Source organism: Rhinopithecus roxellana, chromosome 12 (genome assembly GCF_007565055.1).
Source record: "Rhinopithecus roxellana isolate Shanxi Qingling chromosome 12, ASM756505v1, whole genome shotgun sequence".
NCBI classification, from domain to species: domain Eukaryota; kingdom Metazoa; phylum Chordata; class Mammalia; order Primates; family Cercopithecidae; genus Rhinopithecus; species Rhinopithecus roxellana.
In genome coordinates, this window is record NC_044560.1 from 114,786,855 (window position 1) to 114,916,797 (window position 129,943).

The 129,943-nt window shown below is 47.5% G+C and overlaps 7 protein-coding genes, 1 long non-coding RNA gene, 1 other non-coding gene and 1 pseudogene across 20 annotated transcripts in view; 7 read left to right on the forward strand and 3 right to left on the reverse strand.

The window, feature by feature from the left end:
* The first annotated feature begins 3,189 nt into the window (after positions 1-3,189).
* On the forward strand, positions 3,190-13,043 carry KIR2DL4 (killer cell immunoglobulin like receptor, two Ig domains and long cytoplasmic tail 4). The gene is given in 9 exon segments (XM_030912851.1): positions 3,190-3,510; positions 3,709-3,744; positions 4,547-4,831; positions 5,726-6,019; positions 9,298-9,348; positions 11,745-11,849; positions 12,318-12,370; positions 12,471-12,665; positions 12,667-13,043. Coding segments are annotated over 9 exon segments (1,257 nt in total). The 5' UTR covers positions 3,190-3,470; the 3' UTR covers positions 12,865-13,043.
* A 2,042-nt stretch (positions 13,044-15,085) lies between these two features.
* Positions 15,086-27,518, forward strand: LOC104681114 (killer cell immunoglobulin-like receptor 3DL1). The gene is given in 10 exon segments (XM_030912850.1): positions 15,086-15,167; positions 15,931-15,966; positions 16,715-17,008; positions 18,448-18,747; positions 20,356-20,649; positions 23,260-23,310; positions 26,118-26,219; positions 26,683-26,735; positions 26,835-26,984; positions 26,986-27,518. Coding segments are annotated over 10 exon segments (1,437 nt in total). The 5' UTR covers positions 15,086-15,133; the 3' UTR covers positions 27,109-27,518.
* A 1,873-nt stretch (positions 27,519-29,391) lies between these two features.
* LOC104672221 (killer cell immunoglobulin-like receptor 3DS1) lies at positions 29,392-42,350 on the forward strand. 4 transcript variants are annotated; one of them, XM_030912852.1, is made up of 9 exons: positions 29,392-29,488; positions 30,309-30,344; positions 31,093-31,386; positions 32,826-33,125; positions 34,748-35,041; positions 35,596-35,649; positions 37,007-37,057; positions 41,288-41,392; positions 42,013-42,350. In XM_030912852.1, exons 1-9 carry the CDS (start codon positions 29,455-29,457, stop codon positions 42,018-42,020), a joined length of 1,176 nt encoding a protein of 391 aa, XP_030768712.1. In that variant the 5' UTR covers positions 29,392-29,454; the 3' UTR covers positions 42,021-42,350. The 4 variants fall into 4 exon arrangements, with proteins under 4 accessions (XP_030768712.1, XP_030768713.1, XP_030768715.1 ...); XM_030912853.1 differs by lacking the exon at positions 35,596-35,649; XM_030912855.1 differs by lacking the exons at positions 35,596-35,649; positions 42,013-42,350 and adding an exon at positions 41,713-41,976.
* Positions 42,351-44,566: 2,216 nt separating this feature from the next.
* On the forward strand, positions 44,567-64,133 carry LOC104672222 (annotated as a pseudogene). Its single transcript, XR_004052024.1, has 9 exons — positions 44,567-44,659; positions 45,747-45,782; positions 46,531-46,824; positions 48,253-48,552; positions 50,378-50,671; positions 53,287-53,337; positions 62,745-62,846; positions 63,310-63,362; positions 63,462-64,133. The product of XR_004052024.1 is annotated as a killer cell immunoglobulin-like receptor 3DL1 (transcript).
* A 1,575-nt stretch (positions 64,134-65,708) lies between these two features.
* Positions 65,709-69,241, reverse strand: LOC115892140. Its single transcript, XR_004052026.1, has 3 exons — positions 69,198-69,241; positions 68,916-69,113; positions 65,709-66,177 (listed from the first exon to the last, which is right to left on the reverse strand). It is a non-coding gene; the product is annotated as an uncharacterized LOC115892140 (long non-coding RNA).
* LOC104674750 (killer cell immunoglobulin-like receptor 3DL1) lies at positions 66,103-79,375 on the forward strand. The gene is given in 10 exon segments (XM_010379157.2): positions 66,103-66,170; positions 69,025-69,060; positions 69,811-70,104; positions 71,544-71,843; positions 73,389-73,682; positions 75,142-75,192; positions 77,983-78,084; positions 78,547-78,599; positions 78,698-78,847; positions 78,849-79,375. Coding segments are annotated over 10 exon segments (1,437 nt in total). The 5' UTR covers positions 66,103-66,136; the 3' UTR covers positions 78,972-79,375.
* Positions 79,376-81,102: 1,727 nt separating this feature from the next.
* Positions 81,103-81,209, reverse strand: LOC115892464. Its single transcript, XR_004052346.1, has one exon. It is a non-coding gene; the product is annotated as a U6 spliceosomal RNA (small nuclear RNA).
* A 5,150-nt stretch (positions 81,210-86,359) lies between these two features.
* On the forward strand, positions 86,360-101,703 carry FCAR (Fc fragment of IgA receptor). 3 transcript variants are annotated; one of them, XM_030912858.1, is made up of 5 exons: positions 86,360-86,480; positions 87,491-87,526; positions 97,016-97,306; positions 98,921-99,208; positions 101,199-101,703. In XM_030912858.1, the coding sequence occupies exons 1-5, from the start codon at positions 86,447-86,449 to the stop codon at positions 101,411-101,413; spliced, it is 864 nt and encodes a 287-aa protein (XP_030768718.1). In that variant the 5' UTR covers positions 86,360-86,446; the 3' UTR covers positions 101,414-101,703. The 3 variants fall into 3 exon arrangements, with proteins under 3 accessions (XP_030768718.1, XP_030768720.1, XP_030768719.1); XM_030912859.1 differs by having other exon boundaries at positions 86,408-86,480; positions 87,428-87,526; positions 101,199-101,637; XM_030912860.1 differs by lacking the exon at positions 97,016-97,306 and having other exon boundaries at positions 101,199-101,637.
* Positions 101,704-111,606: 9,903 nt separating this feature from the next.
* Positions 111,607-120,567, forward strand: NCR1 (natural cytotoxicity triggering receptor 1). Of its 4 annotated transcripts, none has more exons than XM_030912856.1 (7): positions 111,607-111,806; positions 111,884-111,919; positions 112,108-112,392; positions 113,710-113,988; positions 114,472-114,519; positions 116,556-116,606; positions 120,348-120,567. In XM_030912856.1, exons 1-7 carry the CDS (start codon positions 111,773-111,775, stop codon positions 120,413-120,415), a joined length of 801 nt encoding a protein of 266 aa, XP_030768716.1. In that variant the 5' UTR covers positions 111,607-111,772; the 3' UTR covers positions 120,416-120,567. The 4 variants fall into 4 exon arrangements, with proteins under 4 accessions (XP_030768716.1, XP_030768717.1, XP_010377454.1 ...); XM_030912857.1 differs by having other exon boundaries at positions 111,610-111,806; positions 116,559-116,606; positions 120,348-120,566; XM_010379152.2 differs by lacking the exon at positions 120,348-120,567 and adding an exon at positions 117,067-117,531 and having other exon boundaries at positions 111,622-111,806.
* Positions 120,568-122,905: 2,338 nt separating this feature from the next.
* The window catches only part of NLRP7 (NLR family pyrin domain containing 7), a 23,319-nt gene continuing 16,281 nt past the window's right edge, over positions 122,906-129,943 (reverse strand). For 2 of the 3 annotated variants that reach the window (XM_030912848.1, XM_030912847.1), the window contains exons 10-11: positions 127,164-127,334; positions 122,906-123,262 (exon numbers count right to left, since the gene is read on the reverse strand). In XM_030912848.1, coding sequence (XP_030768708.1) covers positions 123,130-123,262; positions 127,164-127,334 — 304 coding nt within the window. In that variant the 3' untranslated portion in view covers positions 122,906-123,129. The remainder of the gene's footprint in view (positions 123,263-127,163; positions 127,335-129,943) is intronic. The other variant, XM_030912849.1, reaches the window with a different exon arrangement.

Below are 129,943 nucleotides of genomic sequence, written 5' to 3' on the forward strand. Positions count from 1 at the left end.
AAAGTGATTCAATGCAACCATTATCAAAAATCCAATGACTTTTTTTACAGAAGTAGAAAAAACAATCCTAAAATTCATGTGGAACCAAAAAAGACCTCAAATAACCAAAGCCATCTAGAGGGAAAGGAACAAAGTTGGAAGCATCGCATTACCGAAACACAAACTACAATACAAAGTTATGGTAATTAAAACAATATAGTACTTGCATAAAAACAGACACATAGACCAACGGAAGTGATTCATAGCACAGGAAAAAAAATGCATGCATTTAGGGTCAAACAATTTTGGGGATGTTGTCAAGAACACAATGGAGAAGGAACAGCCTCTTTAATAAATAGGGTTGGGAGACTTCGTGTCCACATGAAGAAGAATGGAAGCGGATACTTATCTCACAAAACATACAAAGTCAACTCAAGATAGATTAATGACTTAAATGTAAGATGAAAGACCATAATCCCAGCAATTTGGGAGGCCAAGGTGGGCGGATCACCTAAGGTCAGGATTCCAAGACCAGCCCGGCCAACATGGTGAAATCCCGCCTCTACCAAAAATACAAAAAGTAGCTGGGTGTGGTTGTGAGTGCCTGTAATCTCAGCAACTCAGGAGGCTGAGACAGGAGAATCACTTGAACCAAGGAAGTAGAGGTTTCAGTGAGCCGAGATCGCACCACTGCACTCCAGCCTGGGCAACAGAGTAAGATTCCATCTAAAAAAAAAAAAAAAGCTACTAAAAGAAATCAAGGGAAAACTCCACTAGCTTGGACAAAATCTATTTGGGTATTATCCCAAAGGCCCAGGCAGCACAAGCAAAAGTAGACAAATGAAATTATATCAAATTGAAAGTTTCTGCAAAGAAAAAAAAACTCAAGTGAAAAGACAACCTATGGAATGTGAGAATATATTTGTACACATACATCTAATAAGGAATTAATATCCAAAATATATAAGAAACTCAAACAACTCAATAATAAGAAATCAAATAACCCAATTAAAAAATAAGCAAAGTATCTGAATAGACATTTCTAAGAATAAGACAAATCACCAAAAGGTATACAAAAAAATGATTAGCATCAGCTAAATAAAAATTAAAACTAGAATGAGATATCACCTCACACCTCTTAGAATGACCATTAATGGTCTGGGCATGGTGGCTCATGCCTGTAATTCGGGCACTTTGGGAGGCCAAGGCAGGGAGATTACCTGAGGTCAGCAGTTCGAAACCAGCCTGGCCAATATGGCGAAACCCCATCTCTACTAAAAATACAAAAATTAGCAGGGTTTGGTGGTGCACACCTGTAGTCACAGCTACTCTGGAGACTGAGGCAGGGGAATCCCTAGAACCCAGGAGGCAAAGGTTGCAGTGGGCCGAGATTCTGCCACTGCACTCCAGCCTGGGTGACAGAGTAAGACTGTGTCAAAAAAAAAAAAGTCCATTATCAGAAACATAAAAAATAACAAGGGTTAATGAGGATGTGGAGAAAAGGGAACATTTGTATGCAGTTGATGGGAATGTAAATTAGTACAACCGTTATGGAAAACAGTCTGGAAGTTCCTGAAAAAATTAAACATAGAATTCCCATGTGTTTCTGCAATCCCACTACTGTCCATGTATCCGAAGGAAGTGGAATCAGTACATTGAAGAGATATCTGCATTCCCATGTTTACAGCGGCATTATTCATAACAGTCAAGATGTGGGATCAAACTTAATGTCCATCTATGGGGGCATGGACAAAGAAAATGTGGCATACAATAGGAACATAATGAAGTACTATACAACCTTTACAACAAAGAAGGAAGTCCTGTCATTTGTGACAATGTGAATAAACTTAGAGGACATTATGTCAAGGGAAACAATCCACACACAGAAAGACAAATGCCCCAAGATCTCATATGTGGAGTGCAAGAAGTGGAACCCAGAGAAACAGTAAAATAGTCGTCGAAAGAACCTGGGGAGGAGTTGGTCAAAGGATGCAAAATTTCAGTTAGAAGAAATCGGGTCAAGAGATCTATTGTATGTCTTGAGGACTCCAGTTAATCACAACATGTGGTGTATCGAACATTCCTAAGAGATTAGATTTTAAGTGTTCTCACCACACACACAAAACATAACAAGTATGTGAAAAAATAAATACGATAAAGAGGTTGTTTCATCCATTCCACAACGTGTACCTATATAAAAATACCACGATGTACACCACAAATACCTTTCTCCTCATAGATTAAAATTTTTTTTTGAGATGGAGTTTCACTCTTGTCACCCAAGCTGGAGTGCAGTGGTGCAATCTCAGCTCACTGCAACCTCCTCCTCCCAGGTTCGAGTGGTTCTCCTGACTCAACCTCCCAAGTAGCTGAGACTACAGGTGCGTGTCACCATGCCAGGCTAATTTTGGTATTTTTATTAGAGACGGGGTTTCTCCATGTTAGCCAGGCTGGTCTCGAACTCCTGATCTCAGGTGATCCAACCTCTTTGGCCTCCCGAAGTGCTGGGATTATGTGGGGAAAAGAAAGAAAGATCAGCCTGTTACTGTGTCTATATAGAAAGAAGTAGACATAAGAGACTCCATTTTGTTCTGTATTTGAGATGCTGTTAATCTATGACCCTACCTCCAACCTTGTCCTTGCAAAAGACATGTGCTATAGTGACTCAAGGTTTAAAGGATTTTGGGCTGTGCAGGGTGTGCTTTGTTAAACAAGTGCCTGAAGGCAGCTTGCTTGTTAAAAGTCATCACCATTCTCTTAATCTCAAGTACCCAGGGATACGCACACTGCCAAAGGTCGCAGGGACCTCTGCCTAGGAAAGCTAGGTATTGTCCAAGCACAAAGCCAAAGAGAGAGAGAGAGAGAGACAGGAAACCGTGAGTTTAAAGTCTTGGGTCATAAAACAAACTCTAGATAAAACGACAAGATCCTCAATCAACACGTTGTGTTTTTGCTCATAAGATGGAAATCTATGATGCTAAATAACCACAGTCTTTCTACTGAGATTTAAATCATGTTATCTGTTTCTGGTTTAATAGTAGAAATACCAGCGTGAAAAATAATGATGATTTATTTAATACAATTGCTCTATAATGATAATAAGACCTATTAGGTATTTTGCATATTGCACATGAAGGAGAGTTTCAATCGCAGAGAAAAACAAACAAACAAAAAAAGATTACAACGAAAGTTCTTCATGTGAGTGCACAGTTCAATCGTCCTGTGCTGGGGGTAAGTGGGTCTGAGATGCGTTTTGAGTCTGGCCATCATGCATGATGGGAAATGACAAGTCTAGTCTGCAGTTTTCAGAAAGCCACATTCCTCCCTTGACTGGACTCCCACTAGAACCTCTATGACGCAGAAGAAACCTACCTGTGTCCCCTTCACATGCTGTGGTCAATGTGTCAGCTTCATGATCCAGGCTCCTCACCACATCCTCTGCACCGGTCAGTCGAGCGGAGTCACTGCGTCCTGGCAGCAGAAGCTGCACCATGTCCATGTCGCCCACGGTCATCATCCTGGCCTGTCTTGGTGAGTCCTGGAAGGGAAGGAGCACCAGGGTGACACTATGGGCCTGCAGATTCAGGGTCTCCCAACAGAGAGCCGTGTTCTGGAGCAAGCGGGCGGTGAGGCTGAGTTAACGTTCAGTCCAGCAAGGCGCCCAATGGCTCAGGAGGAAAGGGCAGGTTGGTACAGACATGAATAGTTCATCATGATCTTTCTTTGCAGGGTTCTTCTTGGACCAGAGGGTGTGGGCACACGTGGGTGAGTCCTTCCCAAATGATGAGTTGTCATCCCCACCAATACAAGTGAATTTTCCTGAGAAGGGAGGCAGGCAGCACAGAGGGCGGCTGATGGGCTGACCATGGGAAAGCCTGTGGGGAAATCTCTCGTGAACTAGGAAGAGGAGACCCTGGGATGCTCGGCCCTGAGTTCTATCTTATCCCTCCCCAGCCGTTCTTCCCTGTGGCTGAGTCTAGCTCTGTGTGGCCCAGGGGGAGACTCAGGCGCTCACAGCTGGGGTGTTGAGGTGGGGGGGATATGGTGTCACTGGCAGAGGAGGGAAGGGAAGGAGCACTAGGAACAGCAGGTCCTCTGAGGACAAGAGGGTAAATCACTCCCTCCAGCATTTCCATGATGGTCGGGGCTGCAGTGTGGCTGCTGTCATTCTACCAGTAGAGGTGGGGGAACCACAGTCATGACCCTGACATTCCAATCCCTCTGATGGGGCTCAGTTGTTTATTTTGGTTCAGGCATTAGCTGATATTCCATTCACAAAGGTCATACCCTCTGCTGCGTGTCTACTTTGTGTTGTTCGGTGTAACTAATCTTGCAGTATTAAAATCTAGTAAGAGTTCCGTACTCAGCACCTGCTCAGAGTTTTCAGCCCATACTTTTGTTGTAGGGAGACACCATGTCCATGCTGGATAGGTTCTTCCTGTAGCCCTGGACACCCAGGTGTGGTAGGAGCCTTAGAAATAGGGAAAGGGGAAGAATCTTCTGCGCACAGGGAGGGAGGGCTGGCCCCACATCCTCCTCTCTAAGGCAGCACCTCCTTCTCCCCCAGGTGGTCAGGACAAGCCCTTCTGCTCTGCCTGGCCCAGCGCTGTGGTGCCTCGGGGAGGACACGTGACTCTTTGGTGTCACTATCGTCCTGGGTTTAACATCTTCACGCTGTACAAGGAAGACGGGGTGCCTGTCCCTGAGCTCTACAAAAGAATATTCTGGAACAGTTTCCTCATTAGCCCTGTGACTGCAGCACATGCAGGGACCTACAGATGTCGAGTTTTTCATCCGTACTCCCCCACTAAGTGGTCGGCACCCAGCAACCCCCTGGTGATCATGGTCACAGGTCAGAGGGCTCCTGTCTGGGCTTCTCCTTGTCCCTCCTCCTGAATCCCAGAGCTTCTGGTGGGGGTGTCCGTCAGGGTCTCATCATCCAGGCCCTGACTGTATTTGGGGTAAAGGGGGATTTAATACAGGGAAATGGGTGCTGTGGTGGGAAGAATAACTGTCCCCACTGGTGGCCACATTGTAATCTGTGGACCCTGTGACTCTTTATGTTATAGGGCAGGGGACTGAAGGGGAAGATGGAGCTCAGGTGGTTGATGAGTTGACCTTGAGATGGGGAGACGGCCTGGACTGTCCCGCTGGGCTCAGTGAAATCACAAGGGTCCTCATGACAGGAAGAGGAAGAGGGGAGGGGGATTACAGCAGTGTCATGGGAGACTCCACCAGCCACTGTGGGCTTTGAAGGTGGAGGAAGGTCACGAGTCACAAAGGCAGGTGGCCTATAGGGGCTGGAGAAGTCAATGGAACTGATTCTCCCCTGAGTCTCCAGAGGGAACACAGCCCTTGTAGATACCTTGATTTTAGCCCAGGAAGAACTGGATCCAATTTCTGTTCTCCAGATGTGGAAGGGGTCAGTGTGTTCTCTCCTGCTGCCATGTTTGTGATAATTTTCTATAGCAGCAACAGGAAACCAACACAGGAACCAGGTCAAGGACAAGTTTAAAAACCTAACAAGAGGGTTGGCTACCCCGAGATCAGCAAGCGTGCGTTGCTGATGCCACCACCAGGCTGGAGCCACATAGGGAGAGAACGACAGGGAGAGTCTGGGGTGGAGGGTGAGAGAGGGAGAGAGAGCATTAGGTCATAGAGCAGGGGAGTGAGTTCTCAGCTCAGGTGTGAGGGGAGCTGTGACAAGGAAGAACCTCCCTGAGGAAACTGCCTCTTCTCCTTCCAGGTCTATATGAGAAACCTTCTCTCTCAGCCCAGCCGGGCCCCACGGTTCCCGCAGGAGAGAACGTGACCTTGTCCTGCAGTTCCCAGCGCTCCTTTGACATGTACCATCTATCCAGGGAGGGGGAGGCCCATGAACTTATGCTCCCTGCAGTGCCGAGCATCACTGGAACATTCCAGGCCACCTTCCCTCTGGGCCCTGCCACCCACGGAGGGAACTACAGATGCTTCGGCTCTCTCCGTGACTCTCCCTACGAGTGGTCAGACCCGAGTGACCCACTGTCCGTTTCTGTCACAGGTGAGGAAACCCCATGTCTGTCCCATGTCTTATGATCCCAGAGCCATAGCTGGGGAGCTTCCTGCTGATGATGGAGAGAGGGATGGACAGATGCAGAGAGAAGACAAAGTCTGGGTGTGAGGTTGGGGTCAGGGCACAGGAGGGCAGACACAGCACATCAAACCCTCCCGCACTGCCTGCATGGAGGCCTGCGGTCAGGGCTTCAGGCACCCAGGCAGATGGAGAAACTGGTCAGGACAGACCCAGAGGAGGGGAGACTGAGCTCAGTTTGGGGAGATCAGAGGTTCCCTCAACCCCTCAACCTTACCCATTTCCCAGAAGCCCATCCTGGCCTCTCACCCACACAGAGATGTCATCACCAGCAACCCTTACACCCTTTTCTTTTCCTTTGAAAAAATGCTGATTGAGGTTAAATATACCCGTATAATTTACCAGCGTTACCATTTTTAAGTGTGAAATCTAGGGGTCATAAATACCTATATAGGCCGGGTGCAGTGGCTCATGCCTGTAATCTCAGCAATTTGAGAAGCCAAGGCAGGTGGATCATTCAAAATCAGGGGCTGGAGACCAGCCTGGCCAACATGGGGGAAACCCATCTTTACTAAAAAGATGAAAAAAATCAACCAGGCATAGTGCCACGCGCCTGCAATCCCAGCTACGTGGGAGGCTGAGGCAGGAGAACCGCTTAAGCCCAGGAGGCAGAGGTTGCAGTGAGCCGAGATCGTGCCACTGCCCTGCAGCCTGGTGACACACAGAGACTCTGTCTCTAAATAGATAAATAAATAAATTTATATTCTTTTTTTTATTACCCTCCATCCTTTCCTTCCTAACCTCTGGCATCCACCATTCTACTCTCTCCCTTCATGAGCTTCACCTTTTACATCCTGCAGGTTAGTGAGAAATGGCAATCCTTGTAATGAGCTCCAGTTCCACCCACGTGGCTGCAAATGTCAGGATGTTACTGTCTCTATGGGTGAGTAGTCTCCACTGTGTGTATGTACCACATTCTCTCTATCCATTCACCCACTGATGGGCAGGTAGGTTGACTCCACATCTTGGCTACTGTGAACTGTGCTGGAACAGTCATGGGAGTGCAGATGTCACTTTGATACACTAAAGTCCTTTCCTTTGTGTTTACACCCACTAGTAGAATTGCTAGATCCTCTGGAAGTTCTCTTTTTAGGTTTTGGTTTATGCTTTTTGTTTTTCTGACACGTGAAGGGGTGGCCTGCCCCTCCACACTTGTGGGTGTTTCTCGTTAGATGGAACGAGAGACTTGAGAAAAGAAATAAGACACAGAGACAAAGTACAGAGAAAGAAAAGTGGGGCCCAGGGGACCGGCACTCAGCTTACAGAGGACCCACGCCGGCCCTGGTCTCTGAGTTCCATTAGTATTTATTGATAATTATCTTTACCATCTTAAAGAAAAGGAAGTGGCAGGATAATAGGATCATTGTAGGGAGGAAATCAGCAGTAAGACATATGAACAAAAATCCCTGTAACACAAATAAGTTTAAAGGAAAATGCTGTGCCTTGAGATGCATACGCAAACTCTCCTTAAACCTTTTAGCAGTATTGCTCCAGCAAGTCCCACCTTATTCCTAAAGGCGGTTTTCCCCTTGCTCAGTAAACAAAGTATGCAATCGGGTTTTACACGGAGATGTTCCATTGCCCAGGGACGGGCAGGATTTTTAACCAGCAAGCTGCCTTCAGGTACTTGTTTAGCAAAGACACATCCTGCACAGCCCAATATCCATTAAGCCTTGAGTCACCATAGCACACGTCTCTTGCAAGGACAAGGTTGGGGGTAGGGTCACAGATTAACAGCATCTCAAATACAGAACCAAATGGAGTCTCTTATGTCTGCTTCCTTCTATATAGACACAGTAACAGGCTGGTCTCTCTTTCTTTTCCCCACAACACGAAGTTTCACTCTTGTTGCCCAGGCTGGGGTGTACTGGCACCATCTGGGCTCACTGCAACCTCTACCTCCAGGATTTAAGTGATTCTCCTGCCTCAGCCTCCTGAGTAGTTGGATTACTGGCACCTGCCACCACACCTGGCTAATTTTTGTATTTTTAGTAGATACAGGTTTTCACCATGTTGGCCAGGCTGGTCTCGAACTCCTGGCCTCCAGTGATCTGCCCACTTCGGCCTCCCAAGGTGCTGGAATTACAAGGGTGAGCCGCAGCACACAGCCTCTTTTTATTTTTTGAGGAACTTCCATATTCTTCTCCTCTGTGAAGGCTGTACTAATTTATATTCCTGTCAACAGTGTATCAGGGTTCTCCTTTCTCCACCACCTTGTCAGCATTTGTTTCGTCTGTCTTTGAGATAAAAGCCATTGTAATGGGGTGTGATGATAGCTCATTGTGATTTCATTTGCATTTCTCTGATGATTAGTGATACTGAGCACTTTTCATATACGCAATGTTCATTTGTATGTTTTGTTCATTGAGAAATGTCTGTTCAGGTCTTTTACTAATTTTATAATTAAATCATTAATTTTATTGAGGTATTTGAGCTTCTTTTATATTCTAGTTCTTAATTCCCTCTCAGATGCATAGTTTGCAAATATTTGCTCCCATTCCATGGGTTGTCTCTTCTTCACTTTGTTGGTTGGTTCCTTTGCAGTGCAGAAGCTGCTTAGTTTGATATAATCCCAATGGTCTATTTTTTTGTGTTCTGATTACTTGTGTTTTTGAGGTTTAAACATAATGTCTTCCCTCAGACAAATGTCCTGGAGCATTTCCCCAGTGTTCCCTTTTAGATGTTTAATGGGTTCAGACCTTAAGTCGTTAACCCATTTTCATTTGATTTTTGTATATGGTGAGAGGTAGAGGTGCAGTTTCATCCCTCTGCATGTAGCTATCCAGTTTTCCCTGCATTATTTATTGAAACCACTGTCCTTACCAGATTGTAGATTCTTGGAACCTTTCTCAAAGTCCATTGGATGTAAATAGGTGGATTAAATCTGTGTTCTTCATTCTGCTCCATTGTTTTACATGCTTTTCTTTATGCCAATGTCATACTGTTTTGTTTACTACAGCTCTGTAACATATTTTTAAGTCAGGTAGTATGATACTCCTGTTTTCTCCTTATACCTTAAAGTCTCAAGATAGTGGGCATCACGTACAATGATTATGGAGAAGGGGATGCCAGGACTCCCAGGGCCCAATATTAGATAACAGAATGTTGGCGAACCAACCTCAAAGATGTCCTGTGAGTAGAACACAGGCATCCTTACTTCCACACCTCTCTCCTGTCCCATGTTCTAGGAAACTCTTCAAGTAGTTGGCCTTCACCCACTGAACCAAGCTTCAAAACTGGTAAGTGAAGGATCCCTCTTATCTCTGCTTTTGAAAACCCAGGAAGGTCGAAGCCTTGGATTCAAGCATTGGCTCAGCACTTCCCAGCTCTGTGATTGTGGGCCTGTCTTCCGCTGTCTCTGAACCCCAGACACTCCAACAGTGAAAGGGATCTGAGCCCAGCACAGGGCTCAGTGAAATCTCTTAACCTCTGATTTTCTGAGGCTGAGACCTTAGGGCAGAAGGATGAGTGCAAATCAGACGTTCTTCTCGGGATAAATGTGGTGTTTGTTCTGCCTGCATTCCTAACCAAAGGACAAATGTCTGGGGGCTTGAGAGGGGGAAGGAAGGGGAACATTTTTGAGGGTGGGGTATTTGTAGAGAAGTTCTACTTGCCAAGGAAAGAGCTCCTGTCTGTCATGATCCAACGCTGGTTGACTTGGCAGAGCAAGAGCCTTGCAGTAAGAGAGAACAGAGTTCATCCACACACATGACACTTCCGCTTACTGGCTCAGCCACTGCTCCATGCTCAGGCTGTGCAGTGTGGACCCTTTTCCTATGTTGCCATAACAAATTTCCACAAGCTTCGTGGATGGAAGCCACATTTTTAAAAAATATCTCGCAGTGCTGTAGTTCAGAATTATGAAATGTGTCATCTCACTGGGCTAAAATCAAGGTGACGTCAAGGCTGACTTCCCTCTGAAGGTTCCAGGCAAGAATCTGCTTCCTCAATTTTCCAAGCTCCTAGAGGCTCCCACATTCCTTGGCTTCTGGTCCCCATCTTCCTTCCTCAAAGCCCACAAAGGCTGATCATATCTCTCACATGACATCAGTCAGATCCTTCTTCCTTACCACACCTCTTTCTCTGAATGTTGCTCTGCCTTCTTCCTCATCTTTTAAAGGCCTTGGGATTCTATTGGAATCTATGTTCATAGCATAAAACTTGCCCCCTCACCCAAATCCCCCACCTCACCTCTACTTTCGATCACATTAAGAGACACAGATAGACTGTGGGAAGGTAAAAACGAATATTCTTTGGAGTTCAGATCTTGGACTCAGAGACCAGCGCCAGCACCATCTCTTGGTCACCTTTTGTACGAATTCACAGAAGGACAGGTTGTACCAAAGCAATAGATGATGGAAGGGTTGGTCCTTCCCCCGGACTCTCAGGTAGAACAGCAGCCTAATATATGACTCCTGAGATCACAAAAAGTAGCACGTTCTTCACGAGCTTCATCATTATTTCCTGGTTGTTTGATACATGACAGTTCTACTTCACTTTTTTGATCTTGATTTCACTTTATGCCTTTTCTTGTCAAATGTAATGTGTTTGAGTCAAGAAGGCTGTGGCCATAGAAACTGTAAAGCACATTCACTGTGTATCAATCCCAGTCCAGTCTTCCCAGAGAAGACTCTAAACACCTCCTGTACTGCACCTGGGGCTATGTCAATTTCTATCACTCACCGTCACTCCAGGGAGACAGAACACACAGAGGATACATGACATAGGCAGGTTCATTACTAACACATAAGCAGCAACTGACAACAGAAGCCTACATTTCAATGTGAGCCAGACCTCCAAGGCTCAGAAAAGCTGCTCGAGACATGTGGAGTCACCCCATTTGCACTGCAACTGGGGAAACCCAGAAAGCAGCCCAGCCTGGGTTTTGTACCCTGGAGCCACAGGAAGCACTGACCTCAACCACTGCATGACGTCCTCCTCTGGGAAGAACAGGAAGATAGCCCAGACTGTTCTGGGACGTTCCTCCTGATCTCAGGATGTTGCTGTCTTAGTCCCTTTTTGAGGCTGTAAAAGAACACTTGAGCCTGGGTAACTTCTACAGAAAAGACAATTGGTTGGCTCACGGTTCTGCAAGCTGCACAAGAGGCAGGACACCAGCATCTATTTCTGGCTGCGGCCTCAGGCTGCTCCTACTCTGGTAGAAGAGAAGGGGGGCTACATGTGCAGAGACCACTGAGATCACACGGCAAGACAGGGAGAAAGGGGGTGTGATGGAGCTTCCAAGCTCTTTTTAAGAACCAAGTCTCCAGAGTACTAACAGAGGGAGAATTGCTAACCCCGTTGTGTGGGGCAGCATTAATCTATTCATGATGGATCCACCCCCATCAGCCAAACACCTCCCAGTAGGCCCAACCTCCCACACTCAGGGTTACATTTCAAAGTGAAGTTTGTGTGGGTCAAATATCCATACGATAGCAGGTGTCTCATCAGCACATTCTGTGGTTATTATGAAAACTATAACTGAGAAAGCAGGAGAAAGCTGGGTCTCCCACCACATGGGTGCTTGTCCTAAAGAGATGTTTTATGCGGTTGCCTGGCAACCAAGAAATGAGAGAAAATCCACAAAGAGGAACTGCTATGGTGAGCTTCTCATTGGATTCCCATCTTCCTCCAGGTATCACCAGACACCTGCCTGCTGTGATTAGGTACTCGGTGGCCACCATCTTCTTCACCATCCTCCTCTTCGTTCTCCTTCGTCGCTGGTGCTCCGACAAAAAGAGTAAGTCTCACGAAGCAGAGGCCAGAGACCTTAGAGGCGTGTGGGGAGGAAGGATGAGGAGGATGGGAGCACGCAGGTGTGTGTTTCTCACTGGCAGGATGGTCTCTGACCCAAGGCAGGAGCCACAGAGGCAGAGCTTTCTAGAGAGAGCACCAGACACCCTGCCCCTGCCTTCAGCTCACAGACCATTGCCAGATTCTGAACTGTATCCTCATGTCCCTGCAGCCACTGACGTCCAGAAGGTTCCATGACAGGCAGAAAGTGGGAGGCAGAATCACTGGGATGGGAACTGACAGCTCTTCATGGGATGGGTCCTTCAGCTCAGAGAGATAGAATGTCTGAGTCTGGCTGTGGGCAGCTGAGGGACCTCAGGCACCTACAGTCTCCCCCTGTGTGTTGGTATCTGCTCATGAAATGACGACCCAGAAGTGCCCTCCCAGTTCTTTTGATGACTTCAGTTTCCTACAGATGCTGCTGTAATGGACCAAGAGCCTGTGGGGGACAGAACAGTGAACAGGGAGGTAGGTCCTCCTCGCCCCAGCCTCATGGATACAGTCTTATTCCCTAAGAGGCCTGAAAAATAGGAACCCCGTCCCTCACTCAACATTTCCCTCTCTCCAGGACTCTGATGAACAAGACCCTCAGGAGGTGACATACGCACAGTTGGATCACTGCGTTTTCACACAGGGAAAAATCACTCGCCCTTCTCAGAGGCCCAAGACATCCCCAACAGATACCAGCGTGTACATAGAACTTCCAAATGCGGAGCCCAGATTGTTGTCTCCTGCCCACGAGCACCACAGACAGGCCTGGAGGGGGTCTTCTAGGGAGAAAACAGCCCTGTCTCAAAACCGGCTTGACAGCTCCAATGTACCAGCAGCTGGAATCTGAAGGTGTGAGTCTGCATCTTAGAGCATTGCTCTTCCTCACACCACAAATCTGCTGGCTCTCTCTTGCTTGCCAATGTCTGTGGTTCCCACTGCCCACTGGAGAGAAAACGCACTCCTTTGCTTAGCCCACCATTCTCCACTTCACTTGACCCCTGCCCACGTCTCCAACCTAACTGACTTGCTTCCTAGTCCTACTGGAGGCTGCAGTCACACTGAGGAACTCACAATTCCGAACATACAAGAGGCTCCCTCTTAACACAGCACTTAGACTCGTGCTGTTCCACCTTCCCTCATGCTGTTCCACCTCCCCTCAGACGATTTCTCAGTCTTCTGTCATCAGGAAACCTTATAAAAATATGTTGTGATTTCTATGTAGCTCTCTCGTCTTCAAATAAATATGTCTGCCCTCATTCTTTAGGTGACTCTTTTTTTGCCTAAAGTTTCCGGTGTTATCGTTACTATGTCCATATAACCCCATCTGTTTTCCACTGGGTTCTCACTCCTGGAATCTGAGCTTCTGGAAGCAGGTGGAGCCTGATTGTCTCTGGGACTCCAATTTCCATCGGAAGATGCAGCGCGTAGGAGGTTCCAAGGATCATAAATCGGATGAACAAGTGATATTCTTACTCTCTGCACACCTGGAAAGCTGGCAGAGCCAATCCAAGATGAAACATCTGTACAGTCATAGGCCTTGTTAGTCTCATCTCCACGGGGACACATGTCCACACATAATCTTTCATACTATAAATACACAGTCGCTCCTCCAGATCTGTGGGGTTTACAGGTGTTTATTGAACCAACTATAAATCAAAAATATTCAGGGAAAAAATCCGCAAAGTTTCAAAAAGCAAAACTATGTTGAATAGACACAAATGGAATGGTGTGTAGACTGTGTCAGGAATTAAAAGTAATCTAGAGATGATTTCATGTATACAGGAGGGTAAGCATGGGTTATATGCAAACGCTCTGCCATTTTATGTAAGAGGCTTGAGCATCTGCAGATTGTGTTATCTGAGCGGAGATCCTGAAACCAATCACCCACGAATAGTGAAGGACGATTTTATCTAACTTTTATTTCTCAATTTTAAATATAAATCACAAAAAATTTACAATAACAAGATAAGAAACAAGAAATGTTTTATAGTGTGAGAATAGGTTTAGATTTATTTTTTTCTATGTGTAACCCTTGGACCCGTGTTATCTATTGAGAAGACATTCTATTCCTCCTTAAACCACATGGCAGCCTTTGTCAACTCTAACAGGACTGTGTGTGCACGAATGTATTTTAGACACTGTTTTCTGATAAGGGGCTCTCTGTGTTCACTCTCTTGAGGATGCTGCACTTTATGTAGGCTTACACAAACCCTTAAAATTTGGTAGCTGGAGTCCTCTAGTTTCTTATTATAGGCTATTTCCTATGCTTTTTTTATATTTCTTCAGGCAGAGTCTCACTCTGTCACCCAGGCTGGACTGCAGTGGCACGATCTCGGCTCACTGCAACTTCCGCCTCCCAGGTTGAAGCAATTCTCCTGCCTCAGACTCTTGAGTAGGTGTCATTACAGGTGCCAGCCACCAGGCACAGCTAATTTTTGTATTTTTAGCAGAGACATGGTTTCACTAAGTTGGCCAGGGAGGTCTTGAACTCCCGACCTCGGTTGATCCGCCCACCTCGGTTTCCCAAAGTGCTGGGGGACACTTGATTTTCAATAGCATTATGTTACTGGATATTTCCATAATTTAAAATGAGGGACGCAGAGAGACAGACAGAGAGCGAACCATGAGTTGGGGCTCTGGACTCTCGGGTCATGAGACAAATTGTAGATAAAACGACATAAATCCAGAATTGACATGTTGTGGGTTTTGCTGATAAAGAACAGTTCTAAGATTGTAAATAATCGCATAATCCTTCCCTGGGTATTTAAATCATTTAAACTGGTTCTGCTGTCATACTAGAAATATAAGCATGAAACATCCTATTGGTTTATTCGTCACAATTACTCTGACAACACTCATAATACCTATTAGATATTTTGCATATTATACACGGAGAAGAGTTTGAAACACAGATAAAAACAACAAAAATACGTGAAAAGTCTTTCACGTCAGCACAGATTTTAGTCACCTCGTGTTTGGGAGGTTGGATCTGAGATGTGTTTTGAGCTGGTCATAGTGAAGGACACAAGGTGTCAGTTCTAGTGAGAACAATTTCCAGGAAGCCATTTTCCACTCCTGAGTGAGCACCCGCTGTGCCTCATGCAAGGTAGGAAGAGCCTGCGTACGTCACCCTCCCATGATGTGGTCAGCACGTCAACTGCATGGGCAGGGCACCAGATAACATCCTGTGCGCTGCTGAGCTGAGCTGGGGCGCGGCTGCCTGTCTGCACCGGCAGCACCATGTCGCTCATGGTCGTCAGTGTGGCGTGTGTTGGTGAGTCCTGGAAGGGAATCGACGGAGGAAGCTCTGGGGTGGAGATAAGGGCCTGGAGTGGAGATATGGTCCTGGAGTGGAGATCTGGGCCTGGAGTGGAGATATGGGCCTGGGGTGGAGATATAGGCCTAGGATAGAGACATGGGCCTGGTATGGAGGGATGGGCCTGGGATGCAGATATGTGTATGGAGTGGAGATATGGGCCTGGGGTGGAGATCTGGGTCTGGAGTGAAGATCTGGGCCTGGAGTGGAGATATGAGCCTGGCATGGAGGGATGGGCCTAGAGTGGAGATCTGGGCCTGGAGTGGAGATATGGGCCTGGAGTGGAGAAAGGGGCCCAGAATGGAGATCTGGGCCTGGAGTGGAGCTACAGTTCTGGAGTGGAGATCTGAGCCTGGTATGGAGATATAAGCCTGGAGTGGAGATATGGGCCTTGAGGGGAGATATGGGCCTGGAGGGGAGATATGAGCCTGGAGGGGAGATATGGGTTTGGAGTGGAGATATGGGCCTGGAGTAGAGATATCAGCATGGAGTGGAGATATGGGCCTGTTGTGTAGATCTACGCCTGGGGTGCAGATCTGGGTCATGAGGCTGGGTCTCTGCGCAGCTGAGATCCCTGCTGCCGGGGCAGGTGGGCAGCGGGGGTGAGTTTACCTTCAACCCAGCAAGGGCCTGGCTGCCCAGACGCACAGCCCAGTAGGGGCAGCAGGGGAGGCCCTGGTTTGCCTGCAGATGGATCATCCATCATGATCTTTCTTTCCAGGGTTCTTCTTGGTCCAGAGGGCCTGTCCATACATGGGTGAGTCCTTCCCCAAACCTTAGGGTGTCATCTCCCCACCTAAGAGGATTTTCCTGAAACAGGAGGGAAGTCCTGTCGGACAGTGTCTCATAAACTAAGAAGGGGGGACCCTGGGGTGCTCGGCTCCCACTTCTGACCTCGTCCTCTCTGGCCTTTCTTACCCTTGGCTGAGTCAAGCTCTGTGAAGACTGGGGTGAGGTTGGGGTGCTCCAAGCTGAGGTGTGCAGGGAGGAAGTGGTGTCAGCAGCTGAGGAAGGGAGGGAAGCCGGGCTAGGAACGGCAGGTCCACTGAAGACAAAGGTGTAACTCACACCCTCCAGTGTTTCCAAGACGGTCAGGGCTGCAGTGTGGCTGCTGTCATTCTACCAGAAGAGGTGGGGAAACCACAGCCATGACCCTGACATTCCAAATCTTCTGATGGGGGCTCAGTGCATGCACTGGCTGATATTCCATTCACAAAGGACACGCCCTCCATGCCATGTCTACTTTGTGTTGTTTTATGTGAGTCACCTTGAAGTATTAAAAACTAGTAAGAGTCCCTTATTCAGCACTTGTTCAAAGTTCTCAGCTGACACTTTTGTTGTAGGGAGACGCCATGTCTATGTGGGATGGGTCCTTCCTGTAGCCCTGGGCACCCAGGTGCGGTAGGAGCCTTAGACACATGGAAAGGGGAAGAATCTTCTGAGCAGAGGGAGGGAGGGGCGACTCCACATCCTCCTCTCTTAGGTGGCGCCTCCTTCTCCCCCAGGTGGTCAGGACAAGACCTTCCTGTCTGTCCGGCCCAGCGCTGTGGTGCCTAAGGGAGGAAACGTGACTCTTCGGTGTTACTATCGTGGTGGGCTTTACAACTTTACCAACTTCACTCTGTACAAAGACGACAGAAGCCACGTTCCCATCCTCCACGGCAGAATATTCCAGGAGAGCTTCCTCATGGGCCCTGTGACCCCGGCACACGCAGGGACCTACAGATGTCAGGGTTCATACCCGCACTCCCCCACTGAGTGGTCGGCACTCAGTGACCCCCTGGCGATCAGGGTCACAGGTCAGAGATCTCCTGTCTTGGCTTCTCCTTGTCCCACCTCCTGAATCCCAGAGCTTCTGCTGGGGGTGTCCACCAGGGTCCCATCACCCAGGACCTGACTGTCTTTGGGGTAAAGGGGGATTGAATACAGGGAAATGGGTGCTGTGATGGGAAGAATAACTGTCCCGAGTATGGCTACATTCTAATCCCTGGAGCCTGTGACTCTTTATGCTATAGGGCAGGGGACTGAAGGGGAAGACGGAGCTCAGGTTGTTGTGAGTTGACCTTGAGATGGGGAGACGGCCTGGACTGTCCCACTGGGCTCAGTGTAATCACAAGGCACCAAGGAGAAGAGGAGGATGAGGAGAGTGGGGATTAGAGCAGCGTCGTGGGAGACTCCATCAGCCACTGTGGGCTTTGAAGGTGGAGGAAGGCCACGAGCCACAATGGCAGGTGGCCTCTACGGGCTGGAGAAGTCAAGAGAACTGCTCCGCTGAGTCTCCAGAGGGAACGCAGCCCTGTAGACGGCTTGGTTTTAGCACACGAGAACTGAATCCAATTTCTGTCTCCAGAAGTGGAAGGGGTCAGTGTGTTCTCTCCTGCTGCCATGTTTGTGATAATTTTCTGCCGCAGCAACAGGAAACCAACACAGGAACCAGGTCAAGGACAAGTTAAGAAACCAAACAACAATAGCCGGGCATGGTGGTGGGTGGAAGTAATCCAACGACTGGTTTCAATCGCTTGAATCCGGAGGCAGAAGCTGCAGTGAGCCAAGACCTTACCACTACACTCCAGCCTGGGTGAAAAAGTGACACTCTGTCTCAAAACTCAATTAATTAATCAATTAATTAAAGAAACCAAACAAGGAGAAGGTTGGCAACCCCAAGATCAGGAAGGGCGGGACACTGATGCCACCACCAGGCTCCATCCACACAGGGAGGGGTCGATGCTCCTGGAACCAGCACCAGGAGCCACCTTGTGGAAGCTGAGGATATGGAGAAGGCACAGGCATGGCAGGAGAGGCTCCCAATCCCCACCAGGAGCAGGGAGTGTGGACACTGGTGCCTGCCTTACTGGTCAGTTCATACCTCCTGCCAGGGACTCCAGTTTGTCCAAAAGAGATTGAACCAGGCTGCTAAGAGCCTGGATGTGCAGCCTGCCGTGGTTCCTCTTCCACCCCCACATAGACAGCAGGAAAGAGATGAGTGGGAAACAGATACAACAGCCTAAGAGATGAGGCTGAGCCCAGTGGGAAGGGCGTCCGAGGCTACTAGAGACAGACGGACAGAGAAGAAGGAGGGAGAGAAATGCAGGGACCTGCACCAGGGGATAAAAGACAGGGAGACACAGAGAGGGAGGAGAGAGACAGACGGCCGGGAGGGGAACCCTCACTCATTCCAGGTGCCATGGATATGATGACAAAGGGAGACGCCTTCTAAACTCACAACCTCTCTTTCTAGGAGTCCACAAAAAACCTTCCCTCCGGGCCCTCCCAGGTCCCCTGGTGAAATCAGGAGAGACGGTCATCCTACAATGTTCGTCAGATACCGTGTTTGAGCACTTCTTTCTGCACAGTGAGGTGACCTTTGAGGAGCCCTTGCACCTTGTTGGAGAGCTCCATGGTGGGGGTTCCCAGGCCAACTATTCCATCGGTCCCATGCCATCTGACCCTTCAGGGTCCTACAGATGCTACGGTTCTGTCACTCACTCCCCCTATGTGTTGTCAGCTCCCAGTGACCCCCTGGACATCGTGATCACAGGTGAGAGTGTCCCGACATTCTTCTCATTGTCACTGGGACACCGAGTAAATGATCCAGGACTTGGAAGCCCCAAGTGGTCATGAGGAAGATGAGTGTGGGATTCTTATGGAGAGAGACTCACTTGGTGAAGTCTGCACCAATAGAGACAGAGAAACAGGAGACACAAGTACAGACCAGGTGTCATAACGGAGGACAGACACAGGGGCCATACAGGGAGGGAGAAAAGAGAGAAAGAGTTAAAGGGGACACCCAGACAGACAGACATGTTCCAGAGAGAGTCGTCCTTCCATGCTGACTTTGCTTAGAGACTTGGCACAGGTTAGAAGCCTCATTTCTGTTTTACCTCCACAAAGTGTTTCTACCAGGAGAACCCAAGGACACCCATATTTCTGTCCTGAGTCAGCCCTGTGGCCTCAGGCCTTGTGGCGCCTACAGATGCCGTGTTCATTCTGACACCTCTGCCTTTCGTGCAGTGGAGAGTCATCGTCCCAGGACATCATGGCCCCAGAACACCAACCCCTGTGTGCTGTGTGTACTTGGGGTCCCCAGACTGGATTCTGAGGCTCATATTCCACATAATCCCATATATGATCGATTACTGAGAGACACAGAGAGAAATCAGGAACACAAGAAAGCAAAGACATAAACACACAGAGAAGGAGCCAGAGGAAGGGGACTGAGAGACTCACAGACAAATAAAGAGACAGAAAAGAGGGCAGAGGAGTGGAGAGAATGATGGAAGGGAGCAGAGAAAAGCTCCAAAATCAGAACCCTGAGGGTGGGGCACAAAGACAGAGATAGATAAAGATGTGGGGATGGACAGCAGAGATTCCAAATAGAAGTAGAGAGACTGAGAGGCAGCGAAAGACAAGGAGATGGAGAAAGACAGATGGTAGATGGATAGATAGATACAGATCGATGATAAATAGGTAGATGATAGATAATGGATGCGTTATAGATACATAGATGGTGATTGATAGAGAGATGATACATGGAGATGATGATGATAGATAGATAGATAGATAGATAGATAGATAGATAGATAGATAGACAGACACAGATACGTAGATACGTAGATGATACATAGAGACAGAGAGGCAGACAGAGAGACAGAGAATAGACAGATGATACATCGATATAGATAATAGATAGATGGTGGATAGATAGAGAGACAGACAATTGCTAGAGAGATAGATAAATGATACACAGATATAGATTACAGATAGCTAATTGACAGATTGACAGGTAGTAGATAGATAGATCGATCGATAGATAGATAATAGATAGAAATGTGCAGAAGGTTATGAACAAAACAGAAAGTGAGAAACTCAGAATTAAAGAAAAAGGAAAATCAAGTCAACCATCCAAGGAGGGTCAGAGAGAAGAAAACAATACAAAAGGGAAAACACACCACGGGGTGGGGACGTGAGGTCAGAGAGCTAGAGAGACAGAGAAGGTGGAAGGAGGAAACAGACATGAAGAGAGACGGGGTGGAGGGTGAGAGAGAGCATTAGGTCACAGAGCAGGGGAGTGAGTTCTCAGCTCAGGTGTGAGGGGAGCTGTGACAAGGAAGAACCTTCCTGAAGAAACTGCCTCTTCTCCTTCCAGGTAAATATGAGAAACCTTCTCTCTCAGCCCAGCCAGGCCCCACAGTGCAGGCAGGAGAGAACGTGACCTTGTCCTGCAGCTCCGAGAGCTCGTTTGACATGTACCATCTATCCAGGGAGGGGGAGGCCCATGAACTTAGTCTCCCTGCAGTGCCAAGCGTCAATGGAACATTCCAGGCCGACTTCGCTCTGGGCCCTGCCACCCACGGAGGAACCTACAGATGCTTCGGTTCTTTCCGTACCACACCCTACGAGTGGTCAGACCCGAGTGACCCACTGCCCGTTTCTGTCACAGGTGAGGAAACCTCAAGCCTGTCCCATGTCTTATGATCCCAGAGCCATAGCTGGGGAGCTTCCTGCTGATGATGGAGAGAAGCATGGACAGGTTCAGAGAGAAGACCAAGCCTCGGTGTGAGGGTGGGATCAGGATGCAGGATGGCAGAGAGGGCCCCTCCAAACCCTCCTGCATGGCCTGCGTGGTGGTCTGCGGTCAGCGCTCCAGGCACCCAGGCAGATGGAGAAACTAGTCAGGACAGACCCAGAGGAGGGTGACTGGGCTCAGTTCGGGGAGATCAGAGGTTCCCTCAGCCCCTCAACCTTACCCATTTCCCAGAAGCCCATCCCGGCCTCTCACCCACACAGACATATCATCACCAGCAACCCTTACACCCTTTTCTTTTCATTTGAAAAAATAATTGTTGAGGTTAAATATACCTATAAAATTTACCACCTTTACTGTTTTTAAGTGTAAAATCTAGTGGTCATAAATATATTTATATTCTGTTTTGTTTTGTTTTTTGTTTTGTTTTGTTTTTACTCTCCACCGTTTCCTTCCCGGCCTCTGGTAGCCACCATTCTACTCTCCACTTTCTTGAGATCCACTTTAGAGCTCCTGCATAAGGGTGAGAAATGGGAGTCTTTGTAATGAGCTCCAGTTCCATCCATGTGGCTGCAAATGTCGGATGTTATTGTCTCTATGGATGAGTAGTCTCCACTGTGTGTATGTACCACATTCTCTCTATCCATTCACCCACTGAGGGGCAGGTGCGTTGACTCCACATCTTGGCTACTGTGAACTCTGCTGGAACAGTCATGGGAGTGCAGATAGAACTTCGACACACTGAAGTCCTTTCCTTTGGATGTAAACCCAGTAGTGAATTTGTGAACACTATGAAAATTCCTTTTAGTCTTTTGTTTGGATTTTGTTCTGTTTTTGTTTTTGAGGCAGAGCTTTCCTCTGTAGCCCAGGCTGGCATGCAACTGACACAATCTAGGCTCATTGCAACCTCCTGGGAGGCAGAGGCCTCCTGGATTCAAATGATTCTTCTGCCTCAGCCTCCCTGGGAGCTGGATTACAGGTGTACGCCACAATGCCTAGCTATGTTTCATATTTTTTAGTATGGACAGGGTTTCCCCATGTTGGCCAGGCTGCTCTCAAACTCCTGACCTCAAGTGAGGTGCCCGCCTCGCTCTCCCAAAGTGTTAGGATTACAGGCATGAGCCACCATGCCCAGACTCTTTTTAGTTTCTAAAGAACTGCCATACTTTTCTGCATAATGGCTGTACTAATTTACCTTCCTACCAACGGGGTACCAGGATTCTCCTTGCTCTACCATCTTGCCAGCATTTGTTTTCCCTGTCTTGCAGATAAAAGCCATTTTAATGGGGTGAGATGAAAATTCATTGTGATTTTAATTTGCATTTCTCTAATGATGAGTGATACTGAACAGTGTTTCATACACACCGTGGCCATTTATATGTTTTGTGTGTGGAGAAATGTCTGTTCATGTCTTTTGCTCATTTTTTAGTTACATTATTTGTTTTATTGAGTTATGTGAGCTTCTTATATTTCCAGTTATAAATCCCATCTCAGATGCATGGTCTGCAAATATTTGCTCCCATTCTGTGGGTTGTCTCTTCACTTTGTTGGTTGCTTACTTTGCAGTGCAGAAGCTGCTTAGTTTGATGTAATCCCTGTGGTCTGTTTTTTGCTTTGATTACTTGTGTTTTTGAGGTTTTAAACAAAATGTCTTTTCTCAGACAAATGTCCTGAAGCATTTCCCCAATATTTTCTTCTACGTGTTTCATAGGTTCAGGACTTAGACTCATGTATTTAATCCATTTGGATTTGACTTTTGTGAATGGTGAGAGGTAGAGGTGCAGTTTCCTTCCCTGCATGCAGATAACCCGTTTTCCCTGCAGCGTTTATTGAAAACACTGTCCTGTCCTGATTGTAGGTTCTTAACACCTTTGTCAAAATGTGTTGGATTGGCTGGGCATGGTGGCTCACACCTGCAATCCCAGCACTGTCAGAGGTCAAGGTGGGTGGATCACCGGAGACCAGGAGTTTTAGGCCCGCCTGGCCCATATAGTAAAACCCTGTCCCCGCTAAAAGCACAAAAATTAGCTGAGCATGGTGGTCAGCCCCTGTAATACCACTACTCGAGGGTCTGAGGCAAGAGAATTGCTTGAATTCAGGAGACAGAGGTTGCTGTGTGCCGAGATTGCACCTCTGCACTCCAGCCTGGGTGACAGAGCAAGTTTCCATCTCAAAAAAAAAAAAAAAAAAAAACCGTTGAATGTAGACGAATAGATTATATCTGTGTTCTTCATTTTTCTCCATTGTTCTCTGCACTTTTCTTTATGCCAACGTCATGCTGTTTTGCTTACTACAGCTCTGTAACATATTTTTAAGTCAGGTAATGTGATGTTTCTGTTTTCTCTCTATATCTTAAAGTCTCGAGACAATGGGTAACACACAGAAAAATTATGGACAAGAGGATCCCAGGACTCCCAGAGCCCAGTGTTGGATAACAGAGTGTTGGCCGTGAACTAACCTCAAACATTTCCCTGTGTAGAGGACAGGCACCCTCATTTCCTCACCTCTCTCCTGTTTCTATTCTAGGATACCCTTCACGTAGTTGGCCTTCAACCACTGAACCAAACTCCAAAACCGGTGAGTAAAGAATCCCTCTTATCTCTGCTTTTGGAAACCTGGGGAGGTGGAAGCCTTGAATTCAAGCCTTGGCTCAGCACCTCCCAGCTCTGATTGTGGACCTGTCTTCCACCATCTCTCTGAACTCCAGACACTCCAAAAGCAAAAGGGATCTGGGCACAGCACAGGGCTCCATGAAGTCTCTTAATCTCTAATCTTCTGCAGCTGAGACCTCCTACAAGCTGGAAGAATGATTGCAAATCTGACATCCTTCTCAGGAAAAATGCAGTGTTTGTTCTCCCTGCATTCCTAACTGGAGGATAAATTCCTGGGGGCTTGAAAGAGGGAAAGGAAGGGAACATCTAATGAGGGTGAGGGGTTTTAGAGAAGATCCACTTGCCAAGGAATGAGCTCCTGTTGGTCATGAGGCAACCCTGGCTGACTCAGCAGAGAAAGAGCCTTGAGTAACAGAGAACAGAGCTCATGCACGCACACTTTGACTCACTGACTCATTCAGCCACAGTCCTATGCTCAGGCTGTGCAGTTAGAATCCTTTCCTACTGTTGCCATAACAAATTTCCACAAAATTGGTGGATGAAAACAAAACGGCTTTTGAATTATCTTACAGTGCTGTAGCTCAAAGGATGAAATGCATCTCACAGGGCTAAAATCAAGGTGACAGCAAGGCTGCCTTCCCTCTGAAGGTTCCAGGCAAGAATCTGCTTTCCACATGTCCCAGTTTCTAGAGGCTCCCACGGTCCTTGGCTCCTGGTCCCCTTCCTCCTTCCTCAAAACCCACAAAGACTGGTCACGTCTCACATGGCATCACTCAGACCCTTCTTCCTTGTCCATGCCTCTTTCTCTGAATGTCCCTCTGCTTTCTTCCTCATCTCTTAAGGACTTTGGGATTATATTGCATTCACCAAGATAATCCATCATCATCTCCCTAAAATCATCCAGGATATCCTCTTTTTCAGTTCAGCTGATTAGCAACCATAATTCCATCTGAAATCTTCATTTCTCCTCTCCATGTAAAATCACATATTCAAAAGGTATGAAGGCTAGGACATGGACATTTTTGGGGTGGGGTGGATTCTCCTGCCTTCCACAAATAGTAAACAGGATGCATTTGGCCTGTGCTCTTGGGACACTGACATTGCAGATGGGTAAACGAGAGGAAAGAAAATGAATGCACAAGTGGACCTATAAATGGCTGATCCATTGCGAAACATCTGTGCAAGAAATTCATTTATTCATTTAATTATTTATGTATTAAGATGGAGTCTCACTCTGTCCCCTAGGCTGGAGTGCAGTGTCAGGATCTTGGCTCACTGCAACCTCCGCATCCTGGCTCAAGTGATTCTTCTGCCTCAGCCTCTCAAGTAGCTTGGATTACAGGCATGCACCGCCACACCTGGCTAACTCTTTTTGTAGATTTTTGGTAGAGATGATGTTTCACCATTTTGCCCAGTCTATCTCGAACTCCCAATCTCAAGTAATCCGACCGCCTCAGCCTCCCAAAGTGCTGGGATTATAGGCATGAGCCACGACACCCAGCCAGAATTTACAATAAATAATAGATAATGCTGAGTGTATAATTTCAGGTGACAGAGAAGGTCTCACTAATCACATATTTGTGATGCTAATGAAAAAAATGGAAGACTGGCGGAAGGATTTTCCACACACAGCTGTCAGCCGTGAAGGCACAAAGGTGAAAACAATCTTATGTGGAAGGAAGAGGCTCTGCCTGAAATGCTGGGAATGAGATGGGGAGAATTACAAGACCACTGGAGAGAGAGAAGAGCACACACACACAGGAAACTAAAGAGGAACAAGGAGTGTGTGTTTTATACTCACAGCCCTTGGATTCCCCTCGGGCTAAGTAGGAATCCCTACATGATTAATAGTGACTGACATGAACATAAGGGAGGCCCGGGTGCGTAACTGGAATCTAGGAGACCGTGGAAAAGGCGATTCCCGCCCCACTGGTGAAACGTGGTGCTGATTTAGACACTAAGTGGATGAAGTGGATGGATACAGGATATGTTTGTGAGGTAGAATCATTTGCAGGGAGGGCTTGCTGGGTTTGATTTTTCCTAGTTGTTTATTCCTTGCTTCATTTGTTTCTTTCTGAGATTTATTTCTCCTACATGTCAATCAATACCTGGCAGAAGAGTGATAGATAGATGAGGCATGGAGCAAACGAAGGGACCGATTACAGCATAATATACAAGGCTGTCAATGGTGGTGGTTCATGCCTCTAACCCAGCTACCTAGCCGCCCACCACGACGCCTGGCTAATTTTTTGTATTTTTAGTAGAAACGGCTTTCACCGTGTTAGCCAGGATGGTCTCGATCTCCTGACCTCGTGATCCACCCATCTTGGCCTCCCAAAGTGCTGGGATGACAGGTGTGAGCCACTGCGCCCGGCCCCAAGCTCTTTTTAACAACCAGCTGTCCAGAGTACTAATAGAGGGAGAACTTGCTAACCCCGTCCTGTGGGAAAGCATTGATCTGTTCATGGTGGTTCCACTTCCATGACCCAAACACCTCCCAAGAGGCCCAACCTCCCACACTGAGGGTTAAATTTCAATGTGAGGTTTCAAGGGGTCAAACATCTAAACTAAAGCAGTTGTATATTCAGCACGTTCCATGGTTCCTGAGAGAGCTATAACTGAGAGAGCAGGAGAAACCTGGGTCTCCCGCCATCAGGCCGCTTGTCCTAAGGAGACATTCCGCAAGGTTATCTGTCAATCAAGAAATGAGAGACAATCCATAAAAAGGAACTACTATGATTAGCTTCTTATTGGAGTCTCTTCTTCCTCCAGGTAACCCCAGACACCTGCATGTTCTGATTGGGACCTCAGTGGTCATGATCCTCTTCACCATCTTCTTCTTTCTCCTTCATCGCTGGTGCTCCAACAAAAAGAGTAAGTCTCATGAAGCAGAGACCAGAGACCTCAGGGTCGTGTGGGGAAGCGGGATGGGAGCACGCAGGTGTGTGTTCCTCACCGGCAGGATGGTCTCTGGCCCAAGGCAGGAGCCACAGAGGCAGAGCTTTCTAGAGAGAGCGCCAGACACCCTGTCCCTGCCTTCAGCTCACAGACCATTGCCTGATTCTGAACTGTATCCTCATGTCCCCTGCAGCCACTGACATCCAGGAGAAGGTTCCATGACAGGCAGAAAGTGGGAGACAGAATCAATGGGATGCCAATTGAGAGCCATTCATGGGAAGGGGTCTTGAACTCAGAGAGACAGAATGTCTGAGTCTGGCTGTTGACAGCTGAGGGACCTCAGCCACTTACGGCTTCCCACTGTGTGTTGGGCTCTGCACACGAAATGAGGACCCAGACGTGCCCTCCCAGCTGTTCTGATGACTTTTGTCTCCTACAGATGCTGCTGTAATGGACCAAGAGCCTGAGGGGGACAGAACAGTGAACAGGGAGGTAGGTTCTCCTCGGCCCAGCCTCGTGGATCCAATCTTATTCCTACTAGTCCTGAAGTATGTGAGCCCCCTCCCTCACTCAACATTTCCCTCTCTCCAGGACTCTGATGAACCAGACCCTCAGGAGGTGACATACGCACAGTTGGATCACTGCGTTTTCACACGGGGAAAAATCACTCGCCCTTCTCAGAGGCCCAAGACACCCCCAACAGATACCAGCGTGTACATGGAACTTCCAAATGCTGAGCCCAGATCGAAAGTTGTCTTCTGTCCATGAGCACCACCATCAGGCCTTGAAGGGGTCTTCTAGGGAGACAACAGCCCTGTCTCAAAACCAGATTACCAGGTCCAATGTACCAGCAGCAGGAATCTGAAGGTGTGAGTCTGCATCTAAGGGCATCGCTCTTCCTCACACCACCAATCTGAACATGCCTCTCTCTTGCTTACCAACGTCTAAGGTCCCCACTGCCTGCTGCAGAGAAAACACACTCCTTTACTTAGCCCACAATTCTCCATTTCACTTGACCCCTGCCCACCTCTCCAACCTAACTGGCTTACTTCCTAGTCCTACTGAAGGCTGCAGTCACACTGAGGAACTCACAATTCCAAACATACAAGAGGCTCCCTCTTAACACAGCACTTAGACATGTGCTGTTCCACCTTCCCTCATGCTGTTCCACCTCCCCTCAGATTATCTTTCAGCCATTGTCAGCAGTGAAACTTATAAATTTTTTTATCATTTCAATGTAGCTCTCTCCTCTTCAAATAAACACATCTGCCCTCATCCTTTAGGTAATGTGACTCTTTATTCGCCGAAAGTTTCCGGTGTTATCATTACTATGTCCGTATAGCCCCATATGTTCTCCACTGGGTTCTCACCCCTGGACTCTGAGCTTCTGGAAGCAGGTGCAGCCTGATTTCTGTCTGGAACTCCAATTTCCATCCAACAATGCGGCGCATAGGAGGTTACAAGGATCATGAATCAGATGAACAAGTGATATTCTTACTCTCTGCACACCTGGAAAGCTGGCAGAGCCAATCCAAGATGAAACATCTGTAGAGTCATAGGCCTTGTTTGTCTCATCTCCACGGGGACACATGTCCACACATCATCTCTCATACTATAAATACACAGTCGCTCCTCCAGATCTGTGGGGTTTACAGGTGTTTGTTGAGCCAACTATAAATCAAAAATATTCAGGGAAAAAATCCGCAAAGTTTCAAAAAGCAAAACTGTGTTGAATGCACACAAATGGAATGGTGTGTAGGCTGTGTCAGGAATTATAAGTAATCTAGAGATGATTTCATGTATACAGGAGGGTGAACATGGATTATATGCCAATGGTCTGCCATTTTACGTAAGAGGCTTGAGCACCTGCAGATTGTGGTATCTGAGCCAAGATCCTGAAACCAATCACCCAGGAATAGTGAAGGACGACTGTATTTAACTTTTATTTCTCAGTTTTAAATATGAATCATTAAAAACTTACAATAACAAGATAAAAAACAAGAAGTGGTTTATAGTGTGAGAATACGTGTAGATTTATTTTTTTCTATGTGTAACCCGTGGGCCCATGTTATCTATCGAGAAGACGTTCTATTCCACCTTAAACCACACGGCAGCCTTTGTGAACTCTAACAGGACTGCATGTGCACGGATGTATTTTAGACACTGTTTTCTGATAAGGGGCTCTCTGTGTTCACTCTCTTGAGGATGCTGCACATTATGCAGGCTTATACAAACCCTTAAAATTTGGTAGCTGGAGTCCTCTAGTTTTTTATTATAGGTTATTTGCTAGGCTTTTTAAAATATTTCTTGAGGCGGAGTCTCGCTCTGTCGCCCAGGTTGGACTGCAGTGGCACGATCTCGGCTCACTGCAACTTCTGCCTCTCAGGTTCAAGAGATTCTCCTGCCTCAGACTCTTGAGTAGCTGGCATTAGCCCACCACCAGGCACGGCTAATTTTTGTATTTTTAGCAGAGACATGGTTTCACTAAGTTGGCCAGGGTGGTCTCGAACTCCCGACCTCGGTTGATCCGCCCACCTCGGCTTCCCAAAGTGCTGGGGGACACTTGATTTTCTATAGCATTATGTTACTGGATATTTCCATACAATTTAAAATGAGGGAGGCAGAGAGACAGAGAGAGAGCGAACCATGAGTTGGGACTCCGGACTCTCGGGTCATGAGACAAATTGTAGATAAAACGACAAAAATCCAGAATTTACGTGTGGGTTTTGCTGATAAAGAACAGTTCTAAGATTGTAAATAATTGCATAATCCTTCCCTGGGTATTTAAATCATTTAAACTGGTTCTGCTGTCATACTAGAAATACAAGCATGAAACATCCTAATGGTTTATTCGTCACAATTGCTCTGACAACGTTCATAATACCTATAGATATTTTGCATATTACACACAAAGAAGAGTTTGAAACACAGATAAAAACCTCGTGTCTGAGAGGTTGGATCTGAAACGTGTTTTGAACTGGTTATAGTGAAGGACACAAGGTGTCAGTTCTAGTGAGAACAATTGCCAGGAAGCCATTTCACCCTCTTGAGTGAGCACCCGCTGCGCCTCATACAAGGTAGGAAGAGCCTGCGTACGTCACCCTCCCATGATGTGGTCAGCACGTCAACTGCATGGGCAGGGCGCCAGATAACATCCTGTGCGCTGCTGAGCTGAGCTGGGGCGCGGCCGCCTGTCTGCACCGGCAGCACCATGTCGCTCATGGTCGTCAGCGTGGCGTGTGTTGGTGAGTCCTGGAAGGGAATCGACCGAGGAAGCACTGGGGTGGAGATCTGGGCCTGGAGGGGAGATCTGGACCTGGAGGTTGAGTTATGGGCCTGGAGTGGAGATATGATCCTGGAGTGGAGATTGGGGCCTGGAGTGGAGATATGGGCCTGGAGTGGAGATCTGGGCCTGGGGTGGAGATATGGGTTTGGAGTGGAGATCTGGGCCTGGAGTGGAGATCTGGGCCTGGGGTGGAGATCTGGGCCTGGAGTGGAGATATGAGACTGGAGTGGGGATCTGGGCCTGCAGTGGAGATCTGGGCCTGGAGTGGAGATCTGGGCCTGGAGTGGAGATTTGAACCTGGGGTGGAGGTATCATCCTGGAGTGGAGATATGATCCTGGAGTGGAGATCTGGGCCTGGAGTGGAGATGTGGGCCTGGAGTGTAGATATGGGCCTGGAGTGTAGATATGGGCCTGGAGTGGAGATATGGGCCTGGAGTGGCGATATGATACTAGAGTGGAGATCTGGGCCTGGAGTGGAGATATGGGCCTGGAGGGGAGATATGGGTTTGGAGTGGAGATATGGGCCTGGAGTAGAGATATCAGCATGGAGTGGACTTGTGGGCCTGTTGGGTAGATCTAGGCCTGGGGTGGAGATCTGGATCAGGAGGCTGGGTCTCTGCGCAGCTGAGATCCCTGCTGCGGGGGCAGGTAGGCAGCCAGGGTGAGTTTCCCTTCAGCCCAGCAAGGGCCTGGCTGCCCAGATGCACAGCCCAGTGGGGGCAGCACGGAGGCCCTGGTTTGCCTGCAGATGGATCATCCATCATGATCTTTCTTTCCAGGGTTCTTCTTGGTCCAGAGGTCCTGTCCATACATGGGTGAGTCCTTCCCCAAACCTTAGGGTGTCATCTCCCCACCTAAGAGGATTTTCCTGAAACAGGAGGGAAGTCCTTTCAGACAGTCTCTCATAAACTAAGAAGGGGGGACCTAGGGGTGCTCGGCTCACACTTCTGACCTCGTCCTCTCTGGCCTTTCTTACCCTTGGCTGAGTCAAGCTCTGTGAAGACCGGGGTGAGCTTGGGGTGCTCCAAGCTGAGGTGTGCAGGGAGGAAGTGGTGTCAGCGGCTGAGGAAGGGAGGGAAGCAGGGCTAGGAACAGCAGGTCCTCTGAGGACAAAGGTGTAACTCACACCCTCCAGTGTTTCCATGACGGTCAGGGCTGCAGTGTGGCTGCTGTCATTCTACCAGAAGAGGTGGGGAAACCACAGCCATGACCCTGACATTCCAAATCATCTGATGGGGGCTCAGTGCATGCACTGGCTGATATTCCATTCACAAAGGACATGCCCTCCATGCCGTCTCTACTTTGTGTTGTTTTAAGTGAGTAATCTTGCAGTATTAAAATCTAGTAAGAGTCCCTTATTCAGCACTTCTTCAAAGTTCTCAGCTGACACCTTTGTTGTAGGGAGACACCATGTCTATGTGGGATGGGTCCTTCCTATAGCCCTGGGCACCCAGGTGCGGTAGGAGCCTTAGAAACATGGAAAGGGGAAGAATCTTCTGAGCACACGGAGGGAGGGGCGGCTCCACACTCTCCTCTCTATGATGGCGTCTCCTTCTCCTCCAGGTGGTCAGGACAAGACCTTCCTCTCTGCCCAGCCAAGCGCTGTGGTGCCTCAGGGAGGAAACGTGACTCTTCGGTGTTACTATCGTCGTGGGTTTAACAACTTTACCAACTTCACTCTGTACAAAGACGACAGAAGCCACATTCCCATCCTCCACAGCAGAATATTCCAGGAGAGCTTCCTCATGGGCCCTGTGACCCCGGCACATGCAGGGACCTACAGATGTCGGGGTTCATACCCGCACTCCCCCACTGAGTGGTCAGCACTCAGTGACCCCCTGGCGATCATGGTCACAGGTCAGAGGGCTCCTGTCTGGGCTTCTCCTTGTCCCACCTCCTGAATCCCAGAGCTTCTGCTGGGGGTGTCCACCAGGGTCCCATCACCCAGGACCTGACTGTCTTTGGGGTAAAGGGGGATTGAATACAGGGAAATGGGTGCTGTGATGGGAAGAATAACTGTCCCCAATATGGCTACATTCTAATCCCTGGAGCCTGTGACTCTTTATGCTATAGGGCAGGGGACTGAAGGGGAAGATGGAGCTCAGGTTGTTGATGAGTTGACCTTGAGATGGGGAGACGGCCTGGACTGTCCTGCTGAGCTCAGTGTAATCACAAGGGACCACACGAGTGGAGGAGGAAGAGGGGAGTGGGGATTAGAGCAGCATCGTGGGAGAATCCATCAGCCACTGTGGGCTTTGAAGGTGGAGGAAGGCCACGAGCCACAATGGCAGGTGGCCTCTACGGGCTGGAGAAGTCAAGAGAACTGCTCCGCTGAGTCTCCAGAGGGAACGCAGCCCTGTAGATGCCTTGATTTTAGCACAGGAGAACTGGATCCAATTTCTGCCTCTAAAAGTAGAAGGGGTCAGTGTGTTCTCTCTTGCTGCCATGTTTGTGATAATTTTCTGCAGTGGCAACAGGAAACCAACACAGGAACCAGGTCAAGGACAAGTTAAGAAACCAAACGATAGCCGGGCATGGTGGTGGGCACGAGTAAACCAACGACTGGATTCGATCACTTGAATCCAGGAGGCAGAAGTTGCAGTGAGCCAAGACCACATCACTACACTCCAGCCTGGGTGAAAAAGTGAGACTCTGTCTCAAAACTCAATTAATTAATCAATTAATTAAAGAAACCAAACAAGGAGAAGGGTGGCAACCCCGAGATCAGGAAGGGCGGGACGCTCATGCCACCACCAGGCTCCATCCACATAGGGAGGGGTCGATCCTCCTCGAACCAGCACCAGGAGCCACCCTATGGAAGCTGAGGCCATGGAGAAGGCACAGGCATGGCAGGAGAGGCTCCCAATCCCCACCAGGAACAGGGGGTGTGGACACTGGTGCCTGCCTTACTGATCAGTTCATACCTCCTGCCAGGGACTCCAGTTTGTCCAAAAGAGACTGAACCAGGCTGCTAAGAGCCGGGACATGCAGCCTGCCATGGTTCCTCTTCCACCCCTACATAGACAGCAGGAAAGAGATGAGCGGGAAACAGATACAACAGCCTAAGAGATGAGGCTGAGCTCAGTGGGAAGGGCGTCTGCGGCTACTAGAGACAGACGGACAGAGAATAGGGAGGGACACAGATGGAGGGACCTGCACCAGGGGAAAAAAGACACAGAGACACAGAGAGGGAGGAGAGAGACAGACAGCTGGGAGGGGAACCCTCACTCATTCCAGGTGCCATGGATATGATGACAAAGGGAGACGCCTTCTAAACTCACCACCTCTCTTTCTAGGAGTCCACAAAAAACCTTCCCTCCTGGCCCTCCCAGGTCCCTTGGTGAAATCAGGAGAGACGGTCATCCTACAATGTTCATCAGATACCGTGTTTGGGCACTTCTTTCTGCACAGTGAGGTGACCTTTGAGGAGCCTTTGCACCTTTTTGGAGAGCTCCATGGTGGGGGTTCCCAGGCCAACTATTCCATCAGTCCCAAGAGGTCTGACCTTCCAGGGACCTACAGATGCTATGGTTCTGTCACTCACTCCCCCTATGAGTTGTCAGCTCCCAGTGACCCCCTGGACATCGTGATCACAGGTGAGAGTGTCCGGACATTCTTCTCATTGTCACTGGGACACAGAGTGAATGATCCAGGACTTGGAAGCCCCAGGTTGTTATGAGGAAGATGAGTGTGGGATTCTTATGGAGAGAGACTCACTTGGTGAGGTCTGTACCAACAGAGACAGAGAAACAGGAGACACAAGTAGAGACCAGGTGTCATAACAGAGGATAGACACAGGAGCCATACAGGGAGGTAGAAAAGAGAGAAAGAGTTAAAGGGGACACCCAGACAGACAGACACGTCCCAGAGAGAGTCGTCCTTCCATGCTGACTTTGCTCAGAGACGGCACAGGTTAGAAGCCTCATTTCTGTTTTACCTCCACAAAGTGTTTCTACCAGGAGAACCCAAGGACACCCATATTTCTCTCCTGAGTCAGCCCTGTGGCCTCAGACGTTGTGGCGCCTACAGATACCGTGTTGATTCTGACACCTCTGCCTTCTGTGCAGTGGAGAGTCATCGTCCCAGGATATCATGGCCCCAGAACACCAACCGCTGTGTGCTGTGTGGACTTGGGGTCCCCAGACTGGATTCTGAGGCTCATATTCCACATAACCCCACATATGATAGGATTCCTGAGAGACACAGAGAGAAATCAGGAACATCAGAAAGCAAAGACAAACACACAGTGAATGACCCAGAGGAAGGGGACTGAGACACTCACAGACACATAAAAAGACAGAAAAAGGGCAGAAGAGTGGAGAGAATGATGGAAGGGAGCAGAGAAAAGCTCCAAAATCAGAACCCTGAGGGAGGGGCACAAAGACAGAGATAGATAAAGATGTGGGGATGGATTGCAGAGATTCCAGATAGAAGTAGAGAGACTGAGAGGCAGAGAAAGACAAGGAGATGGAGAGAGACAGATGGTAGATGGATAGATAGATATAGATAGATGATAAATAGGTAGACGATAGATAATGGGTGGTTTAAAGATATATAGATGGCAATTGATAGATAGATGATACATAGAGATGATGATGATGATAGATAGATAGATAGATCGATAGATAGATAGATAGATAGATAGATAGATAGATAGATAGATAGACACATAGATAGATACATAGATACGTAGACGATACATACAGACAGAGAGGCAGACAGATAGAGAGGGAATAGACAGATGATACATACATAGAGATAATAGATAGATGGTGGATAGAGAGACAGACAATTGCTAGAGAGATAGATAAATGATACACAGATATAGATTACAGATAGCTAATTGACAGATTGACAGGTAGTAGATAGATCGATTGATCGATAGATAATAGATAGAAATGTGCAGAAGGTTATGAACAAAACAGAAAGTGAGAAACTCAGAATTAAAGAAAAAGGAAGATCAAGTCAACCATCCAAGGAGGGTCAGAGAGAAGAAAACAATACAAAAAGCGAAAACACACCACGGGGTGGGGAAGTGAGATCAGAGAGTTAGAGAGACAGAGAAAGTGGAAGGAGGAAACAGACATGAAGAGAGACGGGGTGGAGGGTGAGAGAGAGAATTAGGCCACAGAGCAGGGGAGTGAGTTCTCAGCTCAGGTGTGAGGGGAGCTGTGACAAGGAAGAAACTCCCTGAGGAAACTGCCTCTTCTCCTTCCAGGTAAATATGAGAAACCTTCTCTCTCAGCCCAGCCAGGCCCCATGGTGCAGGCAGGAGAGAACATGACCTTGTCCTGCAGCTCCCAGACCTCGTTTGACATGTACCATCTATCCAGGGAGGGGGAGGCCCGTGAACTTAGTCTCCCTGCAGTGCCAAGCGTCAACGGAACATTCCAGGCCGACTTCCCTCTGGGCCCTGCCACCCACGGAGGAACCTACAGATGCTTCGGTTCTTTCCATATCGCACCCTACGAGTGGTCAGACCCGAGTGACCCACTGCCTGTTTCTGTCACGGGTGAGGAAACCCCATGCCTGTCCCATGTCTTATGATCCCACAGCCATAGCTGAGGAACTTGCTGCTGATGAGGGAGAGAAGCATGGACAGGTTCAGAGAGAAGACCAAGCCTCGGTGTGAGGGTGGGATCAGGATGCAGGATGGCAGAGAGGGCCCCTCCAAACCCTCCTGCATGGCCTGCGTGGTGGTCCGCGGTCAGCACTCCAGGCACCCAGGCAGATGGAGAAACTGGTCAGGACAGACTCAGAGGACGGGAGACTGGGCTCAGTTTGGGGAGATCAGAGGTTCCCTCAGCCCCTCATCCTTACCCATTCACCAGACGCCCATCCTGACCTCTCGCCCACACAGAGATATCATCACCAGCAACCCTTACACCCTTTTCTTTTCATTTGAAAAAATATTTGTTAAGGTTAAAAATACCTACAAAATTTACCACCATTACCATTTTTAAGTGTCAAGTCTAGTGGTCATAAACACATTTATATTCTGTTTTGTTCTCTTTTTTGCTTTGTTTTGTGTTTACCCTCCACCGTTTCCTTCCCGGCCTCTGGTAGCCACCATTCTACTCTCTACCTTCTTGAGATCCACTTTAGAGCTCCTGCATAAGGGTGAGAAATGGCAATCCTTGTAATGAGCTCCAGTTCCATCCATGTGGCTGCAAATGTCGGATGTTATTGTCTCTATGGATGAGTAGTCTCCACTGTGTGTATGTACCACATTCTCTCTATCCATTCACCCACTGAGGGGCAGGTGCGTTGACTCCACATCTTGGCTACTGTGAACTCTGCTGGAACAGTCATGGGAGTGCAGATAGAACTTCGACACACTGAAGTCCTTTCCTTTGGATGTAAACCCAGTAGTGAATTTGTGAACACTATGAAAATTCTCTTTTTAGTCTTTTGTTTGGATTTTGTTCTGTTTTTGTTTTTGAGGCAGAGCTTTCCTCTGTAGCCCAGGATGGAGTGCAACTGACACAATCTAGGCTCACTGCAACCTCCTGGGAGGCAGAGGCCTCCTGGATTCAAATGATTCTTCTGCCTCAGCCTCCCTGGTAGCTGGGATTACAGATGCATGCCACAACGCCTGGCTACATTTTGTATTTTTTAGTATAGACAGAGTTTCCCCACGTTGATCAGGCTGCTCTCAAACTCCTGATCTCCAATGAGGTGCCCTCCTTGGTATCCCAAAGTGCTGAGATTACAGGCGTGAGCCACCATGCCCAGCCTCTTTTTAGTTTCTTAAAGGACTTCCATACTTTTCTGCATAATGGCTGTATTAATTTACCTTCCTAACAACGGAGTACCAGGATTCTCCTTTCTCTACCATCTTGCCAGCATTTGTTTTGCTTGTCGAATGGTTAAAAGCCATTTTAATGGGGTGAGATGAAAATTCATTGTGATGTTTCATTTGCATTTCTCTAATGATGAGTGATACTGAACACTTTCATACACATGATGGCTATTTATATGTTTTGTTTGTGGAGAAATGTCTGTTCAAGTCTTTTGCTCATTTTTTAGTTAAATTATTTGTTTTATTGCGTTATGTGAGCTTCTTATATTTCTAGTTATGAATCCCGTCTCAGATGCATAGTCTGCAAATATTGGCTCCCATTCTGTGGGTTGTCTCTTCACTTTGTTGGTTGCTAGTTTTGCAGTGCGGAAGCTGCTTAGTTTGATGTAATCCCTGTGGTCCATTTTTTGCTTTGATTACTTGTGTTTTTGAGGTTTTAAACAAAATGTCTTTTCTCAGACAAATGTCCTGAAGCATTTCCCCAATATTTTATTCTATGTGTTTCATAGGTTCAGGACTTAGACTCATGTATTCAATCCGTTTTGATTTCACTTTTGTGAATGGTGAGAGGTAGAGGTGCAATTTCATTCCCTGCAGTGAACGAACCTGAAAGATTTCCCTTGAGTAGAGGACAGGCACCCTCATTTCCTCACCCCTCTCCTGTCTGTATTCTAGGAAACCCTTCAAGTAGTTGGCCTTCACCCACTGAACCAAGCTGCAAAACCGGTGAGTAAAGAATCCCTCTTATCTCTGCTTTTGGAAACCTGAGGAGGTGGAAGCCTTGGATTCAAGCCTTGGCTCAGTACCTTCCAGCTCTGATTGTGGACCTGTCCTCCACCATCTCTCTGAACTCCAGACACTCCAACAGCAAAAGAGATCTGGGCCCAGCACAGGGCTCCGTGAAGTCTCTTAATCTCTAATCTTCTGCAGCTGAGACCTCCTACAAGCTGAAAGAATGACTGGAAATCTGACATCCTTCTCACGAAAAATGTAGTGTTTGTTCTCCCTGCATTCCTAACTGGAGGATAAATTCCTGGGGGCTTGAAAGAGGGAAGGGAAGGGAACATCTAATGAGGGTGAGGTGTTTTAGAGAAGTTCCACTTGCCAAGGAATGAACTCCTGTTGGTCATGAGGCAACCCTGGCTGAATCAGCAGAGAAAGCATTGCAGTAAAGGAGAACAGAGCTCATGTACGCACACTTCAACTCACTGACTCATTCAGCCACAGTCCTATGCTCAGGCCGTGCAGTTAGAATCCTTTCCTACTGTTGCCATAACAAATTTCCACAAAATTGGTGGATGAAAACAAAATGGCTTTTGAATTATCTTACAGTGCTGGAGCTCAAAGGATGAAATGCATCTCACAGGGCTAAAATCAAGGTGACAGCAAGGTTGCCTTCTCTCTGAAGGTTCCAGGCAAGAATCTGCTTTCCACATGTCCCAGTTTCTAGAGGCTCCCACGGTCCTTGGCTCCTGGTCCCCTTCTTCCTTCCTCAAAACCCACAAAGACTGGTCATGTCTCACATGGCATCACTCAGACCCTTCTTCCTTGTCCACGCCTCTTTCTCTGAATGTTCCTCTGCTTTCTTCCTCATTTCTTAAGGACTTTGGGATTTTATTGGGTTCACCAGGATAATCTATCATCATCTCCCTAAAATCATCCAGGATACCCTCCTTTTCAGTTCAGCTGATTAGCAACCGTAATTCCATCTGAAATCTTCATTCCTCTTTTCCACGTATAATCACATATTTACAAGGTATGAAGGCTAGGACATGGACATTTTTGGGGTGGGGTGGATTCTCCTGCCTTCCACAAATAGTAAACAGGATGCATTTGGCCTGCTCTTGGGACACTGATGTTGCAGATGGGTAAACGAGAGGAAAGAAAATGAATGCACAAGTGGACCTATAAATGGCTGATCCATTGGGAAACATCGGTGCATGAAATCGATTTATTTATGGATTTATTAATTATGTATTTATTAAGACGGAGTCTCATTCTATCCCTGAGGCTGGAGTGCAGTGTCACGATCTTGGCTCACTGCAATCTCCGCCTCCTGGGTTCAAGTGATTCTTCTGCCTCAGCCTCTCGAGTAGCTTGGATACAGGCACCCGCCACCACACCTGGCTAACTCTTTTTGTAGATTTTTGGTAGAGACGATGTTTCACCATGTGGCCCAGTCTATCTCCAACTGCCAATCTAAATAAACTGACCACCTCAGCCTCCCAAAGTGCTCGGATTATAGGCGTGAACCACGGCACTCAGCCAGAATTTAAACTAAATAACAGATAATGCTGAGTGTATGATTTCAGGTCACAGAGAAGTTCTCACTGATCAAATAATACTTGTGATCTTAATGAAAAAAATAGTTTAACCCCTGGAAGACTGGCGGAAGGATTTTCCACACACAATTGTCAACCGTGAAGGCACGAAGGTGAAAACAATCTTAGGTGGAAGGAAGAGGCTCTGCCTGAAACGCTGGGAATGAGATGGGGAGAATTACAAGACCACTGGAGAGAGAGAAGAGCACACTGGGCACACAGGAAACTAAGGAGGACAAGGAGTGTGTGTTTATACTCATAGCCCTTGGATTCACCACGGGGCTAACTAGGAATCCCTACATGACTAATAGTGACTGACATGAAAATAAGGGAGGCTCAGGTGCATAACTGGAATCTAGGAGACTGTGGAAAAGGCAATTCCCACCCACTGGTGAAATGTGTTGCGTATTTAGACACCAAATGAATGAAGTAGATGGATAGAAGATGTGTATGTGAGGTAGAATAATTCACAGGGAGGGCATGCCTGGTTTGATTTTTCCTAATTGTTTAATTTCTTTCTGAGATTTATTTTTCCTACATGTAAATCAATACCTGGCAGAGGACTGATTGATACATGAGGGGTGCTGCAAAGGAAGAGACTTATTATAATGTAACAAGGAGGTTGTGAACAGTGGCTCACACCAGTAACCCAACATTTTGGGAGGCTGACGCGGATGGATCCATTGAGGTCAGGAGTTCAAGAACAGCCCAGACAACATGGTCAAACCCAACTCTGCTAAATAAACAAAAACTAGCTGGGTGTGGTGGCACATGCCTGTAATACCAGCTATTCGGGAGGCTGAAGGAGGAGAATGGCTTCCATCCGGGAGGCAGAGGTTTCAGTGAGCCGAGATCACGTCATTGGGCTACACCATGGGTGACAGAGTGAGACAGAATGAGAACAAAAAATAAAAATACAAAACACATAAATGTAATATAACATACACGAATGACAAAGGCACTTCAATCCCAATTATCATTTTTCTATTTCTCTATAATGACTTCTTTGATCCTTTATCTTATCCATTAGAAAATCAGCCAAAAACCTCTTCCCTGTTTGCTTTCTGTGAGCTTGAGATCATATGGAAAATATGAAAGGCCCCTGAACCCACCAGCACAAGTGCTGGAATAGAGAAAGTGCTGTGTTCATGGCATAAAACTTGCCCCTTCACCCAAATCCCCCACCTCACCCCTACTTCCTATCACATTAAGAGACGCAGATAGACCGTGGGAAGGTAAAAACCAATATTCTTTGGAGCTCAGACCTTGGACTCAGAGAACAGCGCCAGCAATATCTCCTGGTCACCTTTTGTACGAATTCACAGAAGGACAAGTTGTACCGAAGCAATAGATGATGGAGGGGTTTGCCCTTCCCCCGGACTCTCAGGTAGAACAACAGCCTAATATATGACTTCCAGGATCACAAAAAGCAGCACGTTGTTCACGAGCCTCATCATTATTTCCTGGCTGTTTGATATATGACATTTCTACTTCACTTTTTTGATCTTGATTTCACTTTATGCCTTTTCTTGCTGAATGCAATGTGCTTGAGTCAAGAGGGTTGTGGCTGTAGACATTGTAAAGCACATTCACTGTGTATCAATCCCAGTCCAGTCTTCCCAGAGAAGACTCTAAACACCTCCTGTACTGCACCTGGGGCTATGCCAATTTCTATCACTCACCGTCACTCCAGGGAGACAGAACACACAGAGAATACGTGACATAGGCAGGTTCACTACTAACAGATAACCAGCAAGTGACAACAGAAGCCTACATTTCAGTGTGAGCCAGTCCTCCAAGACTCAGAAAAGCTGCTCGAGACATATGGAGTCACCCCATTTGCACTGCAGCTGGGGAAACCCAGAAAGCAGCCCAGCCTGGGTTTTGTACCCTGGAGCCACAGGAAGCACTGACCTCAACCACTGCATGACGTCCTCCTCTGGGAAGAACAGGAAGACAGTCCAGCTGTTCTGGGACGTTCCTCCTGAGCTCAGGATGTTGCTGTCTTAGTCCCTTTTTGAGGCTGTAAAAGAACACTTGAGCCTGGGTAACTTCTACAGAAAAGACAATTGGTTGGCTCACGGTTCTGCAAGCTGCACAAGAGGCAGGACACCAGCATCTATTTCTGGCTGCAGCCTCAGGCTGCTCCTACTCTAGTAGAAGAGAAGGGGGGCCTACATGTGCAGAGACCACTGAGATCACACGGCAAGACAGGGAGAAAGGGGGTGTGATGGAGTTTCCAAGCTCCTTTTAAGAACCAACTCTCCAGAGTACTAATAGAGGGAGAACGTGCTAACCCCGTCATGTGGGGCAGCATTAATCTATTCATGATGGATCCAACCCCATCACCCAAACATGTCCCCATAGGCACCACCTCCCAAACTCAGGGTTACATTTCAGAGTGAAGTTTGAAGGGGTCAAACATCCATACAATAGCAGGTGTCACATCAGCACATTCTGTGGTTATTATGAAAACTATAACTGAGAAAGCAGGAGAAAGCTGGGTCTCCCACAACATGGGTGCTTGTCCTAAAGAGATGTTTTATGGGGTTGCCTGGCAAGCAAGAAATGAGAGACAATCCACAAAGAGGAGCTGCTTTGGTGAGCTTCTCAATGGATTCCTATCTTCCTCCAGGTATCACCAGACACCTGCCTATTGTGATTAGGTACTCGGTGGCCACCATCTTCTTCACCATCCTCCTCTTCGTTCTCCTTCGTCGCTGGTGCTCCGACAAAAAGAGTAAGTCTCACGAGGCAGAGGCCAGAGACCTCAGAGCCGTGTGGGGAGGAAGGATGAGGAGGATGGGAGCATGCAGGTGTGTGTTTCTCACCGGCAGGATGGTCTCTGGCCCAAAGCAGGAGCCACAGAGGCAGAGCTTTCTAGAGAGAGCACCAGACACCCTGCCCCTGCCTTCAGCTCACAGACCATTGCCAGATTCTGAACTGTATCCTCGTGTCCCTGCAGCCACTGACATCCAGAAGGTTCCATGACAGGCAGAAAGTGGGAGGCAGAATCACTGGGATGGGAACTGACAGCTCTTCATGGGATGGGTCCTTCAGCTCAGAGAGATAGAATGTCTGAGTCTGGCTGTGGGCAGCTGAGGGACCTCAGGCACCTACAGTCTCCCCCTGTGTGTTGGTATCTGCTCATGAAATGACGACCCAGAAGTGCCCCCCCTGTTCTTTTGATGACCTCCATCTCCTACAGATGCTGCTGTAATGGACCAAGAGCCTGTGGGGGACAGAACAATGAACAGGGAGATAGTTCCTCCTCAGCCCAGACTCATGGATACAGTCTTATTCCCTACTAGTCCTGAAGAATGTGAGCCCCTCCCTCACTCAACATTTCCCTTTCTCCAGGACTCTGATGAACCAGACCCTCAGGAGGTGACATACGCACAGTTGGATCACTGCGTTTTCACACAGAGAAAAATCACTCGCCCTTCTCAGAAGCCCAAGACATCCCCAACAGATACCAGCGTGTACATAAAGCTTCCAGATGCTGAACCCAGATCCCTGTCTCCTGCCCATGAGCACCACAGACAGGTCTTGAGGGGGTCTTCTAGGGAGACAACAGCCCTGTCTCAAAACCAGCTTGACAGCTCCAATGTGCCAGCAGCTAGAATCTGAAGTCTCGACTCTGCATCTTAGAGCATTGCTCTTCCTCACACCACAAATCTGCTGGCTCTCTCTTGCTTGCCAATGTCGGTGGTTCCCACTGCCTGCTGGAGAGAACACGCACTCCTTTACTTAGCCCACCATTCTCCACTTCACTTGACCCCTGCCCACGTCTCCAAACTAACTGACTTGCTTCCTAGTCCTACTTGAGGCTGCAGTCACACTGAGGAACTCACAATTCCAAACATACAAGAGGCTCCCTCTTAACACGGCACTTAGACACGTGCTGTTCCACCTTCCCTCATGCTGTTCCACCTCCCCTCAGATGAGTTTTCAGTCTTCTGTCATCAGTAAACCTTATAAAAATTTGTTATGGTTTCAATGTAGTTCCCTCCTCTTCAAATAAACGTGACTGCCCTCATTCTATAGGTGACTCTTTTTTTGCCAAAAGTTTCCGGTATTATCATTACTATGTCCATATAACCCTGTCTGTTCTCCACTGAGTTCTCACCCCTGGAATCTGAGCTTCTGGAAGCAGGTGGAGCCTGATTTGTCTCTGGGACTCCAATTTCCATCTAAAGATGCAGCTCATGGGAGGATCCAAGGATCGTGAATCACATGAACAAGTCATATTCTTACTCTCTGCAGACCTGGAAAGTTGGCAGAGCCATTCCAAGATGATACATCTGTAGAGTCATAGGTCTTGTTAGTCTCATCTCCACGGGGACATATGTCCACACATCATCTTTCATACTATAAATACACAGTTGCTCCTCCAGATCTGTGGGGTTTACAGGTGTTTATTGAACCAACTATAAATCAAAAATATTCAGGGAAATAATCCGCAAAGTTTCAAAAAGCAAAACTATGTTGAATGGACACAAATGAAATGGTATGTAGGCTGTGTCAGGAATTAAAAGTAATCTAGAGATGATTTCATGGATACAGGAGGATGAACATGGGTTATATGCCAATGGTCTGCCATTTTACGTAAGAGGCTTGACCATCTGCAGATTGTGGTATCTGAGCGGAGATCCTGAAACCAATCACCCACAAATAGTGAAGGACGACTGTATCTAACTTTTATTTCTCAATTTTAAATATAAATCATAAAAAATTTACAATAACAAGATAAAAAACAAGAAGTGTTTTATAGTGTGAGAATACGTGTAGATTTATTTTTTTCTATGCGTAACCCTTGGGCCTGTGTTATCTATTGAGAAGACATTCTATTCCTCCTTAAACCACATGGCAACCATTGTCAAATCTAACGGGACTGTGTGTGCATGGATGCATTTTAGACACTGTTTTCTGGTAAGGGGCTCTCTGTGTTCGCTCTCTTGAGAATGCTACACTTATGTAGGTTTATACAACCCCTTAAAATTTGGTAGCTGGAGTCCTCTAGTTTCTTATTATAGGCTATTTGCTACGCTTTTTTTATATTTCTTCAGGCAGAGTCTAGCTCTGTCACCCAGGCTAGACTGCAGTGGCACAATCTCGGCTCACTGCAACTTCTGCCTCCCAGGTTCAAGCGATTCTCCTGCCTCAGCCTCTTGAGTAGCTGACATTACAGGTGCCTGCCACGAGGCACAGCTAATTTTTGTATTTTTAGCAGAGACATGGTTTCACTAAGTTGGCCAGGGTGGTCTCGAACTCCCGACCTCAGTTGATCCGCCCACCTCGGCTTCCTAAAGTGCTGGGGGACACTTGATTTTCTATAGCATGATGTTACTGGATATTGCCATACAATTTAAAATGAGGGACGCAGAGAGACAGAGAGAGAGCGAACCATGAGTTGGGGCTCTGGACTCTTGGGTCATGAGACAAATTGTAGACAAAATGACAAAAATCCAGAATTTACATGTGGGTTTTGCTGATAAAGAACAGTTCTAAGATTGTAAATAATTGCATAATCCTTCCCTGGGTATTTAAATCATTTAAACTGGTTCTGCTGTCATACTAGAAATACAAGCATGAAACATCCTAATGGTTTATTCGTCACAATTGCTCTGACAACGTTCATAATACCTATAGATATTTTGCATATTACACACAAAGAAGAGTTTGAAACACAGATAAAAACCTCGTGTCTGAGAGGTTGGATCTGAAACGTGTTTTGAACTGGTTATAGTGAAGGACACAAGGTGTCAGTTCTAGTGAGAACAATTTCCAGGAAGCCATTTTCCACTCCTGAGTGAGCACCCGCTGAGCCTCATGCAAGGTAGGAAGAGCCTGCGTACGTCACCCTCCCATGATGTGGTCAGCACGTCAAATGCATGGGCAGGACGCCAGATAACATCCTGTGCGCTGCTGAGCTGAGCTGCGGCGCGGCCGCCTGTCTGCACCGGCAGCACCATGTCATTCATGGTCGTCAGCATGGCGTGTGTTGGTGAGTCCCGGAAGGGAATCGACGGAGGAAGCGCTGGGGTGGAGATCTGGGCCTGGAAGGGAGATCTGGACCTGGAGGTTGAGTTATGGGCCTGGAGTGGAGATATGATCCTGGAGTAGAGATCTGGGCCTGGAGTAGAGATATGGGCCTGGGGTGGAGATCTGGGCCTGAGGTGGAGATATGGGCCTGGGATAGAGACATGGGCTTGGCATGGAGGGATGGGCCTGGAGTGGAGATCTGGACCTGGAATGGAGATATGGGCCTGGGGTGGAGATCTGGGCCTGGAGTGGAGATATGGGCCTGGGGTGGAGATATTGGCCTGGCGTGGAGATATGGGCCTGGAGTGGAGATATGGGCCTGGTGTGGAGATATGTGCCTGGAGTGGAGATTTGGGCCTGGAGTAGAGATATGAACCTGGAATAGAGATAGGATCCTGGAGTGGAGATATGAGCGTAGAGTGTAGATACAGGCCTGGAGTGGAAATATGATCCTGGAGTGGCGATCTGCGCCTGGAGTGGAGATATGGGCCTGGGTTAGAGATATGGGCCTGAGATAGACACATGGGCCTGGCATGGAGGGATCGGACTGGGGAGGAGATATGGGACTGGAGTGGAGATATGATCCTGGAGTGGAGATCTGGGCCTGGGGTGGAGATCTGGGCCTGGAGTGGAGATATGAGACTGGAGTGGGGATATGGGCCGGGAATGGAGACATGGGCCTGGAATTGTGATATGGACCTGGGATGGAGATATGGGTCTGGAGTGCAGATATGAGCCTGGAGAGGAGATAAGAGCCTGGAAGGGAGATATGGGTTTGGAGTGGAGATATGGGCCTGGAGTAGAGATATCAGCATGGAGTGGACTTGTGGGCCTGTTGGGTAGATCTAGGCCTGGGGTGGAGATCTGGATCAGGAGGCTGGGTCTCTGCGCAGCTGAGATCCGTGCTGCAGGGGCAGGTAGGCAACCAGGGTGAGTTTACCTTCAGCCCAGCAAGGGCCTGCCTACCCAGACGCACAGCCCAGTGGGGGCAGCAGGGGAGGCCCAGGTTTGTCTGCAGATGGATCATCCATCATGATCTTTCTTTCCAGGATTCTTCTTGGTCCAGAGGGCCTGTCCATACATGGGTGAGTCCTTCCTCAAACCTTAGGGTGTCATCTCCCCACCTAAGAGGATTTTCCTGAAACAGGAGGGAAGTCCTGTCGGACAGTGTCTCATAAACTAAGAAGGGGGTACCCTGGGGTGCTCGGCTCACACTTCTGACCTCGTCCTCTCTGGCCTTTCTTACCCTTGGCTGAGTCAAGCTCTGTGAAGACTGGGGTGAGCTTGGGGTGCTCCAAGCTGAGGTGTGCAGGGAGGAAGTGGTGTCAGCGGCTGAGGAAGGGAGGGAAGCAGGGCTAGGAACAGCAGGTCCTCTGAGGACAAAGGTGTAACTCACACCCTCCAGTGTTTCCATGACGGTCAGGGCTGCAGTGTGGCTGCTGTCATTCTACCAGAAGAGGTGGGGAAACCACAGCCATGACCCTGACATTCCAAATCTTCTGATGGGGGCTCAGTGCATGCGCTGGCTGATATTCCGTTCACAAAGGACACGCCCTCCATGCCGTCTCTACTTTGTGTTGTTTTATATGAGTAATCTTGAAGGTTTAAAATCTAGTAAGAGTCCCTTATTCAGCACTTCTTCAAAGTTCTCAGCTGACACCTTTGTTGTAAGGAGACACCATGTCTATGTGGGATGGGTCCTTCCTGTAGCCCTGGGCACCCAGGTGCGGTAGGAGCCTTAGAAACATGGAAAGGGGAAGAATCTTCTGAGCACAGGGAGGGAGGGGCGGCTCCACACTCTCCTCTCTAAGGTGGCGCCTCCTTCTCCCCCAGGTGGTCAGGACAAGACCTTCCTGTCTGCCCGGCCCAGCGCTGTGGTGCCTCAGGGAGGAAACGTGACTCTTCGGTGTCACTATCGTCGTGGGCTTTACAACTTTCCCAGCTTCACTCTGTACAAGGATGACAGAAGCCACATTCCCATCCTCCACAGCAGAATATTCCAGGAGAGCTTCCTCATGGGCCCTGTGATCCAGGCACACGCAGGGACCTACAGATGTCGGGGTTCATACCCGCACTCCCCCACTGAGTGGTCGGCACTCAGTGAACCCCTGGCGATCAGGGTCACAGGTCAGAGGGCTCCTGTCTGGGCTTCTCTTTGTCCCACCTCCTGAATCCCAGAGCTTCTGCTGGGGGTGTCCACCAGGGTCCCATCACCCAGGACCTGATGTCTTTGGGGTAAAGGGGGATTGAATACAGGGAAATGGGTGCTGTGATGGGAAGAATAACTGTCCACAATACGGTTACATTCTAATCCCTGGAGCCTGTGACTCTTTATGCTATAGGGCAGGGGACTGAAGGGGAAGACGGAGCTCAGGTTGTTGATGAGTTGACCTTGAGATGGGGAGACGGCCTGGACTGTCCCACTGGGCTCAGTGTAATCACAAGGCACCAAGGAGAAGAGGAGGAGGATGAGGAGAGTGGGGATTAGAGCAGCGTCGTGGGAGACTCCATCAGCCACTGTGGGCTTTGAAGGTGGAGGAAGGCCACGAGCCACAATGGCAGGTGGCCTCTACAGGCTGGAGAAGTCAAGAAAACTGCTCCGCTGAGTCTCCAGAGGGAACGCAGCCCTGTAGACGCCTTGATATTAGCACAAGAGAACTGGATGCAATTTCTGTCTCCAGAAGTGGAAGGGGTCAGTGTGTTCTCTCCTGCTGCCATGTTTGTGATAATTTTCAGCCACAGCAACAGGAAACCAACACAGGAACCAGGTCAAGGACAAGTTAAGAAACCAAACAACGATAGCCGGGCGTGGTGGTGGGCACAAGTAAACCAACGACTGGATTCAATCGCTTGAATCCGGGAGGCAGAAGTTGCAGTGAGCCAAGACCACACCACTACACTCCAGCCTGGATGAAAAAGTGACACTCTGTCTCAAAAACAAATTAAGTAATCCATTAATTAAAGAAACGAAACAAGGAGAAAGTTGGCAACCCCGAGATCAGGAAGGGCGGGACACTGATGCCACCACCAGGCTCCATCCACATAGGGAGGGGTCGATGCTCCTTGAACCAACACCAGGAGCTGCGGCCATGGAGAAGGCACAGGCATGCAGGAGAGGCTCCCAATCCCCACCAGGAACAGGATGTGTGGATACTGGTGCCTGCCTTTCTGATCAGTTCATACCTCCTGCCAGGGACTCCAGTTTGTCCAACAGACACTGAACCAGGCTGCTAAGAGCCTGGACATGCAGCCTGCCATGGTTCCTCTTCCACCCCTACATAGACAGGAGGAAAGAGATTCGTGGGAAACAGATACAACAGCCTAAGAGATGAGGCTGAGCCCAGTGGGAAGGGAGTCCGAGGGTATTAGGGACAGACGGACAGAGAAGATGGAGGGACACAGATGGAGGGACCTGCACCAGGGGATAAAAGACAGGGAAACACAGAGAAGGAGGAGAGAGACAGACAGCCGGGAGGGGAACCCTCACTCATTCCAGGTGCCATGGATACGATGACATAAGGAGACGCCTTCTAAACTCCCAACCTCTCTTTCTAGGAGTCCACAAAAAACCTTCCCTCCTGGCCCTCCCAGGTCCCCTGGTGAAATCGGGAGAGATGGTCACCCTGCAATGTTCGTCAGATACCGTGTTTGAGCACTTCTTTCTGCAGAGTGAGGGGACCTTTGAGGAGCCCTTGCACCTTGTTGGAGAGCTCCATGGTGGGGGTTCCCAGGCCAACTATTCCATCAATTCCACGATGTCTACCCTTCCAGGGACCTACAGATGCTACGGTTCTGTCACTCACTCCCCCTATGTGTTGTCAGCTCCCAGTGACCCCCTGGACATCGTGATCATAGGTGAGAGTGTCCCGACATTCTTCTCATTGTCACTGGGACACAGAGTGAATGATCCAGGACTTGGAAGCCCCAGGTTGTCACGAGGAAGATGAGTGTGGGATTCTTATGGAGAGAGACTCACTTGGTGAGGTCTGTACCAACAGAGACAGAGAAACAGGAGACACAAGTAGAGACCAGGTGTCATAACAGAGGACAGACACAGGGGCCATACAGGGAGGTAGAAAAGAGAGAAAGAGTTAAAGGGGACACTCAGACAGACAGACATGTCCCAGAGGCGTCCTTCCATGCTGACTTTGCTCAGACACCTGGCACAGGTTAGAAGCTTCATTTCTGTTTTACCTCCACAAAGTGTTTCTCTTTTTTTTTTTTTTTTTTTTTTTTTGAGCAGGAGTCTCGCTTTGTCGCCCAGGCTGGAGTGCAGTGGCCGGATCTCAGCTCACTGCAAGCTCCGCCTCCCGGGTTTACGCCATTCTCCTGCCTCAGCCTCCCGAGTAGCTGGGACTACAGGCGCCCGCCACCTCGCCCAGCTCGTTTCTTGTATTTTTTTGGTAGAGACGGGGCACAAAGTGTTTCTACCAGGAGAACCCAAGGACACCCATATTTCTGTCCTGAGTCAGCCCTGTGGCCTCAGGCCTTGTGGCGCCTACAGATACCGTGTTGATTCTGACAACTCTGCCTTCCGTGCAGTGGAGAGTCATCGTCCCAGGACATCATGGCCCCAGAACATCAACCCCTGTAGGCTGTGTGGACTTGGGGTCCCCAGACTGGATTGTGAGGCTCGTATTCCACATAATCCCACATATGATCGATTACTGAGAGACACAGAGAGAAATCAGGAACACCAGAAAGCAAAGACATAAACACACAGAGAATGAGCCAGAGGAAGGGGACTGAGACACTCACAGACAAATAAAGAGACAGAAAAGAGGGCAGAGGAGTGGAGAGAATGATGGAAGGGAGCAGAGAAAAGCTCCAAAATCAGAACCCTGAGGGCGGGGCACAAAGACAGAGATAGATAAAGATGTGGGGATGGATTGCAGAGATTCCAGATAGAAGTAGAGAGACTGAGAGGCAGAGAAAGACAAGGAGATGGAGAGAGACAGATGGTAGATGGACAGATAGATATAGATAGATGATAAATAGGTAGATGATAGATAATGAATGGGTTATAGATAGATAGATGATACATAGAGATGATGATGATGACAGAAAGATAGATAGATAGATAGATAGATAGATAGATAGATAGATAGATAGATAGATAGATAGATAGATAGACAGACACATAGATAGATACATAGACATGTAGATGATACATAGAGACAGAGAGGCAGACAGATAGAGAGGGAATAGACAGATGATACATAGATATAGATAATAGATAGATGGTGATAGACAGACAATTGCTAGAGAGATAGATAAATGATACATAGATATAGATTACAGATAGATAATTGCGAGATTGACAGGTAGTAGATAGATCGATCGATAGATAATAGATAGAAATGTGCAGAAAGTTATGAACAAAACAGAAAGTGAGAAACTCAGAATTAAAGAAAAAGGAAGATCAAGTCAACAATCCAAGGAGGGTCAGAGAGAAGAAAACAATACAAAAAGGGAAAACACACCATGGGGTGGGGAAGTGAGGTCAGAGACCTAGAGAGACAGAGAAGGTGCAAGGAGGAAACAGATATGAAGAGAGACGGGGTGGAGGGTGAGAGAGAGCATTAGGCCACAGAGCAGGGGAGTGAGTTCTCAGCTCAGGTGTGAGGGGAGCTGTGACAAGGAAGAACCTCCCTGAAGAAACTGCCTCTTCTCCATCCAGGTAAATATGAGAAACCTTCTCTCTCAGCCCAGCCAGGCCCCACGGTTCAGGCAGGAGAGAACGTGACCTTGTCCTGCAGCTCCCAGACCTCGTTTGACATGTACCATCTATCCAGGGAGGGAGAGGCCCGTGAACTTAGGCTCTCTGCAGTGCCAAGCGTCAATGGAACATTCCAGGCCGACTTCGCTCTGGGCCCTGCGACCCACGGAGGAACCTACAGATGCTTCGGTTCTTTCCGTATCGCACCCTACGAGTGGTCAGACCCGAGTGACCCACTGCCTGTTTCTGTCACAGGTGAGGAAACCTCAAGCCTGTCCCATGTCTTATGATCCTGGAGCCATAGCTGAGGAACTTGCCGCTGATGATGGAGAGAAGCATGGACAGGTTCAGAGAGAAGACCAAGCCTCGGTGTGAGGGCGGGATCAGGATGCAGGATGGCAGAGAGGGCAACTCCAAACCCTCCTGCATGGCCTGCGTGGTGGTCCACGGTCAGCGCTCCAGGCACACAGACAGGTGGAGAAACTAGTCAGGACAGACCCAGAGAAGGGAGACTGGGCTCAGTTTGGGGAGATCAGAGGTTCCCTCAGCCCCTCAACCTTACCCATTTCCCAGAAGCCCATCCCGGCCTGTCACCCACACAGACAAATCATCACCAGCAACCCTTACACCCTTTTCTTTTCATTTGAAAAAATAATTGTTGAGGTTAAATATACCTATAAAACTGAACACCTTTACCATTTTTAAGTGTCAAGTCTAGTGGTCATAAATACCTTTATATTCTGTTTTGCTTTGTTTTGTTTTGTGTTTACCCTCCACCGTTTCCTTCCCGGCCTCTGGTAGCCACCATTCTACTCTCTACCTTCTTGAGATCCACTTCAGAGCTCCTGCATAAGGGTGAGAAATGGGAGTCTTTGTAATGAGCTCCAGTTCCATCCATGTGGCTGCAAATGTCGGATGTTATTGTCTCTATGGATGAGTAGTCTCCACTGTGTGTATGTACCACATTCTCTCTATCCATTCACCCACTGAGGGGCAGGTGCGTTGACTCCACATCTTGGCTACTGTGAACTCTGCTGGAACAGTCATGGGAGTGCAGATAGAACTTCGACACACTGAAGTCCTTTCCTTTGGATGTAAACCCAGTAGTGAATTTGTGAACACTATGAAAATTCTCTTTTTAGTCTTTTGTTTGGATTTTGTTCTGTTTTTGTTTTTGAGGCAGAGCTTTCCTCTGTAGCCCAGGCTGGCATGCAACTGACACAATCTAGGCTCACTGCAACCTCCTGGGAGGCAGAGGCCTCCTGGATTCAAATGATTCTTCTGCCTCAGCCTCCCTGGGAGCTGGATTACAGGTGTACGCCACAATGCCTAGCTATGTTTCATATTTTTTAGTATGGACAGGGTTTCCCCATGTTGGCCAGGCTGCTCTCAAACTCCTGACCTCAAGTGAGGTGCCCGCCTCGCTCTCCCAAAGTGTTAGGATTACAGGCATGAGCCACCATGCCCAGACTCTTTTTAGTTTCTAAAGAACTGCCATACTTTTCTGCATAATGGCTGTACTAATTTACCTTCCTACCAACGGGGTACCAGGATTCTCCTTGCTCTACCATCTTGCCAGCATTTGTTTTCCCTGTCTTGCAGATAAAAGCCATTTTAATGGGGTGAGATGAAAATTCATTGTGATTTTAATTTGTATTTCTCTGATAATGAGTGATACTGAACAGTGTTTCATTCACATCATGGCCATTTATATGTTTTGTGTGTGGAGAAATGTCTGTTCATGTCTTTTGCTCATTTTTTAGTTACATTATTTGTTTTATTGAGTTATGTGAGCTTCTTATATTTCCAGTTATAAATCCCATCTCAGATGCATGGTCTGCAAATATTTGCTCCCATTCTGTGGGTTGTCTCTTCACTTTGTTGGTTGCTTACTTTGCAGTGCAGAAGCTGCTTAGTTTGATGTAATCCCTGTGGTCTGTTTTTTGCTTTGATTACTTGTGTTTTTGAGGTTTTAAACAAAATGTCTTTTCTCAGACAAATGTCCTGAAGCACTTCCCCAATATTTTATTCTATGTGTTTCATAGGTTCAGGACTTAGACTCATGTATTTAATCCATTTGGATTTGACTTTTGTGAATGGTGAGAGGTAGAGGTGCAGTTTCCTTCCCTGCATGCAGATAACCCGTTTTCCCTGCAGCGTTTATTGAAAACACTGTCCTGTCCTGATTGTAGGTTCTTAACACCTTTGTCAAAATGCGTTGGATTGGCTGGGCATGGTGGCTCACACCTGCAATCCCAGCACTGTCAGAGGTCAAGGTGGGTGGATCACCGGAGACCAGGAGTTTGAGGCCCACCTGGCCAACACAGTAAAACCCTGTCCCCGCTAAAAGCACAAAAATTAGCTGAGCATGGTGGTCAGTGCCTGTAATACCACTACTCGAGAGTCTGAGGCAAGAAAATTGCTTGAATTCAGGAGACAGAGGTTGCTGTGTGCCAAGGTTGCACCTCTGCACTCCAGCCTGGGTGAGAGAGCAAGTTTCCATCTCAAAAAAAAAAAAAAAAAAAAAAAAAAAAAAACCGTTGAATGTAGACGAATAGATTATATCTGTGTTCTTCATTTCTCTCCATTGTTCTCTGCACTTTTCTTTATGCCAACGTCATGCTGTTTTGCTTACTACAGCTCTGTAACATATTTTTAAGTCAGGTAATGTGATGTTTCTGTTTTCTCTCTATATCTTAAAGTCTCGAGACAATGGGTAACACACAGAAAAATTATGGACAAGAGGATCCCAGGACTCCCAGAGCCCAGTGTTGGATAACAGAGTGTTGGCCGTGAACTAACCTCAAACATTTCCCTGTGTAGAGGACAGGCACCCTCATTTCCTCATCTCTCTCCTGTTTCTATTCTAGGATACCCTTCACGTAGTTGGCCTTCACCCACTGAACCAAACTCCAAAACCGGTGAGTAAAGAATCCCTCTTATCTCTGCTTTTGGAAACCTGGGGAGGTGGAAGCCTTGAATTCAAGCCTTGGCTCAGCACCTCCCAGCTCTGATTGTGGACCTGTCTTCCACCATCTCTCTGAACTCCAGACACTCCAAAAGCAAAAGGGATCTGGGCACAGCACAGGGCTCCGTGAAGTCTCTTAATCTCTAATCTTCTGCAGCTGAGACCTCCTACAAGCTGGAAGAATGATTGCAAATCTGACATCCTTCTCAGGAAAATGCAGTGTTTCTTCTCCCTGCATTCCTAACTGGAGGATAAATTCCTGGGGGCTGGAAAGAGGGAAAGGAAGGGAACATCTAATGAGGGTGAGGTGTTTTAGAGAAGATCCACTTGCCAAGGAATGAGCTCCTGTTGGTCATGAGGCAACCCTGGCTGACTCAGCAGAGAAAGAGCCTTGAGTAACAGAGAACAGAGCTCATGCACGCACACTTCGACTCACTGACTCATTCAGCCACAGTCCTATGCTCAGGCCGTGCAGTTAGAATCCTTTCCTACTGTTGCCATAACAAATTTCCACAAAATTGGTGGATGAAAACAAAACGGCTTTTGAATTATCTTACAGTGCTGGAGCTCAAAGGATGAAATGCATCTCACAGGGCTAAAATCAAGGTGACAGCAAGGCTGCCTTCCCTCTGAAGGTTCCAGGCAAGAATCTGCTTTCCACATGTCCCAGTTTCTAGAGGCTCCCACGGTCCTTGGCTCCTGGTCCCCTTCCTCCTTCCTCAAAACCCACAAAGACTGGTCATGTCTCACATGGCATCACTCAGACCCTTCTTCCTTGTCCACGCCTCTTTCTCTGAATGTCCCTCTGCTTTCTTCCTCATCTCTTTTTTTTTTTTTTTTTTTTTTTTTTTTTTTTTTTTTTTTTTGAGACGGAGTCTCGCTCTATCACCCAGGCTGGAGTGCAGTGGCCGGATCTCAGCTCACTGCAAGCTCTGCCTCCCAGGTTTATGCCATTCTCCTGCCTCAGCCTCCCGAGTAGCTGGGACTATAGGCGCCCGCCACCTCGCCCGGCTAGTTTTTTGTATTTTTTAGTAGAGACGGGGTTTCACGGTGTTAGCCAGGATGGTCTCGATCTCCTGCCCTCGTGATCCACCCGTCTCGGCCTCCCAAAGTGCTGGGATTACAGGCTTGAGCCACCGCGCCCGGCTCTTCCTCATCTCTTAAGGACTTTGAGATTATATTGCATTCACCAAGATAATCCATCATCATCTCCCTAAAATCATCCAGGATATCCTCTTTTTCAGTTCTGCTGATTAGCAACCATAATTCCATCTGAAATCTTCATTTCTCCTCTCCACGTAAAATCACATATTCAAAAGGTATGAAGGCTAGGACATGGACATTTTTGGGGTGGGGTGGATTCTCCTACCTTCCACAAATAGTAAACAGGATGCATTTGGCCTGTGCTCTTGGGACACTGACATTGCAGATGGGTAAACGAGAGGAAAGAAAATGAATGCACAAGTGGACCTATAAATGGCTGATCCACTGCGAAACGTCTGTGCAAGAAATTCATTTATTCATTTAATTATTTATGTATTAAGATGGAGTCTCACTCTGTCCCCTAGGCTGGAGTGCAGTGTCAGGATCTTGGCTCACTGCAACCTCCGCATCCTGGCTCAAGTGATTCTTCTGCCTCAGCCTCTCAAGTAGCTTGGATTACAGGCATGCACTGCCACACCTGGCTAACTCTTTTTGTAGATTTTTGGTAGAGATGATGTTTCACCATTTTGCCCAGTCTATCTCGAACTCCCAATCTCAAGTAATCCGACCGCCTCAGCCTCCCAAAGTGATGGGATTATAGGCATGAGCCACGACACCCAGCCAGAATTTACAATAAATAATAGATAATGCTGAGTGTATAATTTCAGGTGACAGAGAAGGTCTCACTAATCACATATTTGTGATGCTAATGAAAAAAATGGAAGACTGGCGGAAGGATTTTCCACACACAGCTGTCAGCCGTGAAGGCACAAAGGTGAAAACAATCTTATGTGGAAGGAAGAGGCTCTGCCTGAAATGCTGGGAATGAGATGGGGAGAATTACAAGACCACTGGAGAGAGAGAAGAGCACACACACACAGGAAACTAAAGAGGAACAAGGAGTGTGTGTTTTATACTCACAGCCCTTGGATTCACCTCGGGCTAACTAGGAATCCCTACATGATTAACAGTAACTGACATGAACATAAGGGAGGCCCAGGTGCGTAACTGGAATCTAGGAGACCGTGGAAAAGGCGATTCCCGCCCCACTGGTGAAACGTGGTGCTGATTTAGACACTAAGTGGGTGAAGTGGATGGATACAGGATATGTTTGTGAGGTAGAATCATTTGCAGGGAGGGCTTGCTGGGTTTGATTTTTCCTAGTTGTTTATTCCTTGCTTCATTAATTTCTTTCTGAGATTTATTTCTCCTACATGTAAATCAATACCTGGCAGAAGAGTGATAGAAAGACGAGGCATGGTGCAAACGAAGGGACCGATTACAGCATAATATACAAGGCTGTCAATGGTGGTGGTTCATGCCTCTAACCCAGCTACCTAGCCGCCCACCACGACGCCTGGCTAATTTTTTGTATTTTTAGTAGAAACGGGTTTCACCGTGTTATCCAGGATGGTCTCGATCTCCTGACCTCGTGATCCGCCCATCTTGGCCTCCCAAAGTGCTGGGATGACAGGCGTGAGCCACTGCGCCTGGCCCCAAGCTCTTTTTATTTTTTTTTTTTTTTTTTTTTTTTTTTTTTTTTTTTTTTTTTTTTTTTTTGATTTTTTTTTTTTTTTTTTTTTTTTTTTTTATTATACTTTAAGTTCTAGGGTACATGTGCATAACGTGCAGGTTTGTTACATATGTATACTTATGCCATGTTGGTGTGCTGCACCCATCAACTCGTCAGCACCCATCAATTCATCATTTATATCATGTATAACTCCCCAATGCAATCCCTCCCTCCTCCCCCCTCCCCCCTCCCCATGATAGACCCCAGTGTGTGATGTTCCCCTTCCCGAGTCCAAGTGATCTTATTGTTCAGTTCCCACCTATGAGTGAGAACATGCGGTGTTTGGTTTTCTGTTCTTGTGATAGTTTGCTAAGAATGATGGTTTCCAGCTGCATCCATGTCCCTACAAAGGATGCAAACTCATCCTTTTTTATGGCTGCATAGTATTCCATGGTGTATATGTGCCACATTTTCTTAATCCAGTCTGTCACAGATGGACATTTGGGTTGATTCCAAGTCTTTGCTATTGTGAATAGTGCCGCAATAAACATACGTGTACATGTGTCTTTGTAGTAGACTAATTTATAATCCTTTGGGTATATACCCAGTAGTGGGATGGCTGGGTCATATGGTACATCTAGTTCTAGATCCTTGAGGAATTGCCATACTCTTTTCCATAATGGTTGAACTAGTTTACAATCCCACCAACAGTGTAAAAGTGTTCCTATTTCTCCACATCCTCTCCAACACCTGTTGTTTCCTGACTTCTTAATGATTGCCATTCTAACTGGTGTGAGATGGTATCTCATTGTGGTTTTGATTTGCATTTCTCTGATGGCCAGTGATGATGAGCATTTTTTCATGTGTCTGTTGGCTGTATGAATATCTTCTTTTGAGAAATGTCTGTTCATATCCTTTCCCCACTTTTTGATGGGGTTGTTTGTTTTTTTCTTGTATATTTGTTTGAGTTCTTTGTAGATTCTGGATATTAGCCCTTTGTCAGATGAGTAGGTTGCAAAAATTTTCTCCCATTCTGTAGGTTGCCTGTTCACTCTGATGGTAGTTTCTTTTGCTGTGCAAAAGCTCTTTAGTTTAATTAGATCCCATTTGTCAATTATGGCTTTTGCTGCCGTTGCTTTTGGTGTTTTAGACATGAAGTCCTTGCCCATGCCTATGTCCTGAATGGTACTACCTAGATTTTCTTCTAGGGTTTTTATGGTATTAGGTCTAACATTTAAGTCTCTAATCCATCTTGAATTAATCTTCGTATAAGGGGTAAGGAAAGGATCCAGTTTCAGCTTTCTACTTATGGCTAGCCAATTTTCCCAGCACCATTTATTAAATAGGGAATCCTTTCCCCATTTCTTGTTTCTCTCAGGTTTGTCAAAGATCAGATGGCTGTAGATGTGCGGTATTATTTCTGAGGACTCTGTTCTGTTCCATTGGTCTATATCTCTGTTTTGGTACCAGTACCATGCTGTTTTGGTTACTGTAGCCTTGTAGTATAGTTTGAAGTCAGGTAGCGTGACGCCTCCAGCTTTGTCCTTTTGACTTAGGATTGTCTTGGCAATGCGGGCTCTTTTTTGGTTCCATATGAACTTTAAAGCAGTTTTTTCCAATTCTGTGAAGAAAGTCATTGGTAGCTTGATGGGGATGGCATTGAATCTATAAATAACCTTGGGGAGTATGGCCATTTTCACGATATTGATTCTTCCTATCCATGAGCATGGTATGTTCTTCCATTTGTTTGTGTCCTCTTTGATTTCACTGAGCAGTGGTTTGTAGTTCTCCTTGAAGAGGTCCTTTACATCCCTTGTAAGCTGGATTCCTAGGTATTTTATTCTCTTTGAAGCAATTGTGAATGGAAGTTCATTCCTGATTTGGCTCTCTGCTTGTCTGTTGCTGGTGTATAAGAATGCTTGTGATTTTTGCACATTAATTTTGTATCCTGAGACTTTGCTGAAGTTGCTTATCAGCTTAAGGAGATTTTGGGCTGAGACGATGGGGTTTTCTAAATATACAATCATGTCATCTGCAAACAGGGACAATTTGACTTCTTCTTTTCCTAACTGGATACCCTTGATTTCTTTCTCTTGCCTGATTGCCCTAGCCAGAACTTCCAACACTATGTTGAATAGGAGTGGTGAGAGAGGGCATCCCTGTCTTGTGCCAGTTTTCAAAGGGAATTTTTCCAGTTTTTGCCCATTCAGTATGATATTAGCTGTGGGTTTGTCATAAATAGCTCTTATTATTTTGAGGTACGTTCCATCAATACCGAATTTATTGAGCGTTTTTAGCATGAAGGGCTGTTGAATTTTGTCAAAAGCCTTTTCTGCATCTATTGAGACAATCATGTGGTTCTTGTCTTTGGTTCTGTTTATATGCTGGATTACGTTTATTGATTTGCGAATGTTGAACCAGCCTTGCATCCCAGGGATGAAGCCCACTTGATCATGGTGGATAAGCTTTTTGATGTGCTGCTGAATCCGGTTTGCCAGTATTTTATTGAGGATTTTTGCATCAATGTTCATCAGGGATATTGGTCTAAAATTCTCTTTTTTTGTTGTGTCTCTGCCAGGCTTTGGTATCAGGATGATGTTGGCCTCATAAAATGAGTTAGGGAGGATTCCCTCTTTTTCTATTGATTGGAATAGTTTCAGAAGGAATGGTACCAGCTCCTCCTTGTACCTCTGGTAGAATTCAGCTGTGAATCCATCTGGTCCTGGACTTTTTTTGGTGGGTAGGCTATTAATTGTTGCCTCAATTTCAGAGCCTGCTATTGGTCTATTCAGGGATTCAACTTCTTCCTGGTTTAGCCTTGGGAGAGTGTAAGTGTCCAGGAAATTATCCATTTCTTCTAGATTTTCTAGTTGATTTGCGTAGAGGCGTTTATAGTATTCTCTGATGGTAGTTTGTATTTCTGTGGGGTCAGTGGTGATATCCCCTTTATCATTTTTTATTGCATCTATTTGATTCCTCTCTCTTTTTTTCTTTATTAGCCTTGCTAGCGGTCTGTCAATTTTGTTGATCTTTTCAAAAAACCAACTCCTGGATTCATTGATTTTTTGGAGGGTTTTTTGTGTCTCTATCTCCTTCAGTTCTGCTCTGATCTTAGTTATTTCTTGCCTTCTGCTAGCTTTTGAATGTGATTGCTCTTGCCTCTCTAGTTCTTTTAATTGTGATGTTAGAGTGTCAATTTTAGATCTTTCCTGCTTTCTCTTGTGGGCATTTAGTGCTATAAATTTCCCTCTACACACTGCTTTAAATGTGTCCCAGAGATTCTGGTATGTTGTATCTTTGTTCTCATTGGTTTCAAAGAACATCTTTATTTCCGCTTTCATTTCGTTATGTACCCAGTAGTCATTCAGGAGCAGGTTGTTCAGTTTCCATGTAGTTGAGCGGTTTTGATTGAGTTTCTTAGTCCTGAGTTCTAGTTTGATTGCACTGTGGTCTGAGAGACAGTTTGTTATAATTTCTGTTCTTTTACATTTGCTGAGGAGTGCTTTACTTCCAATTATGTGGTCAATTTTGGAATAAGTGCGATGTGGTGCTGAGAAGAATGTATATTCTGTTGATTTGGGGTGGAGAGTTCTATAGATGTCTATTAGGTCCGCTTGGTGCAGAGATGAGTTCAATTCCTGGATATCCTTGTTAACTTTCTGTCTCGTTGATCTGTCTAATGTTGACAGCGGAGTGTTGAAGTCCCCCATTATTATTGTATGGGAGTCTAAGTCTCTTTGTAAGTCTCTAAGGACTTGCTTTATGAATCTGGGTGCTCCTGTATTGGGTGCATATATATTTAGGAGAGTTAGCTCTTCCTGTTGAATTGATCCCTTTACCATTATGTAATGGCCTTCTTTGTCTCTTTTGATCTTTGATGGTTTAAAGTCTGTTTTATCAGAGACTAGGATTGCAACCCCTGCTTTTTTTTGTTCTCCATTTGCTTGGTAGATCTTCCTCCATCCCTTTATTTTGAGCCTATGTATGTCTCTGCATGTGAGATGGGTCTCCTGAATACAGCAGACTGATGGGTCTTGACTCTTTATCCAGTTTGCCAGTCTGTGTCTTTTAATTGGAGCATTTAGTCCATTAACATTTAAGGTTAATATTGTTATGTGTGAACTTGATCCTGCCATTATGATATTAACTGGTTATTTTGCTCGTTAGTTGATGCAGTTTCTTCCTAGCCTCGATGGTCTTTACATTTTGCCAAGTTTTTGCGATGGCTGGTACCGGTTGTTCCTTTCCATGTTTAGGGCTTCCTTCAGGGTCTCTTGTAAGGCAGGCCTGGTGGTGACAAAATCTCTAAGCATTTGCTTATCTGTAAAGGATTTTATTTCTCCTTCACTTATGAAACTTAGTTTGGCTGGATATGAAATTCTGGGTTGAAAATTCTTTTCTTTAAGAACGTTGAATATTGGCCCCCACTCTCTTCTGGCTTGTAGAGTTTCTGCTGAGAGATCTGCTGTTAGTCTGATGGGCTTCCCTTTGTGGGTGACCCGACCTTTCTCTCTGGCTGCCCTTAAGATTTTTTCCTTCATTTCAACTTTGGTGAATCTGGCAATTATGTGTCTTGGAGTTGCTCTTCTCGAGGAGTATCTTTGTGGCGTTCTCTGTATTTCCTGAATTTGAATGTTGGCCTGCCCTACTAGGTTGGGGAAGTTCTCCTGGATGATATCCTGAAGAGTGTTTTCCAACTTGGTTCCATTTTCCCCCTCACTTTCAGGCACCCCAATCAGACGTAGATTTGGTCTTTTTACGTAATCCCATACTTCTTGCAGGCTTTGTTCATTTCTTTTTCTTCTTTTTTCTTTTGGTTTCTCTTCTCGCTTCATTTCATTCATTTGATCTTCAATCGCTGATACTCTTTCTTCCAGTTGATCGAGTCGGTTACTGAAGCTTGTGCATTTGTCACGTATTTCTCGTGTCATGGTTTTCATCTCTGTCATTTCGTTTATGATCTTCTCTGCATTAATGAGTCTAGCTGTCAATTCTTCCACTCTTTTTTCAAGATTTTTAGTTTCTTTGCGCTGGGTACGTAATTCCTCCTTTAGCTCTGATAAGTTTGATGGACTGAAGCCTTCTTCTCTCCTCTCGTCCAAGTCATTCTCTGACCAGCTTTGATCCGTTGCTGGTGATGGGCTGCGCTCCTTTGCAGGGGGAGATGCGCTCTTATTTTTTGAATTTCCAGCTTTTCTGCCCTGCTTCTTCCCCATCTTTGTGGTTTTATCTGTCTCTGGTCTTTGACGGTGGTGACGAACTGATGGGGTTTTGGTATAGGTGTCCTTCCTGTTTGATAGTTTTCCTTCTGACAGTCAGAAGGACTCTCTGTTGGTCTGTTGGAGATTGCTTGAGGTCCACTCCAGACCCTGTTTGCCTGGGTATCAGCAGCAGAGGTTGCCGAAGATAGAATATTGCTGAACAGCGAGTGTACCTGTCTGATTCTTCCTTTGGAAGTGTCCTCTCAGGGGTGTACTCCACCCTGTGAGGTGTGGGGTGTCAGACTGCCCCTAGTGGGGGATTTCTCCCAGCTAGGCTACTCAGGGGTCAGGGACACACCTGAGCAGGCAGTCTGTCCGTTCTCAGATCTCAACCTCCGCGTTGGGAGATCCGCGGCTCTCCCCAAAGCTGTCAGACAGAGTCGTTCGCGTCTGCACCGGCTCCCGCTACTTCCCCTGTTGGTCTTCAGCTGTGCGCTGTCCCCAGAGGTGGAGACTACAGAGACAGGCAGGCTTCCTTGAGCTGCTGTGAGCTCCACCCAGTTCGAGCTTCCCAGCGGCTTTGTTTACCTACTTAAGCCTCAGCAATGGCGGGCGCCCCTCCCCCAGCCTCGCTGCTGCCTTGCGGATAGATCGTGGCAGACTGCTGTGTTAGCAGTGAGGGAGGCTTCGTGGGCGTGGGACCCTCCCGGCCAGGTGTGGGATATATTCTCCTGGAATGCCTGTATGCTTACAGCGCAGTATTGGGGTGGGAGTTACCCGATTTTCCAGGTGTTGTGTGTCTCAGTTCCCCTGGCTAGGAAAACGGATCCCCTTCCCCCTTGCGCTTCCAGGTGAGGCGATGCCTCGCCCTGCTTCAGCTCTCGCTGGTCAGGCTGCAGCAGCTGACCAGCACCGATTGTCCGGCACTCCCTAGTGAGATGACCCCAGTACCTCAGTTGAAAATGCAGAAATCACCGGTCTTCTGTGTCGCTCGCGCTGGGAGTTGGAGACTGGAGTTGTTCCTATTCGGCCATCTTGCTCCGCCCCCCAAGCTCTTTTTAACAACCAGCTGTCCAGAGTACTAATAGAGGGAGAACTTGCTAACCCCGTCCTGTGGGAAAGCATTGATCTATTCATGGTGGTTCCACTTCCATGACCCAAACACCTCCCAAGAGGCCCAACCTCCCACACTGGGGGTTAAATTTCAATGTGAGGTTTCAAGAGGTCAAACATCTAAACTAAAGCAGTTGTATATTCAGCACGTTCCATGGTTCCTGTGAGAGCTATAACTGAGAGAGCAGGAGAAAGCTGGGTCTCCCGCCATCAGGCCGCTTGTCCTAAGGAGACATTCCGCAAGGTTATCTGTCAATCAAGAAATGAGAGACAATCCATAAAAAGGAACTACTATGATTAGCTTCTTATTGGAGTCTCGTCTTCCTCCAGGTAACCCCAGACACCTGCATGTTCTGATTGGGACCTCAGTGTTCATGATCCTCTTCACCATCTTCTTCTTTCTCCTGCATCGCTGGTGCTCCAACAAAAAGAGTAAGTCTCACGATGCAGAGGCCAGAGACCTCAGGGTCGTGTGGGGAAGCAGGATGGGAGCACGCAGGTGTGTGTTCCTCACTGGCAGGATGGTCTCCAGCCTAAGGCAGGAGCCACAGAAGCAGGGCTTTCTAGAGAGAGCACCAGACACTCTGCCTCTACCTTTTGCTCACAGACCACTGCCTGATTCTGAACTGTATCCTCATGTCCCCTGCAGCCACTGACATCCAGGAGAAGGTTCCACGACAGGCAGAGAGTGGGAGACAGAATCAATGGGATGCCAATTGAGAGCCATTCATGGGCAGGGGTCTTGAACTCAGAGAGACAGAATGTCTGAGTCTGGCTGTTGACAGCTGAGGGACCTCAGCCACCTACGGCTTCCCACTGTGTGTTGGGCTCTGCACATGAAATGAGGACCCAGACGTGCCCTCCCAGCTGTTCTGATGACTTTTGTCTCCTACAGATGCTGCTGTAATGGACCAAGAGCCTGACGGGGACAGAACAGTGAACAGGGAGGTAGGTTCTCCTCGGCCCAGCCTCGCGGATCCAATCTTATTCCCTACTAGTCCTGAAGAATGTGAGCCCCTCCCTCACTCAACATTTCCCTCTCTCCAGGACTCTGATGAACCAGACCCTCAGGAGGTGACATACGCACAGTTGGATCACTGCGTTTTCACACGGGGAAAAATCACTCGCCCTTCTCAGAGGCCCAAGACACCCCCAACAGATACCAGCGTGTACATGGAACTTCCAAATGCTGAGCCCAGATCGAAAGTTGTCTTCTGTCCATGAGCACCACCGTCAGGCCTTGAAGGGGTCTTCTAGGGAGACAACAGCCCTGTCTCAAAACCGGCTTGCCAGCTCCAATGTACCAGCAGCGGGAATCTGAAGGTGTGAGTCTGCATCTAAGGGCATCGCTCTTCCTCACACCACGAATCTGAACATGCCTCTCTCTTGCTTACCAACGTCTAAGGTCCCCACTGCCTGCTGCAGAGAAAACACACTCCTTTACTTAGCCCACAATTCTCCATTTCACTTGACCCCTGCCCACCTCTCCAACCTAACTGGCTTACTTCCTAGTCCTACTGGAGGCTGCAGTCACACTGCGGAACTCACAATTCAAACATACAAGAGGCTCCCTCTTAACACAGCACTCAGACATGTGCTGTTCCACCTTCCCTCATGCTGTTCCACCTCCCCTCAGATTATATTTCAGCCATTGTCAGCAGTGAAACTTATAAATTTTTTTATCATTTCAATGTAGCTCTCTCCTCTTCAAATAAACACATCTGCCCTCATCCTTTAGGTAATGTGACTCTTTATTCGCCGAAAGTTTCTGGTGTTATCATTACTATGTCCGTATAGCCCCATATGTTCTCCACTGGGTTCTCACCCCTGGACGCTAAGCTTCTGGAAGCAGGTGCAGCCTGATTTCTGTCTGGAACTCCAATTTCCATCCAACGATGCAGTGCATAGGAGGTTGCAAGGATCGTGAATCAGATAAACAAGTGATATTCTTACTCTCTTCACACCTGGAAGGCTGGCAGAGCCATTCCAAGATGAAACATCTGTACAGTCATAGGCCTTGTTAGTCTCATCTCCACGGGGACACATGTCAACACATCATCTTTCATACCATAAATACACAGTCACTCCTCCATATCTGTGGGGTTTACAGGTGTTTGTTGAGCCAACTATAAATCAAAAATATACAGAGAAAAAATCCGCAAAGTTTCAAAAAGCAAAACTGTGTTGAATGGACACAAATGGAATGGTGTGTAGGCTGTGTCAGGAATTATAAGTAATCTAGAGATGATTTCATGGATACAGGAGGGTGAACGTGGGTTATAGGCAAACGCTGTGCCATTTTATGTAAGAGGCTTGAGCACCTGCAGATTGTGGTATCTGAGCCAAGATCCTGAAACCAATTACCCACAAATAGTGAAGGACGACTGTATCTAACTTTTATTTCTCAATTTTAAATATAAATCATAAAAAATGTACAATAACAAGATAAAAAACAAGAAGTGTTTTATAGTGTGAGAATAGGTTTAGATTTATTGTTTTCTATGCGTAACCCTTGGGCCTGTGTTATCTATTGAGAAGACATTCTATTCCTCCTTAAACCACATGGCAGCCTTTGTCAATTCTAACAGGACTGTGTGTGCACGGATGTATTTTAGACACTGTTTTCTGATAAGGGGCTCTCTGTGTTCGCTCTCTTGAGGATGCTGCACTTTATGTAGGCTTACACAACCCCTTAAAATTTGGTAGCTGGAGTCCTCTAGTTTCTTATTATAGGCTATTTGCTACGCTTTTTTAATATTTCTTCAGGCGGAGTCTCACTCTGACGCCCAGGCTGGACTGCAGTGGCACGATCTCGGCTCACTGCAACTTCCACCTCCCAGGTTGAAGCAATTCTCCTGCCTCAGCCTCTTGAGTAGCTGGCACTACAGGTGCCTGCCACCAGGCACGGCTAATTTTTGTATTTTTAGCAGAGACATGGTTTCACTAAGTTGGCCAGGGTGGTCTCGAACTCCCGACTTCGGTTGATCCGCCCACCTCGGCTTCCCAAAGTGCTGGGGGACACTTGATGCTCTATAGCATTATGTTACTGGATATTTCCATACAATTTAAAATGAGGGAGGCAGAGAGACAGAGAGAGAGCGAACCATGAATTGGGACTCTGGACTCTCGGGTCATGAGACAAATTGTAGATAAAACGACAAAAATCCAGAATTGACATGTTGTGGGTTTTGCTGATAAAGAACAGTTCTAAGATTGTAAATAATTGCATAATCCTTCCCTGGGTACTTAAATCATTTAAACTGGTTCTGCTGTCATACTAGAAATACAAGCATGAAACATCCTATTGGTTTATTCGTCACAATTACTCTGACAACATTCATAATACCTATTAGATATTTTGCATATTATACACGGAGAAGAGTTTGAAACACAGATAAAAACAACAAAAATACATGAAAAGTCTTTCACATCAGCACCGATTTTAGTCACCTCGTGTTCGGGAGGTTGGATCTGAGACGTGTTTTCAGCTGGTCATAGTGAAGGACACAAGGTGTCAGTTCTAGTGAGAACAATTTCCAGGAAGCCATTTTCCCCTCTTGAGTGAGCACCCACTGCGCCTCATGCAAGGTAGGAAGAGCCTGCGTACGTCACCCTCCCATGATGTGGTCAGCATGTCAACTGCAAGGGCAGGACGCCAGATAACATCCTGTGCGCTGCTGAGCTGAGCTGGGGCGCGGCCGCCTGTCTGCACCGGCAGCACCATGTCACTCATGGTCGTCAGCATGGCGTGTGTTGGTGAGTCCTGGAAGGGAATCGACCGAGGAAGCGCTGGGGTGGAGATCTGGGCCTAGAGGGGAGATCTGGACCTGGAGGTTGAGTTATGGGCCTGGAGTGGAGATATGATACTGGAGTGGAGATTGGGGCCTGGAGTGCAGATCTGGGCCTGGAGTAGAGATATGGGCCTGGCATGGAGGGATGGGCCTGGAGTGGAGGTATGGGCCTGGAGTGGAGATATGGGCCTGGGGTGGAGATATGGGCCTGGAGTGGAGATATGGGCCTGGAGTGGAGATATGGGCCTGGAATAGAGATAGGATCCTGGAGTGGAGATATGGGCCTGGGGTGGAGATATGGGCCTGGAGTGGAGATATGGGCCTGGAATAGAGATAGGATCCTGGAGTGGAGATATGGGCCTGGGGTGGAGATAGGATCCTGGAGTGGAGATATGAGCATGGAGTGGAGATATGGGCCTGGAGTGGAGATACGGGCCTGGAGTGGAGATACAGGCCTGGAGTGGAGATATGGGCCTGGGGAGGAGATCCAGGCCTGGAGTGGGGATAGGAGCCTGGAGTGGAGATATGGGCCTGGACTGGAGATATGGGCCTGGGGTGGAGATAGGATCCTGGAATGGAGATATGAGCATGGAGTGGAGATATGGGCCTGGAGTGGACATACAGGCATGCAGTGGAGATATGGGCCTGGGGAGGAGATCCGGGCCTGGAGAGGAGATAGGAGCCTGGAGTGGAGATATGGTCCTGGAGTAGAGATATGAGACTGGAGTGGAGATATGGGCCTAGATTGGAGATAGGATCCTGGAGTGGAGATATGAGCATGGAGAGGAGATACGGGCCTGCAGTGGAGATACAGGTCTGGAGTGGAGATATGGGCCTGGGGAGGAGATCTGGGTCTGGAGTGGAGATATGGGTCTGGAGTGGAGATACGGGCCTGGAGTGGAGATACAGGTCTGGAGTGGAGATACGGGCCTGGAGTGGAGATACAGGTCTGGAGTGGAGATATGGGTCTGGAGTGGAGATATGGGCCTGGAGTGGAGATATGGGTCTGAGGTGGAGATCTGGGCCTGGAGTGGAGATATGGGTCTGGAGTGGAGATCTGGGCCTGGAGTGGAGATACAGGTCTGGAGTGGAGATACAGGTCTGGAGTGGAGATACGGGCCTGGAGTGGAGATACGGGCCTGGAGTGGAGATACGGGTCTGGAGTGGAGATACGGGCCTGGAGTGGAGATACGGGCCTGGAGTGGAGATACGGGTCTGGAGTGGAGATACGGGCCTGGAGTGGAGATACAGGTCTGGAGTGGAGATCTGGGCCTGGAGTGGAGATATGGGTCTGGAGTGGAGATATGGGCCTGGAGTGGAGATATGGGTCTGGAGTGGAGATCTGGGCCTGGAGTGGAGATATGGGCCTGGAGTGGAGATACAGGTCTGGAGTGGAGATCTGGGCCTGGAGTGGAGATATGGGCCTGGAGTGGAGATATGGGTCTGGAGTGGAGATCTGGGTCTGGAGTGGAGATACAGGTCTGGAGTGGAGATACAGGTCTGGAGTGGAGATATGGGCCTGGAGTGGAGATACGGGCCTGGAGTGGAGATACAGGTCTGGAGTGGAGATCTGGGCCTGGAGTGGAGATATGGGTCTGGAGTGGAGATATGGGCCTGGAGTGGAAATCTGGGCCTGGAGTTGAGATCTGGGCCTGGAGTGGAGATCTGGGCCTGGAGTGGAGATATGTACCTGGGTGGAGATAGGATCCTGGAGTCAAGATATGATCCTGGAGTGGAGATCTGGGCCTGGAGTCAGGATATGGGCCTGGGTTGGAGATATGGGCCTGGGTTGGAGATATGCGCCTGGGATAGAGACATGGGCTTGGCATAGAGCGATGGGCCTGGAGTGGAGATCTGGGCCTGGAGGAGGAGATATGGGCCTGAAGTGGAGATATGGACCTGGCAAGGAGATACGGGCCTGGAGTGGAGATTTGGGCCTGGAGTAGAGATATGAACCTGGAATACAGATAGGATCCTGGAGTGGAGATATGAGCGTGGAGTGGAGATACAGGCTTGGAGTGGAGATATGGGCCTGGGTTGGAGATATGGGCCTGGAGTGGAGATATTGGCCTGGAGTGGAGATATGGGCCTGGGGTGGAGATAGGATCCTGGAGTGGAGATATGAGCATGGAGTGGAGACATGGGCCTGGCATGGAGACATGGGCCTGGAGTGGAGATATGGGCCTGGAGTAGAGACATGAGACTGGAGTAGAGATATGAGACTGGAGTGGAGATATGGGCCTGGAATGGAGACATGGGTCGGGAATTGTGATATGAGCCTAGAGTGGAGATATGGGCCTGGGGTGGAGATAGGAGCCTGGAGGGGAGATATGAGTTTGGAGTGGAGATATGGGCCTGGGGTGGAGATATGGGCCTAGGGTGGAGATAGGTGCCTGGGGTGGAGATAGGGGCCTGGGGTGGAGATAGGGGCCTGGAGTGGAGATAGGAGCCTGCGGGGGAGATACAGGTTTGGAGTGGAGATAGGGTTCTGGAGTGGAGATATGGGCCTGGAGGGGAGATACGAGCCTGGCGGGGAGATATGGGTTTGGAGTGGAGATATGGGCCTGGAGTAGAGAGATCAGCATGGAGTGGAGATATGGGCCTCTTGTGTAGATCTACGCCTGGGGTGCAGATCTGGGTCATGAGGCTGGGTCTCTGCGCAGCTGAGATCCCTGCTGCGGGGGCAGGTAGGCAGCGGGGGTGAGTTTACCTTCAGCCCAGCAAGGGCCTGGCTGCCCAGACGCACAGCCCAGTGGGGGCAGCAGGGGAGGCCCAGGTTTGCCTGCAGATGGATCATCCATCATGATCTTTCTTTCCAGGGTTCTTCTTGGTCCAGAGGGCCTGTCCATACATGGGTGAGTCCTTCCCCAAACCTTAGAGTGTCATCTCCCCACCTAAGAGGATTTTCCTGAAACAGGAGGCAAGTCCTGTCCGACAGTGTCTCATAAACTAAGAAAGGGGGACCCTGGGGTGCTCAGCTCACACTTCTGACCTCGTCCTCTCTGGCCTTTCTTACCCTTGGCTGAGTCAAGCTCTGTGAAGACCGGGGTGAGCTTGGGGTGCTCCAAGCTGAGGTGTGCAGGGAGGAAGTGGTGTCAGCGGCTGAGGAAGGGAGGGAAGCAGGGCTAGGAACAGCAGGTCCTCTGAGGACAAAGGTGTAACTCACACCCTCCAGTGTTTCCATGACGGTCAGGGCTGCAGTGTGGCTGCTGTCATTCTACCAGAAGAGGTGGGGAAACCACAGCCATGACCCTGACATTCCAAATCTTCTGATGGGGGCTCAGTGCATGCACTGGCTGATATTCCATTCACAAAGGACACGCCCTCCATGCCGTCTCTACTTTGTGTTGTTTTATGTGAGTCATCGTGAAGTGTTAAAATCTAGTAAGAGTCTCTTATTCAGCACTTGTGCAAAGTTCTCAGCTGACAACGTTGTTGTAGGGAGACGCCATGTCGATGTGGGATGGGTCCTTCCTGTAGCCCTGGGCACCCAGGTGCGGTAGGAGCCTTAGAAACATGGAAAGGGGAAGAATCTTCTGAGCACAGGGAGGGAGGGCCAGCCCTACATCCTCCTCTCTAAAAGGGGGCGTCTCCTTCTCCCCCAGGTGGTCAGGACAAGCCCTTCCTGTCTGCCTGGCCCAGCGCTGTGGTGCCTCAGGGAGGACACGTGACTCTTTGGTGTCACTATCGTCGTGGGTTTAACAACTTTACCAACTTCACTCTGTGCAAAGACGACAGAAGTCACGTTCCCACCTTTCAGGGCAGAATATTCCAGGAGAGCTTCCTCATGGGCCCTGTGACCCAGGCACACGCAGGGACCTACAGATGTCGGGGTTCATACCCGCACTCCCCCACTGAGTGGTCGGCACTCAGTGAACCCCTGGCGATCAGGGTCACAGGTCAGAGGGCTCCTGTCTGGGCTTCTCCTTGTCCCACCTCCTGAATCCCAGAGCTTCTGCTGGGGCTGTCCACCAGGGTCCCATCACCCAGGACCTGATGTCTTTGGGGTAAAGGGGGATTGAATACAGGGAAATGGGTGCTGTGATGGGAAGAATAACTGTCCACAATATGGTTACATTCTAATCCCTGGAGCCTGTGACTCTTCATGCTATAGGGCAGGGGACTGAAGGGGAAGACGGAGCTCAGGTTGTTGATGAGTTGACCTTCAGATGGGGAAACAGCCTGGACTGTCCCACTGGGCTCAGTGTAATCACAAAGCAGCAAACAAGAGGAGGAGAAGAAGGAGAGTGGGGATTAGAGCAGCGTCGTGGAAGACTCCATCAGCCACTGTGGGCTTTGAAGGTGGAGGAAGGCCACGAGCCACAATGGCAGGTGGCCTCTACGGGCTGGAGAAGTCAAGAGAACCGCTCTGCTGAGTCTCCAGAGGGAACGCTGCCCTGTAGACGCCTTGATTTTAGCCCAGGAAGAACTGGATCCAATTTCTGTCTCCAGAAGTGGAAGGGGTCAGTGTGTTCTCTCCTGCTGCCATGTTTGTGATAATTTTCTGCCACAGCAACAGGAAACCAACACAGGAACCAGGTCAAGGACAAGTTAAGAAACCAAACAACAATAGCCGGGTATGGTGGTGGGCACGAGTAAACCAATGACTGGATTCAATCGCTTGAATCCGGGAGGCAGAAGTTGCAGTGAGCCAAGACCACACCACTACACTCCAGCCTGGGTGAAAAAGTGACACTCTGTCTCAAAAATCAATTAATTAATCAATTAATTAAAGAAACCAAATAAGGAGAAGGTTGGCAACCTCGAGATCAGCAAGGGCGGGATGCTGATGCCACCACCAGGCTCCCTCCACACAGGGAGAGGTCGATGCTCCTGGAACCAGCACCAAGAGCCACCTTGTGGAAGCTGAGGCCATGGAGAAGGCACAGGCATGGCAGGAGAGGCTCCCAATCCCCACTAGGAACAGGCGGTGTGGACACTGGTGCCTGCCTTACTGATCAGTTCATACCTCCTGCCAAGGATTCCAATTTGTCCGAAAGAGACTGAACTAGGTAGCTAAGAGCCTGGACATGCAGCCTGCCGTGGTTCCTCTTCCACCCCCACATAGACAGGAGGAAAGAGATGAGTTGGAAACAGATACAACAGACTAAGAGATGAGGCTGAGCCCAGTGGGAAGGGAGTCCGAGGCTACTAGACACAGACGGACACAGAAGAGGGAAGGAGAGAGTTGGAGGGACCTGCACCAGGGGATAAAAGACAGGGAGACATAGAGAGGGAGGAGAGGGACAGACAGTCGGGAGGGGAACCCTCACTCATTCCAGGTGCCATGGATATGATGACAAAGGGAGACGCCTAAACTCACAACCTCTCTTTTTAGGAGTCCACAAAAAACCTTCCCTCCGGGCCCTCCCAGGTCCCCTGGTGAAATCGGGGGAGACGGTCATCCTACAATGTTCGTCAGATACCGTGTTTGGGCACTTCTTTCTGCACAGTGAGGTGACCTTTGAGGAGCCCTTGCACCTTTTTGGAGAGCTCCATGGTGGGGGTTCCCAGGCCAACTATTCCATCAGTCCCAAGAGGTCTGACCTTCCAGGGACCTACAGATGCTACAGTTCTGTCACTCACTCCCCCTATGTGTTGTCAGCTCCCAGTGACCCCCTGGACATCGTGATCACAGGTGAGAGTGCCCGGACATTCTTCTCATTGTCACTGGGACACAGAGTGAATGATCCAGGACTTGGAAGCCCCAGGTGGTCATGAGGAAGATGAGTGTGGGATTCTTATGGAGAGAGACTCACTTGGTGAGGTCTATACCAACTGAGACAGAGAAACAGGAGACACAAGTACAGACCAGGTGTCATAACAGAGGACAGACACAGGGGTCATACAGGGAGGTAAAAAAGAGAGAAAGAGTTAAGGGGGACACTCAGACATACACACATGTCCCAGAGAGAGGCGTCCTTCCATGCTGACTTTGCTCAGAGACTTGGCATAGGTTAGAAGCCTCATTTCTGTTTTACCTCCACAAAGTTTTTCTACCAGGAGAACCCAAGGACACCCATATTTCTGTCCTGAGTCAGCCCCTGTGGCCTCAGGTCTTGTGGCACCTACAGAGGCCGTGTTGATTCTGACACCTCTGCCTTCCGTGCAGTGAAGGGTCCTCGTCCCAGGATATCATGGCCCCAGAATGCCAACCCCTGTGGACTTGGGGTCCCCAGACTGGATTCTGAGGCTCATATTCCAAATAACTACATATATAGGATTCCTGAGAGACACAGAGAGAAATCAGGGACACCAAAAAGCAAAGACCTAAACACACAGAATGAGCCAGAGAAGGAGATTGAGAGACTCACAGACACATAAAGAGAGAGGAAAGAGGGCAGAAGAGTGGAGAGAATGATGGAAGGGAGCAGAGAAATCCCTAAAATGAGGGCCCAGAGGGAGGGGCACAAGGAGGGACAAAGATGGAGATGTGGGGATCGATTGCAGAGATTTCAAAGAGAACTAGAGAGAATGAGAGGCAGAGAAAGACAGGGAGATGGAGACAGACAGCTGATAGATGGACAGATAGATATAGTTAGATGATACTAGGTAGATGGTAGATAATAGATAGGTTGTAGGTACATAGATGATGATTGATGGATTGATTGATAGACAGATGGTACATAGAGATAATGATGATGAAGATAGATAGATGATATATAGAGATATAGAGGCAGACAGAGAGAGAGATAGATGATACATAGACATAGATAACACATAGGTGATTGATGGACACATAGCTAGACAGACAATTGATAGATACAGAGATAGATAGATGATACATAAATATAGATGATAGATACATAATTTGTAGATAGACACCAAATAGATAAATACATCGATAGATCATAGAAAGAAATATGCAGAAAGTTATGAACAGGAGAGAAAGTGAGAAACTCAGAATTAAAGAAAAAGGAAGATCAAGTCAACAACCCAAGGAGGGTCAGAGAGAATAAAACCATGCAAAGAGGGGAAACATTCCTTGGGGTGGAGAAGTGAGGTCAGAGACCCAGAGAGACAGACAAGGCAGAAGGAGGAAATAGACAGGAAGAGAGAAGGGGGTGGAGGGTGACAGAGAGCATTAGGCCATAGAGCAGGGAAATGAGCTCTCAGCTCAGGTATGATGGGAGCTGTGAAAAAGGAAAAATCTCCCTGAGGAAACTGCCTCTTCTACTTCTAGGTCTATATGAGAAACCTTCTCTCTCAGCCCAGCCGGGCCCCACGGTTCAGGCAGGAGAGAACGTGACCTTGTCCTGCAGCTCCTGGAGATCTTTTCACATGTACCATCTATCCAGGGACGGGGAGGCCAATGAACTCAGGCTCCCCACAGTGTCAAGTGTTAATGGAACTTTCCAGGCCAACTTCCCTCTGGGCCCTGCCACCCACGGAGGGACCTACAGATGCTTCGGCTCTTACCGTGACTCTCCCTATGAGTGGTCAGACCCGAGTGACCCACTGTCCGTTTTGGTTACAGGTGAGGAAAGCCCATGTCTGTCGCATATCTCATGACCCTAGAGTCATAGTGCTGGGATTACAGACGTGAGCCACCATGCCCAGCCTCTTTTTAGTTTCTTAAAGAACTTCCATACTTTTCTCCATAATGGCTGTACTCATTTACATTTCTACCAACAGGGTACCAGGGTTCCCCTTTCTCTACCATCTTGTTTTGCCTGTATTGCAGATAAAAGCCATTTTAATGGGGTGAGATGAAAATTCATTGTGATTTTAATGTGCATTTCTCTGATGATGAGTGATACTGAACACTTTTTCACACACATGATGGTCATTTATATGTTTTGTTTGTGGAGAAATGTCTGTTCAAGTCTTTTGCTCATTTTTTAGTTAAGTTGTTTGTCTTATTGAGTTATGTGAGCTTCTTGTATTTCTAGTTATGAATCCCGTCTCAGATGCATAGTGTGCAAATATTGGCTCCCATTCTGTGGGCTGTCTCTTCACTTTGTTGGTTGCTTGTTTTGCAGTGCAGAAGCTGCTTAGTTTGATGTATTCCCAATTGTCTGTTTATTGCTTTGATTACTTGTGTTTTTGAGGTTTCAAACCAAATGTCTCTTCTCAGACAAATGTCCTGAAGCACTTCCCCAATATTTTCTTCTACGTGTTTCATAGGTTCAGGCCTTAGACTCGTGTATTTAATCCATTTTGATTTGGTTTTGGTGGATGATGAGACGTAGAGTTGCAGTTTCATTCTTCTGCATGTAGATATCCAGTTTTCCCCACATTTTTTATTGAAAAGACTGTCCTTTCCTGATTCTAGCATCCTGGCACCTTTGTTAAAATGCATTGGATTGGCTGGGCACGGTGGCTCACACCTTCAGCCCCAGCACTTTCAGAGGCCAAGGTGGGTGGATCACCTGAGACCAGGAGTTCGAGGCCCGCCTGGCCAAGATAGTAAAACCCTGTCTCCACTAAAAGTACAAAAATTAGCTTAGCATTGTGGTCAGCGCCTGTAATACCACTACTCGAGAGTCTGAGGCAAAAGAATTGCTTGAACCCAGCAGACAGAGGTTGCTGTGAACCGAGATTGCACCTCTGCACTCCAACCTGGGTAACAGAGCAAGATTCCATCTCAAAAAAAAGAAAGCCATTGAATGTAGATGCATGGATTATATCTGTGTTCTTCATTTCATTCCATTGTTCTTTGCACCTTTGCATATGCCAATGTTATGCTGTTTTGTTTACTACAGCTCTGTAACATATTTTTAAGTCAGGTAATGTGATGTTCCTGTTTTCTCTCTGTACCTTAAACTCTCAAGACAATGGGCAACACATATAAAAATTATGGACAAGAGGATCCCAGGACTCCCAGAGCCCAGTGTTGGATAACAGAGTGTTGGCCATGAACCAACCTCTAAGATTTCCCTTGAGTAGAGGACAGGCACCCTCTTTTCCTCACCTCTCTCCTGTTTCTATTCTAGGAAACCCTTCAAGTAGCTGGCCTTCACCCACTGAACCAAACTCCAAAACCAGTGAGTAAAGAATCCCTCTTATCTCTGCTTTTGGAAACCTGGGGAGGTGGAAGCCTTGGATTCAAGCCTTGGCTCAGCACCTCCCAGCTCTGATTGTGGGCCTGTCTTCCACCGTCTCTCTGAACTCCAGACACTCCAACTGCAAAAGGGATCTGGGCACAGCACAGGGCTCCATGAAGTCTCTTAATCTCTAATCTTCTGCAGCTGAGACCTCCTACAAGCTGGAAGAATGATTGCAAATCTGACATCCTTCTCAGGAAAAATGCAGTGTTTGTTCTCCCTACATTCCTAACTGGAGGATCAATTCCTCGGGGCTTGAAAGAGGGAAGGGAAGGGAACATCTAATGAGGGTGAGGGGTTCTAGAGAAGTTCCACTTGCCAAGGAATGAAATGTTGGTCATGAGGCAACCCTGGCTGACTCAGCAGAGAAAGAGCATTGCAGTAACAGAGAACAGAGCTCATGCACGCACACTTCGACTCACTGACTCATTCAGCCATGGCCTCATGCTCAGGCTGTGCAGTTAGAATCCTTTCCTACTGTTGCCATAACAAATTTCCGCAAAATTGGTGGATGAAAACAAAACGACTTTTTAATTATCTTATAGTGCGTAGCTCAAAGGATGAAATGCATCTCACAGGGCTAAAATCAAGGTGACAGCAAGGCTGCCTTCCCTCTGAAGGTTCCAGGCAAGAATCTGCTTTCCACATGTCCCAGTTTCTACAGGCTCCCACGTTCCTTGGCTCCTGGTCACCTTCCCCCTTCCTCAAAATCCACAAAGACTGGTCACGTCTCACATGGGATCACTCAGACCCTTCTTCCTTGTCCACGCGTCTTTCTCTGAATGTCCCTCGGCTTTCTTCCTCATCTCTTAAGGACTTTGGGATTATATTGGGTTCACCAAGATAATCCATCATCATCTCCCTAAAATCGTCCAGGATACTCTCCTTTTCAGTTCAGCTGATTAACAACCATAATTCCATCTGAAATCTTCATTCCTCCTCTCCACGTAAAATCACATATTCAAAAGATATGAAGGCTAGGTCATGGACATTTTTGGGGTGGGGTGGATTCTCCTACCTTCCACAAATAGTAAACAGGATGCATTTGGCCTGTGCTCTTGGGACACTGACATTGCAGATGGGTAAATGAGAGGAAAGAAAATGAATGCACAAGTGGACCTATAAATGGCTGATCCACTGCGAAACGTCTGTGCAAGAAATTCATTTATTCATTTAATTATTTATGTATTAAGATGGAGTCTCACTCTGTCCCCTAGGCTGGAGTGCAGTGTCAGGATCTTGGCTCACTGCAACCTCCGCATCCTGGCTCAAGTGATTCTTCTGCCTCAGCCTCTCAAGTAGCTTGCATTACAGGCACGCGCCGCCACACCTGGCTAATTCTTTTTGTAGATTTTTGGTAGAGATGATGTTTCACCATGTTGCCCAGTCTATCTCGAACTCCCAATCTCAAGTAATCCGACCGCCTCAGCCTCCCAAAGTGCTGGGATTATAGGCGTGAACCACGGCACCCAGTCAGAATTTAAAATAAATAATAGATAATGCTGAGTGTATGGTTTCAGGTGGCAGAGAAGGTCTCACTAATCACATATTTGTGATGGAAGACTGGCGGAAAGATTTTCCACACACAATTGTCAACTGTGAAGGCACGAAAGTGAAAACAATCTTATGCGGAAGGAAGAGGCTCTGTCGGAAACGCTGGGAATGAGATGGGGAGAATTACAAGACCACTGGAGAGAGAGGAGAGCACACTGGGCACACAGGAAACTAAGAAGGAACAAGGAATGTGTGTTTTATACTCACAGCCCTTGAATTCACCTCGGGCTAACTAGGAATCCCTATGTGATTAATAGTAACTGACATGAACATAAGGGAGGCCCAGGTGCGTAACTGGAATCTAGGAGACCGTGGAAAAGGCGATTCCCGCCCCACTGGTGAAACGTGGTGGTGATTTAGACACTAAGTGGATGAAGTGGATGGATACAGGATATGTTTGTGAGGTAGAATCATTTGCAGGGAGGGCTTGCTGGGTTTGATTTTTCCTAGTTGTATATTCCTTGCTTCATTAATTTCTTTCTGAGATTTATTTCTCCTACACGTAAATCAATACCTGGCAGAGGAGTGATAGATAGATGAGGCATGGTGCAAACGAAGGGACCGATTACAGCATAATATACAAGGCTGTGAATGGTGGTTCATGCGTCTAACCCAGCTACTTAGCCGCCCACCACGACGCCTGGCTAATTTTTTGTATTTGTAGTAGAGATGGGGTTTCACCGTGTTATCCAGGATGGTCTCGATCTCCTGACCTCGTGATCCGCCCATCTTGGCCTCCCAAAGTGCTGGGATGACAGGCGTGAGCCACTGCGCCTGGCCCCAAGCTCTTTTTAACAACCAGCTGTCCAGAGTACTAATAGAGGGAGAACTTGCTAACCCCGTCCTGTGGGAAAGCATTGATCTGTTCATGGTGGTTCCACTTCCATGACCCAAACACCTCCCAAGAGGCCCAACCTCCCACACTGAGGGTTAAATTTCAATGTGAGCTTTCAAGAGGTCAAACATCTAAACTAAAGCAGTTGTATATTCAGCACGTTCCATGGTTCCTGTGAGAGCTATAACTGAGAGAGCAGGAGAAAGCTGGGTCTCCCGCCATCAGGCAGTTTGTCCTAAGGAGACATTCCGCAAGGTTACCTGTCAATCAAGAAATGAGAGACAATCCATAAAAAGGAACTGCTGTGATTAGCTTCTTATTGGTGTCTCGTCTTCCTCCAGGTAACCCCAGACACCTGCATGTTCTGATTGGGACCTCAGTGGTCATGATCCTCTTCACCATCTTCTTCTTTCTCCTTCATCGCTGGTGCTCCAACAAAAAGAGTAAGTCTCACGAAGCAGAGGCCAGAGACCTCTGGGTCGTGTGGGGAAGCGGGATGGGAGCACGCAGGTGTGTGTTCCTCACCGGCAGGATGGTCTCTGGCCCAAGGCAGGAGCCACAGAGGCAGAGCTTTCTAGAGAGAGTGCCAGACACCCTGTCCCTGCCTTCAGCTCACAGACCATTGCCTGATTCTGAACTGTATCCTCATGTCCCTGCAGCCACTGACATCCCGGAGACGGTTCCACGACAGGCAGAAAGTGGGAGACAGAATCAATGGGATGGAAATTGAGAGCCATTCATGGGAAGGGGTCTTGAACTCAGAAAGACAGAATGTCTGAGTCTGGCTGTTGGCAGCTGAGGGACCTCAGCCACCTACAGCCTCCCCCTGTGTGTTGGGCTCTGCACATGAAATGAGGACCCAGACGTGCCCTCCCAGCTGTTCTGATGACTTTTGTCTCCTACAGATGCTGCTGTAATGGACCAAGAGCCTGAGGGGGACAGAACAGTGAACAGGGAGGTAGGTCCTCCTCGGCCCAGCCTCGCGGATCCAATCTTATTCCTACTAGTCCTGAAGAATGTGAGCCCCTCTCTCACTCAACATTTCCCTCTCTCCAGGACTCTGATGAACAAGACCCTCAGGAGGTGACATACGCACAGTTGGATCACTGCGTTTTCACACGGGGAAAAATCACTCGCCCTTCTCAGAGGCCCAAGACACCCCCAACAGACACCAGTGTGTACATGGAACTTCCAAATGCTGAGCCCAGATCGAAAGTTGTCTTCTGTCCATGAGCACCACCGTCAGGCCTTGAAGGGGTCTTCTAGGGAGACAACAGCCCTGTCTCAAAACCAGATTACCAGCTCCAATGTACCAGCAGCAGGAATCTGAAGGTGTGAGTCTGCGTCTTAGGGCATCGCTCTTCCTCACACCACGAATCTGAACATGCCTCTCTCTTGCTTACCAACGTCTAAGGTCCCCACTGCCTGCTGCAGAGAAAACACACTCCTTTACTTAGCCCACAATTCTCCATTTCACTTGACCCCTGCCCACCTCTCCAACCTAACTGGCTTACTTCCTAGTCCTACTGAAGGCTGCAGTCACACTGAGGAACTCACAATTCCAAACATACAAGAGGCTCCCTCTTAACACAGCACTTAGACATGTGCTGTTCCACCTTCCCTCATGCTGTTCCACCTCCCCTCAGATTATCTTTCAGCCATTGTCAGCAGTGAAACTTACAAATTTTTTTATCATTTCAATGTAGCTCTCTCCTCTTCAAATAAACACATCTGCCCTCATCCTTTAGGTAATGTGACTCTTTATTCGCCGAAAGTTTCCGGTGTTATCATTACTATGTCCGTATAGCCCCATCTGCTCTCCACTGGGTTCTCACCCCGGATTCTGAGCTTCTGGAAGCAGGTGGAGCCTGGTTTCTGTCTGGAACTCCAATTTCCATCCAACAATGCAGCACATAGGAGGTTGCAACGATCGTGAATCAGATGAACAAGTGATATTCTTACTCTCCGCACACCTGGAAAGCTGGCAAAGCCATTCCAAGATGAAACATCTGTAGAGTCATAGGCCTTGTTAGTCTCATCTCCACGGGGACACATGTCAACACATCATCTCTCATACTATAAACACACAGTCGCTCCTCCGTATCTGTGGGGTTTACAGGTGTTTGTTGAGCCAACTATAAATAAAAAATATTCAGAGAAAAAATCCACAAAGTTCCAAAAAGCAAAACTATGTTGAATGAATACAAATGAAGCAGTGTGTAGCCTGTATCCGGAATTATAAGTAATCTAAAGATGATTTCATGTACACAGGAGGATGAGCATGGGTTATATGCAAACGCTGCAGCATTTCATGTAAGAGGCTTGAGCACCTGCAGATTTTGGTGTCTGAGCGGAGATCCTGAAACCAATCACCCATGAATAGTGAAGGATGACTGCATATAATTTTTATTCATCAATTTTTAAAATAAATTCTTAAAATGTACAACAATAAGATAAAACAATAAGCAGTGTTTTTACAGTGTGAAAATAAGCTTAGATTTATTTTTTCCTATGTGTAACCCTCTGGTCCAATGTTATTTATGGAGAAGACATTCTATTCCACCTTAACCCACACGGCAGCCTCTGTCAACTATAAAGGGACTGTGTGTACACGGATGTATTTTACACACTCTTTCCTGCTCAGTGGCTCTCTGTGTCCACTCTCACGAGGATGCTGCACCTTACATAGCCTTAGAGAACTCCTTAAAATTTGGTAGCCTGAATCCTCTAATTTCTCCTTCCTCTTTAAGATTGCCATTATTATTATTATAGGCTATTTGCTTTTCCATGTGAATTTGTAATAATTTTTCTCATTTTCACCAAAAACAATGCTTGTAATTTTGTTGTGACTCCCTTAAATCTACAGATAAAGTTCTGTCCTGTAGAAACATCATGCAAACCACATACATTCTTTTAAATTCACTAGTATCCAAAATAAAAAGCTAACAAGAAACAGATAAAATTAATGTAAGTTTACCCCATAGACCCATAATATCATTAACCCAATAGACCCAAAAAATTAACCTAGTAGATCCAAAATATTATTTTATAATCCAAACAGACTCAAAATATTATCATTTCAACATGTAATCATGAGTCCTCTTGGAAAATATCAGATCCCTGTCTAGGTGCGCAAAGGTTTTTCTTTGTAATATCTCATTTCCACATTTCCACTTGGCACGGAAACTGCCCCCAAGGCTCAGGATAATAAGAGGCAGTAGGAATGGGTAGATGCATCTGCAGGAAAATGACTAAATCATATTGAGACATCAGAGTTTGGGGAACTCACTAGAACTACGGGGTCAGTGTGGGGGAGGGAATTGGGAGATGTTGATCAAAGGATGCAGTTTCAGGTATTCAGGAGGAATCGGTCTGAAGGTCTCTTGTACAGCTTGGCCACTATAGTTGACAATACTGTACTCTATACTTGAATTTTACCAGGAGAGTAGATTTTTTTTTTTTTTAATATGGAACACTTCACGAATTTGCGTGTCATCCTTGCGCAGGGGCCATGCTAATCTTCCCTGTATCATTCCAAGTTTAGTATATGTGCTGCGGAGGCGAGCATGGGAGAGTCGATCTTAAGGGTCCTCACCACGAAAAAAAGAAAGAAAGAAAGAAAGAAAGAAAGAAAGAGAGAAAGAGAGAAAGAGAGAAAGAGAGAAAGAGAGAAAGAGAGAAAGAGAGAAAGAGAGAAAGAGAGAAAGAGAGAAAGAGAGAGAGAAAGAGAGAGAGGGAGGGAGGGAGGGAGGGAGGGAGGAAGAAAGAAAAAGATGGAAAGAAGGAAAGAAAGAAAGAAAAGAAAGAATAGATAGGAGGGCTGAGCAAGAAAAGAACAAAGGGAGAAAAGGGACCCCGACACGCTCGCCCCTAGAGAAGAAGAGACTACTAAATAACTCCCTCCCTCCCTCCCTCCCTCCCCCCCCCTCCGCCCTCCCTCCCTCCCCCCTCCCTCCATCCTTCCTTCCTTCCGTCCTCCTTCCTTCCTTCCTTCCTCCTTACGCCCTCCTCCAAACAACATACCTCACGGAAGAGAAAGCTCAGGGGGAAAGACAGAACTACCACACCATCTGTTGCAGTTGGCCTCATCGCCTGTAACCCCAGCACTTTGGGAGGCCAAGACGGGCAGATCACTTGAGATCGGGAGTTCAAGACCAGCATGGCCAATATGGTGAAACTCTGTCTCTACTAAAAATACAAAGATTAGTCAGGCATGGTGACACGAGCCTGTGATCCCAGCTACTCAGGAGGCTGAAGCAGGAGAATCACTTAAACCCAGGAGGTGGAGGTTGCGAGTGAGCCAAGATCGCACCACTGCTCTCCAGCCTGGGGGACAGAGTGAGACTCCCTCTCAAAAAAAAAAAGAAAAGAAAAGAAAAGAAAAGAAATGAAACAATAACCCTGCCAGATGATGGATATGTTAACTAGCTTGACTGTGATGATCATGTCACCTTGTATACCTACATCAAAACATCAAGTGTAATACACCTTAAATATATGTAATTTCCATTTGTCAATCATGTCTCAATAAAGCTGAAAGAAACCTCTAAGTTTCAACTTTATTTTCAGAAAGCCGTGCCATGCTTACCTCAGTACCAAAGCATACTCTAATTCATGGAAATTGCCTTTAAAACTGCAGAGAGTGGCTGGACGCAGTGGCTCACACCTATAATCCCAGCACTTTGGGAGGTGGAGGCGAAGGCGGGCGGATCACGAGGTCAGGAGTTCGAGATCAGCCTGGCCAACATGGTGAAACTCTGTCTCTACTAAAAATACAAAAAAATAGCTGTGTTGGTGGCGGGTGCCTGTAATCTGAGATACTCAGGAGGCTGAGGCAGGAGAATCATTTGAACCTGGGAGGCGGAGGTTGCAGTGAGCCGAGATTGTGCCGCTGCACTCCAGCCTGGGCGACAGGTGAGACTCCACGGCAAAAAAAAAAAAAAAAAAAAAAAAAATACTGCAGAGAGTTAAGGCCCTCGCTGGCCGCTCTCCGGTACCTCTGGGGTCAGTGGATAGAGAAGCAGCTCCCCTTCTTCTTCCTCGAAACAGAAGCCTCCTCCTTTCTTAGGCGTTTGGGACCAATTTTCCACACAGGTGCAGTTGAGCACTGTAAAAGTCCCATCGAGGGTCGAGGGTCTCCCTTGAGGGCTGAGGGTCTCCATTGCCAGTCACAGTTTGGGCTTGTTACGGTTATGCTGTACAAGGAGAATGGAATATATCAATCAACTCTCAGTGAGCAGTTAGACAGATTCAAGGCAAATCTCCCTACTGGGAAATCCCAAATCCCAAAATATGCGGAGACCAATAGATGCTTCAATTCTTCTGTGTCTCCGTCTAAATCCTTGGATCACTGTGATTCACGTAGTTATGTGGCTTGTAATTCCTCGGGCTGCAGAATGGCTATGATAGACCCTGTGTTAAGGGGATTGGTGACAGTTGAGACAGGAACATGGAAGCTATAGTAGTCAGGGTTCTCCAGAAAAAAATAATCAATACTAATAATGATAGATATATAGGTAATGATTGATAGTCAAATAATGATAGACAGATGGGTAATGATAATGATATCACAAATAATGATAGATGGATAATGATAATGATATCACAAATAATGATAGATAGATGGATAATGATAGATATATAGTGATATCACAAATAATGAGAGACAGATAGGTGGATAATGGCAGGTATATAATGATTGATACACAGATAAGGTATTTGTATATTGGTTTATGCACCTATGGAGACTGACAGGTCCCATGATCTGCCATCTGCAAGCTGGAGACCCAGGAAAGTCCACGTGTAGTTCCAGTCTACATGCAAAAGTCTGAGAACCAGGAGAGTCAGCGGCATACATAACAGTCCAAAAGCCGGCAGGCTCATTCCGGGCACGGTGGCTCACGTCTGCAATCCCAACACTTTGGAAGGCCAAGGTAGCGGGCACATCACCTGAGGTCAGAGTTCAAGACCAGCCTGGCCAACATGGCAAAATCCCATCTTTACTAAAAATACAAAAATTAGCCAGGTGTAGTGGCGCTCTCTTGTAATCCCAGCTACTCAGAGGCTGAGGTACGAGAATTGCCTGAACCCAGGAGGTGAAGGTTACAGTGAGCCGAAATCGCGCCACACCACTCCAGCCTGGGTGACAGAGTGAGACTCTATCCCAAAAAAAAAAAAAAAAAAAAAAAAAGCTAGCAGGCTCAACATCTAAAGAGTCAATGCTTCAGTGACAGTTCAAGGGCCAGAAAAGACTGATGTCCAAGCAAAAGGAACTTCATCTTACATTACCAGTTCAATTTTTTGTTCTGTTCAGGCCCCACCTGATTGAATGAGGCCAACTCACATTAGGGAGTGCAATCTGCTTTATAAATTACTCCAATGATAATCCAATGATAATCCAATGATACATAGATGGATAATGATAGATATATAGTGATATCACAAATAATGAGAGACAGATAGGTGGAGATTATCCAATGATAATCTCATTCAGAAACACCCCCACAGACACACACAGAATAATGTTTAACCAAATATCTCGGCACCCCACGGCTACGTTACCATTCCTGTTCCACAGAAGGAGGAAACCACAGCAAATGTGGTGGTAAGTTGACGCAATCGGTTCCGGCCCACTAGTAAATGATGGCCACTGAGGTTCCTGAACTTCAACCAATTAGTATCTCTCTCCCAATAGAAAGCCGTATCATTTGTAAACCATAACAACAATTTTCTTGTTTTTTTGCTTTTTTGTTTTTTTGCTTTTTTGAGGCACAGTCTCGCTCTGTGTTGCCCAGGCTGGAGTGCAGTGATCTTGGCTCACTGCAACTTCTGCCTTCTGGGTTCAAGTGACTCTCCTGCCTCAGCCTTCCGAGTAGCTGGAATTACAGGCTCCCACCACCACACCCAGCTAATTTTTTGTATTTTTAGTAGGGACTGGGTTTCACCATATTGACCAGACTGGTCTTAAATTCCTGACCTCAAGTGATTCACCCACCTTGGCCTCCCAAAGTGCTGGGATTATAGGCGTGAGCTACCGCACCTAGTCAACAATAGTATTTTTAATCAGGTCATCCTGCCTTTACAATCTATGAATTTTCCACTACTCCTCTCTGCATTTTAAATACTCCATTAAGAGTACAGCCATTATTTGTCTTTCACCCAAAGTCCCATTCAAGTGAGAACAAAGGAATAAATAAATAAGGCGTAAGTAACAACAACAACAATGACAAAAGAAAATTAGAATGTGGTCCATTTCATGCAATCATCAACACCAAATTTCCAGAACATAGTATTTCCAAATTTCCTGAATGTAAATACGTATGTGGAAATTAACAAAATGTGGTGAAACAAAAGTTCACTTAAATTTGCACAAATGAAACAGCCAACGTGGAAGCGGATCTGCTTTCTGAAATATGGGACAAGCTCGGGACTTCAAACTACTTCGCGCGTTGGAAGGCCTAAGTGATGACGTGTTAAAATGAAAATAAGATAGTAGAAGGTTTAATCTCGAATATTTCACTTTCCACACTTGAAGAGTTCGTGATAGCCAGGAGTCTACAATCAAAACAACATAAATAATAAGATTAAAAATAAAATTAATTTGAAGCCATAAAAAAGCATGAGTTCATATCTTTTGTGGGAACATGGATGGAGCTGGAGGCCATTATCCTTAGCAAAGTATAGAAGAACAGAAAACCAAATACAGCACGTTCTCACCTATGAGTGGAAGCTAAATAATAGAACTCATGAACACGAAGAAGGGAACAACAAACAATGGGATCTCCTTTAGGGTGGAGGATGGGAGGTGGGAAAGGAGCAGGAAAAGCAACTCTTCGGTACTAGGCTTAGTGCCTAGGTAATGAAATAATCTGTACAACAAACCCCCATGACACAAGTTTACCTGTATGACAAACCTTCACACGTACCCTTGAACCTAAAATAAAAGAAAAAAAAAAACTTAATGAGCGACAATGTACATTATTTGAGGATAATTACATTAAAAGCCCAGACTTCACCACCACACAAAATATCCATGTAACAAAATTTCACTTGTGCTCCTTAAATTTATACAAATAAAAAGAACAGTATAATAAAATAGTAGATTATTTCTTTAGAGATGACAAACAGTGCCAGAGAAAATGCCTCCACATTCTGGCATTGAGATCATTCCCAGGGTAAGGGTACACTGCATGCCCGATCAAGCCCAAGTAAATATACTCAGACCATGAATCCCAGAGATGAAACACAGGTTCAGAACAGACAAAGCCACGGAGCTTTTGACTGATGGCCCAGGGAAGACAATCTCTGCCTGAATGGTATCCATCACCTTATATTCTGTCCCAAGCCCTTCCATTTGGATGTAGGACCTGGTTCAAAGATGGATTTGAACACCATTAGACACTGGCTTGATGAAAATTCACTTCTCATTCACTTTTCATCTGAAACATACATAGAAATATAGGTCTTTGGCAGGAGGATTTCTTGAGGCCAGGAGTTAGAGAGTACCCTGGCCAACATAGCAAGACCCCATCTCTATTTTAAAATATATATATATATATATATATATATATATATATATATATATGTCTTCTCTTGGGCTCCACCCAAGAGCAACCTGGAACTAAGTTCTTCAGGAACAAACTGTTCCACTTTGCTCTGAGGCAATAGATGCAGAAATTCGCTGACCAGGGCCTCTGTCCTCATACTTCCTCATACTTCCTGTGGAGCTTATTGTCATAAGAGTAGCTGTCATCCTGCTAATGTGAATCAAAAGGAGGCTAACAGGGCTGAGGCCGTGTCAGCGTGATGGACCCCAGAGAGATCACCCTCCTGTGTCTTGGTGAGTTTCAGAGTAAAAGTGGGTTAGAGGGGAAAATAGGGAAATCCCAAAATAATCCGGGTGTCTCTTGACCGTATGACTAGGAGATTTTAGAGGCTGCCAAGGAGATTCTGACCTCCTTAGTGGAAAGGCAGTCTTTATCAATACATCTATAACTTTGTCTCTGCCCAAGTCCGAGCTAGCTTGTGGGACTTAAGGTTTAATATTTTTACTAAACCTATAGTGTGTCATCTGGGATTAATGATGGTTCCAAGGTTCCTATCAAGGAGAGACTTAGAGGCTGGAATCTGAAAGGTAAAAATAAAGAATGAGCCTCAAAACTGTGATTGTTGTGGAAGGAAAAAATATGATTGAACCCCATATAGAAATATGGTTACTAGTATTTTGTTGAAGATTTTTGCATTTATGTTCAACAAACATGTTATCCCGAAGTTTTCTGGTTTTGTTGTGTCTCTGCCACGTTTTGTTATCAGGATGATGCTGGCCTCATAAAATGAGTTGGGGAGGAGTCCCTCCTCCTGGATTTTTTTCAGTAGTTTCAGTAGGAATAATACTAGCTCTTCTTGGCTGGGCGTTGTGGCTCACGCCTGTAATCCCAGCACTTTGGGAGGCCAAGACGGGCGGATCACACAGTCAGGAGATCACATCCTGGCTTACACGGTGAAACCCTGTCTCTACCAAAAACACAAAAAAATTAGCCAGGTGTGGTGGCGGCGGGCACCTGTAGTCCCAGCTACTTGGGAGGCTGAGGCAAGAGAATGGCATGAACCTGGGAGGCGGAGCTTGCAGTGAGCTGAGATCATGCCACTGCACTCCAGCCTGGGTGACAGAGCGAGACTCCATCTCAAAAAAAAAAAAAAAAAAAATACTAGCTCTTCTTTATGTATCTGGTGGGACTGAGCTGTGTCTCCATCTGGTACTGGTCTTTTTCTGGTCTATCATTACAGAACGTGATTTGTCATAAAGGTTGGAAATGGAAGCTTGATTTTTCATAAATCTCTCTCTTCCAGTGCTCTGTCTGGGCCAGAGGATTCAGGCACAGGAAGGTAAGTGTCCTGTAAATCTCTCCCAGCCCCTTTAGATCCTCTTGGAAGCTAGGATAAAGAAATTGAGGAATAGCCTGAAGCACAGATTCTTATTTTCGTCCCCATTCTAGTTGTTTCTGCTGTGCTTCTCTTGCACAATTTCTATGACACTTTGTTATAGCCAAATCCTTCAGACTCATTAATGCTCAGGCCTGGATTTATAATTAGTCCTTGCCTGTGTTAGACTGCCCATGAAGGATCTGTAATTTACTGAATGCTCAAAACTGCAAGAATGAGGAAGTCAGGAGTCATTTGCCCGACATCCTTCCTTATGCTGATTCTATTTTGTTTTAGCAACCTATTTCCTCCTGTCACTTCATTTAAAGGGATGCTGCCATAGTCTAACCCTACTGAACACTCTAGTATTCTGTAGTACTACTGCAGTACTAAGCATGAAGTAGTCTTAGAGTACTACTGAATATTCTGCCACCCCAACTACTACTGCCTTAGCCTCCTAATGGGTGTAAGCCCCATGTCCATCCATGTCTTCTCTCTTCCAGCTCCTTCTAAAGACTGAATTATTTGTGTGTTGAACAATATTCATTCTTCCTATCCACGAGCACGGAATGTTTTTCCATTTGTTTGTGTCATCTATGATTTCTTTGAGCAGCGTTTTGTAGTTCTCCTTGCAGATATCTTCCACCCTCCCTGGTTAGCTGTATTCCTAGGTATTTTATTCTTTTTGTAGTAATTGTGAATGGATTCTGTTCTTGATTTGGCTCTTAGCTGAGATGTTCTTGGTGCATAGGAATGCTACTGATTTCTGTATATTGATTTTGTATCCTGGAACTCTGTCAAAGTTGTTTATCAGATTAAGAAGTGTTTGGGCAGAGACTGTGGTTTTCTAGGTATAGAATCATATCATCTGCAAACAGGGAGAGTTTGACTTCCTTTCTTCCTATTTGGGTGCCTTTCATTTCTTTCTCGCCTGATTGCTCTGGCTAGGGCTTCCAGTACCATGTTGAATAGAAGTAGTGAGAGAGGGCATCCATGTCTTGCGCCAGTTTTCAAGGGGAATACTCCCAGCTTTTGCCCATTCAATATTACGTAGGCTGTGAGTTTATCATAGATCTTTCTTATTATTTTGATGTACGTTTCTTCAATGCCCAGCTTGTCGAGGTTTTTTAGCATAAAGGGATGTTGGATTTTATCAAAAGCTCTATTGAGATGATTATATGTGTGTGGCGGGGGGGTTGTTCTATGAATCACATTTAAGATTTGTGTATATTGAATCAACCTTGCATCCCAGAAATAAAGCCTACCTGATGGTGGTGGATTGGCTTTCTGATGTGCTGCTGGATTTTTTGCTAGTATTTTCTTGAGGATTTTTGCATTTATGTTCAACAAGGATATTGTCCTGAAGTTTTCTGGTTTTATTGTGTCTCTGCCATGTTTTTGCATCAGGATGATGCTGGCCTCATAGAATGACTTGGGGAGGCATTCCTCCTCCTGAACTTTTTGGAAAGTTTCAGTAGGTATAGTACCAGCTCTTCTCTATGTATCTGATGGGATTCAGCAGTGAGTTTGTCTGGTACTGGCCTTTTCCTGCTCTGTAGGCTTTTTATTACTGATTCAATTTTGGAGTTCATTATTGGTCTGTTCATGGATTCAATTCGTTCTTGGTTCAATCTCAGAAGGGTGTATGTGTCCAGGAATTTCTCTATTTATTCTGGATTTTCTAGTTTGTGTGCATAGAGGTGTTCATAATATTCTCTGATGATTGTATTTCTGTGGGGTCAGTGGTAATGTCCCCTTCCTTGTTTCTATTTGTGTTTATCTGGATCATCTGTCTTTTCTTCTTAATTAGTCTAACTGGTCACCTGTCTTACTAACTTTTTCAAAAATCCAACTCCTGGATTTGCTGATCTTCTGAATGGTTTTTTGTGTCTCAATCTCCTTCCGTTCAGTTTTGGTTTTGGTTATTTCTTGTTTTCTACGAGCTTTGGGGTTGATTTCCTCTTGGTTCTCTCAGTTCCCCTCGTTGTGATGTTAGGTTGTTAATCTGAACTTTCTCTAACTTTTTGACGTGGGAGTTTAGTGCTATAAACTTCCTCCTTAACACTGCCTTAGTTGTGTCCCAGAGATTCTGCTACATTTACCCACAAATTCCAGAACAGATTGTTTAATTTCCATGCATTGTACAGTTTTGAGTGGTTTTCTTAGTATTTATTCCTATTTTTATTCCACTGTGCTCTGAGAACGTGCCTGGTATGATTTCGCTATTCTGGATTTGTTAAGGATTGTTGTATGTCTGATTGTATGATCGACTTTAGAGTATGTGCCACGGGGCAATGACAACAATGTAGATTCTGTTGTTTTGGGGGTGAAGAGTTCTGTAGATGTCTATCAGGTCCCTTCAGTCCAGTGCTGAGTTCAGGTCCTGAATATCTTTGTTTGCCTCAGTGATCTAACACTGTCGACGGGATGTTAAAGTCTCCCCCTACTATTGTGTGGTTGTCTAAGTCTCTCGGTTGGTCTCTCAGAACACGCTTTATGAATCTGGGTGCTTCTGTGTTAGGTGCATAATTAGGATAGTTAGGTCTTCATGTTCTTTTTTTAATTTATTTTTTTCTTTTTCTTTTTCTTTTTTTTTTTTTTTTTTTTTTTTTTTGAGACGGAGTCTCGCTCTGTCGCCCAGGCTGGAGTGCAGTGGTGAGATCTCGGCTCACTGCAAGCTCCGCCTCCCGGGTTCACGCCATTCTCCTGCTTCAGTCTCCCAAGTAGCTGGGACTACAGGCGCCCTCCACCATGTCCAGCTAATTTTTTGTATTTTTAGTAGAGACGGGGTTTCACCGTGTTAGCCAGGATGGTCTTGATCTCCCAACCTCGTGATCTGCCCGTCTCGGCCTCCCAAAGTGCTGGGATTACAGGCTTGAGCCACCGCGCCCGGCCAACTTTTCTTTTTGATTCAGCAGATGGGCTGTTACACACTCCTTAGCAGATTCCGACTTCCAAGGTCACTGTCCTGCTATGGTCTTCATGTTGAATTTAACCCTTTACCATGATTTAATGCTCTTCTTTGCCTCTTTTGATCTTTGTTGGTATAAAGTCTGTTTTGTCTGAAATTTTAATAGCAGCTCCTGGTTGTTTTTTTTTTTTTTTTTTTTTTTTTTTTTTGGCTTTCCATTCGCTTAGTAGATTTTTCTCCATTTCTTTACTTTGAGCCTATGGGTGTCATTGCATATGAGATGGGTTTCTTACAGACAGCATAATGGTGAGTTTTGCTTTTTATTTTTTTATTTTTATTTTTATTTTGAGATGGAGTCTCGCTCTGTCACCCAGGCTGGAGTGCAGTGGTGTGATCCCCACTCACTGCAACCTCTGCCTCCCAGGTTGAAGGGATTCTCCTGCCTCAGCCTCCCGAGTAGCTGGGATTACAGGTGCCCGCCACCACGCCTGGCTAATTTTTGTATTTTTGGTAGAGACAGTGTTTTGCCATGTTGGCCAGGCTGATCTCCAACTACTGACCTCTGGTGATCCACCCACCTTGGCCTCCCAAAGTGCTGAAATTACAGCCATGAGCCACAGAGCCCAGCCAGTTTTTTTTTTTTTTTTTTTTTTTTTTTTTTTTTTTTTTTTTTTTTTTGACAAGGAATCTCACTCTGTCACCCAGGTTGGAGTGCAGTGGCACCATTTTGACTCACTGCAACCTCTGCCTCCCAGGTTCAAGCAATTCTCCTGCCTTGGCCTCCCAAATAGCTGGGATTACAGGTGTGCACCACCACGCCCGGCTATTTTTTTCTTTTTTTTTTTTTTTTGTTTGCATTTTTATTAGACATGGGATTTCATCACGTTGACCAGGCTGATTTCAAACTCCTGACCTCAAATGATCTACCCACCTTGGCCTCCCAAAGTGCCAGGGTTACAGGCGTGAACCACGGCACCCAACCTCTTGCTTCTTTATCCAACTTGCCACTCTCTGCATTTTAATTAGGACAGTTAGCCCATTTACATTCAAAGTTAGCATTTATATGCGTGGAGTTTTTCCTGTCATCATGTTGTTAGCTGGTTTGTTTATTATGCAGACTTGTTTGTGTGGTTGTGTTATGGTGTCACTGGTTTATATACATAAGTGTGTTTTCTGTTGACTGGTGATAGTCTTTTCATTCCATATTTAGCACTCCTCTTAGGACCTCTTGTAAGGCAGACCTGGTGGTAATAAATTCCCTCAGCATTTGCTTGTCTGAAAAGGATCTTATTTCTCCTTCACTTATGAAACGTAGGTCGGCTGAGAATGAGACTCTTGGTTGGAAATTCTTTCCATGGTTAGCACTCCTCTTAGGACCTCTTGTAAGGCAGGCCTGGTGGTAATAAATTCCCTCAGCATTTGCTTGTCTGAAAAGGATCTTATTTCTCCTTCACTTATGAAACGTAGGTCGGCTGAGAATGAGATTCTTGGTTGGAAATTCTTTCCATGGTTAGCACTCCTCTTAGGACCTCTTGTAAGGCAGGCCTGGTGGTAATAAATTCCCTCAGCATTTGCTTGTCTGAAAAGGATCTTGTTTCTCCTTCACTTACGAAACGTAGGTCGGCTGAGAATGAGACTCTTGGTTGGAAATTCTTTTCATAAGAATGTTAAATATAGGCCCCCAATCTCTTCTGGCTTGTAGAGTCTCTGCTGAAAGGTCTGCTGTTAGCTCGATGGCATTCCCTTTGCAGGTGACCTGCCCCTTCTTTTTTGCTGCCTTTTCACATTTTTTTCTTTCATTTCTACCTTGACGAATCTGACGATTTTGTGTCTTGGGGATGCTCTTCTTGTGTAGTATTTTGCAGCGGTTCTCTTTGTTTCCTGAATTTGATTCTTGGCCTCTCTAGTGATGCTGGGGAAGTTTTCATGACCAATACCCTGAACTATGTTTTCCATGTTGCTTGCTTTTTCCCCATCTCTTTCGGGGACCCCAATGGGTTGTCTATTTGGTCTCTTTACATAACCCCATGTTTCTTAGAGGTTTCATTCATTCTTTTGTATTCTTTTGTCTTCATTTTTGTCTGACTGAATTAGTTCAGAGAGCCGGTATTCATCCTCTGAGATTCCTTCCTTGTTTTGCTTTATTCTTCCATTAATACTTGTGATTGCATTATGAAATCTTGCAGTGGTTTCTTAGCTCTGTCAGATCCGTTCGGTTCTTTCAAAGTGACCATTTCATAGATTAGCCCCTGTGTCATTTTATCGTAATCTTTCGATTCCCCGCATTGGGTTTCAACTGTCTCCTGAATCTTGATGACCTTAATTTCTACCCATATGCTGAATTCTATTTCTGTCCTTTCAGCCACTTCCGCCTGGTAAAGAGCCCTTGCCAGGAAGTGGTGTGGAAATTTGGAGGAAGGAAGACACTGTTGCTTTTTGAGTCTCGTGCTAATTCTTTGTCATCCGTGTGGGCTACTGTTCCTTTAAGTGTGGTGCAATTGGAATGCTTTTCTTTTTTCTTTTAGCTGTGATGTAATTTGAGTACAGTCAGTAGACTTCTTTTCTGGGTGGTTTCAGAGGGCTGGGGCTTCGCATAGGGTCTTTACTGATAGCTAAATTCTTGTCCTTGGTATAACGGGGGGTATATTAGCAAGCATTTTTGGTGTTGAAGTTTGGGCTGCAATCCAGTAAATGACGCTTAAGCATAATGGCCCGTAGGTCATTCCTCATGACGGCCGCTGTGCTCCCTCTCATGCTCTGAAAGTGTGGGCTCCTCTCCCACTCAAGGGCTGGCTGCAGATCTGGGCTGGGCACTCCCAGGCTGCCCATCACAGCGCTGGGGTGAGCTTAGGCTTTATGTTCCCTCTGTGGCTTGGGGGCAGCAGGGGAAGGGACCTCAGCAGTGGCTGTGGCAGACGGCCTTTCACTTGTTCCTTGGGACTCCACCCCAGAGAGATGTGGAGCCACTATCAGTCAGTGCCACGAGCCAAGAGTGGGGCGACTGCACTGTGGGCCCAAGCTACGGGCCCTGCCTAGTGATGAGTGGGGGGGGGGGGGCAGGTGGGTCACAGGGGTGACAGACTGGCCTCTTCTCCTTAGGGCAGCTTGCTGGAGGTGAGGTTAAGGCACGTAGAGTCTTTGCTCCTTCCCCAGTCTGAGGGCAGCAAGGCCAGGACCACTGCAGTGGCAGCGGCAGAGGGGCTGTGAGTGGCCTCTGGGAGCTCCGCCACAGAGAAGTGCAGACCCACAGCTCCCAGGCACGCTCCGCCGGAGGGTGGGGCTGCTGTGCTGCTGGCTCAAGCTGGGGCTTGGTGAAGAGCAGGGGGCTGAGGGTTCATAGGGAGAGGAGACTGCGCTCCTCTCTTCTGGTGACTGAGGCATGAATGAAGGCCGGGCGTGGTGGCGGGCGCCTGTAGTCCCAGCACTTTGGGAGGCCGAGGCGGGCAGATCACGAGGTCAGGAGATGGAGACCATCCTGGCTAACAAGGTGAAACCTCGTCTCTACTAATAATACAAAAAATTAGCCAGGCACGGTGGCGGCGCCTGCAGTCCCAGCTACTCGGGAGGCTGAGGCAGGAGAATGGGGTGAACCCGGGAGGCGGAGCTTGCAGTGAGCTGAGTTCGGGCCACTGCACTCCAGCCTGGGCGACAGAGCAACACTCAGTCTCAAATAAATAATAAAATAGGCCGGGCGCGGTGGCTCAAGCCTGTAATCCCAGCACTTTGGGAGGCCGAGGTGGGTGGATCACGAGGTTAGAAGATCGAGACCATCCTGGCTAACATGGTGAAATCCCGTCTCTACTAAAAATACAAAAAATTAGCCGGGCACGGTGGCGGCGCCTGTAGTCCCAGCTACTCGGGAGGCTGAGGCAGGAGAATGGCGTGAACCCGGGAGGCGGAGCTTGCAGTGAGGCAAGATCACACTACTGCACTTCAGCCTGGGTGACAGAGTGAGACTCTGTCTCAAAAAAGAATAAAATAAAATAAAATAAAATAAAATAAAGCATGAATGAGGCTCCCAGGCTCCTTGTTTCTTCCCCAGACCACAGGCAGCAGGTGCAGAACCCTTGCCATGGCAGTGGCAGAGGGGCTGTCAGTTGCCTCTGGGAGCCATTCCCCAGGGAAACACGGAGCCACCACCAGTGAGGATGCTGAGGGTACAGCAGCTGCTCTGCAGTCCCAAGCCGGGGACTGTGCCTGGTAAAGTGGGGGTGGGGTCTCACAGGGAAGAGAGACTAGACTCCTCTCTGTCTGATGGCTGTGGCATAATGACCAGTCCCCGACACATGAAAAAGAATTCTGGAAACTCAAAAAGCCAGTTTGTCTCCACCATGGACTCCTTGCATTGCGTTTCAAATTTCTCCTCAATTTCGATGAGCTTCCCAGCTATCCAGATTCTGAATTCTATATCCCTCGTTTCATTCATGTCAATCTAGCTAAGAACCAGATTTCCAGGGGACTATCGAGTTGCCAGAGTTCTTGTGTTCCTTTTATTTTTTCCTTTTGTGTGACAAGAGTCTTACTCTGTTGCCCAGGCTGGGGTGCAGTGGCGTGATCTCGGCTCACTGCTGCAACCTTCACCTCCCGGGTTCAAGCTATTCTCCTGTCTCAGCCTCCCGAGTAGCTGGCATTACAGGTGCGTGCCACCACACACAGCTAATTTTTGTACATTTAGTAGAACCCAGGTTTTGTCATGTTGGTCAGGCTGATCTTGAACTCTTGACCTCCAGTGATCCGCCCGCCTGGGCCTCCAAAAGTGCTGGGATTACAGGTGTGAGCCACCGTGCCCGGCTTTGGCGTTGATTCTTTCTCTTGTGTGAGGGCTGGTGTTCCTTTAACTGTGATGTCAGTTGAGTACAGTCACTTAGCTTCATTTCTGGGTCTTTTCAGGTGCCAGGACTCTGCACAGAATCTTCATTTGTGGCTGGATTTTTCAGTTCGTTGTATACTGGCAAAATATTTCAGTGTTGTATTTTGACGTGTGTTCCAGTAGGTGGCACTTAAAAGGACTGGCCAGCATACAGGATCTTAGCCACAAGGCTGTTTTGTAGCTTTGTTTCGTTTTTTGTTTTGTTTTTTGACACGGGGTCTTGCTCTGTCGCCCAGGCTGGAGCACTGTGGCACAGTCTTAGCTCACTGCAGCCTCCACCTATCAGGCTAAATGATCCTCCTGCCTCCGCCTCCCCAGTAGCTGGGACTACAAGCACACACCACTACACCGAGAAAATGTTTGTAATTTTTTTTTTCTTTCTTTTTGTAGAGATGGGGTTTCACGACGTTTGCCAGGCTGGTCTCAAACTCCTGGGTTTAAGTGATCTGTCTGCCTTGGCACCCCAACTCTTGTTTTTTGACAAAGTTAGCAGTAGTGCTCTGTGGTTGTGGGGAGGGGTGACTCCCTCACCTGGTCCATTCTTGGGCCTTGGGGGAGCCTCCTACAATCACTGGCTCTGCACCCACCATTTCCTTTGTTAGGACTGTTCTGCCCACGGGGCTCCCTCAGGCAGGGCACGGTGGGAAGACAGGCTGTATCCTTCCCCGGCCAGCCCTATGGAGGGAGGACCACCCCACTCCTCTGCAGGCTGATGAGATCAGGCGTTTCACCCTTCTGAGTGTTCCTAGAATGAGGGCTCCTCACTGCTCAGTCGCCACCCAAGCTGGTGAGTCCTTCTTAGCAAGGGCGGTTGGAACCACCTGATCTGCCATCTCAGTGCTTCCCAGGGGAACTCAGAGCTGCCGGGCGCGGTGGCTCACGCCTGTAATCCCAGTACTTTGGGAGGCCGAGGCGGGCAGATCACGAGGTCAGGAGATAGAGACCATCCTGGATAACACGGTGAAACCCCATTTCTACTAAAAATACAAAAATTAGCCAGGCATGGTGGCACATGCTTGTAATCCCAGCTACTCGGGAGGCTGAGGCAGGAGAATTGCTTGAACCCGGGAGGAGGAGGTTGCAGTGGGCCGAGATCGGGCCACTGCACCGCAGCCTGGACGACAGAGCGAGACTCTGTCCCAAAAAATAATAACAATAAAAAATAAAGATGGCAACCACAGACACTGGAGACGACTAGACAGGGAGGAAGAGAGGAGCTTGAAAACTGCCTACTTGGTACTATGCTCAGTACCTGGGTGACAGGATTCATCGTACCCCAAATCTCAGCATCATAAATTATTTAAATGTTTATTTTTATTTATTTATTTATTTTAATTGAGAGAGTCTCACTCTGTCGCCCAGGCTGGCGTGCAGTGGCACAATCTCGGCTCACTGCAAACTCCGCCTCCCGGGTTCACGCCATTCTCCTGCCTCAGCCTCCCGAGTAACTGGGACTACAGGCGCCCGCCACCTCGCCCGGCTAATTTTTTGTATCTTTAGTAGAGACGAGGTTTCACCGTGTTAGCCAAGATGGTCTCGATCTCCTGACCTTGTGATCTGTCCGCCTCGGCCTCCCAAAGTGCTGGGATTACAGGCATGAGCCACCACACCTGGCCTAAATTTTTCTTTAAATAAAGAATGACAGGTTCTTCACACCCTAATTTTCTTCCAGGGGACTTTCCCACGCCTTTCATATCTACCAGTTCAAGTCCTGTGGTTCCCTGGGGTGGGTCTGTGAAAATCCAGTGCCAGGCCATTCCTGACGCTTACCTGACCAGGCTGATGATGCTAAAAAACTCCACGTACAAGAAGAGAGATGAAAAACTGGGGTTTTGGAATGATACTACGCCTGAGTTCATCATTGACCACATGGACGCAAACAAAGCAGGGCGCTATCAGTGCCAATATAGGATAGGGCTCTCCAGGTTCCGGTACAGTGACACCCTGGAGCTGGTGGTGACAGGTAAGGAAATATCCAGGATCCACAGCCCTGGTGTGATTTTTTTTCTTATTTTTAATAGAGTATTTTTCGATAAGGTTTAGATTTACAAAAAAAAAAAAAATTGAGATGACTGCTTCACAGAGTTCTCAGCTATCTGGCACCCACTTCCCCCAGAGTTAACATCTGACATCACTATGGCACATTTCTCACCATTAATGAACAAATAGTGACAGATTCTCAGCTAAAGTCTATCACTTATTTACATTTTCTTAGTTTTTACCTGATAGTCTTTCTCTGTTCCAGGATCCCATTCAAGATTTCACATTGCAGCCGGGCGCGGTGGCTCACACCTGTAATCCCAGCACTTAGGGAGGCTGAGGTGGGTGGATCACCTGAGGTCAGGAGTTCGAGACCAGCCTGGTCAACACAGTGAAACCCCGTCTCTACTAAAAATGGAAAAAATCGGCCGGGCCTGGTGGCACGTGCCTGTAATCCTGCTACTTGGGAGGCTGAGGCAGAAGAATTGCTTGAACCCGGAAGGTGGAGGTTGCAGTGAGCCGAGATCACGCCACTGCACTCCAGCCTGGGTGACAGAGCGAGACTCCATCTCACACACACACACATACACACACACACACACAGATTTCACATTGCATTCAGGTGTCATGTATCTTTAGCTTTCTCCTGGCTGTCACAGCTTCTCAGATATTGCTGGTTTTCCATGGCCTTGTCAGTTTTGACAGTAGTGGTCCATCATTTTCAAGGGTACTCCCACTATTGGAAATTGTCCGATGTTTTGCTCATCACTAGACTGAGTTATGGGTTGTTGCAGGGAAGACCACAGAAGCAAAGTGCCATTTCATCTCCTCATAACAAAGGTTTAAACTGTCCATGGGAATATGACTGCTGATGCTGAGCTGGCTGTTGTTGAAAGCCTGGCTGAAGTAGTGACTGTGGCCAGGCACCCAGGCTCATGCCTGTAATCCCAGCGCTTTGGGAGGCTGAGGCGGGTGGATCACCTGAGGTCAGAGATTCAAGACCAGCCTGACCAACATGGTGAAACCTCGTCTCTACTAAAAATACAAAAATTATCTGGGCGTGGTGGTAGGTGCCTGTAATCCCAGCTACTCAGGAGGCTGAGGCAGGAGAATCACTTGAACCCGGGAGGCGGAGGTTGCAGTGAGCCGAGATCGCGCCATTGCACTCCAGCTTGGGCAACAGGAGCAAAACTCCGTCTCAAAAAATATATATAAGAAGAAGAAGAAGGCCGGGCGCGGTGGCTCAAGCCTGTAATCCCAGCACTTTGGGAGGCCGAGACGGCCGGATCACGAGGTCAGGAGATTGAGACCATCCTGGCTAACACGGTGAAACCCTGTCTCTACTAAAAAATACAAAAAACTAGCCGGGCGACGAGGCGGGCGCCTGTAGTCCCAGCTACGCGGGAGGCTGAGGCAGGAGAATGGCGTAAACCTGGGAGGTGGAGCTTGCAGTGAGCTGAGATCCAGCCACTGCACTCCAGCCTGGGTGGCAGAGCAAGACTCCGTCTCAAAAAAAAAAAAGAAGAAGAAGAAGAAGAAGAAGAAGAAAGATAAAGGAGAAAAGGTCTTGCTAATAGCTCACTCTTTTCTCTCTTAGGCTTGTATGGCAAACCTTCCCTCTCTGCGGATCGGGGTCCGGTGTTGATGCCGGGAGAGAATATTTCCGTCACGTGCAGCTCAGCACACATCCCATTTGATAGATTTTCACTGGCCAAGGAGGGAGAACTTTCTCTGCCACAGCACCAAAGTGGGGAACACCCGGCCAACTTCTCTCTGGGTCCTGTGGACCTCAATGTCTCAGGGAGCTACAGGTGCTATGGCTGGTACAACGGGAGCCCCTACCTGTGGTCCTTCCCCAGTAATGCCCTGGAGCTTGTGGTCACAGGTAGGTACCTCCCTGTCCAGCCCTGTGTCCGGGTTGGCTGTCCAGGGCCTTGTCACTAGGCAGGAATATGAATATGAAGAGGTGCACTGAGAATAAAGTGGAGAGAGGCAAAGACTCACTCATGCCAGGACAGTGGAGAGAGAAAGGCTTCCCCACCACACTTTCCACTTTCACTTCCTCGCTAGAGTTCTCCAGACAGTGTTCATTGAAAACTTGTGGTCTATGGAGAAAAGAGGGACTAACTCATTTTATTTTATTTTCTGTGATGGAGTCTTGCTCTGTCGCCAAGGCTGGAGTGCGGTGGCACGATCTCGGCTCACTGCAACCTTTGCCTCCCGGGTTCAAGCAATTCTTCTGCCTCGGCCTCCTGAGTAGCTGGGACCAGACAGACAGGGTTTCACCATGTTGGTCAGGCTGGTCTCGATCTCATGACCTTGCGATCCACCTGCCTCAGCTTCCCAAAGTGCTGGGATTACAGGCGTGAGCCACCATGCCCAGTCAAGGGCTAACTTAGAGTCACACGTTTATGGGCTGTGTTGAGACAGTAGATACCAGGCTCAACCTTGTCTAGCACACCTCTCCTTTCCAGTTGCACTGGAAATCCTCGAACTCACCGACCGTACTAGAATCCACTATGAGTGATCAAATCGTCACTCATGGTGACCATTTAGTGACCAAATAGTGAGTGAGAGGTCATAGGAAAGACTTTTAAAACCTCTATCATGAGCCCCATTTTTATTTTATTCATTTATTTATTTTGAGACAGAACCTCGTTCTGTCGCCCAGGCTGGAGTGCAGTGGCACAATCTCTGTTCACACTGCAACCTCCACCTCCCAGGTTGAACCAATTCCCGTGCGTCAGCCTCCTAAGTAACTGGGACCACAGGCATGCACCACTGCACCAGGCTACTGTTTGTATTTTTAGTACAGATGGGGTTTTGCCATGTCGCCCAGGCTAGTCTCAAACTCCTGGCCTCAAGTGATCTGTCTGCCTCGGCCTTACAAAGTGCTGGGATTACAGGTGTGAACCACCTCGCCCAGTGGTGAAGACTTTAAAGGCTCTTCTCAGACCAGTCTTTGTCCTGAGGTTCACATGCCCGTGTCCAGTTGCCTCCCCAGCATCTTTTCAGGAGTTCCACGGACTCCCCCTTCATTATCCAGGGTTGAGCTACAGATATTCTGATTAGGATTCCACCTCGTTCTGGTGGTGTTGTAGAGATATGATTAGATATTTAGTGAAATCACCAAGTGAGGAGAGAATGAAAAGAAAACACAACCTGCCTGGCTGGGTGTGGTGGTGTGAGCCTGTGGTCCCAGCTACTCAGGAGGCTGAGGCAGGAGAATCACTTGAACCCAGGAGGCAGTGGTTGCAGTGAGCCAAGATCACACCATTGCACTCCAGCCTGGGTGACAGAACGAGGCTCCATCTCAAGAAAAGAAAAAGAAAAACATGGCTGGGCACGGTGGCTCACGCCTGTAATCCCAGCACATTGGGAGGCCGAGACGGGTGGATCACCTGAGGTCAGGAGTTGGAGACCAGCCTGGCCAACATGGTGAAACCCCGTCTCTACTAAAAATACAAAAACTAGCCGGGCGTGGTGGCGGGCGCCTGTAATCCCAGCTACTTGGGAGGCTGAGGCAGGAGAATTGTTTGACCAGGGAGGTGGAGCTTGCAGTGAGCCGAGATCGTGCCCCTGCACTCCAGCCTGGGCGACAGAACAAGACTCCATCTCAAAAAAAAAAAAAAAAAAAAAAAATACAACCTGTCCGTAATCACCTCCTTCCCAGTTTATGGAACTTCCCTGCCCGTGGACACAGTCTTGCTGACTGATCAATGTGGTGCTTGCAGTGTGAGCCCATCGAGGAGACGCCTGAGGGAGTCACATTTTGGCAAGCGAATAGGGAAATGGGCTCCCGTTTCACGGCTCTGGGGTTGGGATGGAATGGAACACACCCGCCAACCATTCATCTCCCTGAATTGTGTCTCCAGACTCCATAAACCGAGATTACACGATGCAGAACTTGATCCGCATGGCCGTGGCAGGACTGGTCCTGGTGGCTCTCTTGGCCACAGTGGTTGAAAATTGGCACAGCCATAAGGCGCTGAACAAGGAAGCCTCGGCAGACATGGCTGAACCGAGCTGGAGCCACCAGATGTGTCAGCCAGGATGGACCTTTGCACAAACACCAAGTGTCTGCAAGTAAACATCTGGAAGTGAAAGTAGAGACAAGGCAGGACTGTGGAGTCCGACAAAGCTACTTGAAGGACACAAGAGAGAAAAGCGCACTAACAAGCTTAAATCCATTTCCTTTCTTTATTTTTTTTTTTTTTTTGAGACAGAGTCTCGCTCTCTCACCCAGGCTGGAGTGCAGTGGCGCGATCTCAGCTCACTGCAACCTCCGCCTCCCGGGTTCAAGTGATTCTCGTGCCACAGCCTCCCAAGTAGCTGGAACTGCAGTCACACACCAACGCACCCAGCTAATTTTTGTATTTTTAGTAGAGACAAGGTTTCACCGTGTTGGCCAGGCTGGTCTCGAACTCCTGACCTCAAGTGATCCACCCACCTCGGTCTCCCAAAGTGCTGGGATTACAGGCATGAGACACCGTGCCTGGCCAGATGCATTTTCTTTTTTTTTTTTTTTTTTTTTTTTGAGACGGAGTCTCGCTCTGTCGCCCGGGCTGGAGTGCAGTGGCCGGATCTCAGCTCACTGCACGCTCCGCCTTCCGGGTTTACGCCATTCTCCTGCCTCAGCCTCCCGAGTAGCTGGGATTACAGGCGCCCGCCACCTCGCCCGGCTAGTTTTTTGTATTTTTTAGTAGAGACGGGGTTTCACCGTGTTAGCCAGGATGGTCTCGATCTCCTGACCTCGTGATCCGCCCGTCTCGGCCTCCCAAAGTGCTGGGATTACAGGCTTGAGCCACCGCGCCCGGCGGCCAGATGCATTTTCAAACCAATCAAATGGTGTTTTCTTATGCAGGACTGATCGATTTGCCCCCTACCTTTCTGAACATCAGTTATGGTTTTCCACCTTTATCTGTCTTCTGATTTTTTATATCCTGTTTAATTTCTTGCTTCATTGTTCTTTTTTTATTCATTTTATTTATTTTTATTTTATTTTATTTTTTTGAGACAGAGTCTCACTCTGTTGCCCAGGCCAGAGTGCAGTGGCACGATCTCAGCTCACTGCAATCTCTGCCTCCTGGGTTCAAGCGATTCCCTTGCCTCGGCCTCCTAAGTAGCTGGAATTACAGGCTCCCACCATCACGCCCAGCTAATTTTTTTGTATTTTTAGTAGAGATGGGCTTCATCATGTTGGCCAAGCTGGTCTCAAACTCCTGACCTCGTGATCCGCCCTCCTTGGCCTCCCAAAGTGCTGGGATTATAGACGTGAGCCACTGCGCCCGGCTTTCTTTTTATATTTTTAAATGTGTCTTCCCCAAATATAAATGGTTGGTAAGCATGCCAAATATATTCAGGAACCCCCCTCCTTTATTTTTTAATTGTGGAAGCGAGGCTCTCCCTATGTGTTGCCCGAGCTGGTATTGAACTCCTGGTCTCAAGCAATCCTCCTACCTCAGCCTTCTGTTGTTTGTTCATCTACAAATTGATAAGGGTGAAAGTCATAATCCTACAGGGGGATTACCCTGTTTATTTCACAAACCCTATTTCTATGGGATTTTCATACAAGGAACACGGACATGTGTTTTGCCTCAACTCATTAATTTATTTTTTCACTTAGTTTTCATAATATTCATATGTATTACCAAGTGTGCACGTATTAAATTCTTGTGTACAAAACTCAAATAGTCTTCCATTCTTTTTTCTTATAAACTTTCACAGCTTTACCCTGGACAGACTTTACTCAAAGGAAATCGAAATTGGTCATATGTAGCCCTTTCCCTGATTACCGTTCACTTCATTGTCCAGTAGTTTACGTATGAAAATATAATTATAAAAATGTAAGGTCCTACCTCCAGTGAAACTGGAGGGACTTATGCCCACTTTTATCCTTTACTGAGAGCTTATCTCTACCTGATAAAATTTCTACTGTATTCTTGGCTTAACTCACGTCCTGCGATAAAAAGAAAATGCAAAGTATTTCTAATTCTCTTTTTTTTTTTTTTTTTTTTTTTGAGACGGAGTCTCGCTCTGTCGCCCAGGCTCGAGTGCAGTGGCCGGATCTCAGCTCACTGCAAGCTCCGCCTCCCGGGTTCACGCCATTCTCCTGCCTCAGCCTCCCGAGTAGCCGAGACTACAGGCGCCCGCCACCTCGCCCGGCTAGTTTTTTGTATTTTTTAGTAGAGACGGGGTTTCACCGTGTTAGCCAGGATGGTCTCGATCTCCTGACCTCGTGATCCGGCCGTCTCGGCCTCCCAAAGTGCTGGGATTACAGGCTTGAGCCACCGCGCCCGGCCTCTAATTCTCTTTATTGACTGCTTTTCACACTTTATACAAGTTCTGGCCCACATCTTCAGTTTGTTCTGATTTTTTTTTTTTTTTTTTTTTTTGAGACGGACTCTCGCTCTGTTGCCCAGGCTGGAGTGCTGTGGCGCGATCTCGGCTCACTGCAACCTCTGCCTCCCAGGTTCAAGCGATTCTCCTGCCTCCACCTCCTGAGTAACTGGGACTACAGGCATGCACCGCTATGCCCAGCTAAGTTTTTGTATTTTAGTAGAGATGGGGTTTTGCCTTGTTAGCCAGGCTGGTCTCGATCTCCTGACCTCGTGATCCACCCACCTCAGCCTCCCAAAGTGCTGGGATTACAGGCGTGAGCCACCTCACCTGACCTTAGAAAACTTTATAAATATTAAAATTTATGTTATGTATATTTTGCCACAATTTTTGAAAAGTACCTTGTGGTCTTTAGCGAGAGTAGATAAGTGGTTGCCTAGGGCCGGGAAAGTGAGGGGATCATGGTGATGGGCTGCTGATGGGCCTGGGGTTCTGAAGGGCTGTGATGACAACATTCTACAATTAGACTGTGTTGACGGTTGCACCAACTCTTTGAATACCACCAAATTTAAGCCATTAAATTATGCACTTTTAATGGGCAATTTTATGGCATGTAAATTATATCTCAGTAAAGTTATATTTTTAAATACCTTTTTTAAAAAGGCCAGGTGTGGTGGCTCACACCTGTAATCCCAGCACTTTGGGAGGCCGAGACGGGCAGATCACAAGGTCAGGAGATTGAGACCATCCTGGCCAACATGGTGAAACCCCGTCTCTACTAAAAAAAAAATTACAAAAAAAAAAAATTACTTGGGTGTGGTGGTGGGCACCTATAGTCCTAGCTACTCGGGAGGCTGAGGCAGGAGAATGGCATGAACCTGGGAGGCAGAGCTTGCAGTGAGCCGAGATCACGCCACTGCACTCCAGCCTGGGCGACAGAGCAAGATTCATTCTCAAAAAAAAAAAAAAAAAAAAAAAAATTATTAGTAATATCCTCTGTGTCACTTACCCCTTAAGTGGTTGAGTCATGGCTTGAAATTCATCATCTCAAACATGGCTTAGAGTCTGTAGATAGGGACAGTCCCAGGAATGCAGGTGTGGGCTTAAGGCTAAATTAAATAGATCCAGATGGCTCACACCTGTAATCCCAATACCTAGGAAGGCCAAGGCAGGTGGATCACTTGAGCTCCTGGAGTGAAGAAAGGATGTTAGTGGAAAAACTAGTGAAATCAGAATAAAGTCTATAGTTTTATTTTTTAAAAGAGGCCAGGCACAGTGACTCATGCCTGTAATCCCAGCACTTTGGGAGGCCGGGGCGGGCGGATAAACTGAGGTCAGGAGTTCAAAACCAGCCTGGCCAACATGACGAAACCCCATCTCTGCTAGAAATACAAAAATCAGCTAGGCGCGGTTGTGGGCGCCTATAATCCCAGCTACTCAGGAAGCTGAGGCAGGAGAATCGCTTGAACCCAGGAGGCGGAGGTTGTGGTGAGCTGAGATTGCACCACTGCACTCCAGCCTGGGCGACAGAGTGAGACTCCATCTCAAAAAAAAAAAAAAAAAAAAAAAAAAAAGACATGACAATTAAATAAATTGTGTAATCTTGAATTAAATCCTAAACCAAATACATGTCACTGGTAAAACAAGTGGTGAAATTTGACTAAAGTGGATAGATCAGACAATAGTGCCATATCAGTGATAATTCTTTTTTTTTTTTTTTTTTTTTTTTTTTTTGAGACGGAGTCTTGCTCTGTGCCCCAGGCTGGAATGCAGTGGCCCGATCTCGGCTCACTGCAAGCTCCGTCCCCCAGGTTCCTGCCATTCTCCTGCCTCAGCCTCCTGAGTAGCTGGGACTACAGGTGCCTGCCACCACGCCCGGCTAATTTCCTTGTATTTTTAGTAGAGACGGGGTTTCACCGTGTTAGCCAGGATGGTCTCGATCTCCTGACCTCGTGATCCGCCCGCCTCGGCCTCCCAAAGTGCTGGGATGACAGGCGTGAGCCACAGCGCCCGGCCTCAGCGATATTTCTTGACCTTGAACATCAGTAACAGAGCAGAATGTCCTTGGTTTTAGGAACTATAACCTGAAGTGATTAGAGGTTTAGGGCATCACATGCAAATTAGACACACTTTTTTGGGGGAGAGAGAGGGAGAAAGGCTGAATGATGCAGCAAATGGAGTAAAATGCTAACTTTGGGGAAATCTGGATGAAGAAATTACAGAATTTTTTTTTTTTTTTTTGGAGACAGGGTCTCACTCTGTCACCCAGGCTAGAGTGCAGTGGCACGATCATGGCTGACTGCAGCTTCTACCTCCCTGGGCTCAGATGACCCTCTCACCTCAGCCTCCCAAGTAGCTGGGACTACAGGCACACAGCACCACACCTGACTAATTATTTGCATTTTTTTTTTCCCAGACTGGTCTCAAGCAATCCACCCACCTCAGCCTCCCAAAGTGCTCAGACTACAGGTGTGAGCCACTGTGCCTCGCCAGAAATTCTTTCAACTATTTTTGCCAGTTTTTTTGTAAGTCTGGAATTATGTCACAATTGAAAGCTCAAAATAATAATAAAAAAAGATATTCTTACATTTATTTGGTGAAGGTAACTATGTTATGGCTGAGAGGGGGGCTGAGGTGTGAGGACCTGGCTCATGCCTGTAATCCCAGCACTTTGGGAGGCCAAGGTGGGCCAATCACTTGAGGTCAGGAGTTCGAGACCAGCCTGGCCAACATGGTGAAACCCTGTCTCTATTAAAAATACAAAAATTAGTCGGGTGTGGTGGCTCATGCACCTGTAATCCCAGCTACTCAGGAGGCTAGGACAGGAGAATTCCTTAAACCCAGGAGGTGGAAGTTGCAGTGAGCCGAGATCACACCATTGCACCCCAGTTTGAGGGACAGAGCAAGAGACTCCATCTTAAAGAAAAGAAAAAAAGAATTAGCACATTTGTTTGCCCCAAGAAGATACAACTAGTCTTGTACAGTAGTTACCTGTATCCACCAGGATACATTCCAAGGCCCCAGTGAGTGCCAAAAACTATGCATAGTGTGTATATATATATATATATTATATATATATAATATATATAAAAAACTATATATATATAAAATGCATGGATTTCTTTTTTCTTCTTCACAATGTCACAGATAGAACATGTGTTCTTACTGTAGATCTTAACAACTTCTGCATAGAATTTTTTTTATTAAGTGGAGAGTTAGTTACTTACTTACTTAAAAGATATGTTTCTTGGCCAGGCGTGGTGATTCACACCTGTAATCCCAGCATTTTAGGAGGCCAAGGCAGGAAGATTCACTTGAGGTCAGGAAATCAAGACCAGCCTGGCCAACGTGGTGAAACCCCGTCTCTACTAAAAGTACAAAAATGAGCCGGGCGTGGTGTTGGGTGTCTGTAGTCCCAGCTACTCGGGAGGCTGAGGCAAGAGAATCGCTTGAACCTGGGAGACGGAGGTTGCAGTGAGCCAAGATCGCATCACTGCACCATAGCCTGGGGGACAGAGCAAGACTCTGTCTCAAAAAAAGAAAAAGAAAGGAAATGTTTCTTTTCTTATGAAGTTCTTTGAATGAAAAGTTTTTCTTTTCACGTTTATTTTATTGAAACACTATAGCATTATCTTTGAAGAAGAATGTTATCATTGCATTCTGATTAAACCAATTAACTTATCCAAGCATATGTATGCTGTACACAGAGGAGCCAGCGTTAAAACCCCTATTTTTATCTTTTTAGATTCAGCAGATACATGTGCAGTTTTTTTACAAGTATATTGCATGATGTTGAGGCTTGCACTAATGATCCAGTCACCCAAGTAGTGAGCATATTACCAAATAGGTAAATTTTCAAGCCTTGCTCCCCTCCTTACCCAATGTTTAGCTCTCACTTATAAGTGAGAACATGTGGTATGTGGTTTTTTTTTTTTTTTTTGGATGTAGTTTCACTCTTGCTGCCCAGGTTGGAGTGCAATGGCGCCATCTCGGCTCACTGCAACCTCCACCTCCCAGATTCAAGCAATTCTCCTACCTCAGCCTCCCGAGTAGCTATGATTACAGGCATACGCCACCACACCCAGCTAATTTTGTATTTTTAGTAGAGACAGGGTTTCTGCATGTTGGTCAGGCTGGTCTCGAACTCCCGACCTCAGGCAATCCACCTGCCTCAGCCTCCCAAAGTACTGGAATGACAGGCGTGAGCCACCGTGTCTGGCCAGTATTTGGTTTTCTGTTTCTGTGTTAACTCATTTAGGATAATGGCCTCCAGCTGCATCCATGTTGCTGCAAAGGACATAATGTTGTGATTTTTCAAGACCATATAGCATTCTGTGGTGTATACATAACGCATTGTCTTTATCCAGTCCACCTCTGATGAGCACCGAGTTACTTCCATGTCTTTCCTATTGTGAATCCTGCTGCAAAGAACATACAAGTGCATATGTCTTTTTGGTAGAATGATTTATTTTCCTTTGGATATATACCCAGTAATGGGATGGCTGGGCTGAATGGTAACTCTGTAGTGCTCTGAAACATCTCCTAACTGCTTTCCACAGTGGCTGAACTAATTTACACGCCTACCAACAGTGTATGAGTGTCTCTTCGGGGCCGGGCACAGTGGCTCACGCCTGTAATCCCAGCACTTTGGGAGGCCGAGGCAGGCAGATCACCTGAGGTCAGGAGTTTGAGACCAGCCTGACCAACATGGAGAAACCCCGTCTCTGCTAAAAATACAAAATTAGCCAGGTATGGTGGAGTATGCCTGTAATCCTAGCTACTAGGGAGGCTGAGGCAGGAGAATCGCTTGAACCTGGGAGGCGGAGGTTGCGGTGAGCCGAGATCGTGCCACTGCACTCCAGCCTGGGCAACGAGAGCAAGACACGGTCTCAGAAAACAAAAAAATAAAAAAATAAAAAGTAGGTGTCCCCTTTGCTCCACAATCTCACCAGCATCTGTTAATTTCTGACTTTTCAGTAATGGTCATTCTGACTGGTATGAGATGGTATCGTTGCGGGATAAATTAGGAATCAGAGAGGCCGGGCGCAGTGGCTCAAGCCTGTAATCCCAGCACTTTGGGAGGCCGAGACAGGCGGATCACGAGGTCAGGAGATCGAGACCATCCTGGCTAACACGGTGAAACCCCGTCTCTACTAAAAAATACAAAAAATTAGCTGGGCGTGGTGGCGGGCGCCTGTAGTCCCAGCTACTCGGCAGGCTGAGGCAGGAGAATGGCGTGAACCCGGGAGGCAGAGCTTGCAGTGAGCTGAGATCCGGCCACTGCACTCCAGCCTGGGCAACAGAGCGAGACTCCGTCTAAAAAAAAAAAAAAAAGGAATTAGAGAGACCGAGGGGTTGAGGAGGATGTATTATTATTATTATTTAGGTGTGTAGCAGGACGAGCGGCAGACAAAACTCCTCAGACACTGAGTTAAAGAAGGAAGGGGTGTATTCGGCCAGGGGGCATCGGCAAGACATCTGTCTCAAAAGCCGAGCTCCCCGAGTGAACAATTCCTGTCCTTTTAAGGGTTCACAACTCTAAGGGGTGCATGTGAGGGGGCTGTGATTGATTGAGCAAGCAGGGGGTACGTGACTGGGGCCCGCATGCACCGGTAATCAGATGAATTAGATCAGAACAAAACAAGATAGGGATTTTCTTTTTTTTTTTTTTTTTTTTTGATACAGAGTCTTGCTCTGTCGCCCAGGCTGGCGTGCAGTGGCGCAATCTCGGCTCACTGCAAGCTCCGCCTCCCGGGTTCACGCCATTCTCCTGCCTCAGTCTCCCAAGTAGCTGGAACTACAGGCGCCCGCCACCCCATCCAGCTAATGTTTTGTATTTTTTTTTTTTTTAGTAGAGACGGGGTTTCACCGTGTTAGCCAGGATGGTCTTGATTTCCTGACCTCGTGATCCACCTGTCTCAGCCTCCCAAAGTGCTGGGATTAGAGGCATGAGTCACCGCACCCAGTCTAAGATAGGGATGTTCACAGTGCATGTCTATACAATGTCTGTGATCTATAGATAACAGAACCAATTAGGTCAGGGGTCGATCTTTAACTACCAGGCCCAGGGTGCGGCACCGGGCTGGCTGCCTGTGGATTTCATTTCTGCCTTTTAGTTTTTACTTCTTTCTTTGGAAGCAGAAATTGGGCATAAGACAATGTGAGGGGTGGTCTCCTCCCTCAGGCGCACCAGCCCAGTCAGATCAACATCCAAAAAGACTGAGCCCCGAACAAAGAGTCTGGTTACCTTTTAAGCATTTCATGGGGCCAGAGGAGATCTGTGCACGGGGAAGCATATTACAGAAGCGAGAAACAAAGACAGTTATTCCATTGAGACATGCATGACATTCTTTCGTACTTTTCAAGGAAAAACAAGTTTTGCGACTTGAGTTTATCTGCCTAGTGACCTTGCGGCTGCACAGCTGGAGAAACAGGGTCTTCACAATGCCTTCGAAGGGAGAGATAAGGCTCACTAGCCACAGACAGAAAAACAGGCAGCTAATTTTTAAAGGATTCCACCTCTTTCTCTTCCTCAGGGGGAATTGGGTTTTCTTTTTTTTTTTTTTTTTTTTTTGAGACGGAGTCTCGCTCTGTGGCCCAGGCTGGAGTGCAGTGGCGCGATCCCGGCTCACTGCAAGCTCCGCCTCCCGGGTTCCCGCCATTCTCCTGCCTCAGCCTCCCAAGCAGCTGGGACTACAAGCCCTCACCGCCACACCAGGCTAATTTTTTGCATTTTTAGTAGAGACGGGGTTTCACCGTGTTAGCCAGGATGGTCTCGATCTCCTGACCTTGTGATCCGCCCGTCTCGGCCTCCCACAGTGCTGGGATTACAAGCGTGAGCCACCGCGCCCGGCGGGTTTTCTTTTTTTTTTTTTTTTTTTGAGACGGACTCTCGCTCTGTCACCCAGGTTGGAGTGCGGTGGTCGGATCTCAGCTCACTGCAAGCTCCACCTCCCGGGTTCACGCCATTCTCCTGCCTCAGCCTCCCGAGTAGCTGGGACTACAGGCGCCCGCCTCGTCGCCCGGCTAGTTTTTTGTATTTTTTAGTAGAGACGGGGTTTCACCATGTTAGCCAGGATGGTCTCGATCTCCTGACCTCGTGATCCACCCGTCTCGGCCTCCCAAAGTGCTGGGATTACAGGCTTGAGCCACCGCACCCAGCCGGGTTTTCTTACCTACAACTGAGCTTTTGCTATTAAGGAAGGAGACCACTACTCCTCCTGCTGCCCTCCTCCCCCAACCTTGCCTAGTTAACAAGACAGGAGGAGACAGAAAGCAAAAAGTTAGAAAGAAGCAAAAGTAAGATAAATAGCCAGACAACCTTGGCACCACCACCCGGCCCTAGGAGTTAAAAAAAGGAATAATAATAACATCAACCCCGACCTAAACTACTTGTGTTATCTGTAAACTCCAGACACTGTATGAAAAAAGCATTGTAAAACTTTTTGTTCTGTTACCTGATGCATGTAGCCCCCAATCACGTTTCCCACGCTTGCTTGATTTATCATGACCCTTTCACGTGGACCCCTTAGAGTTGTAAGCCTTTAAAAAGGCCAAGAATTTCTTTTTTTGAGGAGCTCGACTCTTAAGACGTGAGTCTGCCGAGGATCCCGGCCGAATAAAAAAACCTCTTCCTTCTTTAATCCGGTGTCTGAGGAGTTTTGTCTGCGGCTCGTCCTGCGACACTTCTTTAATTTCTTTTCATTCCTGTTCCAGTTTCTCACTGTGAAATTCCCTGTGTTTTTATACGATTCTCAGGGGGTTTCCTCTGAGCGTCATTAGGCCTGACTTCTCACAGTCAGCTGTGGGTACCACCTTCACATTGCAGAATTGAGAAGTTGACCCAGAAATGCATTTCAGGCTGAGCAGACAAGTTGTCAGAGGAGCTGGCTAGACCGCAGACATGTCAGAGGGACCATGGCCTTTCTGTAGGCTCATAGGTGGAGGTGGAGGGGGAGGGGGAGTTGTGAACGTTCTAATGAAAAAAGTCAACATGAAAGCTTCCTGGCGATGGGCGCTGGGGCTCACCACCACTTCCTGTGCATCTCTCTGGCCCGCTGGGCTCAGTCCCCACCCCGCTGCTCAGCACTCGGCCAGCGGAATCTGAGCCATGCCTTCTACGCTTTGTGCCCTGCTCTGCCTCGGTGAGTTCTAGCATGGAAGGGGAATGGGATCAGGGTGTGCCTGGGAGGCAACGGGTCTCATTATTCCCGTCTTCCAGGGCTGTGTCTGAGCCAGAGGATCAGCGCCCCAAAGCGTGAGTCCTTCCTTCAAAGCCCAGGGTCACTCTTTCGGGTTCAGGCCAAGCACCCTCCACCCAAGCACGGCTGGGGAGAGGGGGCAGGGTGCTGGCTTCCCAGGAGGGCCTGGGGCCAGCAGCAGGGTGGAGCCTACGGTTGGGGGGACGGGGCTCAGCTGGAACTCCAGCCTCTGATTCCCTTCCAGAGACTCTCCCAAAACCGATCATCAGGGCCAAATCCACTTACATGGTTCCAAAGGAAAAGCAAGCGACCCTCTGTTGCCAGGGAAATTATGGAGCTGTTGAATACCAGCTGCATTTTGAAGGAAGCCTTTTTGCCGTGGAGAGACCAAAACCCCCTGAACGGATTAACAAAGTCAAATTCCACATCCCGGACATGAACTCCCGCAAGGCAGGGCGATACAGCTGCATCTATCGGGTTGGGGAGCTCTGGTCAGAGCCCAGCGACTTGCTGGATCTGGTGGTAACAGGTAAACTGTCCAGTTCTCTAACTGGAGAGTGAGCTCAGTCTGCATCCGGGATGGAGCATTATCTATGAACTCTTCCAAGCCCCACTCAGACACTGCTTGTCTCGGTAGGAAGTTGGAGGAGGGGTGATCCCCGTCACAATCTCGGCCTACAAGGCGTTGTCTGCAGACAGTGTCTCTGTGTCCTACGAGCAGATGTGTCCTCGGTCAGGTTCTCCAAGACACAGATTCTGAGATAGATATTTGTGTGCAGGGGTATGACTGAGGAATGTCCTCAAAAACAATGCCCGTGGGCCAGGCACAGTGGCTTACACTTTGCTTCCCTCACCCATCACAGGTGGTGGGGTTTTCTTGCTTGTTTTCAGACGGAGTTTCACTCCTGTCACCCAGGTTGGAGTGCAATGGTGCAGTCTCCCATGACTGCAACCTCCACCTCCTGGGTTCAAGTGATTCTCCAGCCTCAGCTTCCCAAGTAGCTGGGATTACAGGCGCCCAACACCACGCCAATTTTTGTATTTTTGGTAGAGACAGGGTTTCACTATGTTGACCAGGGTGGTCTCAAACTCCTGACCTCAGGTGATCTGCCCGCCTCAGCCTCCCAAAGTGCCGGGATTACAGGTGTGAGCCATCGCACCCAGCCAGGTGGTGTTTTTCTAAAAAACAAAATTTAGCTTTTTTTTTTTTTTTTTTGAGATAGTCTCGCTGCAGTACAGTGGTGCAATCTCAGCTCACTGCAACCTCTGCCTCCCGGATTCAAGCAATTCTCCTGCCTCAGCCTCCCAAGTAGTTGGGATTACAGGCATGGGCCACCACACCTGGCTAATTTTTGCATTTTTAGTAGAGACGGGGTTTCAACATGTTGGCCAGGCTGGTCTCAAACTCCTGACCCAGGAGGTCGAGGCTTCAGTGAGCCAAGATAGTGCCATGGCACTCCAGCCTGGGGAACAGAGCAAGACCCTGTACCATTTTAAAAAATGGTTTAGATGGTAAATCTTCTATTGTGTGTATTTGACCAAAATAATACTAATTTAAATTAAAAAAAAAAAAAAAAAAGCTGGCTGCCAGGCATGGTGGCGGGCCCCTGTAGTCCCAGCTACTCGGGAGGCTGAGGCAGGAGACCCGCTTGAACCCAGGAGGCGGAGGTTGCAGTGAGCCAAGATCGCGTCGCTGCACTTCAGCTTGGGTGACAGAGCGAGACTCCGTCTCAAAAAAAAAAAAAAAAAAAAAAAAAACAAGAAAAGAAAAGAAAGCAGAAAATATACAAATAGCTGGCTGCTCGTCTCTAAGTTTCTGGTGCGGTGGCCCCACCTTCTCTCACAGAAATGTATGACACACCCACCCTCTCGGTTCATCCTGGACCTGAAGTGACCTCGGGAGAGAAGGTGACCTTCTACTGCCATCTAGACACCGCAACAAACATGTTCTTACTGCTCAAGGAGGGAAGATCCAGAGACGTACAGCGCAGATACGGGAAGGTCCAGGCGGAGTTCCCCATGGGCCCTGTGACCACAGCACACAGAGGGACATACCGATGTTTTGGCTCCTATAACAACTATGCCTGGTCTTTCCCCAGTGAGCCAGTGAAGCTCCTGGTCACAGGTGAGGAAATGCTCGATTCCCACAGCCCCCGCCGCCATGTCCTACCTGGAGCCCTAAGGGATGTCCAGAGAGTGATGGGGATGGTGTCCAAGGGACGTCCACTTCCCGGGAGCCCAGTTGGTCATGTGAGGAAGAACACCAGAAGCAGGAAGGAGGAGGGAGCAGAGAAAGGAATGGTAAGGCGGGTGGATCACGAGGTCAGGAATTCGAGACCAGCCTGGCCAAGACGGTGAAACCCTGTCTCTACTAAAAATAAAAAAATTAACCAGACGGAGTGGCGGACACCTCTAGTCCCAGCTACTCAGGAGGCTGAGGCAGGAGAATCGCTTGAACCCAGGAGACAGAGGTTGCAGTGAGCCGAGATCATACCACTGCACTGCAACCTGGGCAACACAGCAAGATTCCATCTCAAAAAAAAAAAAATAATGGCAAGACTGGAGGAAACCCAAAATCCTTACTTTTTTTCTTTATCTCCTTTTCCAGGCGACATTGAGAACACCAGCCTTGCACCTACAGACCCCACATTTCCTGGTGAGTAACTAGTCCTTCTAAGCTCAGAGGAGACATCAGAGCCTCCCAGTGACACTAAAAACATGGCATTCATTCAAAATATTCATTGAGGCCGGGCACGGTAGCTCACGCCTGTAATCCCAGCACTTTGGGAGGCCGGGATGGTGAATCACTTGAGGTCAGGAGTTCAAGACCAGCCTGGCCAACATGGCGAAACCCCATCTCTACTAAAAATACAAAAATTAGGCTGAGCACCATGGCTCACTCCTGTAATCCCAGCACTTTGGGAGGCTGAGGCAGGCAGATCACAAGGTCAGGAATTCGAGACCAGCCTGGCCAACATGGTGAAACCCCATCTCTACTAAAAATACAAAAATTAGCCAGGCATGGTGGTACTCACCTGTAATCCCAGCTACTTGGGAGGCTGAGGTAGGAGAATCGCTTGAACCAGGGAGGCAGAGGTTGCAGTGAGCTGAGATTGCACCATTGCACTCCAGCCTGGGCAATAGAGAGAGACTCCGTCTCAAAAAAAAAAAAAAGAAAACGAAGAATAGCCGGGCGTGGTGGTGGTATGCACCTGTAATCCCAGCTACTCAGGAGAGAATCACTTGATCCTGGGAGGCAGAGGTTGCAGTGAGCCGAGATCGCGCCACTGCACTCCAGCCTGGGTCACAGAGCAAGACTCCATCTCACACACACACACAAAATATATATATATATATAATATAAATAAAATATACACTGTATATTATATATATTATATATTATATATATAATACAGTGTATATTATATATATATTATATATATATAGTGCATAGTATACACGGTGAATTACACTGTAACAGTCAGCCAGGCAAATATCTTGACTTTGTGGCACTTAGATTCTAGCAGAAGGAGACAGACCATGGATCAATGTCAGGATAGCACATAGGAGGAAATGATGCTATGGAAGGAAAAGACAAAGTAGAACAGACTTACAGGGATTGAAATGGCAGTTAGCAGTATTAAATAGGGTTGTCCAGATGAACCTCAGAGAAGGCATCTGAACAAATGCGTTCAGACTTGAGTTAGTCACGTGGCTCTCAGGAGAAAGGAGGCTCCAGAGAGAGGAAATGGCCTCTGCCTGTGCCCTGGGGCAGGAGGATGACTGGGGTAATAAAATAATAACTCTGAGGCCAGGAGGGTTGAAAATGATGTTTGGAAAATGACCGTGGAGATGGGATGGGGCTGGGGCTACACAGTTAGCACATTGAAAAAAAATAGTGAGACTTTGAATTTGACTACGTGTGAGGGGAAAGAGGTAATGATGACTTAATGAGGAAAATGAGGCTTACATAGAAGACAGGGGCTGGGCCGTGTGGTTCCGGCGTGTAATCCCAGCACTTTGGAAGGCAGAGGCGGGCGGATCACTTGAGGTCAGGAGATCGAGACCAGCCTGGCCAACACAGTGAAACCCCGTCTCTACTGCACATACAAACATTAGGTGGGCGTGGTGGCACACGCTGTAATTACAGCTACTCGGGGCTGAGGCAAGAGGATCGCTTAAACTCGGGAGGCTGAGGTTGCAGTGAGCTGAGATCGCACCACTACGCTCCAGCCTGGAAGGCCTGTAATCCCAGCCCTTTGGGAGGCCAAAGCAGGCAGGTCATCTGAGGTTGGGAGTTCGAGACCAGCCTGGCTGGCAAAACCCCGTCTCTACTAAAAATATGAAAAAAAATTAGCCAGGTGTGGTGGCATGTGCCTGTACTCCCAGCTACTCGGGAGGCTGGAACAGAGCGAGACTCTATCTCAAAAAAAAAAAAAAACAAAAAAAACAAAAATAGAAGACATGACTGGTGCAAAGACACCTGCTCATGAGTTCTAGACTGGAATTCCTCCTCAGGTTTGTCCATCTGTGGACCCTTCCGCTTTGCCTGCTGGATGAAGCCCCTGGGCCCTGCAGGGTAGGGTAGGACCTTGCAAAACCGCAGGACGTCATGGGGTGGACCCAAGGGAAGGAGCGCGGGGGCGGAAGAGGTCAACATCGTTCTCTTTTCTTCACTTCCCTTATTATCAGCAGACTCTTGGGACACCTGCCTTTTAACCACCGAGACGGGACTCCAGAAAGGTAAGTAGACTCCTGGGGCCATAGGCTCTGAAGGAAGGAGCTGGGCATAGAGTAATGACCTGGGAAAGAGATCGGGATGAACAGAACAAGAGGGTGTCCTTGGCCAAGCACAGTGGCTCACGCCTGTAACCCCAGCCCTTTGGGAGGCTGAGGCGGGCGGATCATCTGAGGTCAGGAGTTCGAGACCGGCCTGGCCAACATGGAGAAACTCCATCTCTACTAAAAAGAGAAAAAATTATCTGGGCGTGGTGATGGGCGCCTGTAGTCCCAGCTACTTGGGAGCCTGAGGCAGGAGAATAGCTTGAACCTGGGAAGTGGAGGTTGCAGTGAGCTGAGATCACACCACTGCACTCCAGCCTGGGCAACAAGATTGAGCCTCTGTGTAAAAAAAAAAAAAAAAAAAAAAAGAGGATGTTCTTACATCCCTGTCAGCGAGATCACCCTGTTCTGCTGCCCACAGACCTTGCCCTCCGGGACTACACTGCCCAGAATCTCCTCCGGATGGGCCTGGCCTTCCTGGTCCTGGTGGCTCTAGTGTGGCTCCTGGTTGAAGATTGGCTCAGCAGGAAGAGGACTAGAGAGCAAGCCAGCAGAGCTTCCACTTAGGACGGCAGGAGAAGGTTGAACACAAAGACTCTTTGAAGAATGACCATGAGACGCAGCGGCCATGGGTGGAACTGAAAGCTGGTGTTGAGCCTCAGCGGCGTGAGCTCTGCGTCAGACCCACTGAGGAGGGAGTCACTGCAGGGAATGGGGGACACTGGCATTCCATTTGTCAGAGCATCCCGGACGACGCAGTGGGTGGGAGAACTACATGCTAAATCTCTTTCTGGTTTTTTTTTTTTTTTTTTTTTGAGACAGAGTTTTGCTCTTGTTGCCCAGGCTGGAGTGCAATGGCGTGATTTTGGCTCACTGCAACCTCTACCTCTCCATCCCTTGGGCTCAAGCGATTCTCCTGCCTTAGCCTCCCGAGTAGCTGGGATTACAGGCATGCGCCACCACGCCTGGCTAATTTTGTATTTTTAGTAGAGATGGGGTTTCTCCCTGTTGGTCAGGTTGGTCTTGAACTCCTGATCTCAAGAGATCCCTCCGCCTCGGCCTCCCAAAGGGCTGGGATTACAGGCATGAGCTGCCGCGCCCAGCTGCTAAATTTCTTTTGTAGACATATCCTGTGGTCTCTTCTAGGCTCTAAGTATTTTTGTGCCACTTACTGCAAACCATACTTTTAACCACTCTGGTCTTTTCTGAAAAGATCTCTTCTTCTTTAACAGGATGGCCATGGAAATATTTGTTTCCTACTTTGGTCTTTCTTTCCTTTCTCTGCAGGAAGCCATTTAAAATAGTTAATAACCAATATAGAATAGGTCCGTATCAAATGATTCAGGAGGCATTGTGGCAACAACCAATCGTAGAGAAGCAGCTTTATAAGTGAATCCTGCTGGGGGCGGTGGCTCATGCCCATAATCCCAACACTTTGGGAGACTGAGGTGGGCAGATCACCTGAGGTCAGGAGTTCGAGACCAGCCTGGCCAACACGATTAAACCTCATCTCTACTAAATACAAAAATTAGCCAGGTATGGTGGCGTGTGCCTGTAATCCCAGCTACTTGGGAGGCTGAGGCAGGAGAATTGCTTGAACCCGTGAGGCAGAGCCTGCAGTGAGCCAAGATTGCACCACTGTACTCCAGCCTGGGTGACAGAGCAAGACTCTGTCTCAAAAAATAAATAAAAATACAAATACAGAAATTAGCCAGGCATGATATGAGACATGTCTGTGATCCTAGCTACTCAGGAGGCTGAGGCAGGAGAATCCCCTGAACCCAGAAGGCAGACGCTGCAGTGAGCCGAGATCACACCACTGCACTCCATCCTGGGTGACAGAGCAAGACTGTCTCAAAAAAAAGAAAAGAAAAAAAAAATAATAGCGAGTCCTGGCTGCATCCCAACCATGCCCCAATTCCTCCTACCCCAAAGCACCACAGAATCCCATCTTCTTTTTTATGTTTTTGTTTTTGTTTTGTTGGGATGGAGTTTCACTGTTGTTGCCCAGGATGGAGTGCAGTGGCGCGATCTCGGCTCACTGCCACCTCCACCTCCAGGGTTCAAGCGATTCTCCTGCCTCAGCCTCCTGAATAGCTGGGACTACAGGCATGCACCACCATGCCTGGTTAATTTTTGTATTTTTAGTAGAAATGGGGTTTCATCATGTTGGCCAGGCTGGTCTTGAACTCCTGACTTCAGGTGATCCACCAGCCTCGGCCTCCCAAAGTGCTGGAATTACAAGCATGAGCCACCACGCCTGGCCACCGTTCTCTCTTCTTTATCCATACCTTGTGTTGTTCTTCAGAGCTCTGCATAGATACCATTTCCTCCAAGAGTTTCCATAACTCTGACTTCACACACAGACAGCACTTTTTTGTTTTGAGATGGAGTCTCACTGTGTAGCCCAAGCTGGAGTGCAGTGGTTCAACCTCAGCTCACTGCAACCTTCGCCTCTGGGGTTCAAGCAATTCTCTTTCCTCAACCTCCCAAGTAGCTGGGACGAGAGGCACGCACCACCACACCCAGTTAATTTTTTGTGTGTTTTTAGAAGAGATGGGGTTTCATCATATTGCCCTGGGTGGTCTCGAACTCCTGAGCTCAGGTGATCGCCCTGCTTTGGCCTGGCAGGGATTACAAAGTGCTGGGATTACAGGTGTAAGCCACCATGCCTGGCCAAGACACTTTTCTCATCCTAGAGCACCTGCTAATTCCTTGTAACGGCACCTGAACCCTGATTCGGCATGCATGTCCATTTTCCTGTCTCCGCCGTGAACTCGTGTGAATTGATCTATGTCAGATTTAGTGGCTGCATTCACAGCTCCGGCAATTATAAAGGGGTTCTCAGGAAATATATGTCAAATGAAAGAATGTATATACGGGGCCGTGGCACAGCCTGCAACTTGAGACTTCTCACTAGGGGCCTTTAAATGCTGTCTGGACACCACCATTGCTTTCCTCCCTGAGAACTTCTACTTATGAACCCATTTACATACTCACCACATGGGCCCCACACCCTCCCATTATTCTGGTGCCTCGTGCCAGTCAAATTTATTCTCTAAATCTGATTTTTCCGTTAAATATCAAGCTGGCCAACACGATGAAACCCCGTCTCTACTAAAACTACAACATATTAGCCGGGCACAGTGTCTCGCACCTGTAATCTCAGCTACTCAGAAGGCTGAGGCAGCAGAATCGCTTGAACCCGGGAGGTGGAGGTTGCGGTAAGCCGAGATCACGCCACTGCACTCCAGCCTGGTAACAGAGAGAGACTCCATCTCTAAATAAATAAACAGAGACAAACTGCTGACTTGCATATTTTTTCTTTACCCCAACTCATTCCTTACATGTAGACACCTGTCATCCCAGCTACTCAGAAGGCTGAGGCAGGAGAATCGCTTGAACCTGGGATGCGGAGGTCGCGGTGAGCTGAGATAGCGCCACTGCACTCCGGCCTGGTGACAAAACGAGACTCCATCTCAAAAACAAAAAAAGTATAGGCTCAATCTTTTCACTATTTGCTTTACTGGTTCAGCAAAAGCCAGGAAACACAACTTTGTGGTAATCCGAGTGTTATTCAACTGTATATGGTTTACTTTATTGTAAATACTGGTGAACAGTGGTCAATAAATGGTTGTATATCCCTAATTAGACAAAAAAAGACCCGAAGTATAGCAAACTGACACCGATCTCATTTTGCAGGGGTCCGCCTGCTCTCCCCTCTCCGAGAGTGTAATCCTGTGCTTAATAAACTGCTGCTGCTTTGCTAGGTGTGTGTATCACGACCCACGCTTTGTTCACACCACCAAGGACCCAGGACTTCACAGCTTCAGCTGGTAACAGGGGAAGCAGGGGTAAGGACATTTAAAACCTGCTTGTGTGTTAACCGTAATCACCATCGTGTAACACTGGATCCCCAAAAGTAACTCATCTTATAACTAAATACTTGTGCTTTTTTTTTTTTCTTTGAGACGAAATCTCTCTCTCTCACTCAGACTGGGGTTCTGTGGCGCGATCTCAGCTCACTGCAACCTCTGCCTCCCGGGTTCCAGCAGTCCTCCTGCCTCAGCCTCCGCAGTAGCTGGGATTACAAGTGCATGCCACCACGCCCAGCTAATTTTTGTATTTTTAGTAGAAACAGGGTTTCTCCATGTTGGTCTCGAACTCCCGACCGCAGGTGATCCACCCACCTTGGCCTCCCAAAGTGCCGGGATGACAGACAGGAGCCACCACACCCAGATACTTGTGCCTTCTGACCAACATCTTCCTCCCCTGCCGCGCCCAGCCCCTGTTAACTGCCACCTAGTCTTGCTTCTAGGAGATCAACTTTTTTTTTTTTTTGAGATGGGAGTCTCGCTTTGCACGTCCAGGCTGGAGTGCAGTGCTGCAATCTCAGATCACTGCAACCTCCGCTTCCCGGGTTCAAGCGATTCTCCTGTCTCAGCCTCCAGAGTAGCTGGAATTACTGAGCCACCGCGCCCAGCCAGAAGACCCACTCCCACTGACACTCACTGGTCCATGGCTCTGGGGGCCACGTTCCCTAAGACATAACCCACACTGGCAGCCTTTGTTCTGACCTCTCATGTGCGGTCCCCACCTGCTGGAAACCGGCTTCTCTCCCCCACACTTCCTCTGAAGCTGTGTGTGAGACCAACCCTGATGAGCTTCCTGGAACACAGTGACCCTGCTCAGCCCTTCTCTTTGCTTCTCCATGCTTGTATTTCACACATTGACCACTTCCTCCTCAAAGGAGTCACCTCGCTGGCCTTCTCACACACTTCTTGCGACTCGTTTTCTGACAGTGACGGCGCCAACAGGTTTACAGGGCACCCCCACCGCCAGAGCCAGTCCCAGCTACTCGGGAGGCTAAGGCAGGAGAATCACTGGAACCCGGGAGGCAGAGGTTGCAATGAACCGAGATCGTGCCACTGCTCTCCAGCCTGGGTGACAGACTGAGAGTCCTCCTCAAAAACAAAATAAATTACTCTCGCTGTGTTGCCCAGGATGGAATGCATGTAGCGGTGAGAACGTACGGATTTTGGTTTCCTACTCCTGGGTGACTTCACTTAGAATAATGGCCTCCAGCTCCATCCCAGTTGCTGCAAATGACATTATTTCCTTCCTTCTAATGGCCATGACGTGTAGACACCACATTTTATCTGCTCGTTAGTCAATGGGCACTTTGCAATTGTGAATTCTTCAGTCAGCGTTTTTTTTTTTTTTTGAGACAGAATCTCGCTCTGTTGCCCAGGCTGGAGTGCAGTGGCACCATCTCAGCTCACTGCAAGCTCCGCCTCCTGGGTTTACGCCATTCTCCTGCCTCAGCCTCCCAAGTAGCTGGGACTACAGGCACCCGCCACCACGCCCGGCTAATTTTTTGTTTTGTAGTTTTAGTAGAGACGGGGTTTCACCGTGTTAACCAGGATGGTCTCGATCTCCTGACCTCATGATCCTCCCGCCTCAGCCTCCCAAAGGAGACAGCCATTCTTAACTTGGGGTGATTTTGTCCCCATGCGGACATCTGGCCACATCCCCAGAGCTTTTCGGTTGTCATGAGTTGCAGTGGGGGTAGGCTCAGGCTCATGGTGTCTGCTGGGCAAAGTCCAGGTATGCTGCTATGCATCACGTGGCACACAGGGCAGTCCTTGTCATGGTCTGAATTGGTCCTGCCAAATTTCACATACAAGCCCTAGCCCCAGGTGTGACTATTTGGACACAGGGCTTGTCAGAGGTAATTAATGCTGGCCAGGCACCGTGGCTCACGCCTGTAATCACAGCACTTCAGGAGTTCTATGTTTCTGAATTAAAGGTAACAGTGCCCGTAAGCTTGTTTTGTGGGTAACAGGATGGATTAGAACAGGGTTGGCTGCCCGTGGCCCTCAAGCTGTTTCTGGGAAGCCTCCGCAGGTGCGAGCCAGGCCCGTGGCACAGATCATCTGCACTGCTTCCGTGTACAAAGGCACAGCTGAGAGCTGATGAGAGACCACGGGGCCCACAGTGCCAAGCATATTAACTATCTGGCCCATTTGTCAACGCGTGGGTTAGGATATGATCAAGTAAGTCACAAAGACACACCGATCACATAGCTGCACCAGGCAGTTTGTAAACTAGACCAAGGGGTGCCTGAGTTAGAGAAGAAATAGAAGAATCAACAGAATCATCCCTGAACTTCTCAGCCATACTTCTTCCTAGACTAAGCACAGAGTAGCATGTTTATGGCAGGTTTACTCTTGAGCATGTCAATAAACGCAGCTGCAACAAGAGTGCTCACTTTATTATCCCCGTGAGAAGGTGCGTAGTGTGATGTGAAGTGGGTGTGTGACTTGTGCAGAATCTCCCACAAACAGCGAGAAAACCAGTGTCAAATTCGACATCTTGACACAGACTCTAGTGTTAACACGTGACCCTCTGACCTTCATTCATAAAACATCTTAGAGACCAGATTCCCGCTTCCTGTGTAATTCGTAGAGCGATCCCAGGCTGCTCAGCAAAAAAAGTCACAGCACGCAGGTGCCGTTGCCCCAGAAGCATTGCAATCAATGGTCAGCTTAGGATTCTTTTCTTTCACTTCCTCCAACAGCTTCTTGATTTCCGAATTAGTTTCATAGGTCTTCAACCTGCAGGGATCAGAGAAAACACATGTTCCCAGGGCGCCTGTAGTTTCATTGTCCCGAGAAATTCATTCTCAACTACCCAGGATGCCTGAACATCTGTTTTCAAACACACAAAGCAGGAAACATTTTTGGGATTTTTTTGCGGGGGGGGACAGGGTCTGGCTCTGCTCTGTTGGCCAGGCTGGGGTGCAGTGGTACCATCTTGGCTCTCTGCAACCTCCAGGTCCCAGGTTCAAGCGATTCTCATGCCTTAGCCTCCTGAGTAACAGGGATTACAGGTGTGCACCACCACGCTTGGCTAAGTTTTGTATTTACAGTAGAGATGGCGTTGTGACATGTTAGCCAGGCTGGTCTCGAACTTCTGGCCTCGAGTGATCCGTCCACCTCGGCCTCCCAAAGCCATGGGATTACAGATGTGAGCCACAGCACCCAGCCAGAAACGTTTTCTAAAAAGAAATTTAGACCCACACAATGACGTAGATTATGGCCAGGCACGGTGTCTCACACCTGTAGTCCCAGCACTTTGGGAGGCCAAGGCCGGCAGATTCCTTGAGCTCAGCAGTTCAAGACCAGCCTGGGCAACACAGCGAAACCCTGTCTCTACCAAAAATCCAAAAAGTTAGCCAGGAATGGTGGTGCATGCCTATAGTCCCAGCTACTCGGGAGGCTGAGGCAGGAGGATCACTTGAGCCCAGGAGGCGGAGCTTGCAACAAGATGGAGATTGCCCTACTGTACTCCAGCCTGGCTAACACAGTAAAACATGTCTTTAAAAAATAAATTTGAAAACTAAATAATCAGGCCAGGGCATGGTGGCTCATGCCTATAATCCCAGCACTTTGGGAGACTGAGGCAGGCAGATCACCTGAGGTCAGGAGTTCGAGACCAGCCTGGCCAACATAGTGAAAACCCGTCTGTACTGAAAATACAAAAATTAGCTGGTCGTGGTGGCAGACACCTGAAATACCAGCTACTCAGGAGGCTGAGACAGGAGAATCGCTTTGAACCTGGGAGGTGGATGTTGCAGTGAGCCAATATCGTGCCACTGTACTGCAACCTGGGTGACAGAGCAAGACTCTGTCTCCTTGGCTGGGCGCAGTGGCTCATGGCTGTAATCCTAGCACTTTGGGAGGCCAAGGCAGGCAGATCACGAGGTCAGGAGTTTGAGACCAGCCTGGCCAACATGGCAAAACCCTATCTCTACTAAAAATACAAGTGTGATGGCTCATGCCATCAAGCGTGATGGCTCATGCCTATAATCCCAACACTTTGGGAGGCCAAGGCAGGCAGATCACCTGAGATTGGGAGTTTAAGACCAGCCTGACCAACATGGAGAAACACTATCTCTACCAACAATACAAAAAAATTAGCCAGGCATGGTGGCCCATGCTTGCAATCCCAGCTACTCATGAGGCTGAGGCAGAAGAATCACTTGAACCTGGGAGGCTGAGGTTGCAGTGAGCAGAGATCGCATCATTGCACTCCAGCCTGGGCAACAAGAGTGAAACTCCGTCTCAAAAAAGTAAAATAAAATAAATACAAAAATTAGCCAGGCATGCTGGCACGCACCTGTAGTCCCAGCTACTAAGGGGGCTGAGGCACGAGAATTGCTTGAACCCGGGAGGCAGAGGTTGCAGTGAGCCAAAATTGCACCACTGCACTCCAGCCTGGGCAACAGAGCGAGACTCTGTCTCAAACAAACAAACAAGAAAAAGACTCTTGTCTCCAAATAAATAAATAAAAACTAGTGGCAAATCAAACCTTCAGTAGAACTAAGAGAATGCCAGAGTGAACCCCAGGGTTAATGATAGCAAATGTGGCTCTAACATGGCAGCAGCATGCAACCCTGTACATGTGAACATGAGGGGTGGTCATCGTAGAGACACTAGCTTGCTGTGTTGCCCAGGCTGGTCTCAAACTCCTGGCCTCAAACGATCCTCCCACCTTGGCCTCCCAGAGGAGGAACTGAGGAATGAGAACAGAAATACGTCCAAAACATATGACATAAGAGACCACAGGGTTAGAGATTTGTCACCAATAGTCCTTGGTGGCATTATAGACCATGGTCCCACTAGCAAGAGAAGCATGACACTGTATAGCTCAACTTTCATGATATACCCCTTAAACCTTAACCCATTTATGCCAGAGGTTACAATTATTTGAGCTGCAGACATGTGTGAAAAATCGTACCTTGGCAATGACCTTGAGCAGGATATAAACAACTCCCATATGCTTAGCGTTCCAATAATGGAACACTAGAATCGTTTAGGAGTCTAAATGCGTATCATCTCTACAACTGAACTCTTGAATAAGACAAGTGCGCTGTGCACAGTGGCTCACGCCTATAATCCTAGTACTTTGTAAGGCCAAGACAGGAGGATCGCTTGAAGCCAGGAGTTTGAGAACAGCCTTGGCAACATAGCCACACAGTGCAGCAGAGAAAAACACTCTCTCAAGAAAAGGAAAGAAAAGGGAAAAGGGAAAGGAGAAAGAGGAAAGGGGAAAGGGAAAAAGAAAAAGACCAAGAAGAAACTGAGGTAGATTATGTTAAAATAAGTCATTGATGCAGTAGCTCAAGCCTGTAATCCCAACACTCTGGGAGGCTGAGACGGGCAGATCGCAAGGTCAGGAGATCGAGACCATCCTGGCGAACACGGTGAAACCCCATCTCTACTAAAAAATACAAAAAACTAGCCGGGCGAGGTGGCGGCGCCTGTAGTCCCAGCTACTCAGGAGGCTGAGGCAGGAGAATGGCGTAAACCCGGCAGGCAGAGCTTGCCGTGAGCTGAGATCCGGCCACTACACTCCAGCCTGGGTGACACAGCGAGACTCCGTCTCAAAAAAAATAAAATAAAAATAAGTCATTGAAAACATATACATGGTTCACAATTAAGGGAACATCTGTAGGACGATCCTCTGAAAAGCTAAGACCCAGGACAGCTCTGGGAACTACCTATTTTTGGATGTAATGATGAGGGGGGTGTGTGTGCGTGTGTGTGTGTGTACGCTCATGCACACACATACACACAAGCTTCCAGTCTGTACTCCAGGATGATTTAAACCATCAGTATGCCAAGCACTAAGTGTCTGGGGGGAATGTTGGACAATATTCAATTCACAGAGCATTTTATAGAAGCATCTAATTTTTAAATTATCTCCTAAGCTAGGAGTGTGCTGTAGAAAGATGCCTTGATTCCTACAAAGAGTGCACCCACTCCCAAAAAAACCACTCTTCTCTGCATGTGAAGAAATTCACCATGTGAAACAGCCATCCCAGGGCTGGGTGTGTTGGCTCACACCTGTAATCCCAGCACTTTGAGGAGCTGAGGCGGGTGGATCACCTGAGGTTGGGAGTTCAAAACCAACCTGACCAACATAGTGAAACCCTGTCTCTACTAAAAACTACAAAAATTGGCCAGGTGCAGTGGCTCATGCCTGTAACTCCAGCACTTTGGAAGGCCAAGGCAGGCAGATCACCTGAGGTCAGGAGCTCAAGACCAGCCTGGCCAATATGGTGAAACTCCGTCTCTACTAAAAGTACAAAAATTAGCCGGGCGTGGTGGCAAGCGACTGTCATCCCAGCTACTCAGGAGGCTGAGGCAGGAAAATCACTTGAACCCAGGGGTTGGAGCTTGCAGTGAGCCGAGATTGCACCACTACACTCCAGCCTGGGCTACAAACAAGAGCGAAACTCCGTCTCAAAAAAAAAAAAAAGAAAAAAATACAAAAATTAGCTGGACATGCTGGCATGCCTGTAGGCCCAGCTACTCAGGAGGCTGAGGCAGGAGAATTGCTTGAACTTGGGAGGCGGAGATTGCGGTGAGCCAAGATCGCACCACTGCACTCCGGCCTGGGTGACAGAGCAAGACTCCATGTCAAAAAAAAAAAAAAAAAGAAAAGCCATACCTGAGTGTCTTCAAGGATCCAGTTCTTTGTCTTAGAACCCTAAAGAGCTTAATTATGCCACTCTTCCACAAATGATTCTGGCCCAGGTCCAGAGTTTCAAGCTTCTGATTGCTGATGAGAGCAGATCCAAGATGCTGACAATAGAAAGGCATGAGGGAGCAGCTCCAGAGGCTGTTGAGGAAGAACATGGAAACCCGTGCATTCACTGAGCAGTCTGTAATCCCAACACTTTACATGTCTGTAATCCCAACACTTCAGGAGGCCAAGGCAGGTGGATCACTTGAGGCCAGGAGCTCGAAACCAGCCTTGCCAACATGGTCAAACCCCACCTCTATTACAAATGCAAAGATGAGGCAGGGTGTGGAGGCAGGCACCTGTAATCCCAGCACCTTGGGAGGCTAAGGAAGGTGGATCACCTGAGTTCAGGAGTTTGAGACCAGCCAGGCCAACATGGTGAAACCCCATCTCTACAAAAAATTAGCCACGCATGGTGGTGAGTGCCTTTGATGCCAGCTACTTGGGAAGGTGAGGCACAAGAATCGCTTGAGCCTGGGAGGCAGAGGTTGCAGTGAGCCAAGATCGTGCCACTGTACTCCAGCCTGGGCAACAGAGTGAAACTCCATCTCATATATAAATCCATAAAATGAAAATACAAAAATTAGCCAGGTATGGTGTTGTCACCTGTCATTCCAACTACTCGAGAGGCTGAGGCAGGAGAATTGCTTGAACCCAGGAGGCAGAGATTGTAGTGAGCCAACATATCGCCACTGCACAGCAGCTTGGGAGGAAGAGTGAGACTCGGTCTCAAAAACAAAACAAAAAAAAAAAAAAAAAAAAAGCAGCGTATTTGCTGGGGATCCAGTACTGAGGAAATGCAGAGAGAAGTGAGATGAAGAAATCCTCAGTTTATTTTAGTGACAGCAGACATCTGGATATGTATCTGGATATGTTCTATTGAAGACAATGGATGATGGTATTAAAATCAACAGGGTAGAGGTAAGTCAACCAGAGAGGCATTGGCTAGATTTATGCCGGTCACTTAAGTTCTCTTTGGGAAAGTGATAGGAGGGAAAAAACTGAAGGATGTTAGATCATGATCCAGTGTGCTAACTGGGGGAACGACTCTTGTAAATAAAATACTGAGCTAGTGAGAAAGTAGGATGATTTTGGCTCATAACTGATAAGACGAGACCATAAGGCCCTGTAGGCCACTGTAAAAGCCTTTGTTTTGTTTTGTTTTTTTTAAGACAGTTTCGCTCTTGTTGCCCAGGCTGGAGTGCAATGACGTGATCTCGGCTCACTGCAACTTCCGCCTCCCAGGTTCAAGTGATTCTCCTGCCCCAGCCTCCAGAGAATCTAGGATTATAGGCGCAAGCCACCAGGTGATCCACTCCTTTATTTGCACTGAGCTTTTGAGCCTTTGGAAATAGTAAGGTGTCACGTCTGGCTTGCAGCTTGAAATGTTCCTCAGGGTGATAGGTTAAGAAACTTTAGGAGGACAGGAACAGTGGCTCATGCTTGTAATCCCAGCACTTTGGGCTGAGGCAGGTGGATCACTTGAGGTCAGGAGTTGGGAGACCAGCCCGGCCGACATGGTGAAACCTGTTCTCTACTAAAAATACAAAAATTAGCTGGGCATGGTGGTGCACCCCTGTAATCCTAGCTACTTAGCTGAGGCAGGAGAATCGCTTGAACCTTGGAGGCTGAGGTTGCAGTGAGCCAAGACAGCACCACTGCACTCCAGTCTGGGTGACAGAGCAAGACTCCATCTCAAAAAAGAAAAAAGGTACCCTGTGTTCTCGTGTTTTTTTCTTGTCTCTACAACAAAGCTAAGTAGTAATGACATGATGCAGATTCTCTTCTCATTAGGATTGCAGATTCTAGTTGGAAAATAGGTTGCATCCAAGGATGCAACTGACAAACTTCGGAGAGAGAAGTGATCAACACCTCACTATTCCATTTGTGGAGGCTTTGCATTTCCTGGGGTGGTATCCCACCTCCAGTTCCCTGGGTTTATGAGCTGGGGCAGGCTCACGGCTTCCTGATTACTGGATCCCAGCAGAAGCAGCAATGTTCCTGAAGTCCAGGTCACTGAGGGCCATTCTCGCCTATATTTCACTTCTCCAGGCCGTCTACATGACTTTGGAAGTGCCCACCCACCTAGATTCAGTTTCTGGAGGGATTTGCTCTTAAAACTGGATCCAGGCCGGGCGCGGTGGCTCAAGCCTGTAATCCCAGCACTTTGGGAGGCCGAGATGGGTGGATCGCGAGGTCAGGAGATCGAGACCATCCTGGCTAACACGGCGAAACCCCGTCTCTACTAAAAAATACAAAAAACTAGCCGGGCGAGTTGGCGGGTGCCTGTAGTCCCAGCTACTTGGGAGGCTGAGGCAGGAGAATGGCGTAAACCCGGGAGGCGGAGCTTGCAGTGAGCTGAGATCCGGCCACTGCACTCCAGCCTGGGCGACAGAGCGAGACTCCGTCTCAAAAAAAAAAAAAAAAAAAAAAAAAAAAAAAAAAAAAAAAAAAAAACTGGATCCAAAGTGATACAGTCTGAGATATGGAAAACATAGAAATTGGCCGGGCGCGGTGGCTCACGCCTGTCATCCCAGCACTTTGAGAGGCCGAGGCAGGCGGATCATGAGGTCAGGAGATCGAGACCATCCTGGCTAACACAGTGAAACCCCGTCTCTACTAAAAATACAAAAAATTAGCTGGGCGTGGTGGCGGGCGTCTGTACTCCCAGCTACCCAGGAGGCTGAGGCAGGAGAATCACTTGA

Excerpts from the sequence above, each read along its gene's own strand:
- FCAR (XM_030912858.1), top strand. The coding sequence starts at position 86,447 with ATGGACCCCAGAGAGATCACCCTCCTGTGTCTTG. Across the intron at positions 86,481-87,490 it reads GATCACCCTCCTGTGTCTTG|TGCTCTGTCTGGGCCAGAGG; the intron begins GTGAGTTTCAGA and ends TCTCTCTTCCAG. Across the intron at positions 87,527-97,015 it reads GAGGATTCAGGCACAGGAAG|GGGACTTTCCCACGCCTTTC; the intron begins GTAAGTGTCCTG and ends ATTTTCTTCCAG.
- LOC104672221 (XM_030912855.1), top strand. The coding sequence starts at position 29,455 with ATGTCGCTCATGGTCGTCAGCGTGGCGTGTGTTG. Across the intron at positions 31,387-32,825 it reads CCTGGCGATCATGGTCACAG|GAGTCCACAAAAAACCTTCC; the intron begins GTCAGAGGGCTC and ends CTCTCTTTCTAG. Across the intron at positions 33,126-34,747 it reads CCTGGACATCGTGATCACAG|GTAAATATGAGAAACCTTCT; the intron begins GTGAGAGTGTCC and ends TTCTCCTTCCAG.
- NCR1 (XM_010379152.2), top strand. The coding sequence starts at position 111,773 with ATGCCTTCTACGCTTTGTGCCCTGCTCTGCCTCG. Across the intron at positions 114,520-116,555 it reads TACAGACCCCACATTTCCTG|CAGACTCTTGGGACACCTGC; the intron begins GTGAGTAACTAG and ends CCTTATTATCAG. Across the intron at positions 116,607-117,066 it reads CGAGACGGGACTCCAGAAAG|ACCTTGCCCTCCGGGACTAC; the intron begins GTAAGTAGACTC and ends TGCTGCCCACAG.